This window comes from Lipophrys pholis, assembly GCF_963383615.2.
Source record: "Lipophrys pholis genome assembly, chromosome: 1".
Lineage (NCBI taxonomy): Eukaryota > Metazoa > Chordata > Actinopteri > Blenniiformes > Blenniidae > Lipophrys > Lipophrys pholis.
The window spans coordinates 29,770,643-29,892,538 of record NC_137635.1 but is presented as its reverse complement, the minus strand read 5'-3'; the positions used below and the strand labels follow the sequence as shown (position 1 = coordinate 29,892,538).

The 121,896-nt window shown below is 42.0% G+C and overlaps 3 protein-coding genes across 5 annotated transcripts; 2 read left to right on the top strand and 1 right to left on the bottom strand.

Annotated features, from left to right (window-relative positions):
* The first annotated feature begins 864 nt into the window (after positions 1-864).
* LOC308111678 (uncharacterized protein) lies at positions 865-65,434 on the top strand. 2 transcript variants are annotated; one of them, XM_080466664.1, is made up of 24 exons: positions 865-1,027; positions 10,939-11,134; positions 12,745-12,943; positions 13,602-13,695; positions 27,219-27,489; positions 31,447-31,711; positions 32,815-33,126; positions 36,003-36,044; positions 37,938-38,042; positions 38,772-38,806; positions 39,517-39,674; positions 40,354-40,529; positions 44,127-44,272; positions 45,954-46,101; positions 46,190-46,469; positions 46,547-46,651; positions 47,158-47,377; positions 47,667-47,762; positions 49,424-49,604; positions 49,688-49,760; positions 50,323-50,532; positions 55,000-57,066; positions 58,287-58,406; positions 62,482-65,434. In XM_080466664.1, exons 1-24 carry the CDS (start codon positions 878-880, stop codon positions 62,506-62,508), a joined length of 5,676 nt encoding a protein of 1,891 aa, XP_080322790.1. In that variant the 5' UTR covers positions 865-877; the 3' UTR covers positions 62,509-65,434. The 2 variants fall into 2 exon arrangements, with proteins under 2 accessions (XP_080322790.1, XP_080322791.1); XM_080466665.1 differs by lacking the exons at positions 865-1,027; positions 10,939-11,134; positions 12,745-12,943; positions 13,602-13,695 and adding an exon at positions 22,115-22,188.
* A 12,266-nt stretch (positions 65,435-77,700) lies between these two features.
* paxip1 (PAX interacting (with transcription-activation domain) protein 1) lies at positions 77,701-98,774 on the bottom strand. Of its 2 annotated transcripts, none has more exons than XM_080485012.1 (23): positions 98,576-98,774; positions 95,691-95,825; positions 95,562-95,605; positions 94,572-94,635; positions 94,346-94,456; positions 93,855-93,930; positions 93,145-93,660; positions 91,276-91,388; positions 89,099-90,035; positions 88,554-88,648; positions 88,344-88,439; positions 87,902-88,039; positions 85,477-85,598; positions 85,179-85,363; positions 84,139-84,182; positions 82,940-83,007; positions 82,583-82,685; positions 82,320-82,488; positions 81,938-82,038; positions 80,086-80,220; positions 79,869-79,944; positions 78,833-78,893; positions 77,701-77,978 (listed from the first exon to the last, which is right to left on the bottom strand). In XM_080485012.1, exons 1-23 carry the CDS (start codon positions 98,654-98,656, stop codon positions 77,963-77,965), a joined length of 3,486 nt encoding a protein of 1,161 aa, XP_080341138.1. In that variant the 5' UTR covers positions 98,657-98,774; the 3' UTR covers positions 77,701-77,962. The 2 variants fall into 2 exon arrangements, with proteins under 2 accessions (XP_080341138.1, XP_080341139.1); XM_080485013.1 differs by having other exon boundaries at positions 77,708-77,978; positions 89,099-89,939.
* Positions 98,775-117,550: 18,776 nt separating this feature from the next.
* LOC308118140 (homeobox protein engrailed-2b-like) lies at positions 117,551-120,844 on the top strand (the record flags this gene model as incomplete). Its single annotated transcript, XM_080477414.1, has 2 exons — positions 117,551-117,956; positions 120,528-120,844. The coding sequence occupies 2 exons, from the start codon at positions 117,551-117,553 to the stop codon at positions 120,842-120,844; spliced, it is 723 nt and encodes a 240-aa protein (XP_080333540.1).
* Positions 120,845-121,896: the final 1,052 nt, after the last annotated feature.

The following is a 121,896-nucleotide window of genomic DNA, read 5'->3' as shown; positions in this document are numbered from 1 at the left end:
AGTTGTTTATACCTCGGATCACTATCGGCCTAAACTCTACAAACCTTCAGGGCCTGAACGTCAACAAATCTCACTGGCTGCATCTGACATGACCAGATGGACTCTTACTATAGCTCTGTTATATTACGGTTTGTGTCCAACACTGTTTAAAAACAAAGGAGGAAAAAAGGCTATTTAACAGTCTCACTCCATTGAAAGAAGACAGAATTATAAAAACAATAATTTCTTCAGGTTTATATGCTGCTTGTTCTCTGCTTCACTCTGAAGTCAGTACAATTCATCAAGGTAAGCTACATGGAATTATGTTCATTATCACAAAAATATATATACATATTTTTTAACTATTATTGTGGCAGCTGATTACTTCCTTATGTATTTACATTTCTTCCAGACTAATTATAACAACCACTAAAAACATTATACCTGAACAGTAGATACATAGAGATATTTAAAGCTTGATTACACTTTCTTTTAAAAGTAACACGAATATTGTTCTGTTTTTCTGTGATAAATAAATGGGATCATTTCTACAAGTAAGAACTTAAATTGTTGATCTTTAGTCGTTTTTTGCTTTGAATTCTAAAAGAGGAGATATCGAATTTAAAATGGATTCCTATTGTTAATTACAAAGTTAAAAGAGTTGCTCTCCTTCCTGCATTCTTCCGTAAAATCTGCAAACTTCATTCTGGGAAGTATTTCAATCGTTTCCTGAAAGGAGTCGATTGTGTGTCTGCTCTGAGCTGAGAAGAGGAAAATAAAAGCAGAGTTGGACCGATCGGCTCGTCAAACCTGTAAATCCAGGAGTATTTGCTGAGGTGGAGCTGAGTTCTATCAGCTGTGGAGGAGAGGTGGAGTCTCACTGTCAGTGAGCTGCAGCATGACACACACTCACACAGTCACACATACACACACACAGGTGAACCACAGAGAGGACAGAAGCCGTGGACACACACCTCTCTGGACCTCTCAGCTGCTGGACATTGACACTCGAAAGGCAAACCTGTACCTGCAGGCCCCGCCCCCTCAGGTGAGCTCGCTCTCTCTTTGTGGGCAGCATGATTCTGCTGAGGTCATTCACACGCACGCACACACACACACACACACACACACACACACACACACACTGTGGTTGGTTTTAACCTGCTCAACTGGAAAACCTTGTCAGTGTGTACACCTGGACCAACGAGCCGCTCCATCACTGTGTGTGTGTGTGTGTGTGTGTGTGTGTGTGTGTGTGTGTGTGTGTGTGTGTGTGTGTGTGTGTGTGTGTGTGTGTGTGTGTGTGTGTGTGTGTGTGTTGGGGGAAGGGGGGGGGGATTCCCTCTTTTTTCTCCCCGGCGTTCTTAAAAAATATTCAAGCCACACGTCACTGTGAACACGGCTCAACATATTGTAATACATATGCCAGGCCTTGAGGGGGCGCTGTAACTCTCCAAAAACGCTTAAAAACACAGAAATGGAGTAGAGTCCTGCTCCTCCTCGTACCAGAGAAACAACATATTGCCTTATTAAACCTAATAGCATCATTAGCTTCTGTAGCATGATCTGGACAATGTCGTCCGCCATTATTATTGTTATGTGATGTCGTGGAGCAGGCTACGGCGGCAGTGGGTGGTGATGACATCATCGTTTTTCCACAAATGTGCGTCTTTGACCGCCCATGAATCAAATGCCGAGCTGGCGTTTTAAAATTTCCTCCCTCTGGAACCTGTGTTTTAAAAACAACAAACAAAAAGTTTTGGGGCTCCTGAAACTGCATGATGTGCAGACAGCCAGAACTGATGCGTTAACAAGAAACGGTGTTCTCGTGAGGACAGGCTCGTTTTTTGCGTGTGCATTTAAACAGGTGTTTGTATAAGCTTTTGTGGACCCTCTATGAATTCGTTCCTCAGCTCTCTCCATCTTCTTTTGAGCCGGTGCTTATCAGTCTTTGTTTTCTTCATCATGGTAACAGTTTCTTTTGTCCCTCACAAGTTTCTCACACACTCTGAATTCTTTCTGAAGCTCTAAAATTCTAAATCCTGCTGTGGAGATTTTTCTTTGGGCGACATTTAGCTCATGCTGTCAGTTGGTTATGATAGTTGTTTTTCTGTGTAGCAGCATTCTGTTGTCGTACTGTGACATCTAGTGGTCACACATGGTATGTACCAGTATGTTTCAATATATCAGTCACTCCTTAATATAAGGCTCTTGAACAGTCAAACAACAAACCAAAAAAGTGTGACTTATAGTCTAGAAAATATGGTATTGTCAAAAAACAAGTCGAATGAGACACAGCTTGTTTAGTCAAAAGAAAGTTAAGAAGGATTGAAAGTCAACACAGTCGTGGTTGAAGCTCTTGAACACTGCAAAGTGCTGTAATCTACATGTTAACCTCTGCAACTAGACAATAAAAGAAGATTTAAAATGACAGACGGTTGCTAAAGTGTCTCAACACTGGCACCCAATGTCCAACCCAGGCATGTCTTAAATACTTATAGTGTCGCTTTAAGTTCTCGTGACATTTTGTTTTATACATTCAGTTCATAAGATACAATAAATACCATTATACTGAGTATTTGTACCATGTGGTGACTGAACAAGGCTAGAAAGAAGCCAGAAGCTGATGTCTCGGCCCACCCTACATTCTCATCATTCTGGGCCTCCTGGCAGAATGAAAAGCCTCACAAATATGCGTTCCGTCCTAAAAGCGACCTGACGTCAGAGACTGAAGTGTACAGAGGGAGAGAGGACCCTAGAGAGGACCCCACCTGTCCACACAGTGTGTGCTACAGACAAAAACTGATCAACTTCCTGTTTCACAATAAAATAATTTAAGATGAAGGTCTTTATTCCCTACGTTGGAGTTGTAACTTTTTTTTTCTTTCCGTCGTCTCTTGCTGGAGCGCTCTGAAAAGCTTTGTTGTTATTCGGCTGGTCTTTGACTCACGTTAGTCTGGACTGACGTCAGGTCCACGTGACAACACTAATGTCTATCATTAGAGCTTTTTTCAGGCATTGTTGGAACAGTTTCCTACAATGTTATTTAACCCACACTGTGACTGGGCAATAACTCACCTCTAATTTGACTAAAATGTCTCCATTCCACTGTGTAACATTCAATCATGGATGCATGCCTTGCCGGTAAAAGCCGAGAAGTCTTTCCCCTCACGGGCAAAATGTCCTATTTCCCTCCTAAAACAATATAAATAGAATATCCAGCATGAGGTAAATCTGTCCTGTCAGCTTCCCTCAGGTCTCTAATTAACACTTCTCACAGCTTATGTTGTCATTTTTAAGTCGTAAAAAAAACACTTAGCAGGATTTAACGTGTGTGTGTGTGTGTGTGTGTGTGTGTGTGTGTGTGTGTGTGTGTGTGTGTGTGTGTGTGTGTGTGTGTGTGGGTGTGTGTGTGTGTGTGTGTGTGTGTGTGTGTGTGTGTGTGTGTCAGTTTGAGTTCACATACAACACAATTAGATCTCAACAGAGTTGGACTGGTAATATCAATAAACAATCACAATTTCTTTCAGTGTTTTTCCTCAAAACCTGATAAAGTTGATGTTTACAAGCAGTAAAAAGTCCTTTTAAATGATGCAAAATATAATGAAATGTCTAAAATCCATGTTTTCTATCTAAAGCATGTCTTTTTAGCTTTAAATTAATCGACCCTTTCTCCTTTGTTTGGTGGTCCAAATCTTCAGTAACGTCTGACATGGTCTTTGCAGCTCGATGTCGCCATGAGTTTTCTGCAGCCGCTAGCGTGCAGTTCAGTTTGTGCATCTTGCAGGCGACTCACTGAGAATAACACCGTCACGTGTAAACAGGAGCGTTTAAACCCTGTTTATCAGTCTGACGGAGGCATCGCTCCTGCGTTTGCTTGTTTATGTTCCCTGTGGAGCGATCGGCCCGAGCCACTTCATGCTTTCATGTGACACACCTACATTTTTGTCCTCCATTGTCCAAACAGTGAAAGTCATATTTGACACTCTTTGTGGTGTCGCTATGCTCAATTAGCTTAAGTCAGCAAACTTTGTGGGACTGTTGTGGTTTTTACCTCATATTATCAAGGATTATCACCACTAAAGTGAGATTAGATGACTGGATCTTGATTTCTCCCTCTATTTTAGGTTTCTTTTGCTCAGGCTATGGCTGAAAAGTTAAAGTTGCTGCTGTAGTAGTGAGTTGGTGTCTTAAAACCTTTTGAAATGTTGTAATGTGGATATGAAGAAAATCTCCAATACAATCCAGGACTCTTGTGTGTGGTCGTCCGTTCACCCAGCCAAATCCAAAGGAAGTTTCTCTGAATGTCAGATAGGTGTGTGTATGTGTTCGTTTGTCCGTTCAGGGTGTAACCGGCTGCCTTCACACTTCATAAGCTGGGATCGTCTCCAACTCCAACACACACGTCTCACAGAGGCGTCTTGGCTGCTCTAACCTGTTCACGCCACATTCAAACCCGCATGCAGCTGCTCTGATGATCCACGCACCAATCAGGATCGTGTTAGAACGGGCAGGTCACTTTCCAAGAGACATGATTGGTCAGGAGGCGGAGCTCTTATACTCGTTGATCTCTTACCAGAGCAGGTTCGCCGTTCAGCTTAAGTTACCATGGTGATTTATCCTGGTAAGAAGTGAACCAGTGCGGAAAACCCAGGGTTAATCCTAAAGTTACCTCGATAAGAGAAAATTCTGCTTCTGGCCTCTGATGTCTCTCTAAATGCCAATCCATGTTGCAGCTCATTCATGTTGAATTTATGTTTATTCCCTTTGTATTTCTGCCCTGCTTCTGAAAACTTAAAGAACTATTGGTACTACCAACCATGCAGTACCACCAGCAACCATGGGGGGCATAATTGATTGATTGAGACTCAAACAAAGAAACACATACGTGTGTAACAGTATGAAGGCAGTAACAGAAACATCTTTTTTTATTAATTTTGAAGGCATATAAAAGCCTTTGGTCCTCATATGAGCCGTCTTGTTGGACTTTGTCTCTGATTCAGAGAATAAACGTTCTGAACGTCCTTGAGAAGTGTCTTTAGGTCCTCCTGAAACCTGACCACGAGTCCCAATAGAAGAATAAGGAGGAGAGAAAATATATAAATATATCCAATGTAATTACTATTATAGTTATAACGATAACAATTATATTGCACTTGAAAAACAAATCCCACATTTTTACAGTGCTTGCTGTTACTTTATAAGTGAAAGTAATCAGCACAACAACCATCATCAAGCAGAAGAGCTGTCAAATACTTCATGAATGTGCAGTTGTTCTTCTTTGTTTCGTACAATCAGTCGTCTCTATTGTCATCGTTTAAAAACAACAAAACTGTAAGTGCAGTATGTGCATTTTTCCAGGGTGGGATCTGTCTAAGAGGAGGAGCTGTGCCCTCCTGAGGCAGTGGCCGCTGTAACGTCCCTCTCGTTTTCAGGAGGGGGCCACCGTGGAAAAACCATCTGGAGTTCTCTTCTGTCTGCGGCCGGAGAAACACAAATAAACCGTCCGTCAGAACTTTATGGAGCAGCAGTAACAACACCAGCACTTTCAAAGTGAGATGCTTGTTCCTCAGAATCCATCAGGAAATAGAGTCGGTTCTGGACCTTTTCGATGATGGTTTTGGTGGTGATGCTCCAGGTCAGATTGTCCTCTTCATACAGACCCAGGAAGCGAAAGCTGGAGAACCTCTTCACACACTCTCCACCGATTAACAGGAGCTGAATGTCTTTTGTCCTTGCATCACACTGGTGACTGCACTGGATTGGCAATGGCTGCTCTTGGACCTGTTGGACTCGTTGGCAAACTGTTGAGGGTCTAATCCAGGGTGAAGGCCAGAGGCTCTGTGGGTTCTGACCAGGTTCTCAGAGTACTTCATGATGATCGGTGTGAGAGCCACAGGATGATACTCCCTGAATCTGCTGCTGTTATTCTTGGTGACTGGGATGACGACGGAGAACTTCAAGTCAAGTCAAGACTTCTATTTGTCACAAGCAGAATTATACGCAGTATGACGTGCAGTGAAATGTGTTTTAGCAGCACATTGTTTGACGTGTTCTGCAGGTTGTAGTTGCAAAGCATCTATTTGGGTTCAGCGCCATTGTTGAACTGATCAAGACATCATTTCCTATCTTTTCTATTGGTTAGTTAGTTGACGTAGGTCACAGCAGTCGCCACCATCAGCCGAAATACTGACACTGTCTGAACTTTATCGCAGGTTGTCTTTGGTCGCAGGACCATGACAACGTCCGTCCTTGAACCGGAGTCACAGTGCGACGTCGGATAACCGATTCAGAACCAAGAGCAAAGATGTCGCCACGATTCTTTCACAATTGTTATCTTTTGTGTGGGACGGCGGAATATTTCACAACGTGTAGCAGGCATTAGAGGGAAGAGACCACAGTCGCCGTTTCCAGGGACTCATGCGAGGAATCGTATTATAAAAAGCTGCGGCGACATGGAGGACACAACTTCTCACTCAGTACTCGTGCTTCTGAATACGTCTGCAGTGTGTGGTTCTGTCCCTGCTGGTACTTTGTACTCTGGAGCTGATGCTTTTCTAACCGTGCCGCCACGCATGTGTCCAGACACGCCTGCATGTTGACGAAAGGTTGGCTGCCTTCAGCTGAAGTGGCCCTCATGTTCACTGTGAGAACTCTTATCTGCCTTCATTCAATCATCGTTCAGCTTTACTTCCGTCTGCTGTGTCTCCTATTAATGCTGCTGTTGTGTCTTTAAAGAAACAAGTATGTTTACATAATTTTGGCTGTCTGCACGTCTCGAATGTCCAACTGGCAGCGGCTCCTTCAGCAGATGCATCATTAGCGCTGAAGCTTATCTGCAGAACTTCCTTCAACCTCAGACCCACACAGTTTGTGTCTGTGTGGTCCAAACTGGACCTTCCTCTGGCAGTTCAGCATCTTCCAGTCCCTCCTCAAATTCCTGATTATGGGATTGTTGTAACTGGTGAAAATACCTCACAATCGTTCCAGAGGCGAGAGATTCTTTTAACAGATCTTTGACTAATCAGCAGCTGTCCAAAAGTGCTTTGCAGATCCCATGAAAGGTTTTGCCAAACATCCAAACAATAGCAAACAAACATGACCAACAATCATATCGAGTTCTCAGTTTTATTATTTTACAGTGGGAACACAGCAACCCTATATTTCACAGTTATAATTTAGTTTCAGCTTTGAGTTTCATTTTCATTTTACCATGATACTGTAGGTGGTACATTTCCACTATAATTCACATCAATTTGAACCGACGGCTCATCCAGATGACGTCTTTAAGACGTCTTCAGGGAGGCCAGAATAAACGTCTTTCCTGGACGTCCTGTCTGGACATCATATAAACGTCCAAAAAAGAAACTTATATACGACAAGCTTGAAAAAGTATTATGTCCGTCATATATAAGTAACATGCTTACCAATGTATTGTCTGGATTGACATGAGTACAAGTGTGCTGGTGGTCTAGTTGTTAGGTATCATATCTGTCATGAAAGAGGTTCAGGTTTGATCCCAGGTGGTGTCTTGTTATTTTTTATTTATTAAATTTGTTTTTCATTGCATCACGTCACCCAGAGGTCTTATTTGGACGTTTATATGACGTCCAGACAGGACGTCCATGCAATGGTCAAGAAAGACTTACAACAAACTTTCACTCTGGCCTCCCTGAAGACTTCTTAAAGACGTCATCTGAACCAGTCTTTGTTCCAGTGGGTGACATTGTGTTGCTATAAAAGCTTCGATTCTACTTCTTCTAAAGTACTTGAATAAAAATTTTAAAACTGTACCACTCAAGCTACTCGTGGACAAACAAAACTGAAATACTCTCAGCTTTTTGCATAATTTGCACCGTTCCTATTTTTCCTTTCAAGGAAGCAGTTCTTCAGAAGCTATTCCTGCCTGGAGAGGAATTGTTTTTCAATGTTAGGAATCTTTTGTTGCGATAAATGATATAAAGTATTTGAAAGAATTGAGCGTGATAAAAAGACTGCACTATTCTGCAGTTATTGATGTTGACTGGTAGAAGACATGAAGCAGCGGGCAGCGGCTGAGCACCTGACACTGACAGTGGGACGGACCTTCTGCACTGTGGATTATGGACCTTGTCATTACAGTGTGATGACTCAGTGATGAGATGTGCATCCACACAAACGTGACTGTGTGTTTCCATGTGTAAGTGCAAGCTTGTGCGAGGGCATGTCCGGTTTAATGGCCCTGCATCTTGACGTCTGCGTGCTTGAGCCGCTTCATCCACATCGATCCTTCCCACTTCATCCATCACTCACAGAGAGAAAGATAATTACACTGACATTAGCCCATACGGGCAATTTAGAAACACTTATTTCTCCAATCACGACCTCAGTATCTCGTACACTCGCTCATGCAATCACACGCCCACTCACTACGGTACACACACATCTGGTCTCTCACGCCATCGGATGTTTCTGCATCAACTGTTTCGCTCGTGCGCTCAGCAGTTCAAGCAAAGAGGCAACCGCAAACTTACTCAGTCACTCGTGCAACCAGTTGTTTATGCGGTCGCTCATACACTCAGACGCTTGTTTACACACTCAGAAGCTTGTTTACACACTCAGACGCTCATTTACACACTCAGACGCTTGTTTACACACTCACTCATTTACACACGGACTTATTTATGCACTCAGTTGCTCGTTTACACGTTCATTCCCTTGTTTACACTCTCAGTTGTTTGTTTTCACACACAGTCAGCCCTTTTTTTTACACACTCATTTATTTATGCACTCAGTTGCTTGTTTACACATTGATTCCCTTGTTTACTTCAAAGCAGGATCAACATACCCGGAACATCTCTGCGTTATCTGGACTGACCAACCCTGATCAACGCGATAGATCAACCCAGGCTTTTCAAATCCGGATCAGTGTGCATTCACATAAAATGGGCGGCGTTTGCAGCGTCTGACCAATCTGACTTTAACCATGGAGCAGCAGAAGTTATTCTTCTACATTATAAAGAATTCGTAACTTTGTGAGATTATGAGATTATACAATCTTAATCCATTCGACAATATAAAGGAACGGCCGTCTGAGCATTTGCTTTTTTAATTGGTCAGTTTCTGTTATGTCCATTTGTTTTGTAGGGTGCTTCCCTTTGACGTGTTTTCACTTGTAACAGGTGAGATGACAGAGGCGACATTTGACCTTTTTAAGTTTTGATTTATGAGCTTTAATCTCCTGAGCAAAGAGAGAAACCCGAGGAGAGGAAGCTGTCAGGAAGATCTTGTAGCGAGGAAGAGGATGAATCCAGTGGAGCTGAAACTGGTGGAGGTGGAGTGGATACAAGAAGACTGTGTAGGGCAGCAGCTGAGGTGGAGGAACCATGACAAGCCTCCAGGCAACTTTGTACGTCACTTCTTCTGCAAGTGTAAAGACAAGTGAAAAGTGAGAGTGACAAAGAAGGGGTGAGGCAAGTGAAGACAAACGTTTTATATATATATATGTTAGTTTTTATTTGATAATAATATTGATAGGTTTTGTGTGAAGGTGCCTTTCTTGGCATTCAGTACAAGCAAACATTTACACATATACAGAGTAAAACCAGTAAAATCAGGACAAGAGACGTGTTTCCAGTTGTGATTAGAAATGGTGGAGTGGATCCATGTTTCTTAGATGGGATGGTTATGAGTTCTAGAGACGGGGAGCAGAGTGGCTGATGAAAGTTAATCCTACCTTAGAAGTTAAGGTCCTTTAATGTTAGTCACCCTTGATGTTACCGAGCTTCCAAATGACAAATAACCAGTGTAACATGCCGTTATTTACATTCATAATATATGATACTTTGCAGCAGGTCTATCAACAGTGAACACAAGCAAGAAACCAGAGCAAGAGGTGGCCTGACAGCGGAGGTCGGCAGCCAGGCGCCTCTCGGTATTTTTGGCCTTCTTTTGCACGTCAAATTGTCTTTGAAAGAAGTTGTACAGATGACATCATGGTCGTTGAAGCATTTTGAACACTGCCACATAGCGTATAATTGTAACCTTGGATATAAGTATGAGGCACCCTTCATTCCACTCAGCTCTCGTCCTTATCGTTTGTGGTTTCCAGTGAAGACCTACGTGTCATGAGGTCAGAAGCGTCTCAGACGTTTTTTTCTTGGTGATTCACCTCATGTCAAATTCATCTTATGGAAGAAATGTTGTGATTCAGTCTTAAGGTTGTAAGTGTGTGATTTTACAGATGTTATTAGAGAAACTGATCATTGAAGAGCTCATTGAAATCATTCATATTAAACATTCTACCGCTTCAGCAGTTTTAAAGTATTTTACATGATCCGACCCATTCACCCGTTCTTGAACCTGACTTGCACAAAAAAGATCTTCCTTTTACTTCCACTTCAATTAACTTCTTCAGGGTGATCGTAGAAGATCCAGGATGATTGTGAGCCGAATTCTCTCATATAACACCTGCTACTGACATTACTGCTCCTCTGGATGTATATTAGAAAAATCCTGAGACGCTCAAATAGTAAAAACTGCACAGGGGAGACCGACTCTATATTATCAATATGGATTTTCAATGAGATGCTCTAAGGGTTTTTGTTGCATCCATATACAGACGGCCCATCAATTGTGTGAATTCAACAAATTTGAAGGCTGAAATCAACTTGTGACCTTTCATGTTGAGGTAGAACCTCAGTGAGCGGCCATTGTTGCCGTTGGTCAGGTGCTGGTACGTTTTCTTGATTCACATATTGTTTGTCTGGAAACATCCCAATAATTCAGGGGGGAAATGCTTCTGAACAAAACCAATCTGGAAGCTTCTCAGTGGGAAACCACTGCGCCTGGCCAGACAAGGCCACCTATACAAACGGGTGTCTCATCACAACATGTTGTGTGTGAAGGGAGGTGTGGAAACAAACTGCAGGGAACTTGACTTTCAACATCTTCTTTTGCTTTGCGCCTCGTCCTTTGCAGGTCCGGAGTTCCCGGCCGTCTGAAGGCGGCCCGTGCGCGGGTGTGCAAGACCTGGTGGAGGAGCAGGACCCTCTGGCTTCAGACATGTCTGATGGAGACGTGCTGCCTCCGTCGGTTCCCTTTACCAGGGGCACTAAAGCCAGAGCCAGTCTGCCTGCAGGACGCTCCAGTGGGCAGACCAGAGACCGGCCACTGGGTAGGTAGCGGTTTGCAACAACAAGTCCTTATGTTTGCAATATGGAAGGTCTGACTTGCTGTAATACAACTTTGACGAATGGCACTTTTCCATCGTACAATTCAAGCACGAATGTCTTCAACTCGGTTTCAGTCGTTTTCCATTACAATTTAGTACGACCTCAGCGTGGCCGGGGTCATCATAGCAAGGCGTCCGGGGAAGGCCGCCAACTCGGAGACGTCCCAATACACTTTGGTGCGGGTCGTTCCGTCTCGCTGGTCGGCCACCAAACAAAGAAACATCTGCACCTCGTCCACGGTGTTGATTTCTGTGCATCCGTCTCTTTTCTCTTACTGTGATTGGGGTTTGATAATGGTTAACTCTTATGATTGAGCCGCTCTCCTGACTCATCTGTGTCCTTACGCACCGGCAGATCAGTGTCCTATTGTCTACCCACGTCATAGTTTTGCTGGTCCACTTCATTAGTTTGTAAGTTTAAAAGCTGTGAAACTGTACCTATGTGTTTTGTGGATGCTTCGCCCAGCATTCTACTGCATATCACTTTACGGTGTCACATCTGTGAATACTCTCCAAAGATCCAAAAAAAGGACGGCCAAAAATGGAGTGATTGTTTGGACAAACTCCCACCTTTTGCTTTGTGTTAATAAGAAGATCTACAGATTTTTTTAGTATTTGTCGGCAAGAGTACGGGTACTCTGCGTCCTCTTTTCCCACATACTTCTACCCTGGTGAGATTTTCACAGAGTTTTATTTTAAACTCTTTCTTGATAGTCTATGTTAAGGCTGCACAAAATATTAGAAATCAATTGATATTGATTCAATAATATGTGGGATTTGTAATGTGACTCCAGATAAATAAATATTTTCAACTTTTGTGCGTGGAGCCAATGCAGGGCCCCTGGTGGGCTTGTCCTTGGGTTCCAAATGGCTGCATGCCAAATGCCCATGAGGGCTAAATGCAGTATATATTTAGTCAACCCATGTGGTACCATCATAGGTTGCCCAGTCTGTAAACATTTCCCATAATTGACCTAACTGGGACCCATGAACGATGCCGGCGTAAATGAACCTATGTGGAGAACTTTGGGTTTGCTCATCAAAGTCCCATGAAGCCTGTTCATTGTTAGCCCATGCCAAGTTAGTACCCAAGTACCTCAATCAGAAACCATGTGCGACCACAGACGCATGTTTGTCCAGATGTTTCTAAAGCAGTGGTCTATCTCTTGTTCCACCAAGTTTAACCAGACGCATTCACATCTGTGTTTGTGCAGTGTATTACATTGGCAATAAATCATGTTTCCATTTAATTTGAAAGAAAAAAGTGTAAAAGTGACTCACTTATAAAAATGTGTGACAAACTAAACATACCTGGTGGCCACGGGAAGAAATCAGTAGCATGAATGGACATAAATCAAAGGTAGAACAAATGAACTAAAAGCATCACACCAGATACAGTCGGTGTAAATTAGACGCAATAAAATAAGTGAATCATTTCCTTTTAGCTTTACAGAATAATCTAGTCACAATAACACAGGGTCACGTGATCTGTTGCAGCCCTCGTCTGTATGTAAGACATGACAAGCTTCCACTGTGTCTGTCTGCCTGCTCAGGTGTGCTGTACCTGCAGTATGGAGAGGAGACCAAGCAGGTGAGGCTGCCTGCTGAGATCAGCAGCGTGGACACTCTGCGGGCTCTGTTCGTCACAGCCTTCCCCCATCAGCTCACCATGAAGATGCTGCAGTCCCCCAACATGGCCATCTACACCAAAGACACCGACCGCAATGTCTACTACAACCTGGAGGACGTCCGGTGAGCCGACAGTTCCGCTGATTTCCTCAATTACAAGTTGAATTTCTTTTGCTTCAAAACTTGATTTTGTGTTCAAAGAGTAGATCAAGAAAGATGTCATGTAATTTTGCATTTGCCAATTTGCTGACACACAAAACGCCCAAACCAAAAAGCAAAATGACTTAATTTGCAGATTACGTTTCATAAACAAGGCAATTCGAAGTGCTTTACATTAACAGACATGAACATCTCGAAACAGAATGAATGACAAAAGTGAAAAAAAATATATACACAGTAAAGATAAATTAAAATAGAACGAAAACAGGCAGAGATATTCAACAATTAAGCATTTAAAAAAAATGTGAAACATAAAATAAACAGTTCCAGCAAACAGGTCTTCAGTACTCAATCAGTTTGGTCCATATTCAATTCATCAAATGCAGGCCGAAGACTTTTATTCTGAAAGCTCTGGAGTTAAACTTGAGTATTAAAAAGGTCTGCAAACAGTCAGAAAACAATAATTTCTCTTTGAAACAGGAAACCAGAAAATAGAATCTTCAGAGAAAAGACATGAAGGATAAAATAAGTCCCTGCGTTGGCTGAAAGGTCAAAGTGTGAAAGTTGAACTGAAGAAGTCGATACACGTTGAAGCTTCTCCCTGTTTTCTCTCCGGTTGTAGAAACATCATGCCGCACTCCTGTCTGAAGGTGTACCACAAAGACCCGGCACACGTCTTCAACCGCCACGCCAGGCCCGCCAACTCCGAGGGACGGGTGAGTCAATCAAACCCTCGGGTTCACGGCGTCACGACGAGACTCTGAAGTGGGTGTGAGACACGACTGAGATTCTGCTTTGAGGAAGGATATGTGTGACATGACCTGCAATCATTAGAGGCCTCATCTTCTGTAGAGACAGTGTCGTGTTTCATATTTACATAAAACTCAATTTGGGAACACTGACGAACCAAATACTTTTTTAATGCCAGAAGGAAATTCTTGATATTTAATTTTCTTTCCTGCAATGCCCCATCCGATTTGTAGGATGTGGAGTTGCAGCCACATTGAGGCTCTGGGAAACTGATGAGGGTCATGGGTCTTGGTCAGTGACCCACAGTGGTGTCTGGTCAGCTGTAGAAATTCAAATCCGCGAACTCCTGCTCCCAGTCCGGTTCTCTGACCTCTCGGATCCTCAAGCATATGCAACTCTGAAAAGAAAAAAACTCCCCTTTATGAGGAAGAAACCTGCAGAACCAGGCTCAGAGGTGGAGACTGTCTGCTGCTGTGGTTGTGGTTTAGGGGATAGAGGGAGAGCGCAGACTCAGACTGTGTCTCAGGACTGATGTTGATCATGTTTTGAAGAAATGCATGATGATTTTGCCTGCATGGCTGCTGGTTGAGGCTGCTGGTTGAGGCTGCTGGTTGAGGCTGCTGGTTGAGGCTGCTGGATGAGGCTGCTGGTTGAGGCTGCTGGTTGAGGCTGCTGGATGAGGCTGCTGGTTGAGGCTGCTGGTTGAGGCTGCTGGATGAGGCTGCTGGATGAGGCTGCTGGTTGAGGCTGCTGGTTGAGGCTGCTGGATGAGGCTGCTGGATGAGGCTGCTGGTTGAGGCTGCTGGTTGAGGCTGCTGGTTGAGGCTGCTGGATGAGGCTGCTGGATGAGGCTGCTGGTTGAGGCTGCTGGTTGAGGCTGCTGGATGAGGCTGCTGGATGAGGCTGCTGGTTGAGGCTGCTGGTTGAGGCTGGTGTTGGTGTTTGCTCTGCTCTGGAGCCGCCGTGCAGACAGCAGGCGGCCGTCTGACTCTGCCGGGGAGAAATGTGGGAGGACAGGTTCCACAAGGCTGCAGTAAACATGCTGTGTCTCTTAAATGATGCAGTCGCCTCCGGGCCAATCAGCAACACACTTGTCTTCCTGTTTCAACCTATTAGTACATGTAGCCTCTGAGCTAATCAGAGTCAAACGATTTCCCGACTCACGGTTGGGATGTGTCAGCGACGCTAAAATCAGGGCTGTGATCCGAGGTGAGAGGAGGTGGAAGGTTTTGACTCTAATAGATCTTGTCAGTCAAGTTTTTTTTTTTTTTTCATCCCACCTCAGGATTAAAACAACACTAACCACATGTTTCCTGTAGTAGTTAAGTCATGTTCTCTTTTTGTTGATGGATCTCTAATGAAAGCGGAACACAAACACACAAACTCTGGCCCGCAGGCCAATTACAGCCCTTCAAATGTCAATAATTTGCTCCTGGTGATGTTAAGAGGTGTTGTGTGTGATGTTACTGTTTTGTTTGAGATGCAGTATATGATATTCACCACTGTGGGGCGCAGGCATGTTGTGTCATTCACATCTCTGTTATAGACACGCCCAGTAGTGTTCTATCAGTCCCAGCTCTATGTTACTTCTTATGTAGATGTAAACTCTGGTGGAATAAATCCGCCTCAGAACTAGAGACCATTTTTATTGTCTCCATCAAGTATTTCTTTACTTTTCAAGTTCAACAGGTGATTATCCAACAATATTTACCTACAGTAGACCCTTGTATAAAAAGCTTTAAAGGGGACATATCATGCTAAATCCACTTTTTTAGCCCTTAAATGCATGTTGTTGTATATTTAGAGTGTTTAGAAGTACAGAAAAGTTCAAAGTAGTCTCTTCAGGTGCTCCGTTGATATCTTTATATTCTGTTTTGGTCATATTTTGCGATCCGTTTCGATTTTTCTATTCTCTATTACGTTTTTTGAACAATGACGTCACAGTATTCGCAGCGGAACTGCCAAATTAGGACATCAACATTTCGAGCAATCCGCCATTTTTGTTTCTCGCTGCGATTTTGTAGTCCAACCGAAGTTACGAGAGGATAAGTCGAAATGTTCGGTTGTTGGATGTAGTAACCCACAAGCTTCGTTACACCGTCTCCCAGCATCAGAACCTTTTCGAAGTGCCTGGTTGAGTTTTATTTTTCACAGAAATGTACCCACATCTGTGGGTAAGGTCATTTTTGTGTGCGCGAAGCACTTTAAGAATGACTGCTTCAGCAACCTCCGCCAGTATAAAGAAGGATTTGCCGAAAGACTTGGTCTGATTGAGCGGTCAGTTCCTTCTATCTATGGAGACGACAAACAGAGCACTTCGGTAAGCTGTATATAACGCTACAAAGTGTGATGATAAGACGTCCCTGTCATTGTTTTGTTAGCATTAGCAGTTGCACCGTCTTCATATGTTAGCGCTGTGTGCTCGTTTTAGATTATAATGTAACTTCTGTGTTAAATAGTCGTTGTAATACAGGCAGTATTGTAGTAGTGGGCATGGATGGAGAAGTTAGTGTAAATATAGTAACACACCATTGCGTTACATCCATATGAAGACGTTGTTTGTCAGGTGCATCATCGTCATTTTCATCTCGCTCCGCCGGGTCCGACTCTGGCTCCAACATGTATGGCTGGATGGACAAATCTTCCGTTGTTGACATTTTTTTAAATAATGTGTGAATATAAAGTTTCTGCGCCGCTAGATAATTGTATCTGTTCTATCAAACTACAAAGATGGCCGAACAGGGTGGAGTTGAACCGAGTGTCACCTCTGCAACCTGGAGAGGAGGCGGGGTATGAAGTGTCTCATTTGCATTTGAAGAGACCGCCCCAAAACGAGTTGCTCTCAGAAGCACATCAGAAAAGGGGTAGAAAAGGGGCCTGTGGAGCTCTAATAATGAGGAATTCAGACCCAAGCATTGCAGTTCCGCTTTATATAGACCACAACTGTATGATTTATATGTAAAAAGGAAGGATTTAAAAGCATGATATGTCTCCTTTAAATATACAGTAAGGAGACCAAAACAACATGAAAGTGAAAAAAAAGGTGCATTACAAACATAATGTAAATATTTGATCGATAGATTATACAATTGTTTAGAAATTAAAAGTAAAAAAATGTGTGTCTGTTTCACAGCTGTGGACCATAATAATAGAATAATATTAAAGATCTGCTTCATCGTATGTTTTAGTCCAAACACCTCAGGTCCTCTATGGACCTGACAACAATACATAACTTGGACTAAGATCATTTAAAGCTTTGTAAACCAATAAGAGCAAAACTGGATCGACCCGCTTCATATAATGTACGGGAGGGGAAACCTCTAGGTTATGTTTCTGGACTGTGCAGGAAAAGCAAAGTACCCATAGAACACCTACATCTACTGCAAGCTCAGGAAGAACATATGAACTACACACAGGAGCCCCTACATCACTGTGCAGCCTGTAGATTTCAGAGGATTTGTTCTTTGTAACTTTTGAAATTTGTTAACGTTTTGTCTTTTTCCAGATCCAACCTGTTCACAGTCAGACACTACACAGGACAGAATACATAAATACAATATATTTGGAAGCTCTTTCGTGGCCTTTAACAATTACCAACACTTACCACATGATAGAATATGTGTTTGTCCCTCTTGTGTTGCCTTACGTCTTGCTGTGCTATTGGTTGGTGTGAGTCACTTTAGTTCCTCAGTCTGAAGTTGGAGGTTGAATGATTTGTGTTTGAACCAGAGGCCTCGACCCAACAAAACCTATGGATGTTAATATGTAGGTTGTGTGTTCTGCACTTACTGGCTGGAGTTCCTAAACGGAAAGTACTTTCCAGCACCAAATGTTCCTCGCTTACTCCGTCTTGTTGGGTTGGTGAAATACATGGAATGAAATAATGAATACCAAGAATGGTAAGTTGATGTGTCTGGGTTTGGAAGCAGGGTGGAGTCAATTGTCTTCTTGAAATATAAGAATAGCTGCATCTTAGAGAAACAGTATGATAAACAACAAAGTCTCCAAATATTATACTTATTAAACTTATTAAACTTATTAAACATATTAAACTTATTCCCTGAACACTTTTAGAGCATAAATATCTTAAGTGGAGCTCTTCATCATTATTGGATTTCAGTCTACGTTAACTTCATTTAAATACAGTGCGTTTATAAACCACATTACAATAAACTTGTCCTGAGGCCCTCAGTGATAAAACATTCTAGTTCTTTTAAACAGCTAAATAGAGAGCACTTATTAATATAACATACAAGCAACACCACCTTTCAACACCATCATCCCGAGCCGACTGGTCAACAAGCTGGGGGACCTGGGTCTCCCCCACATTCTCTGTACTTGTGTTATGGACTTCCTGACTGACTGCCTTCAGAGGATGACAGGAGGACACCACCTGTCCCCAGCACTGAGCACCAGCACTGGTTCCCCACAGGGCTGTGTGCTCAGCCCCCTACTCTACACCCTCTACACCTACGACTGCACCCCCACCCACCCGAGCAACACCATCATCAAGTTTGCGGATGATACCACGGTGGTGGGGCTCACCTCAGGAGGAGATGAGGCTGCTTACAGGGTGGAGGTGGAGAATCTGTCAGGTTGGTGCACCACCAACAACCTCATCCTGAACACCTCCGAGTCGAAGGAACTGATCGTCGACTTCAGGAGGTGTAAACCGGACATTCAGCCCATCACCATAAATGGGGAAGCGGTGGAGATGGTGTCAGACTTTCGGTTCCTGGGCCTCCACATCAGCGAGGACCGAACCTGGACTGTCAGTCCTGATGGAGGCACCACAGAGACTCTACTCCCCGAGGGTCCTCAAGAAGAACAACTTAAAACCGGAGCTCTTGTTGTGCTTCTACCGCTGCTCGGTGGAGTCGGTGCTGAGCTACAGCATCTCACTGTGGTTCACCAGCTGCACCACAGCAGACAGGAAGAGGCTCCAGAGGGTCATCACCACCGCCCAGGGACTGACTGGCTGCCCTCTTCCATCCCTGGAAGACCTCTACAGCACCCGCTGCCTCAGGAGAGCCCACAAAATCCTCAGGGACTCCTCACACCCCGGTCATCACCCCTTCAAACTTTTGCCATCAGGGAGGCGTTTCAGGGGAATAAAGACAAAAGCAAACAGACTAAAAAACAGTTTCTACCCAAGAGCAGTTGTTTCCCTGAACAACTCAAACACCAACAAAACCTGAACTGCAGTTTTTCCTCTCTGTCTTGTAAATATCCCCTGGGGACTGTACAGTTTTGTTTTGTTTTAAGTTTTTATGTCTGCACTTTTTTCTGTTTTTATGGCGTTTGCACAAACTTTCTTTACACTTTCTCTTGTTTACACTGTCCCTTATGAGAGCTGCTAATTTAATTCCGTCGTGCTTCAGAAGAACAACGACAATAAAGGGATTCTGATTCTGATTCAGATGATTATCAGTCCCTTTTAGAAAATGAATGTGTTTTAGGGCTGTTTACTTGAAATGACAGTTAGTCGGTTTAGTGAAAATGTCAGATATGTTTTTACCAACACATCAATCTGTCTCTCAAAGTATTTTAGAACTGTACCCGAAAAAAGATTTACAAACTAAGCTGTGTACTTTATTTTAAGCTCTTATATTTTCAGTCATTAATAAATATGATCATATCTAAACATTTATAAACATTAACAAACCAGGACACATTTGATAAATTCCGAACACATTTCGGTTTGTGTGCATTTGGAAAAAACTATACTTCAACTTGGTAGCTTTTAGAAATCACAGCTCGGCAAAGATCAGAAATTGTGAAAAAAAATATGGCAAACTGAGAAAATGTAAAATTGCAATAGCTCACCATACGAAAGTGAAATACATTTGCAATAAATGCAGACTCATGGGTTATTTGATATGGGGAATTCATTTAGTTCTCTAAGGTCAAGGTCAAGGTCAGAAAACACACAAAATTAAGGATATGACTTCATTTAACATGCTCTAGGTACCACCACATATGTTTTATAGCTCCAAAGGTAATGTAATCTTCAAGGCAAAGCTATGGGCTTTCAGGAAATGTGTAATATGCGGTAAAATGTGTAATATTTCCGCTCTTTGCAGCGCTGTAATTTCTAAAAGCTACCAAGTTCATGTTGAGACTTTGGGCTTTTGGCAGCTTTTCAGCCAAATTTCTTCTTTCAATCAGTAAATTAGAAGAGATGTGACAGAGTTAATAATCAGAGACTCACTGCTTGTTGTCTTCATCTCAACATCTGGTAGAAACACAAGAGAACGAACCAGAACTGACTTTAAGCCAATCACTGTGCAGCTCTGGAGATTTAAAAGACCAAAGTCTCAACATGAAATGAAGCTGATTGGTTGAATTTCATATCAGTCACTCTGGTGCTGATCAGTCATTGGTGAGATTGATACTAAACCCTGCCTCCTCGGGGCGGCTTTCTGTAGCACCCCACACACACACACACACACACACACACACACACACACACACACACACACACACACACACACACACACACACACACACACACACACACACACACACACACACACACACACACACACGTGTTTGTAAACACCTGCAGGTGTTATATTCTATAACATGTTTTTCTGCTCTGGGTCTGCAGTGTGCCACTGCTTTAGACATGTAAGATGTTTTTACAGCTTGAAGATCATATTTTTCCTTTCATGTGGAAGTTTTTCCTTTGAAAACCCGACATGCTGCTCCGTCCCCATGTTGCCTGTATGTGTGCAGAATTATAGCAAAACAAGAGCAATCAGTAACTTCTGACTGCCAAAGGTTGACCTGGACTCAGACAAAAAAAAAGAAAATGTTTCCAGATCATTCATGACCGAACATCTGTCTGTGGTGAAAATGTCCACAAAATCAGTGCAGTAGTTTTGACGTAATCTTGCTAACAGAAATACAGACAAACTAATATACACAGAGGATTTTAATACGTCTTTGCTGGATGTAATAAAAGGAAAAAACTAAAAAACTCTTCACTACATTACTTTGCCGCATGTTAACAAGCTTTGTTCCTCATTCGAAGGCATAAGCGTGAGTATTTTATAGGTATTCCCTCATTTGAGATTAAAGATGATGATGGAGAGATCATCCTCCCTCCAGCAGCTGGTTTGAAATAAACCCCTTGTTATCAGTCTGAGTTCAGTGTGTGTGGAACATGTAGCCTGCTTCCTGTGTTCAAATGATCGGAGGTCGTCCTCCTCGGCTGCTCACAGGACGACTTTGACAAAAACCAGTCTTCGTTTTGTCCCGGTCGTACTGATAAAGTCAGGTCCATTCACCTCTTCTGTTTATAAGCTGCTTCAGTCATCAGCCTGGGGCTCATTACTGGGATTGTCCAGCTGCTGGAGAAGTTCTGATCCTGAAGGAAACTAAGACGGAGAGTTGTTCTGAGAGATAAGATGTTGACGGAGGACTTTCTCCTTCCACCCACTGGCTGCTCTTTATCTTCACACACACACACATTAACAAAATGCTTTAGCCTGTGGAATGTCTTCTGTCTTAATGTTTAACAGATTAAATACTTGAAGGCAGATATGTATCTGCAAAACTTTCTTCACTTTTGGGGGGTCCGTTTCCACGACACCGGTGTTCTGATCCATTGTGTCCGCAAAGTTTTTATAGCAGCTCCCGAGGTGGAAAGATTCTTTCACAGTCGCTATTCCAGCGACGGAGCGTTGTTACTGCGCATGGGCATTCCCCCCCTCTCCTCGCGTTGAAAATAGTTTCTTCTGCTCATCCACTTGTAAACAAACATGGTGGACCCGTAGTGGTACGACTCGCGGTCCATATTCTAGTTTTATTGTCCAGATCAGTAGTTTAATAGTTGTGACTCGCCCCTGATAGCATCCGATTCCTCATCAGTCCATACAGGTCGGCTTCCCTCCCTGTTCTTCATGTTTATAGTGTATTGCTCTCTGCACACATCTCTGTGTAGTTTCATTACAAAATCAAGCAACAGCGCCCTCCAGTGGCCCGGCAGACTAACTACATCGTAGTCTCTGTGTCCGCTGCTGCAGTGTAAACACACTCCTTTTATTTAACGGATTAGGTGTGTGTGTGTGTGTGTGTGTGTGTGTGTGTGTGTGTGTGTGTGTGTGTGTGTGTGTGTGTGTGTGTGTGTGTGTGTGTGTGTGTGTGTGTGTGTGTGTGTGTGTGTGTGTGTGTGTGTGTGCGTGTGTGTCAGAGTCACATTTGACAGAGTTTGACTGACAGGCCGCTCTGCCTGTGGAGCTGGTTGAGTCGTTACACTGCAGGCCGTGCTTCATGTCGGTTTTTCAGACTGGCGCTGCTTTATGTGTTGTGACACGTTGGATCTGTGCAGGTTCAGAGATCAACGCCCTTCTAGAATAAAGACACGAGAGTTTGATTGTCACTCACTCACACACAGACTGCCATGCACGTTTCGTCTGCACGGCTGCTAGAATACTGACCGTGTTCCTGCACAGGTGAGTGAAGAGGAGCACACACACTCCTTACACTCCTTACACTCCTCACACTCCTCACACTCCTCACACTCCTCACACTCCTCACACTCCTCACACACACAGCTGTGTGTTTTTCTGCAGGTTGCACGTGAGAATCAGTGAACTCGGCTGGTGGAAATCACCTTTGTTTTGAAAAGCTGATACACTGAGAGGTTGTTTTCTGAAACGGGGAGAAGGCAGAGGTCGCTGTTCATTGTTTAGAGTTTTTATTTCACCCCAGCCAATAATAAACTTCATGTATTGGACTAATAGTCTCGTCGGTATATCATGGACTTATCATCTCACTGAGGGTGTGTGCGAACACACACTCTCTCCTGCAGGTGTGGCTCTCTGGGCGTTGGTCTCTTCACATTTTCTTCTGTTATTGATGCACCACATGGTTGTGAGGTTTCAGCTTCAGCTTCATAGTTCATGATGTTTGACTTGAGTCCAGAACTCCCTGCAGGTCTGGAAGCTCTACATGAGGCGGCTCGTCCCGCTCCTGTCACAGTGTTTCTGTTTGGGACACAGTCCAGCCAGGTGAGGCTCCAGAAGGTGCTGAGAAAATGATTTGAATAGGAATAAAAAAGGTTGATGGTTCTCAATCATTGTGTAAATTGATGGTCTATTGCTGGATGTTACATTCTGCTGAGTGTCTTTAGAACCGGAGGGTGAAGAAGTGCAGCATGATTCCTGAGGTGATCGCTGATAGAGATGAGAGGAGAATAAAGAAACTTTTCTGTTGCTCAAGGACATTTTCACATGTTTGGGGTTAAAGCTGGGAATCGAACCACCGACTTCTATACTTACCGTCACTAAACACATGATTAAAACTTTGTTCTAAATGTATCTCTAAATGCTGATTCTGTTCACTTTCTGCAGAAATTGTTGTAAAATGTTGAACTTTCTAGTGTGACCCTCAACTTATGTATTAAATAAAAATAAATGTTTAATCACTGCAGAAATAAACCTGATACACGTGACGTAAACCCACGTGGGGCCTTTTGTAATTTAATATCATTAGAAGAGAAATTCTCACACTATAAATGGTAAAGTAATTGTTTTTCTCCCGTGTTTATCTCTCCTGTCTGAGTTCAGGCACAAAGACAAGCTAAAAAAAAAAACATCTTTAATTCTTGAATAAGATAAATATAGGATCAATATTTACTTTATTGAATTACCTATAAAGGGTTAAGTTTCTGGTATTTAGTGGTTTTCAGTCTCTCTGGCTGATTTCAACAGAACGAGTCCCTGAACACAAACGACCTCAAACTCTTCAAGAGTCGTAACAAAGATTTTGTCCTCAGTTTTTCCAGAACTCTAAATCAGACGTCAGTATAAAACACGTCTGTCACATTAGTGTAAAAAAGACACAATTATTTTTACATAATTTGTTTCATTAGAATGTTTGAGATAATAAACTGTCCACCTTTATCAAATTAACACTTGAAGTAACTTACTTAATTTTCTCATCATTGAATTTATTCCATTCTTCACCTTCAGTGTCACTATGATCAGTTCCTCATCATCAGCCATTGTTATCATCAGGAAGATGATGATATTTCATCTGTGGAACACCGCTATCAGCACATGTTAAATGTTAATGAAGATAAACTGAGCTGACGGAGTGAACGGGGAGTGAATTAGGAGTGAACATGGAGTGAATGAGAAGTGAACCTGGAGTGAATGAAGAGTGAACACTGAGTGGATGAAGAGTGAACACTGAGTGGATGAAGAGTGAACACTGAGTGAACATGGAGTGAATGAAGAGTAAACACTGAGTAAACGAGGAGTGAACGAGGAGTGAGCACTGTGAATGAGAATTGAACGAGGAGTGAACACTGAGTAAACACTGAGTGAAAGAGGAGTGAACACGGAGTGAATGAAGAGTGAACATGGAGTGAATGAAGAGTAAACACTGAGTAAACGAGGAGTGAACACTGAGTAAACACTGAGTGAATGAGGAGTGAAAGAGGAGTGAACACTGAGTAAACCCTGAGTGAACGACGAGTGAACACTGAGTGAACGCTGAGTATACACTGAGTGAACGAGGAGTGAACACTGAGTGAATGAGGAGTGAACACTGAGTGAACAGTGAGTGAACGAGGAGCGAACACTGAGTGAATGAGGAGTGAACACTGAGTGCACAGTGAGTGAACGAGGAGTGAACACTGAGTGAATGAGGAGTGAACACTGAGTGAACGAGGAGTGAACACTGAGTGAACACTGAGTAAACAGTGAGTGAACGAGGAGTGAACACTGAGGGGCCTGAGCTGTTGACTGGCGTGTTTGAGGATCTGCAGCTTCTTGTGTTTGTTGACTGAAGGAATGAATGATGTTTTTTGAGGCTTTGATTCATGTCGTGTTCTGACAGGCCACATTATTCCTCCACTCATGATCATGACTCAGAAAGTTAAATGTTTTTAGGATTATCTTGTGTTCCTGTGTGACGGCAGTGACATTTAGCTCTAATGTTTTTTTTCAACCAAAAAGAAAAACAATATTTTTTAACGTATCGTGAGGCGTTTTGCTTTCCTTGGTGCTCCATGTTTGAAATAACCTTTTACATTTTATGGAACTGATTTGATGTCCTCACTGAAGAAACATTCTAATTTTGATGTGGTTGATCAGAAGTATCAAGTAGGAAGTATTACTTCTGTCATTTAATTCCAGAGATTTTAAATGATTTTACCACTGTTGATTGCTGAAGAGATTATTAGTGGTAATGGATCATTTAGTTTGAAAGATCTGTCATGTGGGATTAACTTGATCGTCCTTTGCCGTCGTTTCACGGTGGTGTGACACTCAAATGAAAAGGTTTGAAGCTTGTTGTTCACATTAACTGTCGAAGAACAAGAACAGACATGGCGACACTGTGAGAGGCGGGATCCAAGACGCAGAGCTCAGATTGAGACGTTTGGTGGTTATGTAACTCGTGACATTTAAACAGTTCAACAGTTAAAAGCTGCGCGCAGGGAGATTTGCTCTGAGTTCAGTTTTATCCATAAATCAAGTCAATGGACCGACTCTGACGTGAACACGAAGTGGAAAGGAGGATCGGCTTTTTTATCGTCTTCTAATTATGGACATTTTTATTTAAAGTAAAATACTGAAACACCAACTTTGATACTGGTTTTACAAAAAAAAGGTACAAAAAATGTGTGAAGTGGCCACTTTTCTAGTTTCCTGTAGATTTTTTGCAAGAAATTGTGCTTAAAGAAAAGAAATAAAATGACTTTCAAATAGTTTTTTTCTTTTATTATCATGTTTACAACTAAATGTGCTTGAAATTAAATGAAGACGAGTTAAAGCGATAAGCTGTAAGTATTGAAGTAAAATCCTTTTTTTTTTTTTTTTTAGTTCATCAAACCATAAAATGTGTTTCAGTGAAAGTCCTCATAAAGATGTTTGTTTGTGATTGTGGCACGTGGTTTTAGTTTGTAGCGTGACTTCCTCTCTGGATGCATGAGACGTGACAGCGACTTGGATTTTAATGTTTCATTAAATGTTTTGTCAAAATAGAGGACGATCCCCCGAGGGCCAAATCATGTCCCGAACTGAACTTTATACCAGTTCCTCAAACAACCACAACCTTGGTAAGAACAGTTTAATGCTCCAGCGGTGGGATTATATAAGTTAGTGCTCATTGTCTCAGTCAGTCAGGCTCCTGGATTTCTGATGTTAATGATTCACATCATTAACAACACCAACAACAAAAATAATCCCGGTCCTTTTAAATGTAATAAATCTAATTACTGGCAAAAATTGGAATAAAATTATAGAACTATAATCAATCATATTGAGAAACTGCTGCATAGTGTGTATTCCCTTTGAATTAATTTAACATTTATGAATTCCACTATATCTATTTTTAACAAGCAAACTGCAAGATGATAAACGGCAATAACAAAATACTGATAAAAAAGTCATAATGTTGGTTTGGCAACTTCAAATGTGAAAATGCCAATAGTGTAATAACGTGTCGATAGCGTGCCGTGATATTTGTTCCATTATTGTAAAATCATTTTGACCATAATCTAATATGTTATCACATGAAGGAGCAACATTAAAAATAAAAAAAATCCTTTCAAAATAAAAGAACTGCAGCCAATATTGTGAAAACACATAAATAGGTCTGCAGTTCATGTAAATAAAAGTAGTTTTTTTTTAATGGTTTTTCGCTGATCATAAATAGTTATAGTAAATTTCTTCACTGAGGATTTAATTGTTTTTTGTTTGTTTTGTTGTTGTTTTTTGCTATTATATTACATTATTGTTGTTATTGGTGACTAAATTATTTATTGCATTCAAAATGCTCCAAATTATTACATTACTGGGTATTATTACATTACTGGGTATCATTACATTACTGGGTATCATTACATTACTGGGTATTATTACATTATCGCCACAGGCAGTTTTATTTTCCTGCTTTATGACTATTGGCTGCAGGAAATAAAAGTGTTTTTAATGCTACGCAGATAATGAGCAGACTTTTTAAATATTGGCAGACGGTTATTAAAGTGACAAAAATAATTTTTATGACATTATTTGTTCTTGGATGTTTTAAAAGGGTTGAACTAATTACCTTACCAGTTCTTACAAGATGAAAACATGTATGACAAGTTGAAACTGGAGAACCGAAAAAGAAAAAGGAAAGATTCCTTGAGGAGAGTGGGGGGGTCATCCTGCAGGGGGGTGTAGAGTGTGGCCAGCATGGGGGTCCTGCAGGGGGGTGTAGGGTTGGGGGCCCCTATTGCAATGAGGTGTGTTGCAAACGGGACAAGAGCTAAACCCTGCAGGACAGGGACCCTCGAGGACCGGGGTTGGAGACCCCTGACTTAGAGGAACCCGTTATTTGCTCATCCTCTGGCTCCAGGACAGCCTGTTGACATTTCCCACAGTTCATTGCTGCTCACGCGCCTCCTCCTCCTCCTCCTGGCCTCACGCCACGTGCAGAAAGGAGTGTGTGCGGCATGTTAACTGTAAACAGGTTTTTTTTCTCTCTGCAGATCTCCAAGGAGGTGTTGTACGGCAGCCACAGTCCCGTCCACCGCCTGCACGGCCTGCAGGGCTCCATGTCGCCCCCTATGGTGCGCTCCATGCCCTCCTCGCCCTCCAGGGTGGCGTACGCCGCAGGGGGGGGCGTGCGAGGGCGGGGGCCCGCCCTGGCAGAGCCGGGAACCTCCACGTTACCCAGAGAGAACTCCACAGGCCCGGGGCGGTCCGGAGGGCTCTGCAGCAGCAGCAGCGCCATCCTGCAGAGGAGGGACGTCAAACCTGGTGGGACACACACACACACACACACACACACACACACACACACACACACACACACACACACACACACACACACACACACACACACACACACACACACACACACACACACACACACACAATGTGCTTTACCTATCTTTTAGCAGTTTCCGCTCGCAATTTTTTTTCTTTTTTTACCTTCTTTTCTTCTTTTCTCCTTTTTTATCTTTAATCTTTCTTTACTTCTTTTGTCTTTTTATCCCTTTTTGAATTTTTCTTTTTCCCTTTTTTCTTTTCTTCAAAGAAAAGTTTGGCTGTTTTGGATGATTTTGTTGTTTATTTAATAATTTTATCAATTGTATTTCTTTTGTTTATTTGTTATTTACCAGTTTTCAACCTGGAAATTCATATCTATATATTTATTTATTTGCATTATATTTTCTGAAAGCTTCATGGAGATGCTCCAGAGGAGCTGATGAGCCACATGTGGCTCCAGAGCTGCAGGCTGAACAGAACAGGGTTGGAGGATAGAAGGAGAGAAGAGGATTTTGGGGAGGGGTTCAAACCCAGGTTCAGCCGGGGGGGGCTAGACTCTCCACTCTGTTCAGCAGACGGTCAGATTTGAGCCACTTGTGCCTGAATCTGAGAGAAAAGAGAGACTCAATCTGACACACACTTTAACACCAAGTGGGATCAAACTAAGTATTTTTGGACTATGGAAGGAAAAGATCCTCCTCTTCTGCACTAAAGACATCAGAAGATCTTTCACAACGACATGGCGCGATGCCAAACCTCTGACATTAACAGGAATCTGCAGCAGAGACTTTTATTAGGCCAGTGAGACGACCAAGATGAAGAAAAGAGGAATACAAAGGAGTATGAAAGTGTGACAAACTAATGTGCGTCTGGGACTTTGATCTTCTCCTCCCGATAATTAATGTTCCCACTGAGAGTGAGGGAGTGACGCTGCTGCAGGCGGAGCAGGATGGAGGAGAGCAGGACGAGCTCTGCAGGGAAAGCTGGGACTGGAGGCAGCCGGTCGGTTAAAGTACAAAACCAAACTGTGGAGTTCTCAGGTTACTTCCTCTACTGTGGTACTTGGTGACCTGTCCTCCAGGGTCAGGCAAATACAGAGTATTGAGGTATTCAGGAGGTGAATCCAGGAAACTCTAGAGAAACACGAGGAAAGGTACAGGAAGTCTCCACACACTGGCAACAGACACAAGAGGGAAGGAGGTTGTTATACAGAGGACGGGGAAGACACAGGTGAAACACATTGACAACAATCAGACACACAGAGGGAGGACAGACAGGAAAGGCAAGTGTGTCTCATCAGACAGACCAGTGAGTATCAAAATAAAGCAGGAAACAGACTGCGAAGATGAGAGATGATGAGAGATGGTGAGAGATGGTGAGAGATGAGAGATGGTGAGAGATGATGAGAGATGGTGAGAGATGAGAGATGGTGAGAGATGATGAGAGATGGTGAGAGATGGTGAGCGAAGATCAGAGATGGTGAGCGAAGATGAGAGATGGTGAGAGATGGTGAGCGAAGATGAGAGATGGTGAGCGAAGATGAGAGATGGTGAGAGATGGTGAGAGATGGTGAGTGATGAGAGATGGTGAGCGAAGATGAGAGATGGTGAGAGATGGTGAGCGAAGATCAGAGATGGTGAGCGAAGATGAGAGATGGTGAGAGATGGTGAGAGATGGTGAGTGATGGTGAGAGATGAGAGATGGTGAGCGAAGATGAGAGATGGTGAGAGATGGTGAGCGAAGATGAGAGATGGTGAGTGATGGTGAGAGATGAGAGATGGTGAGCGAAGATGAGAGATGGTGAGAGATGGTGAGCGAAGATGAGAGATGGTGAGCGAAGATGAGAGATGGTGAGAGATGGTGAGAGATGGTGAGTGATGAGAGATGGTGAGCGAAGATGAGAGATGGTGAGAGATGGTGAGCGAAGATCAGAGATGGTGAGCGAAGATGAGAGATGGTGAGAGATGGTGAGAGATGGTGAGTGATGGTGAGAGATGAGAGATGGTGAGCGAAGATGAGAGATGGTGAGAGATGGTGAGCGAAGATGAGAGATGGTGAGAGATGGTGAGCGATGGTGAGAGATGGTGAGAGATGGTGAGAGATGATGAGCGAAGATGAGAGATGATGAGAGATGGTGAGAGATGGTGAGAGATGGTGAGAGATGGTGAGTGATGGTGAGAGATGAGAGATGGTGAGCGAAGATGAGAGATGGTGAGAGATGGTGAGCGAAGATGAGAGATGGTGAGAGATGGTGAGCGATGGTGAGAGATGGTGAGAGATGATGAGCGAAGATGAGAGATGATGAGAGATGGTGAGAGATGGTGAGAGATGGTGAGCGAAGATGAGAGATGGTGAGAGATGGTGAGAGATGATGAGCGAAGATGAGAGATGATGAGAGATGGTGAGAGATGGTGAGAGATGATGAGCGAAGATGAGAGATGATGAGAGATGGTGAGAGATGGTGAGAGATGATGAGCGAAGATGAGAGATGATGAGAGATGGTGAGAGATGGTGAGAGATGATGAGCGAAGATGAGAGATGATGAGAGATGGTGAGAGATGGTGAGAGATGATGAGCGAAGATGAGAGATGATGAGAGATGGTGAGAGATGGTGAGAGATGATGAGAGATGATGAGAGATGGTGAGAGATGATGAGAGATGGTGAGAGATGGTGAGAAATGGTGAGCGAAGATGAGAGACGATGAGAGATGATGAGCTCTGCAGTAGTGAAGCTCATCAATACGTCGACATCTAAACCTCCAGCTGTGCTCATGAATTCTGGATGAGGACTGAAAGGGTCAGTTTGCAGACGTGTCAGGCTGGAATCAGTTTTCTATGCAGGACCTAAACCTTGAAGCTGAAACTCAGAAGCTGCTGCTTCACATTTAGATGAGATAGTTGATGAGGTTTGAGTCTCTGAATAAATCCAGCTGGACGTCCACCGAGCTGGACATGTTGCTGGGGTGTCCAGAGGAGCTGCAGGAAGTTTGAGGAAAAGACACCTGGGCTGCTTTGACCTCCAACATGTTGTACTGCCAACAGTACTACTTGACCCCATGTTGTACTGCCAACAGTACCCCATGTTGTACTGCCAACAGTACTACTTGACCCCATGTTGTACTGCCAACAGTACCCCATGTTGTACTGCCAACAGTACTACTTTACCCCATGTTGTACTACCAACAGTACCCCATGTTGTACTGCCAACAGTAGAACTTGACCCCATGTTGTACTGCCAACAGTAGAACTTGTACTGCCAACAGTAGAACTTGACCCCATGTTGTACTGCCAACAGTACAACTTGACCCCATGTAGTACTGCCAACAGTAGAACTTGACCCCATGTTGTACTGCCAACAGTAGAACTTGTACTGCCAACAGTAGAACTTGACCCCATGTTGTACTGCCAACAGTACAACTTGACCCCATGTAGTACTGCCAACAGTACAACTTGACCCCATATTGTACTGCCAACAGTACAACTTGACCCCATGTTGTACTGCCAACAGTACTACTTTACCTCATGTTGTACTACCAACAGTACCCCATGTTGTACTGCCAACAGTACAACTTGACCCCATGTTGAACTGCCAACAGTACTACTTTACCCCAAGTTGTACTACCAACAGTACCCCATGTTGTACTGCCAACAGTACAACTTGACCCTATGTTGTACTCCCAACAGTACCTCATGTTATAATTGTATAGGTAGGTACAAACATAAAGTTGTAAAGTCATTAAATGTACAAAGTGAATATCAATAGCTGTTCCTCCTCAATCATCAAATGAGATTTGTTTTGCTGGAGTGTCTGAAGCTAAATAGATTTGTGGGGCAGAAGTTCGTTCACACGTCACCATGAGGCTCTGAACAGTTTTAACGAACCACAATGTGAATCTCTCTCATCAAGTGACACTCCGGTTAACGTTTACGTTGTTTGTGTTCCAGACGAAGACGTCGGCGGCAGTAAGAGCATGGCCCTGGTGGTGCGAGGTGACGGAGCGCACTACCCAGACTCCTGCTGCTCCTCCCTGCTGGATGGGGCGGGGGGTCGCCTCAGCATGGCCTCCTCCCAGTGCAGCGGCCCCCCCTCCCTCACCGGGGACATGGTGGACGCCGGCGCCATGGGGATCTCGGGGGGGCTGCAGCAGTACCGTGCCTCCGTCAAACCTCTGCTGGGCTACGGGGACAGCCAGACCGGCTCCCTCCACAGGTACACACACACACACACACACACACACACACACACACACACACACACACACACACACACACACACACACACAACATGTAAATCCATTAATTGAAGATTGTTTGTGTAGAAAAGTCAGAGATCATATTGCAGCGTTTAATGTTTTTTCATGAACTGTAGAAATACTGACTCTGTCTTGTTAAATTCGACACTAAAAGTTTACAGTGTAAATCAAACAAACAACCAAGAGGAAACGTTTGAATTATCACTTCCCAAACATTTATTAAAGTTAACAGTTATTAGAGAAGAATAGATGAAACACGGTTTTTGCACTAAGAAAAATAAATCTGAGGAGAAGTAGATTTAACTTGAATCTGTGAAATCAATCATAAAATCTCAAGTTAGTATTTTTACAAAAACACATCTAGTATCGGAGTCAAAAATATTTGCTCAAAGACACTCTTTTCCTTTTTTTTTCCTTTTTTCTTTTTTTTCTTTTTTTTTCTTTTCTTTCTTTCTTTTATTTACCCCAAAACATGAATAATTTAAGGTAATATGAGCCAATGTTTTTAAATTCATCTACACAACAAGAAATGATCTAGACATCTTTATTATGTTTCATGTGGTATTTCTAAACAACAAATACTACAGTTGCCATAAGCCCCAACATTCAAGAACCGCAGACGATAAAATCAAGACATACAAAGACAAAATGAAGTTCACTTTACTTGGATTTTGTTTTTCATTTTAAACAAAAGTGGTAAGTAGTTCAAACAAACAACAGTCCTGCTTGATCAACATAAATTATGCAAAGAATTTTTTTTTTTTTAAATTTTTGAAGTAGATCTAGTAGAATCCTTTTATCAGGTAAACACAAAACTGTGACACCTTTTAGAGACGGTTTGCTGTTATACTGGAAATGAGCTCAGATACCTCATGACCTGGCTCAGTTTCAACATCTGGGTGTTTATGAGGAATACAAATCTTTATATCATCACAATTTCTCGGGAACGAGAGCTGTGAGATTTTATGGTTCAGTTTCAGTGTTTTACACCGCAGCAAACACGCGGTCCGACCGAGGGCCTCCACATCCTGACGGATCTGTTTCTCCTCGGTTTCACCAGGCAGAAGAGCAGGAAGTACGGCGACAGCCAGCTGCCCTCACTGGGAACCAAAACGCCGCCGGCCTCCCCTCACCGGGTGGCCGAGGTGCGGCTGAGCGAGGGCCAGATCATCGGGGGGGTGGGCCTGGTGTCCCCGGACAGGATGTCCCCGCTGCGCCGCTCGCTGCGCCGGGAAAGTAACGGAGCCACGGTGGAGGTGGTGAGCCGGAGCCGGGGCTCCTCGTCCTCCACCTCCTCCGTCTTCGTGGACAGTCCTCTGGGACAAACTGACCGCCACTTCCAGGCCCTCGGAACGCCCAGCAGCTCTCAGAGGTGAGGAAAAAAACTCAATAGGAATATCACTGAATCAGTGTGAGGTCAAATATGGACGTTTGGCTTTTTTCTTTAAATTACAATCATGTTTCATCAAAAACAAAATTCCAGCCTCGTTCTTTACATGAACACATAAGAAAAATCTACTTTAAGCTGCAATTTAAACTCCTTCAGACAAACAAACAAACAAACTAGAGCTACACTTGGTAGAGCGAAAACCTTCACCAACGCCACATTTGTTTGCGGAACCAAATTAGCATCGCTAGCATGATCGCCGTTAGCAGCAATATCTCTGAGCAGGAAGCGTCTCCATGGCAACTGATCTCCTTTGATCTCCTCCATGAGGTGCCTCTCTCATCCGCTTTGTATGAGACATTTTTTTTTACAGTTTGGGGGATTTTATTGGAAATGTTTAGCAGTTAACGTCTCAAAATCTGATTGACTGGTCCCTAGATTATGACAAATCATCCCTGAGAATTTCATGCAATTCGGGTGAGTAGTTTTTGCGAAAAGAGCGAATTCTTCTTTGGAGTTGTGCTTCACTCATAATTGCAAAATATAGAGTTAGAAATGATAAAAATCTGACATTCGTGAATGTTTGATTATTCCTTAATAAATGTTTACAAGAGCAACCAAAGCAAGTTTTTTCAGTTATGCTAGATTATTTTCAATGAAGTACATCTGTTGAACACGATAAAAAGCCCAGTTCAACATAACACATGAACCATGAAAGCCAGTAGTTAAATCTGAACACTGCTGATTAATAATCTTCCTCATTTTACACGCAGAGTATCTGTTGTGTTTCATGAACCGAATGAGAACCAGACAAGAGATTTGAGTGTTTCACCAAAATTTAATGGAGAAAAATGTTCATGGACAAAACGGATAAACTGACGAGGCAAAGAGTGGCTGAAGTCTGAGGTCTGGGTTTGTTCATCGACGAGGGACTGAGGGACTGAGGGACTGAGGGACTGAGGTCCATATTCTAGTTTTATCATCCATATCAGTAGTTTAATAGTTGAGACTCACAGATTAGGTGTCGTCACATGAGACTCAACAGGAAAAATGGCCAAAACAGGTGGAAAAACTTCTTCTCAGACTCTTCAAAGACCTGATGGGGACCATGACAGTGCTTAATTGGTTTGAATGAGACAGGAGGGACATGAATGAGCAGGGGAAAGGAGGGAGGAGGAGGAGGGAGGAGGAGGGAGGAGGAGGGAGGAGCAGGGACGGGGAAACACCAGAAACAGGAGGAAAGAGGGAGGAATCTGCCGACACCCAACAGCATCTATGATTCATCTCAACCAATTTGCTTCAGATTTGACTGAAGAAAATTTACAGGAATTTGAACAAAAATGGAAGAATTCAGTATTTTGGATCCTGTTTATGAAAATATATCAAATTTCATTGTAAAATAATATTTAAAGTATTTGATCTGTTGCTCGTCGTCATTTTCCACCAAAATATTAACTAAAAGTACTGGAACTTGTTTGGTGCATTAAAAGCCGGGAAGGTGAGCTCGTTAAACATTAAATACACTCTTGGTCAAATTGTAATTTATCACATTTAGCCTCTTGAGAAAGTTTGTTATAGTTTGTCTAAATCAGAAAATCAAAAGAACTTTATTCACTTCAATTCAATTTTATTTGTATCGCACCAAATACAACACAGTCAGTCTATTGTATTGTATTGTATTTTCTTATCTATTCTATTCTAGCAGCTTTGACAAGCATTTTCACATTTCTGCTAATGAAATGAAGTGATGAAGTGATGAAATGGTAAAATGATGAAGTGATGAAATGGTGAAATGATGAAGAGATGAAGTGATGAAATGGTGAAATGATGAAGAGATGAAGTGATGAAGTGATGAAGTGATGAAATGGTGAAATGATGAAGAGATGAAGTGATGAAATGGTAAAATGATGAAGTGATGAAATGGTGAAATGGTAAAATGATGAAGTGATGAAATGGTGAAATGATGAAGAGATGAAATGGTGAAATGATGAAGTGGTGAAATGATGAAGTGATGAAATGGTGAAATGGTGAAATGATGAAGAGATGAAGTGATGAAATGGTGAAATGATGAAATGGTGAAATGATGAAGAGATGAAGTGATGAAATGATGAAGTGATGAAATGATGAAATGGTGAAATGATGAAATGGTGAAGAGATGAAGTGATGAAGTGATGAAATGGTGAAATGATGAAATGGTGAAATGATGAAGAGATGAAGTGATGAAGTGATGAAATGGTGAAATGATGAAATGGTGAAATGATGAAATGATGAAGAGATGAAGTGATGAAATGGTGAAATGATGAAATGATGAAATGGTGAAATGATGAAGAGATGAAGTGATGAAGTGATGAAATGGTGAAATGGTGAAATGATGAAGAGATGAAGTGATGAAATGATGAAGAGATGAAGTGATGAAATGATGAAGAGATGAAGTGATGAAATGATGAAATGGTGAAATGATGAAGAGATGAAGTGATGAAATGATGAAGAGATGAAGTGATGAAATGATGAAGAGATGAAGTGATGAAATGATGAAATGGTGAAATGATGAAGAGATGAAGTGATGAAATGATGAAGTGATGAAATGATGAAATGGTGAAATGATGAAGAGATGAAGTGATGAAATGATGAAGAGATGAAGTGATGAAATGATGAAGGGATGAAGTGATGAAATGATGAAATGGTGAAATGATGAAGAGATGAAGTGATGAAATGATGAAGAGATGAAGTGATGAAATGGTGAAATGATGAAGAGATGAAGTGATGAAGAGATGAAGTGATGAAGAGCCACCCTGTGATGTTTTGTGAATTAATGTCACAGATGTTAGAAATGTGTTTCTTTTCTCACCTGCTGACTTCAGGTCGCCTCAGTTGGGTTTTGGTGCAGAAGGCGGCGTAGCAGGGTGGGTATGACACCACACCACACACACACACACACACACACACACACACACACACACACACACACACACACACACACACACACACACACACACACACACACACACACACACACACACACACACACACACAGACTGTAAAGTGGCAGTAATACCAGCTCTTCGGGCCTGTGTGTGTGTGTGCGTGCGTGCGTGCATGCGTGCGTGTGTGTGTGTGTCTGTGTGTGATGCACCGGTCACTTGAGCTCAGGGTGTTTCTGGAGTTAAAAAGCAAAGTGTTTGATCCGGTTCTGGAAGTTTAGGATCGTTGCTGAAGTTCATGTCTGAAGCCGAACCTGAAGCTTGCAGATGTTTAAGATGAATCAACAAACCCTTCAAAATAACGCAGCCTGAGAAATGGTGCGTTTAGTGAATTTCGAATGCTCTGTATGAAGAAACTGTGAAATATACAACATGATGTAAAAGAAAAAAAAGGCAAAATCAAAATTCAACCAGCTGATCAAAGCTCAAGTCAACAAGCATGTAAACATGTTTCCTCCTTTCTGATCCTCAAACAGGCTCCTCCTCCACTTCCTGTACTTTCTGGAACAGAGCAGTACAAGTTCATTAGTAAAGCTGAGAGCAGATTACACACAGAGACGGATCATTCTCACTATTTGATGCCGATTGACTCTATATGTTGTATATTTTGTGTGAAAAGTGTTCTAATGTTTATTTCTAATATCTGTTCCTACATGCTTAACATCCATGTACCATAAATCACATTCGTATGGACACAGGATGTAGAATACCTTTAACAAGGGAGTCGGGGTCTACTTCGGGGTTTGAGTAGAAGTGAACAAACACATTTATCTCTCAAAATGTGTTTTCTTTTGAAATATTGTACAATAATGCATAACTGCATCCAGTAGGAGCAGATCGTTATCCTTAATGTTAAATATCTAACTGGAGGATTTCAGTGAGCCGACATGACTCCACTAATACTGATGTTTTCTCTATAATTGACAAAATAAAATAGCTTACACATTGTTGTTTTCTACTTTTCTGTTGTTTGTTGAAAACCTCCGCCTCTCACCAATATCTGCACACCGCATTCATTTCTCTTCTTTTCAAGCATCGAATTTTCACAGCGACGTCTTTTATCATTTAAACTGAAGAGAAACTGTGATTTGAACCGTCTGGAAAGTAGAAGGACTCGACTGAGAGGAAGAGGAAGCAGGTCATCTTCACTCATCGGAGAATCTGCCAGTCTTATGTTTGCTCTTCATCCAGAATCATGTCACAGACTGTTTGGAAGGGGTTGGCTGCACAATGCCCCTCCACTGCTTTTTAATTGCACCGCAGCTCTTTAGCCGTCTTTTCTTGCCCCTGTCCCAATTATTTCAAGACGAGACGCTGGAGGCAAAATTCAAATGAGCAAAGATTGTTACTGAAAGTGTGAAATACTTTCTTCTTTATTTTTACATCGTGAATAACTGAAGGCCTCAGTTGTTAAAGTGTGTGTGTGTGTGTGGGGGGGGGGGGGGGGGGGGGGGATGACACACAGCATCGGGGGTCGGGGGGATGCCTTCTCCTTTTTCATTTCATTGAGAAAAATCATGATGGAAAAGAAAATATGTGGAGGATCACATGTAAAACCTACAAAAGCAGATTTCAAATTAAAACCTTCTAACCAACACAGGAAGCGCTTTTCTTTTCAATGTCTGTGGCCCCGGTGTAGCATTAGGAGGCTGTGGTTGGAGCTGTGGTTGGAGCTGTGGTTGGAGCTCTGTCATTACACGGCTTTCTTTACAGTGTGTGTGTGTGTGTGTGTGTGTGTGTGTATAGGAACTATAAGAGCCACATGGCAGCAGTGTGATTCTTCCGCCCTTTGAATTGTGCGTCTTGATTTCCCAGAGAGAGAATGAAAGCCATGGAGGAGCAGATCGCCAGTCTGGCCGGCCTCGTGCACCACGCGCTGTCCATGGGGCCAGACGGGCCCGGGGTGAAGGAAGCTGTCAGGTCGGTCACATCTGCTGTAACATCTGCTGTAACATCTGCTGAAACACCTGCTGAAACATCTGCTGTAACATCTACTGAAACACCTGCTGAAACATCTGCTGAAACATCTGCTGTCACATCTGCTGAAACATCTGCTGTAACATCTGTGCATGAACACATGCATGAAGCACACTATCAACTTATATACTTCTATAAAATGTAGTCGACTTCAAATCTCGTGACATAAAATTTGCTTGAATGGTGCACATGCTTTGATAATGTCTTAATCCAGGGCTCTCAAACCAGGGGCCTAACTTTATAGAATAGAATAGAATAGAATAGAATCTTTACAGGAAAGTGTGTATAAATATAGCTAAACTGCTAGAATCATTTCTAAGAGATTTGATTTTGAGGCCCCTGGTTGAAGCTAATCATTATTCATTTAGATTAAAAAAATTTGCGTCAATATAATGTAACATTTATTTCTTTAATTAAGTTAGATTGATGCTCCTGCAACAGGCTCATGTCACGTCAAACTAATCTAACTTGAAATATGTTTATTGTATATTCCTTCAACAACTTAAGAATATTTCAGTAGTTTATAAATCCTGCACAACCTGAATATTATAGAGTATTTTCAAAGCTGACTGCATATCTGATATAGAGTTTGTTTGTATCTGAACCGAGAGAAGCGGCGCAGTAAGACTTGTACACTGTCTCTTTAACTGTTTGAACGATTTTGATTTTCAGTGAGAGTCCTGGAAAAGTCTACAGCAGCAAACTGGGTGAGCGTTTCAGTTTCAACCGTTTCTCTTTTCCATTGCTGCCACCACTCCTTTACCTTCACCATTCAGAGCTGGGCGGTCCGACATATGGCCGCCGTGTGAAACAACAAATTGAACGCTGCCTTTTGTAACTCGTTTGAACTTCACTGCTTCATCGAGGATTTTATACTGCGACCTGAAACCTGATAGATTCCCCCTTTTTCACATCCTCCCATCGGGTTTTCATTGTTTTGTCAGAATATATTTCAATTAATTTCAGAATACAGTAATGTATTGTGTACTATATTTACTATATTATTAAAGCTATCTTATTGCTTACAAGCGTTAGTATCAAACGTGTGTTCAGGAAGCAACATTTCACCAACGTCTGCCTGCAGAGAAACAAACAAGATTTTACATTTTCCTGAAGGATTTAGAAGAAAAAAAGCCCAAAGTGAAGCTATTTCTTGTGTTTTTGGTATAATATGAGAATAAAACAATCCACAAATGAAAGACTAACACTTTACAATTGAAGACATTGTAAGAAAAAAAAAAAATTAGATAATGATAATTATTGTGCAAAATTTCATTTACATTGATAAATTCATGATTGATTCAGTACAGTGACCGTAGCGTTTAACATTAAAGCAAAGACCTTCAGATTGAGTTGACCTCTATGTGACACCCCCCCCCCCCCCCCCCCCCCTTCATTTACCTGTCTTGACCTTCAGGAGGACCGTCTGATCCCGGGGACCCTGGCCCTTTAAGCCCCGCCCCCGCCGCTCTGCGGAGCCCCTCATTGGACGGCGCGCTGCAGCAGCGTCTTGTGTCTGCTAAGAGAAATGTGTGTGAGCTGCGAGAGCAACTCAACCAGCTGAAATGCGCACAGGTACTGGTGGGAACGCAACATGAGCCAAAGCAATCGTCATCGTAACCTTCGCCCGACGAAGACTCGGTGACGGTTTGAGAAATATACAGAATTTTACCTTTAATCTTGTTTTAAAAAGCCTCATTCAGTTGATATAACAAATCAAACAGATCAAACAAATTGCAACCTCTGTAGAAACTCATGTTAAAACCATAGAACTGTTATATGTCTTACAAAGAACACGTCACAAACACACAACTGCACCACATAAATAAAATATGAAACACAAACAGGATTGTCAAGAAGCCCAATTGTGCAGAAACCTGCCCAATCTGGCAACACTGGTCGTCTCCTGAGATGGACCTGGAGTTGGCGTGGACACACACACACACACACACACACACACACACACACACACACACACACACACACACACACACACACACACACACACACACACACACCCTGTTCTCAGTAGAGCCACTAGAGGGACTTTTAGACGGGAGGAAATCCAGGACCAAGGCTGGATTTGGGGAAATTCACTTTGAAAACAATGTTGTTGGATAAATGACGCAGATGAGAAATTGTTGAAAAGCTGTATAATATGGGACCTTTAAAGCAACTTATGTTGATACAGCATATAAGTAAGAGATCCAGCAGAGATGGCGGCTGTTTTCAGAGAACTCCTCCTGTGCTGCAGCTGAGCAACCAGAAGAGTATGAGCTCCATGCTGCGGATGGCGGGTCAGGAGCTGGTGGGGCTGATGTGCGATCAACTGGCCCAGTCGGAGGAGGCTGCGTACGGCCGGAGAGCCGAGATGGAGGAGGAGAGGACCAACTACCTGGCGACTGAGGAGCAGATCCTCACGCAGCTCAGGTCAGTGTCAGCACAGGGTCAAACATGAGGGATTGTGGGTAACACTCTGGATTCTGGGCCGACGAGCCTTTCTGTCTGGACTCAGCAAGTTCTCCCCGTACAGTCCTGCCCTGTGGGTATTCTGCCTTTCACCCACACACGATAACTATCGACAGTTCTGATGGAAACGATTTGATCACAGTGAACATGATGGAAGTTCTTCATTCTGTCGGGATGACGGGAACTTCGACTTGTTCATGCTGTGGAGGCGAGGCGGCTTCATTTGTAATGAAAAGGGAAAACAAAAACTTGAAAGAAAAGCACAATGAAATAAAATAGTGAGCATCAGAGGATAAAGTAGAGTGCAGCATAAAATAGTTGATGTCTTTACCGAAAGGTCTTCAGTGTGATTTTAAATGAAGTCAGATTTGGAGCCACTTTGCAGTTTAAATAATTTTATATAAATAAAATTTTTTAAAAAGTTAGCGTTTTCATTTTATGTGCACATGGTAGTTTAAAAAAAGAAAAAAAATTCTTATCTTTTAGCTATAAACAGCTGAAAAATGGTAGAACAGGCAAACTGGCTAAATTCCATCAACAAAAATATAAATCAATTTAAGTGGCAAAAAACATAAAATACTAAAATGGCTCAAATCATTACAATAAAGGAAGAAACATACAACTTTTAGATTTCTAATCTCTAAAGGAGTCAAAATAGCTAGAACAACTAAAAAAGTTAAACATCTAAAATAGTTCAAACAGATGACAAATATAAAACGAGTCAAAACTGTGAAAACATTTGTCATTTTTAAACCCACTAAAAAAAACATTTAGCCGTGGCTCGGTTCCCTCTGCAGTGCCCGGGAAAGCACACATTATAATACATATTACAAATATAACTTACAGTAAAAATGAGTAACGTGAGCAACAACATTTATCAACTGGTTTCATAAAAATTCCTACAGAATACAAAAAAAATCTTGTGTTTACTCGTCATACAAACAATGTACTAGGCAGGATCACAACATTACAATACACATTATTAATATAACCTACAGTCAAATTAGTAACATTATTATCAACATTAGCAATAACCATATATATACTAAAATACATTAAACAACAATGCTAAGGACAATTTATCAAATCCTATATACCGACCTGCTCAGTGGTTTGTCAGCTCGGTTTTGGCCCACGGGCCTCATGTTTGACTCCCTGGTGTAGTAAAGTGAAACGTGAAAATTAAACTGAGAGGAGTCACAGCACGGCGCTTCAGGGAAGCTGGAGATTAATCACATCTCAAAATGAACACCACAACCACCAAATATTTGAATAAATTGGGTTTTTTCAGTAAAAACCTATTTTGGCCGTTTTAGCGTCGCTCAGCTTGAAGTGGTGATTTAGCCTCTTTCTTTGTTTATTTCCAACTTGCTGCAGTGAAATCTTTGGTGGCTCGCAGCTCTGCGGCGGCACAACGTGAAGAAACATCTTGTTAAAAATAGAGGCGGGGGACGGGAGCTGATGTGATGGAGCGCGACGTGGGTTTCAGGACACATCAGTCTCGTGTTAGCATGTGCACGTGCTGCTCCGCTGACCGACGGCCGGCGTTGATCCGGCGTCACGAGGACAGCGATCAGGAGAGCCGCGAAACCATGGTGTCTTTGCACATGAGTCTACGTCAGTGCGTCAGAATAACAGCGTTTCAGTCGTCTTGTGGAGATTTGTGAAAAATAAGTGAACACGCTTCTGATGAAGCGCCGTCTCGGGGACTGTTCAGACACCAGAGCTACATTTCATCATTTAAATGTCTCTGGAGAAGAGACTTCTCACCAGATTCACAAGTAAAATGTGAACATTTGAATTAATTTGCTATATTAAAAGACACCAAAGCAATTATATGGAATCGATCTCATTTAATGTGTCTACGTTTACGAAACTTGTCTATGTTTCTATATGTTGTGCTGTTTATGTTTTGATTTATTATAAAGGCATGCGAAGAAGAAACCAGATGGAGGGGTGTGTGAGGGGTGGTCGGTTGTTTCGCCCACTATGTGTTGAATATTGTGAGAATGAATTTTGATAAAACGACAATAAGTGAACACAAACACTCGTTTTTACGACCAAATGCAAATAAAATAGAATCAAATTATACTATAATAAGCTGCAATGCATAATCAGACAAAGCCTTGCAGTAGCACACTATTTTTTGAATGTTATTATGCTGTAGCACTGTCTTCGTTGTCTGTTGCCATGGTCACAATAATACATATAGAAGTGTCATGAATAAACCTGGATGATCGCTTTTGGAACTAAAATATCGTATTAATTCCCCGTGTCTTTGCATTACAACTCCAATTGCATGAGAATAGAGAAAAACTCCAGCATTCAACCAACATTTTCTGAGTCACTTTGTATTTGTGTTTCCTTGATTCCAGTGCAAAGCTGTCAAACTCTTTATTTTCCACGATAATCTCGACTGAGTTGCACCAGTATGATCGCAGCTGTAATCAACTTTAAATGTTTTCCTTTGTTATCGTGGACACAGAAAGTAAAAAAAAAAAACGGATGAAATTTCAACCCTTTGCTTTTGTGGTGTTTCCTCGTGTTATAAGATATAGTACAATTGCAGCATTTTGCAGGCTTCAGCAAGTATTTTATGTCTAAATGAACCTCACAGTGTCTCTCATGCTCCTGAATGTCTGTTAAACTTAGAATCTTCCACCTCACATCGGAAGATAGCCAAACATAGAGAGAGTCGATATCCTCTGAACAAATGTAAAAATGTAGACGCCTTTCTGTAAGAGGAGTTAGTCTTTGGGACAACCTGGAGAATCATTTCTAAAAATCAAATACGCTTAAAACATTTAAAAGGCGGTTAAAGCTCTCCATTTAAATAAAAAAAATTCAAGCTCAGCAAGTTTTTGTTACTTCAATTGTAGAAGCTTTCCGTACATTATGTACAGAGTTGAACAAAACTTAACTTCAGGTTTAACCCTTCCGTCACAAATTATAAGTAAAGATGTTGTCTTACTGCCAAAGTAAGTTGATGAAAATGTTTGTTACTCTTCCTTTTGTTTGCATTTTTTATTGTTGCATTGTGCATTTGGTTGACCGAATAAACTATTACTATTACTATTACTACTTAAGTAAAAATGTTGACAGGCTATATGTGTAACTTCTGCTGATCAGTCTTTGACTTTGAAAATATAGGTGATGTGGACACACACACACACACACACACACACACACACACACACACACACGTGTGTTTGTAAACACCTGCAGGTCAGGAAGCCAATCGGCGGTTAAATAAGTGATAAACGTGGTGTTTGACAGCCGTGGTGTTCGTCTGTCTGAGCCTCCAGCAGAAACACTCTGCGGTGAATTCATGGATGTTGTCGGACTGGTTTTGCTCGCCGTCGTGTCAGAACACAGCGGCGGTTCCAGTAACTCACACCCTCTGCAGACTCCGGGCCGATTGTTTGGTTTCAGACTCCGCTGGGGTCAGCTGAGGACGGCCTCCACCCTCTCTGCTGCCCTCTTCTGTCCTCGTCTTCTGTCACAGCAGCTTTGTTTCCCTCCATGCTGACGGTGTCATGTGTCTCTTCCCCTCCTCAGCGAGCTGGAGAATTATGTGGATCGTCTGCAGAGGAGCGGCGGCTCCAGTCCGAGCCAGACGAGCCAGACGAGTTTGTCTCTGAGGGACGTGGAGGAGGGAGCGGTGAACCTGCGGAGGATCGGGGAGGCTCTGGCTCTCCTCAAAGGTCTCTGTCTCTGATCCAGCGTACAAAGTTTCCTCGTCATTTAATCTTCAGGCTTCAGTTTGACCTCCCGCCCGCTTGAATCATTAAGAACGAAGATATCCACCTCCAAAAACTGATTGAAAAAAAATAAAATGTTTTCAGCTTAATTCTTTTGATTAACTTCAGTCATGAAGGCAAAGCAAGGCCAAGCAAGGCAAATGTATTTATAGAGCATCATTCAAACACAAGGCAAGTCACAGTGCTTCACAAAGAAATGAAATAAATTAAAGAACTACAAAATAAAGAAATACAATAAAGCTTTAGAAGAAATGTAAGACATACGTTAAAACAAATAATGAAGAAAAGTAGAATAAAAAGGTAAGAGATTTATTACGATTAGTTTAATAAGTATGTAAAGTCTATTTTTTATTCAACAGCCTGTGCCTATAGGAATGTTTTAAGTCCTGATTTAAAAGAAGTGAGTGTGTCAGCAGTCTTCAGGTGTTCAGGATGTTTGTTCCACAGGTGAGGAGGTAGGAACTAAAAGCTGCTTCACCTTGTTTGTTTCTGACGGACCACTGAGTGAACCTCTTCCTGATGACCTCAGAGGTCTGGAGTTCTGATATTCTACAAGTCAATCTGAGTATTTAGGCCCGAGACCATTCAAAGCTTTATAGAGCAGAAGGACGATTCTGAAATCAATCCTTTGGTGCACAGGCAGCCAGTGCAGGGATTAGAGCACGGGTGTAATGTGCTCCACCCTCTTTGTGTTGGTGAGGTGTATCGTGCTCCACCCTCTATGTGTTGGTGAGGTGTCACGTGCTCCACCCTCTTTGTGTTGGTGAGGTGTCACGTGCTCCACCCTCTTTGTGTTGGTGAGGTGTCACGTGCTCCACCCTCTTTGTGTTGGTGAGGTGTCACGTGCTCCACCCTCTTTGTGTTGGTGAGGACTCTGGCTGCAGCGTTCTGGATGAGCTGTAGTTGTCTGACAGATTTTTTACTGAGGCCTGAAAACACACCGTCAGAATAATCTAACCTACTGAAAATAAATGCACACAGCTAATGAAATCTTAAATAATTATCAGGGTTTTAACCATTTAAAAATTAAGTTTGATTACATTATGCTAATATTATCTAAACAAAAAAGAAATATTAAATAATAAATTATAAAATTATATGTTAATGTGGCAATCATTTTATTTATTTATTTGTTTGTTTGTTTGTTTATTTGTTCATTAGCTTCAAATTGAATACTTCAAAAACTTATGACATGACAATGACTCGTCTTTTTTTCAATCTCAAAGCCAAGATGTTACATAAATAAATGTCATAATACATTTTGAATTATTTGGTTTGTGAATCTGAAACCAAATAATTTTATTTCCTCATCAGGCCTGTAAAAATACTCTTATAACTCTACTTACATTTACATGTTTCCACTGAATATCTAAATTACTCTCAGATTTATCAATACATATTCATTTTACATATTGAACCACAGTCATTACTCAAATTAAGCATCAAAACTGTTTATATTTAGATCAACATATGATGAGCTAAACTGTTAAAGTGGTCGATCTAGATTAGGGATCTGGGTGATGACTGGGTTTTATTAAACGCCAGCAGTTTTTTGAATAAAAGGACCCAGTAGAAACATGTTGCCTGTACTAGATGGTCTTTGTGCTGCCTGCCTCTTGTTTAGGTGAGTTCCCGGAGCTGCAGCTGAAGATGCGCTCGGTGCTCCGACTGGAGGTGGAGGCGGTGCGTTTCCTCAAAGAAGAGCCTCATAAGATGGACTCCATGTTGAAGAGGGTCAAAGCCTTGACTGAAACGCTCAGCTCCCTCCGCAGGTACTCCGCTCCCCTCGCAGCTGGAATCATAGGAAAGGTTATCCTGACGTGTTTTTTTGTCCTCATCCGTCTGTCCTGTTTTCACCAGGCACGTGTCAGAGTCTGTCCCCACATCACGGGTTCAGGATCCAGACCAGCAGGCTCCAAACACCAAGAGCCCTCAGAGCTCCCCCAAACCTCAGCCCCGATCCTCAGTCCGACCCCCAATGTCCGGCAGCCAGGCCGAGGTGGGCCTGGCGGGCCTGGCGGGCTCGGCCTCTCCCGTCATGGCCCGCAGAAAGAAGAGCTCGGTGGCCCCGCCCTCCCACCACTGCCCCAGCCCCCCTCTGACGCCCACACATGGGCGGGATTCTCCGTCGGTGGCGAAGGTACGGGCGGTCCGGTCCAGGAAACGAGTCCTTGTGACGTCACCAAAAAGTCTGAGTGTGAGTGTGTTGGTGTGCAGGTGAGTCCTCGCAGCAGAGAGGGAAGCCCCGCCCTGCAGAGGAGAGCCGGACCGCCACAGTCTGATCCAGACCACCGTGTCCTCGCTGCACCACATCAGACCACAGTAAGTGATCCAGACCACAGTCTGATCTAGACCACAGTAGTTACTGTCAAACCTTGTGTGTCTATCCTGTACATAAGTCTTATTATTTCACTTCACATCCCCTCCTCAGGTTCCTGTTTCATTCTCACTGGGCCGTGACAGCTCACGTCCAGTTCCAGACACAATTGTGTGAAAAACAACATTAAATTAGGGAAAGTTTTCACTTTAAAGTCAAACTGATTTGGTGTTTTGTTTTGTTTTGTGGCACAAGTTTTGTAAGAATGTTGAAAAGGTGACGTGTAAACCTGGAGTCTTCAGACAGTTAGGGGGCGTCTTTCAACAGATTAACAAATATCCCACGAAAGTTGATTAAATGTCTTGAAATGTTATCTGGCCAGATACATTGACAGAAACTAAATGTGCTCTCAGTTGCTGGATCACGGTCAGAATCAGCCGAATGTGTTAAAGAAAGATTTAGCTTTTCGCTCAATTGTAGAAGTAGAAACCACCCTGCTCCTCCTCCACAGATCACAGAGAGACAAAACCCAGAGGGCAGCCTGAGGGCAGAAACCAGCACCAGTCAATCCAACCAGTCCACCAGAACCAGCACGGAGCTGGACCAGGTCCTCCAGAAGACCCAGGAGAGCCTGCTGCAGTCCATCCCTCACCTGGAAGTGTCCGATCCCACCGAGAGTCGGTCGGATCCCGTGTCAGGACAGGCGAGCCCGCTGAACCTCACACCGCATGGTAGACCTGCACACCTAAACACACACACACACACACACACACACACACACACACACACACACACACACACACACACTCACACACACACACACACACACACACACACACACACACACACACACACACACACACACACACACACTCACACACACACACGCACACACTTTCATGGGAAACAGTTCAGTGTCTCACACAGTTGATGTCTTATTATGTAAAATAAGCAGGAGGGTCCTGGAATCGCAGTGTGGCCTCCACCTTCCTGACAGGGTTTGATTTGTTTGTTCCTCAGTGGAGCCGCAGGCTCGTTTGTCTAAAACTCAGAAGAGTACTCCACCCAAACTGGGTGATGAGGTGGACACCGCCCACCAAGAAGTGTCAGGCAAGGGTAGGAAACCTTTCTCATCAACTGATTTTTGCAAAAAATCATGTTTCCACTGTGAATTCGTGCTCTGCATTAATAAATATTTGGCCCATCGGCTGAACCCTTGCTGCATTACAATATTTGAATTCAATTGTTAGATCGTATTAATTTATTTTTTTTCCCAAAATGACACCATACTTGGTGGAAAGAAACCATTTATCCTATTTTTTTTTTTACTTATATCAGAAGTGTCAAACAAAAGGTCATCAAGAGGCTCCAACCTGGAGCCACAAAACAACCAAGCCAATTGTGGAAATTACAATGAAACCATTGACTTTTTAAAAGCTTTCTTAGGAGTTGAGGATATAACACAAAGCTGAGACCCACTGAGATATCAGTGAGAAACCATTAAAACGCTATCACTGGCCTCAAAGACATGCTGTCAGCGAGAGTTTGTGCAAACAGGCATGCGAAAAAAAACAAAAAACTCCAAAATGCAACTGTTTTTAGGAGTTTATTGTACTGAACAGTCATATTATACAACTTTTCAACACTTTCACATGGTCTCATTGGTCCAAAAACGTAGTATTCAAAGTTTATTACCCCAAATCCAGCTTTTCCTTAATTTTCCTCCATTTGAATGTTGGATCATAGGAGCTGCATTCCGAATCTGCTGTGTCTGTGCGAGATGGACTGGCTCCGCCCACACATGCCCATCTTGGCCAGAGGAGGAAGTACCTCCTCTGGTAGTGCCATGTGCTAGAGCAGAGCTGCCTAATTGTGGGAGGGTCAAAGGGAGGGCCTCCCTTGATTGGGATTGGCTAAACCCCCGATGACACTATATAGGGTTTGAGTTCTGATTGGCTGGTTGGAGCAACACACTTTTTAAAAACTGAAACAAGCCAGAGAGAGAGAGGACAGACTGTCTTCACTTCTGGGGCGTCATTCCAGCTATGGGGACGATTATTACTGTTGGAAAACCATTAGAAAGGGAATTTTACATAATATGACCCTTTTAAAGTTTTTTCATGTTGAGATTATATAAATTTTCTTTCCCCCAAAATTTTCTGCTTCAACATAGAAAAGACTTTGATTAAATTTGAAGATTATTATGTCTGTACTTTCCCAGTCCCATATGAAATGGACCTTCGGCTAAGCCCAGCCCCCAAATGCAAACGAGCCAATAGCATTCAACTACACTGCCTGGAAACGCTCACTTGGACATTCTGTAGAGAAGCATTGGAGCTGGTGACACTTCTGTGTTTTTCTGGGCTATTTAAGTCCTTTACGATGCAAACATTGTCAAACGATGCACCTGGGGCTCATGCAACAGCAATACTAGGTGTTACTGTGACGAAGGGAGGGGGCGGGGCTTAGCCAAAAGTCCATTTGACCGAATGTGGCTGCTGAACTAAAATGAGTTTGACACTTCTGATTTAGGTTGAGTACATAGAGACAAGTATCCCAGCGGATGTCAGCAGAGCACATTAACTCACTAACCTGATTAATCACTTGTAGAGTCTTTGCTTTACATTTGGGTTTTCGGCCCGACACACTCCAACAAACTGTTCATGATCCAGCGTGAGCAGGAAAGTAAATCCTGCTTTACAGTCTATAGTAGAGAAAAGATGAGTGGCATTGAAACTTCTTGACACTGAGGCTTTTGATGTGTTCTGTTCCTGCAGTGACGATGGCGCCTCCGCCATCAGCTGCTCTATCAGCTCCTCCATCAGCTGCTCCATCGGCCTCTCCCATCCCGGAGCGTCGGCCTCATGTTGAGAAGCCTCGCCGCTCCAGTCTGGACAAGGAGATGAAGCAGAGTTTGGACAAGGCCAACAAGTCTCCGCCCCCTCCTCCTCCACGGAGGTCCGTCACTCGCTGGTCGTCAGCCGCTCTTCATTCGTCTCTAAATGGGCTCTGATGTGTTGTTCTCCTGCTCCTGTCTTCAGGGTCCATGCTGTCACTTCAGGAAAGTCTGGAGAGCTGCTTCTCACCACCAGGACAGAACCTGTGGGAGCACAGGTAACGTTTCCACATGCAGATTTGGGGGAATTAAAAGGGCGTAATCTGCTGATGTGGATTACTCAAACTATAGATTATGTATAATGTCGTCTGCTAAATCATTACTGGCACAGGAGAGTAGAAAATGTTTCTCCCCTTTATAAAGAATAAAGTCACTTCACCAGCATCCAGGACAGTAAAAACATCACATCTTTTGAATCCTGGGTACATTTGGGCTGAAAGTTGGATTTCATGTTTTTTCACAAAAAAGATAGAAAGTTGGCCACTGTAGAAACTCCTAAAAAATTAAATAGACTCTAAGAAGCCTCTTAATGGATTTTAAAAGTAAGAAACATCTTTATTTAAAACCTTGCAACCTGTTACTTCTATAGTTTTATCTGCAAATAACACAACTTGTCAGAGTTTGAATCAAAATGTGTAGAAAGAAGAAGCATCTTATTTTATCTGCACCTTTTACACATTTATACTGCAGTGAAATTTTTATTTTATTTAAAAATCCTATTTAGAATTTATTGAAATGACAAGCTTCACATGGTTCACATGTACTTTATGTGTGGAAAAGGACGAAGCCAAGGTGAAAGAGCCTCCAGCCGTTCCTCAGCCCAAACCACCGAGACAGCCTCCAGAGATCAAACCCAAACCCCAGATCTGTGCGGCGCTGCTGGCTGCGTCCACTTCCCCCCCGGCTGCAGCCCCGGCACCGAGGCCGCGTAGGCAGGAGGAAGAGGACGAGGAGGAGGAGGAAGATAACAAGTTCATGAAGGAGCTGCAGGTACGTTCAAGTAACTGTTGGAGCTTTTTTTTTTTTACTCTTTGATCAAAATGACAATCCTCCCTGATGCAATTACTTTAATTCTTTGTACAGGTGCAATACGTCAAAATTTAGGTGATACCACCTTTGTACTTTAGGCGGCAGTAGTGAGTCACTTTAGTTCTCAGTTAGTCTTTAATTGATATATTTGTTTTTTATTTTAGTAACTATCAAAAGTTCTGTCGTGTTCACTAATTAATCTGACTTTTTATATTGGGACCGAGGACAGACGGGAGGCTGCGAGCTGCTTCGCTTTGTAACCGCAGGTTACTGTTAACTTGTGTTCTTGTTAACTATTACTCTCTTCCCCGCTAAATATATCACAGTTTTCAGACGGTTTATTGTTTACTCGTCACTTAATTGGGATGTACCAACAACAGCAAGTAGGAACTAACATTTGAAACGGAGCAGGGCAAAGTAAACATAAAATAAAGAAATATCTGACCGTATGATGAAATAATATGTAGGGAACGTGCATTGATACCGAAAATAATAAATAGAATTAAGCAAATGCAAAGTAGTTATACAGACATGTCATATTATTGTAAAGTATGAATACTGCCGTTGAGTGAGACAGTTTCCAGAGCAGCACGTTTTAGAATAAACAAGTTAAAATAGAAAATATGTACAACTAGAAATATATGCATAGTTCAACAATGTGTATAAATAGTTTCAATTTTTATTATGATTTCTTCTAAATGAAAAAGAAAACGCCAAAGATGATGCTGGGAAAAGGCCACACCCCCCGCCCCCAAATGGAGTGTCCCTGCTGCTCCTTCATACTGGAGAGACTCATCCCACACTGAACAAAAATAACAACACAATAAGTAGTTTCAGGAGCTTTTATTCCGGTGAAATCCTGATCAATTATTTATAATATATGTGTTAAATACCCCAAAAAAACTTTTACCTCACGAGGGGGAGAAAGTCTCCATATCAGGTAGATAAATATGAAATAGATCTACTACAACTGTTAAACAATTATAAATATTAAATACGTACTAACCTGTTGGCTCACCCAATTGTAGAACAAATTATTGCCAAGACGTTCCTTCTAATTGTCAGACCAGACGTCTTCCCTCGTCTTATTTGTCTTTATGGAAACATGAAGCCCGAGGCGTCCAGTCTGCCGTCCTTCTCACCCATGAATCCTTCCTCTGACTCCGCCACTGTCTCTGTGACCGTCACCTCTGCCCCTCTCACTCAGGTGTTTCAGAAATGTACCCTGAGGGATTTAGAGAACAGAGGCAAGAATAAACTTTCAGCTTCTGAGCTTCACACTATGAAGCCTGAGGTAAAAACCTAAAACCTAAACTATACCAATAAGCCCAAACCTTGTGACCTCTGGATGTGTGCTGGGGTATCGCACTGTGATGTTAGCATGTACTTCCAGTCTTGGATGTTGGAAGTTGGAGTGTCTGTGGGAGCTGCAGGTTTGGACATGCTCTCATTTCGCCATCACGATTCGGCCATTTTCAAAACTCCTCAAATCCATAAACTGAGTTGATTTGTCTGTTTCGAGCACATCGACTTTAAATTTAAAATTGCTGGTGCCATGATGAAGACACAATCCATGTATTTCACATCACTTGTCAGTGGTCATAATGTTGTGGCTGATTGGTGTAACTACACTGATCACTAACTAATAATATAGTTGAAATAGAAAGAGTGAGGTGCACTCTGTCTCCAGCCTGCTGTGAGGCCGTGCAGTCACTGCTGACACAGCAGTTTTCTAATTAAATGAAATATTAGTTCACTACTAACTCAACTATATTCACCATCATTTTCACTAACGGTTTTGGGTTTGCAGTGTTGAGTTTCCTGCTTCTGACTCACAACATCTGAACTATCTCTGTGTTGCCTTCCTCTTTACCTGCTAACGTGTTCACTGGTTGATATTTTGAGATTGGACCTGATCCAGACGCCAAGCGTTCACTAATACAAACGGATAAAAGGAAATCGGACATTTACAGTCCGATGATCACCTTTGCCATCCTGGCTACCATCATGTTCCATTGCTGCACTACCAACTTCTTCAAGCTCTTTAAAGATAACGGCCATGTGTTGCCACTCTTCCATCCCTGTCGAAAAGTGTTCCATCACATGAACTGTAAATACTCAACAATCTTCCTTGTGTATGATTAAACTTCAAATCTTCTCTCTCTTTCACTTCCTGAGTCTGTTGTTTCCATTTGATTCAATGAGACATGATTTGTTGAAGTCTTGGGTTGAAGGCCTCCTGAACGAACACCAGTTGTTGCTTTTGTTTTGAAATATCTGATGAGTCTTTACATGTATACTGCCACCCTTACGACTTTCCACTGTTGCTTTTTTCTATAGTTTCCTTTGTCTATTACACTTAGAATGCATTTGGTTCTTAAAATATCTTTTAAAATAATTCATAGTTCCACGTGTGCTGCAGGTGGTTTCGATCCATCTGATCCAATTTTTCTATTCCCCTCTGATGCTCCGTCAGTTCCGCCAAAACTGTCAAGTCTTCGATCACTTTTCTCACTCAAGCCGTGCAGTTTGTCCTGCTAGTTCCAAACTTCTGATGAGTTTTTCTTTCTTAATACTGAGATCACTGTGGTCCTGGAAACAACACCCCTTAAAGGTCCAATATTATGCCAAATTAACTTTCTAATGGTTTTCTAACACTAATATGTGTCCCAATGGCCTGTGTATGAGGCCCCAGAAGGGAACTTTTTAGTGAATGTGTGCTCATACAGGCGATTCAGAGATTTTCCCTTCATGATGTCATGCAGGGAAATAACCGCTTCCTCTGGTGGTGGAGAGGACAAACAGAACAAACAAAATATAGAAAGTTCAGGGCCACTTGCTGAAAGTGCATCACTGATGATGTCACACATTTTCTGCAGTCACTTGCTACCTTGTGTTTCTTTACTTTTACCATTTTTGATTGCCAGATATTTTGTTTTAATTAAAAAAAAAAAAGTATCTCTGATTACCGTGGTTTTTGTTGACAAGCTACTTTCTTCAATAAAGTCGCACCCGCAATTATCTGAGAAGTGTAATGATTTAGGGCGTGTTCACATTCCCCTGTTTGTTCTGGATCAGTCTCTTCAGGGAAAAAAACGTTTCGTTTCGGCGACGAGAAAACGCCCATGAACTCCAAACCGGAGCAAACAAGTGATCTCTGGTTCTCTTCAAAACCTCAGTCTCGGTTCCTTTACAAACGATCTTTCTAGTGGGCGGGGTGAGAGGACGTGACGTAGTGCGAAATGCATTCTGGGGAGTAAACAAATATAGCAAACAGTGCGAACCAGAAGAATTAGACGCAGAAAGAAAAAATTGGAAAATATCTGGCGGGCCACGTGGAGTAGTGAGGAAGAAATAGTGAGGAAGACTCTCATTGATATCTGGTCTGAAGACTAAATATCGTGGTTGTTTGTGGTGACCCATTAGCCACAAGCTAACTAGCCTAGCCACCAGGGGCTAAAGTGGCGGGACTTCCGGTTTCGGTCCGGACCAATCAATGAGTCGTGTTTCTTCTTTACTTCCTCTCTGGTCAGTGTTTGTTTCAGGTGACAGCGCCCTGAAACCAGCAGCTGTTGTAATTGCGTGACATTTTCCAGGTGGTTTGGTCCGCTCTCTAAAGTGAACGTGAACGCCTCCTGAACCAAATGAAGGGGTGGAAATCCTCAGCTCCCCTCCCCCCCTAGTGCAGCGATCCTGGACTATCCCGATGCTAAAGGCCCCTTACGCTCAGTTCTCTTATAGCACATACAGCACATTCCATTCCATTATTAGAATTTGCTGTCAGCCAGTAAAGACCGGGACATGAGCCATGTCACCAGTCGAGACACATCTGAAGATTAATTAAACAGGAATCATCTCTGAGGAGTTTGAAGCGCCACAGTGGGAATTCAGTTTGTCTAAACCAGGGGTGTCCAACCCTGATCCTCGAGGGCGCCTGTCCTGCAGGTTTTAGCTCCTCCCAGTTGCAACACATCTGATTGCAATAACGGGCTTGTTATTGGGCTTTTTCACAATCTCGATGACGTAGTCATTAGATTCAGGTATGCTGAAGCAGGGAAAGAACTAAAACATGCAGGACAGCGGCCCTTGAGGACCGGAACTGGACACCCCTGGTCCAAACACTATTCAATAAATGTCCTTCATGATTCTGACTTTTAAAGGCATGTAACTGCCAATAAGTCTTACTTGTTTAGAATCTGTTGTTTTGCCAGTTTTGATTCCTCTTGCACCATTAAGTAACTCTTTGACATGTTACTTCTACCAAATTAAAAAATAAGTTTCAATAAATATAGGGTTATCACGATTGGCCTATCATAGTTTGATTTAGTTTACATTTGACACTATTTCCCAACAGTTCCTAAAAGACTAAATATTCCTAAGTTATAGTCGTGTGCAGATGTGTTCATTGTTGCTTTTTTGTAATTGTAGGTGAAGACAGAAGGTTTAAAAGCAAGTCGTTCATCAGGTGGAAATGATCAAAAGGCAGAAAGGAAGGCATGGAAACCTTCAACAAACCTTAATGATTTAACAACAAGTGGCAACCAGCCAACTCCCCAGACAGGAATGACAAATAGCTCCCCTGTTAAACTCCGAGCTGTACCGACAGAAGACAGTGAAAGTGGGAAAAACAGAGTAAATCTTTCTGAAAACATGGTGGAAGACAAATCAGTCAAGCAAAGGCCTTCTTTAGCCTGTGATCCAGTGTGGGTGCCACGGTCACAGCAACCTGTAGCTTCACAAGAACTTCGTTCTCATCACACGAAAAAGAAGATACCAACACCAACCCCGAAGGAAGGCAGGGAAACTGATCCACCAAAGGTTTCAGTTTCCCTGGCCGAAAACGATGACACTATAATAAGTCCCAAGCACATTGTTGAACCAGTGTTCTCCCCAACCACCACAGAGAAAAGGATCAAGTACACAACAATTGTGACTCTGCAAAAAGAAAACATCCAAGAACCTGTGACCAGTCCTAAATCCACCCCTGAAAAAGCTTTCAAAGAAGCACCGGATGAGAAGAAGTCCAATATCACTGTTGTGGTCACTTTAGAAAAAGACAATCCTTCAGAAGACACATCAAATGAGCCGTCATTGGTTGTGCAGCAGAATAAATCGGTGAGCCTACATCAGGATTCCTTTGCGGTCCAGAAAAACTCACCTCTTTCGCCCAGTTCCCCCCACTTCAACACTTTAACTGAGCCGTCATCGGTTGTACAGCAGAATAAATCTGTAAGCTTCCATCAGGAGTCGCCTCCAGTCCAGGAACCTTCACCTCCTCCACCCACCTGCAGCCACAGCTCCCCCTACAGCCACAGCATCACACTGCAGAACCAGGAGGTGCCTATACAGGTATCCACAGACCAATCACTGAGTGCCGAGGAGGGAGGAACTCTCAGCCCCACTGGTTGTGATGATGAAGGACCACCTCCTCCTCCTCCTACCATCGGTAAATTCAGATTGTATAAAAGCAAAAAAAGGACACAGTCCAAAGAAGAAGACCAAGCCAAAACAAATGGCTCCGGTGTACTGAGTGGCGGGATCGACAGCGCTGGTGACATCTTCATCGTGGGACAAGAGAACCCAGGCTTTGAAGACGTGGACGAGTTTGACAACCGCCCTATTATTGTCATTTTAAATGAGCCTATGGACATCCAGTCAGCCTACAAGCGTTTGTCAACTATATTTGAAAGTGAGGAAGATCTTGAAACTTTATTGTCAGAAAGTATCATGGAAGAGGAAGAGACCATCCAGGAAGAAGACGAGCAGGGTGTGAGGACATTTTGCTTGGACGGAGGCAGCATGGGTTTAGGCAATGGCCAGAGTTCGCCACAAATCCAGCTTGAAAGATCCTCAGCAGGTGATACCTCAGCTCCTGGAGACCAGAATATAACGGGTACGCCTCAAAAGACCGAGACCAAACGGAAATTCAAATTCAAGTTCCCCAAGAACAAGCTAGCCGCACTTAGCCTAGCTCTTCGAGCTAACAAATCGGAGAAAAAGACTCTTGAAGTTGTTGTGTATGAGGAAGAAGAAGACACAGGACCAGACGTCAAGTCACCCAAGGACATCAAGAAGTCCAAGAGTTTTGAGATCATCAGCAGGAAACAGTCCAGTGTCGATAAAACCAATGCAAACAACAGAGACGTCAAGGCCTCACCGACCAAGCCTCATTCCAGAGTGGAGGAGCTCCGCAAGAACACATTCGATTCTATTCACAGTCTAGAAGAATCCATCAAGCAGCTGGAGGTCAGTGTGGACAGTATAAAGGCCCCCACTTCTCCGTCCTCCACCGTGTCTTCACCTCCTCAGAGCCCCAATTCTTCCTTCGAGGGCACCGACAGGTCTCAGCTCAAAGGCAGAGCCAGAAGGGACAGAGAGAAGAGTCCGTCCAAAAGGCCGGCCACTCAGGTTCTCAAGGGTCCGAATCCTCCTGAGAGTAAGAGAGCCAAACCACAGCCTGCAACCACCATGGTGAAAAGCAGCTCCAGGAAACAGGTCTGATGTTCCTCTTGCTTCACTGATGCTTCACTGGTGCTTCACTGGTGATTCACTGGTGATTCAGTGGTACTTCACTGGTGCTTCACTGTTACTTCACTGGTGCTGGGCGGGTGCTTCACTGGTACTTCGCTGGTCCTGGGATGATGCTTCACTGGTGCTTCACTGGTGATTCACTGGTGATTCACTGGTGATTCACTGGTGATTCACTGGTGCTTCAATGGTGCTGGGCTGGTGCTTCACTGGTGCTTCACTGGTACTTCACTGGTGCTGGGCTGATGCTTCACTGGTGCTTCACTGGTGCTTCACTGGTACTTCACTGGTGCTGGGCTGTTGCTTCACTGGTGCTTCACTGGTGATTCACTGGTGATTCAATGGTGCTTCACTGGTGATTCACTGGTGATTCACTGGTGATTCACTGGTGATTCACTGGTGCTTCACTGGTACTTCACTGGTGCTGGGCTGTTGCTTCACTGGTGCTTCACTGGTGATTCACTGGTTATTCAATGGTGGTTCAATGGTGCTGGGCTGTTGCTTCACTGATGCTTCACTGGTGCTTCACTGGTGCTGGGCTGGTGCTGGGCTGGTGCTGGGCTCTTAACTCTGGCTCTTGTTCTGATGGCACTGAATCTGTCTCTTTGAGCGTCTGCTCAGACTGTAACTCGGAGGTGGGCACTCCTGGTCCTCCAGCGCCACCATGCTGCATGTTTTCCATGTCTCTCTGCTCTAACACACTAACACACACACACACACACACACACACACACACACACACACACACACACACACACACACACACACACACACACACACACACACACACACACACACACACACACGGAGCCACATTAACCTCTGGAGTGTTGAAGCAGTGAAACATATTGCTCCAGCAATTGTTATCACTTCCATGTTCCTTCGTTTTCGTTTAATCAATTTCTCATATTTGTTTTTCCACTAATCACACTTTCTAAACTCTTTGCATCTAATAACATCCACATTGATGCTTTTGAATGTACTTTGTCAATGAAATAACAGAGTATCTTTGAAGGATACAAGGCTGTTTGACTGTTGATTTGCATCTGTGTGTTGCAGTGGTTATATAACTTTGATTGCTTTTTGCTATTTTATTCTTACGTCTAACACGCCAATCATCACACGTGTCATCAAGTGTCAGCTCATCTCTGTTAACTAACTTTTTGTGTTGATGATCACCTTGTCAGACCTCCAGCAGCAGCTCCAGTTCTTCTGCTCTGCGATCACACACCAAGTCCCGCCACTCATCCTCCTCAGGCTCACCGGAGAAATCCACGAAAGACCAACAGCAGAAGCAGCCCAGCCAGGTAACTCCATCCAGAGGAAACCCCGCGTTTACAGCCCCCATCAGCACCAGGCACATCGTTTGACCATTTTTACACCTTAAATGACTTAAATAGCCCAGAAAGCAACTGAAGTGTCACAAGCTCTAACGGGCCTCTACAGACAGAATATCTGAGTGGGTGTTTATGGACAGTTGGTAGTTGAATGCTATAGGTTTGTGTTTGAGGGTTCGGTTGAAGGGTATTACATTAGCGATACTACGATCATGGCTTATCCTTAGATAATGAAAATGTGACTGTTCATTCATTCCAAGATACGGTTGTTCTGCTATCATGATGGCAGAGCAAAACACTAGGACACGGCTACTCTGGAAAACAACACACACACACAAATTTCAGGACGGATATTGATTCAGCACATCTGATTTCTTTTGGCAACTGACGCCGTGACAAAATTGACTAATTGCGTTGAAGCCCAACGTATTGTCGGGGCGTGGCCTCTATCCAGAAGAAAAATGTCAAACAGGATGTTGGACACTCTGTTTGTTCTGACACATGGCATTGGGCTATCTTTGCTTAACAAACACTTAAACTTAAGTAAGTTGTACCTTACTGGAAAAAACATATACGACCAAATAATCCAGAAGGGTTGATGGGGATTAAATAACATTCAAGGGTTGATTGCTTCTTGAGCTTGCAATTCAAGAGTACAAATCAAAACATTATGTTGTATTTCCTCCTCAAGAAACAGTTTAGTTTCATACTTAAAGGAAGCACTGAAGCAAAGCACGATTTAAGATCTTACTGAGAGCCTGCTGCATTTCCACGCTTATTATTGATGTGCAAGTTTAAACAAATCGTTCAAAACCCACGAGTCACTTTACTGAACGGTGACTCACGAGTCATCACGTTCATTACCTTCTTCACTGAGTCATTCTTGCTACAGCCGTCCAGCTGCAGAGAGGAAAACACAAATGTCACTGTTGTGCTGCTGCTGCTCTAACTGCACCTGTAGAAATATATCACGTTACTCACTTTAGTCGCCCTGTGGTAAAAGCAGCCGCGCCGCTACTGCTAATAGCTGCTACCGGCTTCATAAGCTCATATGAGGTGTTCAGTGCACTCGCTAGAGTCAGCTTGAAACTGGAAAGAGTCGTTCGCCTCCTCTGAATCGGTCTGTGCGTAGAGTCGCTCAATGAGCTGCTCCGTTCACCTCCTGAGCCCTCCGCCCCTCCACCCCCCCCCCCCCCCGCCCCCCTCTTACCTGAAGAGTTTCTGAGTGACGGCGTAGAAAAAAACACACATTGGTTCTTTCGTAAAGCTTGTACAAATAAATACATGAATTAATACATAATAAATAATGTTTAAAAAAAAACTACTGTAGCCTGTCCCCTATAATTAGTTCCGCACTTTGAAAGTCACTTTTATTTATTAATACTAGTAAAACAATTTTTGAAATTTGTAAGAAGAAAATCAGAATTTTGGAGGGAAAAATTAAACTTTATATATAAAAATGTATACTGTAGATTTGCCATTCTGGATATTTAGTATTTACTTTATGTTTAATGAATAATTTAACTGAGTTCCTGGTTCAAATAAACCTCAAAATGAACACAAATAATGTAGAATGAACAGACCAGTGCCACTAAAGACTAGTGTACGTATTGTTTATTTCCCTCACAAGAGTGTCAGCATTTTCCTATTGATACATAATACCCCGTGCTTCATGAGGCGGTCAGCTGAGCGTCCAGGTCCTGGAGTAGGTGGAAATGGTGCGCATGCATAACTGACTCAAGCGACTCAAATGATTCAGGCATCTGGTTCACTTGGATGAACGACTGAAAAACCCTTGAGTCCGTTTAAGGAGTCGGGTTACCCATCACCAACGCTGCAGGTAATGCTTCCATTTCACCTGTTTTACAGGCTATTTATTAAAAATGACACTATGATTGTCATCACACACAAGCATAGCTGTTATAATGACAGTTTTGTGCTTCTGTGTCCATGAGTTTGCGTTCTCTATGAAGTAATTAAAATGGTGCTCTGAGTTATTCAAAGTATTAATGTGATCAAATACATCAGAAAATTACTGCAAGTAAGTCTGAAAGAAGAAAAAGAAGAAGGCGAAGATTAGCCAAAAGTCCAAACTAGAGGTACAACATAGGAAATCTGTTTAAAGGAATGAAGATGAATGAATGTTTTTAATCGTACGCTGATGTTGTTTATTAACGAGCCTGAACTGCTCTCATTATTTTGTACCATCTGGAGACATGGCGTCTGATTTTCTATACTCATGAAAGCAAACATACTAAATGGAAGATGTGTGTTGTTTGCATCCCGTTAGTGGATCACCGTCCATACAGCAACACGATTGTTTGTTTTTATACTCAAATAGCTTCAGTAGATCAGGCCCTTCATGTATTGGGTGGGTAGGTGATAAAAGAATATATGTACATATTAAGAACAATCAAAAAACGTATCCTGGAGGAAAAACAAGTGAATAATGCTGTTTGTCATTTTAACATGTTTACGCTCAGTTTTATATGTTTCTGCTATAAATGTGTGTCTTCTTCACATCCTGTTGGTTTGTTTGTGGCTTTGCTCTTGTCTGTGATGATCACCCCCGCCCCCACCTCCACCCGCACCCCCCCCCCGTGTTTGACTTATAGATACTCGCAGATGAAGTCCATGACTTTGTGCTTCCTTTTGTTCTTATTGTGTTTTAGGAAGGAGAAACATGTGCTTGAGTGACTTTCGTGTCACTTGTCACGTAGATTAGAAACCAGTGAGACGTCTTACCAGCTAATGTATTTATAGTATTTGAAATAGGACGGATTAATGAGGTGGAAAGGAATCATGGAGACGTTTGTGTGTAAAAAAAAAAAAAAAAAGACTTTAACCCGCATGCATCCGTTCTTCATCATCATCAGAAGACATCAGTTACGTAAATCCATAGTGTGTACATGTGATGTGTCATTGTTTGATCGCTGCATGGACGTTCAGGAGTTTTGCTTGATTAATTTCGAACTTATTCCCAATGAAGAAAAACTCCCGTCTGAAGTTTGGCTGTTTTCACATTAACCGTTTCTTTTTCTGAAACTTTTTAACTCCTGAGAAACGGCACGGAATGTCACATCTGTTACTGCTCTGTCTTTGGCCAGCTGGTTTAGTACAAATGAACTTTATTGAGGACGTGAAAGAAAAATGATGCGGCACAAAGATACAAACACACATGCTGTTGGTGTCCCAGAAGGGAAAAAATACTTCTCAAGTATTTGTTTCTGTGTCAAATCTAAAGGTTTTTTTTTTTATATATATATATATATATAAATAAATTGATAAGGGAAGACTTGAAGTAAAACCCCAATGATTAAGATTAAGGTTTTCACTAACTTTACCAACCTCCTGCTGCTCACATGGTTGACGTCTTCCTCCTTCTATCGAAAAACCAACTCTACTCTTCTTCTGTGTATTCGGTCAGTTCAGAGTGCTGCCCCCTGCTGGATTTAAAGCTAAATGCTCATTTCAATGTGACTCAGTATAAAAGCAGTGATATTTACAAGTGCTTGTTGTACGTAGCTACATTAGCCGCTGCAGTGCAGACTGTGGAGGGACCGGCTGGCCAAAGCCTCAGGACTAACAGGGTGGAGGTTCTGCTGCTGTTCTGCCGTGTGTGTCGCTGCTGCTGACTTGCTATCCTCCGTGGTGTCTGTTTGCAGGCGGACAGCAGAAGCAGTAGAGCCGCCGGCGAAGGCGAGCATTGTGCGGTTGCTTTGCGTTCGTCTAAGATCCCGGCGTTGAGCCATAGTTCCGGGAAGCAGCCGTCTGCCTCTCTGTCCACTCCTCTCTGCTCAGACACCACCGATAGCCTCCACAACCTCTCCTCCTCCTCCTCCTCTGCTTCTTCGCCTCCAGCTTCCTCCGCCTCCTCCTGCGACAAGAACTCTCTTCTGTCTCCTCCGTCCAGCGCGTCCAAATGTCCGTCCTGCTCCCCCCCCTGCTCCTCCTGTCCTCCCCCGCTGTCGCTCTCTCCGTCCCGCCGCTCTCACAAGTCTTTTATCCCGTCTCTGAATCTGAGTCGTCTCCTTCCCTCGTCTAGCCACGTGTTGTCGCCATCCCGCGCTAACCTGGGCCCGGCCCGTCACGGGCCGCGCGGCGGCGGCGGCAGCAGCAAGCGCCAGCAGCACCTCGTCCTGGCCTCCACCCCCACCACCTACTACTCTTCATCCTCCTGCTCCTCTTCCTCGCCCTCCTCCTCCTCCACGTCCTCCTCCCTCTCCCCCACCTCCTCCTCCTCCTCCCCCCCCTCCCCGTCCTCATCCCTCCTCCCTGCAGCAGCCAGGACTCTCCGGACGTCGGCGTCCACCCCCGGCTCTCCGGCCCGCAGCAGGAAGCGCAGCGGGAGCCAAGCCGCCCGGTCGCAGCGCACGGCGGCGGCGTCCAAGGAGGCGGCGTGAAGGCATCACTATTTCATTCATGACTTCAAAGATACACGACGTGGCACATCCAGCGGCTCTGCTCCTGAACTAAAGGAAGAGCTGAATTGCGCTGCGTTCCTCCAGCAATATTGTGTCTTTCCCTCCTGACCTGCAGGGAGGTTGTGGAGGTTCTGCAGGCCCGCAGGCCCGCAGGTCAATCACTCAGAACTCCGTGTTTCTGTTATCCATACTAACAAACTCTATCTTCAAACTTTCACTGATCCGTTCATCGAACTCTCACGTGCTGCGGTTCTCACACGTTCAGTAACTTTCTAATTTTTCCATTCATTGATTTAATCTGGAACGTTCACACATTCTAGATCAGTGGCTCTGGAGCCACACGAGGCTCTGCAGCTCCTCTGTAGCGGCGCTATGGAGCTCTTACTACATTATACCTGGATAAACATTTCATGTATCTTCATTCCATTTACACTCAGAGTCGTTTTCAAAAGGCTAAAAAGGTAAATGGATTTCACTTCTTTAGCACTTTTAAACTGCTTGAGCAGTCCCAAAGCGCTTTGCATCATTTTATTACATTCACACGTTAACCTCCTCAGACCCAAACTAGTTTAGTATTGTGGTTTCGACCAAAAATAATTGGTCCACATACGTAGACGCCAGGTCCTGGAAGGTTAAAATGAACAGAAATTGTTTAAATACAAATGTCTTCGGTGACAATTGCTCTTTAAAGTTGTAAAAACAATAATCCAGCTGCACAACCCAAAATACTGTCCACATACGTGTGTGGACGCCAGGTCGTAGGACGGGCTGCCATGCAAGGTGCTCATTCCATGCATTATGAGCAGTTTTGGCTTCACTGTCTTGCTGAAGGGCACTTTCACATGTGGACAGGTGGAGATGGGATTCGAACCTGAAAATGGGGAGAGAATGGGGGGGAATAGCTAAAACTACAAGAAATGGAGGGAAAAATGATAAAAAACGGCTGAAAAAAGCTGAGATGACGAGGTTTTCCTAAAGATAAAACTTAAAAAACATGCAAAACTTCTTAAAAAGAGTCAAAATAGTTAAAAGAGCTCAAATGTCAAAATCGTCTACAAAAAAAACGCTGAAAAGAAAAAGTGAAACGGCTAAAATCTATTAAAAAAACCAGTCAAATGTAATGAAAAGTTCACATGAATTGTGATTGAATCATAAAACATAAATGCAACATAAGATATAGTTTTTGGATCAGAACCACATTAAATAGGCTGCGTTCGTCTCATTTTAAAGGTTAAACATGTTTGGCGGCTTTTTGGTGGAAAAATCACAAAAAACTTTACTTTTTGGCCATAAAGGTTTCAGACTTGATCTAGAGCATCAACATTCTACGACTTTCACCAACCAAATCTGCCTGTAAAAGCTTTGTGCGGCAAATGAGTTGCACCTCATCACTGTTTTAATTCACATCTTTTTGTGGCGTTGGAGGTTGATGGTGTGTTTCTGCTTGTCTGTTTGGGAGCGCCAGCCTGTCAGCGTTGCTCTCGGCCGCTCAGCTCTCCTCAACCTCTCCGACGAGACCGTTGTAACGGTGTGTTTTTCACATTTTGCTGTGGAAGCTTCCAGGAGTTTCAGTAGACAATCAGACAGTTTGTGATGCAGGTTTTCTCACTGTCGTTTCACTAAATCAAGGTTTTCAAAGTGTGGGAGGAGGAGGAGGAGGAGGAGGAGGAGGAAGAGCCCCTGTCTACAACCACACTCACCTCGCAAACGATTAGTTTAGAATTCCCAATGTTTTTCCACAATATGAATATTTTTGATAATCAACAAACAGCAGCTCAGATGATTCCATATGAAATATATTGTGGGTCATTATATAATGCCTGCGACTGTCGCATCTTCATAACTCTTACGGTTTTGCACTAAAGCTCATTAAATCATTCTAATTTGTCCGTCTTATATTTAAGAGTACATATTTGGCTCTCTGGCGCCCCCTGGAGGATCCCCGCCCCACACTTTGAAAACCAAATATGGTTTCACTTTGGTTTATTTGACTTGTTTGATGTGTTTGCAGCTTTGAGTGACACACACACACACACACACACACACGCACGCACACACACACACACCTCATCAGTCCTAAAAGATGCAGTAGAAATACTACTTTTGGAATTTGTTTTTGTTTGTTTATTTTTTGAAATGGAGTAAGTGTGCGTGCTTCTTTTAAAACAATGTTTAATATATTTCTATGAAAAAACAGACTAGAGGCTTTAAGTATCAATATGCAGAGTTTACCTGAAGACAATCTATCCGGACTGTCCCCGTGCTGTCAGTGTAAAGTGTAAAGTTTTCATGTCGATGAACGGAGGACAGAGAGAATTCTTAGCTTCTGTTCAATTTCAGGTCTGTGCAAAAGCTTCAGGCTCAGGAAATGAGAAGACTTGATCTCATGGACCAGGTTCTTTTTTTTCTATGCAGCGGGTGGCGTGGTGGTTAGCAGCCTCGTCTCACGGCGGGAAAATGACCCGGTTTGACTTCCGGGATTTGTGTTCAGTTTGCATGTTCTCCCTGTGTAAAGGATTCCCCCCACAATAAACAGTGCGTTTGGTGAGCCCACCATCCGTCACATCAGCCTGGAGCTGTTGCCTTTTTTTTTTTTTTTTAAATCATCACTGAAATCCCACACGGCGCAGCAGTGGCTTGTACTGCCGCCTGACAGGAGCTTTGTGCCCACATGTGTGTTTTTCCTCGTACTTTTAGGTTAAAACGTGTTTCTGTGTGTCGGTCGTTCTACCAAGTTGCAGAATTTCTCTCTTAATCTGGACGTCAACAACAATCAACAACTCCATCAATATCTGAGGTGTGGACATGCAGGTTAAAGAGGAGGGTTGATATTCTAACACTTCACAACACATTTATATAATCTGTGTTTTCTAGTCCAATAAAGGGAATCACTAAAGCAAATCGTTATTAAAGCATTACAGCTGCAGCACAACGGACAATAATCAACAGAACAGACATATCTACGTCATTGTTTACTCTATTTATAATGTCCTTTATGTTACATGTAATTGATTATGCAGATCATGTGATGATGTGGTTCAGACGCGGCGTTAACATGCGTTCTGGGCGAGCCGATCACATGAGGCAAGCGCTGACTTGTTCGTATCATGTGTTATAACCAGTGGCAGCTGGTGATACATTTCTAAAGGGCTATTGGGCTCTTCATTATTATTTCATTTCAGCCCCTGTTAAGGTCATTTTAATACAGTGCATTTATCAAGCATATAATAACAATCTTGCCCTTTTTTGATTGAGAGAGCCCCCTAGTGGTGAGAATTATTGTACTTTTAATCAGCTAGTGAGCAGAGAGCACTTATCAATGTGACTCTTTTATTAATATGCTTGTAAACAACAAGAACTAGAATGAGTCCCTTATAGAAAATGAATGTGTTTTTTGGAGCTGGTTTGGAGTTTAGGGGAAACCAAAAGATATATCAGGCAAATCTTCAGGAACACATCAATCCATCTTTCAAAGCATTTTATAATTCTGCATAAACTGTGTGCTTTTTAAAGCTCTTAGATTTTCAGTCATTAATAAATGTGATCATATCTAAATATTTATAAACATTAACTAACCTGGACACATTTGATAAATTCTGAACACATTTCTGTTTGTGTGCATTTAAAAATAAATATAGTGGAGATAGTTGAACCTGACCTGCAGCTTTTCAGCCAAATTTCTTCTTTTAAACAGTAAATTAGAAGAGAAGTGACAGAGTTAATAATCACTATTTATCTCCAGCATTACATCTTTTAGAAACAAGCAAGAACAAACCAGAACTGACTTTAAGCCAAAGACGGAGCAGGTCTGGTGATTTAAAAGTTGCTCCAAGCTACAGACATCAAATGACCCTGATTGGTTTAATTTGATGACGCCTATATTATTAATCAGTCTTTGGTGAAACTGCTACTAAACCCGCCTCCTCAGGGCCTTTCTGCAGCGCCCCCTGTTGTTTATACACACACTGGAACCAAATCTGCTCTTTTATTCCAGATTATCTGTAGAAAATGAAGCGAATACTGTTCATTGGCCATTGCTAGTTTATTGGTATAAACATATTGTACATTATAAACATAAACATATAGAAACATATTGAACATTAACCATTGACAGCCGCCACTGGTTTTAGGCTCACCGTTAGATGTAGGATTGTGTTGCTACCGCTATTTTACTTAAGGTATTGGCGACGCATGCTGTTCCCACTACAAAGCCATGAGGTCAGACGCTGCCTGGCCGCCTCACAAGTGGTTTGAGTGAAAGCACTTTGGTGTCTGTTCACACTCGTGACCTCCAGGACCTCTTGGCCAGCCTATAGTGTCTTTCCTAGCCGAGGAGTTAGCAGTGTGAGTTGCTGTTGGTCCCTGTGTGTTCACCCTCATTAAACTGAGGGATGCCAATTCAGACTTCCAGAAAACTGTCGACAGTTCAAATTCAATTCATGAGCAAAACCACGTCTAAAGAGGGAAGTGACGTGATGAGATATGAAGGAGTGGAAAGGACAATGGAGGGTATCATTGGGCATTTACATTTATTTATTCTTTAAATATAAAACAAGGTTAGGGTTAGACATATTCGGTTGAGAAATACGGAAATTTTATGTAATCACAGTTTTCAAAAACACCCATTATTATTTATTCCTCATAATAATAGATTGCTTCAGAGAGCTTTTCAAGTCTCTGATTTACCAAAATAAAGCCAAAGTGGAGCCAAACGCTGGTGGACACACTCCAAAACTCAAAACAACACACACATGCTGTGTAGTGAGCGTTGACTGATTTCTATCAGTTGATCTTTGCTGCCACCTGCTGGTGAGATTGTATTATGACCTCTGTTCAAACCAAAACTGGTGGAAGAGTGAGAAACACTGAGCGTCATCTCCAGATTTCAGTTTCTATCCTCTTCGGTCGTGTTGTTGTCTCGTGGCTGCAGGATCTCCAGAATGAGGAAAACTTGACTTCATATGTGTGATTAAATAAAGAGTATGTATGTATGTATGTATGTATGTATGTATGTATGTATGTATGTATGTATGTATGTGTGTGTGTGTGTGTGTGTGTGTGTGTGTGTGTGTGTGTGTGTGTGTGTGTGTGTGTGTGTGTGTGTGTGTGTGTGTGTGTGTGTGTGTGTGTGTGTGTGTGTGTGTGTATGTATGTATGTATGTATGTTTTTCCCTTCTAACCTGAAGTTTCACACCATGTTCTTCCTGTTATTTTGATCACCGGATGTTCTGGGGGATTTTACAAACTGTGTCTCTCTCAGGCTTCATCTTCCTTTGAAGGCGGAATAATAAAGAATTGTTCAATCAGCAGATTCTCTTCGTCTTACTGTCAATTTGCCAGCAGAGGGCAGTAGGTGTACACCAGGGCATGTGAAGCACAGGCGTAAAAGTACTGTATTTACTCGAGTTAGTACAAACCTTTGGACCGGATGTAGAATTATTAGGGCGGGGTAAAGACCCTATTATTATTATTATTATTATTATTATTATTATTATTATTATTATTATTATTATTATTATTATTATTATTATTAATAATAATAATTATTATTATTATTATTATTATTATTATTATTGTTGTTGTTGTTTATTTATTTATTTATTTTAACAAATCCAGTGGAACTGCAGCTTTTTCTCAAATTTACATGAAAATTCCCACCACGCCTGTCATGTGTCTGGCAGAATGACTCCATAGCGCCCCCTACAGTTTTACACATCTGTAACTTCTGCTACGGGAAGCACATTTCACCTACGCCCATGAAATCTGGAAGGCAACATGTTGAGCCACACAAAACAGTCTGTGGCAGCCGTACCGTCAGACCAACAGGAAGTAACCGTGAGTGATCTACTCTAATGTAGGCAGTACCTGCAGCAGGTGTTACTGATGAAAACGCATCAAAATGTTCTGCAAAAGTCAAAGGGCGCGGCCATGTAGGCCCCCCGAAATTCTGATGGCTCGCCGTGAAACAGGAAGTGATGTGTAACTGTGCTCTACATCCTGCAACGTCTCCCCATGTGTGATCAATATACAGGTGCAGCCACGGTGACAGCGCCACCTGGTGGATGGACAGCTAGAGCTGCTTCACTAGCCTGTACATGCCTCGATCTGCCTCAATGTATGATCGCAGTCACCTCTCATCACATCCACAGGCCGAGAGACACTCAGTCGCAGCGCCACCTGGAGGACATGCATCCAATCGCTGACCAGCAAGGATCAGAGGACCATTCAATGCTGCTCGCAGCTTTTATTATATTAGTCTTTTTTAATGTTATTGAATTATTAAAACTGGTCAAACTGGGCACGTCGTAAAATCTCACACTTTTCGATAAATTATGCTAAAAGTCGATAAAGTTAAAAGCTGTTAAATGGGTAAAAATTTAATCTGTAAGTGTCACAACACTTTCAAAATAAGTTTTTCCTGACCACACATCAAATAGTTGCTTAAAAATATTGGTAATTTTTTTTTCTGAATAATAAACAAACAAACAAATTGTCGTTACAGAAGTAAATTTATAATAATGAAAATTAAAATTCACATAAAAAATAATGATTTCTAAGAATTAATTCCATTTATTAGATTTATTCATTTTGGGAAGTACAACGTCTGCAAACTGTCAGTTATTACTATTATTGTATTATAATTCATCTCCATAAGTAATCTGCTTTTTCTGTGTTTTTTTCATTTATTTGTAATTGAAAATCTTTTATTGCATTTATTATTTCTAAATAAATAATATTTTTCTTTGTAATCACTGAATTTAATCTGAAAAAGACTTATTTCCTGCATCACGAGGGTTTAGGAGCTGAGATGAAAAATGTCATAAACCTCATAAATACCCACAGACGCTCTTGTAATGAGTTTCGTGTGAGAAAACCAGCAAATAAAGCTTAAATACATAAAGCTTGATAGAGACGGAGGAAAGTCAGTCTTTCTGAAGATTTATTCATAAATGTGGGGTTTGTTGAAAAGTAAAAGTAAAATGTTTCTTTACAGTGAAACAGCAAAATGATAAAATGACTGAATATTCCAGTTTATCAGTAGAAATACAGATTTATTGTTATTTGCCAGATTTAAAGTGGTCTATACTCCTTCTCTCATTAAAGATCAAAAAATACAGTTTTCATTGCTCAGATTTGTAATTATAAATGTGTTACAAGAGCACATGATTCTATTAATCCTAACTCTCAGATCTTAGTGAGATCTAAACATGTAGGAAACTACTTCGTGTGCGCATATTAAACATCATAACACTTCTGTTGTTCAATCCCAGAAGAGTTGTCACTTTCCTCAGTCCGGGCAAAAACAGAAATACTGACGACGTTAAAGGCTGAAGTTTTGCTTCAAAATACATAAACTCTCACACGTTGTACTTTTTAATAATTCCACAGCCATAAGTTGTAAATAAATTCAATCTTCGGCTAAAACAGTGCAGGGATGTTCACATGAAAAATCTAAATAAAGACGTCTATCCTAATAGGAAGGAATTATACGCTTGATTAAAGAAAGTTATCAATATTTTAACACCTTTAGATCTGAATTCAAATGAATCATATAAAATGTGTCTGAAACCTGCAGCTCTGGAGCCGCGTGAGGCTCGCTGGCCCTTTTGGAGAGAAGCTTTTATTAAATTATAGCATTTATACACCAGAGTCATTTACAAACTGACTTTTATCTCTTGAATACAAAATGATAAAAAGAATTTAAAAAAAAGGGATTTCGGGGGGGTTGGGGTTAAAATGGAGAGAAAAGGAGTAAAACTGCTGAGAAAAGAGATGAAGTGGTTAAAATGTCCTTCCGTCCTCCCAGAGGCCATAAGACTCCGTCACTCCTCCTGGAAATAGAGTTTGATGTGTTTTGGTCCATTTCATCCTTAATGTGTTGATATTAGTCACTGCTAAGCCTCGTTCATATTAATATTTAACATTACTCATTTCATTTGTATCCTGTCTTATGTAATATTCTTTGTATTTATTCTCGGTGGAGTTTTCCTCTGGGATTAATAAACAGTTTCCATTCTTTTCTAAAATGACAACATTTTCCTGAAAATGCTGGAAAAGAAGAATAAAAGGATGAGAATGAGGTCGAGAATCAGCTGAAAATGTCGGGACCTTTTTATCTATTTTAAATTGTAATTGAAGCTTTAGAAATGCAACAGAAGATCCAGTTTCTGTTTTGACGCTCCTTTAAATATGAAACTTTAGAAGTTGTTTAATTAATCATTTTAAAGGTTCTACGTGTTTTGTGTTGCAGACCTGTGATCTAAAACGAGCAAAAAATATTTTCCCGATCGGCTCTGTTACTAGAAATCCCAGTTGTAATCAGTCATCAGTAAGTCGCTCTATACTGAAGCTGGTTTACGTCACACAGTTTTTTTTAAAGAGGCAAAGTTGCAAAATATGTAGGAAATTATTCTTTTCTTTTTCTGATCACCATGAATGTAGAGAAATATGGGTTTTTTACGCTCATATACTTAAATACACTCAATAATCTGATTACTTACAATGTAACTCATCCCCAGAGAGCGACGACGTGACGTCAACTAGATCTTTTATGACGTCACCAACATTGCAGCTATAAACAGAAGCTTTTCACGTTTTCACGATTCCATTATTCTCATCTGCGACCAGGACGTGATAAAACCTCCACCGGCCCACATTCCAACCAACCATGACTTCAGCAGCCATCCTGCTCCCTTCCACCCGGACTGACGACGGCCACAACCAGTGACGTGCGGCGAGGTTCGTGTCTGGTGAGGCACTGACTCCTCTGGAGTCGCTTTTACAAATGTAAGAAATGAGAAGAGCGTTTCTTATTTCATCGTTCATCCAACAGCATGCAACTGCTAATGCTTCACATCCCATCAGCATTCCTCGTACACTTACACTAAACACACACACACACACACACACACACACACACACACACACACACACACACACACACACACACACACACACAGGAACACATTTGTCCAACAAAGAAAGTTTCTTTTACAGGAATGGAGATTAAGAGTCTTTCAGTCTCAATGTGGCCAAAATTCAGTTGACGCACGCCCCCTTGAGGCGAGGCAGAGTACTGCCTCGCCTCAACTTGCTGACTTTTCTCTGCACTTTATTGTGCGATCAGCAGAAAATATCTCTCGTACGTACATTAAAGACATTCCACAGACTGTAGAAAGTCAGTCTGTGTAATGTCAGGCATGCTGAGTCACGTTACTCTATGTTTCCATGATGAGTTAATAATCTGAGAACTCCAGAACTCCAGAACTCACATAACGACCGGGTGTGGATGTAAGCAAACTAATTGTTTGATGATCTCAGTGATGAACCATTTCCTCTAGTTGATTTCCCCCCAGGAGCTCCTGAGGAAAGTCTGCAGCCTCCTGAACAGGATGACTCCGGAGAAATTCGACCCTCTGATGAAGCAGGTGAAAGTTCTGGAGTTAAACCCCGAGGAGAGGCTGAAAGGAGAGGTCCACCTGGTGTTTGAGGAGGGCCTCGCCGAGCCCAGCCTCGCCGTGACTTATGATGTGGAGAATCTGTAAACTGATGATTTCTTCATTCTTGGCTCAGGTGACATTGAATTCATTGAAGAAATGCAGATGCTCCTGTGGCTCTGCTCACTTTCTATGTCCTGTATGAAAAATAAAACTATCGTTTTACACTAGCTGTCTGGAATCACCACTTTGGACAAGCTGGGAAAATTAATGCTTTAATGTGTTAAACTACGAGGACGAAGCAAATGAATCCATGATGAAAGCCCCCGATTGTGTGAATCCCATGTTTTGACCAACCAACGTGAGTAATCCTCTCTAGTACTTTTAACTGTATGATGGTGAGAATATCTTCTAAGAAAGAAGATGGATGACTGAAACAGTTCTATACTGTAGAAATACTTTGGTGGTGGGGGTAATTGATGTGTTGTTTACTAATATTAGTTTTCCCTAAACTCAGACTAACTGTCATTTGAAGTAAATCAGCCCCAAAAACACATTAATTATTTCTTAAAGCATCTGCTTGTGTTTGTTTACACATATGTTGATTAAAGAGTCTTAATAAGTTTCTCTATTCACGAGCTGATTAAAAGAACTATAAAGTTTCATCTGTCAATCTAAAAAAAAGAAAAGATTGTTGTAATGTGTATTTAAATGACGTTAACATTTATTGAAATCAAATATTAGTGACGAGCCTCCCTAAGAAGTTTATACTGGTTCTATGTTCCATGTTTTCTTTGATGTGAAATGTTTAGGATTGTTAGTTAACAAGTTAGTAAAGCAAAGATTAACGTGCAGACCCTGTGTGTGTGTGCCTGCGTGTGTGTGTAGCAGAGCTAACGTTGGTTTACATTTTGATAACTACTCCTGATATCATCATCAATAGAACTCAGTCTCTAATAGAATCTAATATCATTATCAAAGTTAAACAGTTCTATGCACAGCATCAGGTTTAACTATTAATCTCATGTAATCCCAGTTGGTTGTTACCACTTCCTTCATGTCTCTGAAGAAGGAGTTTGGTTGTTGTCCAGGCTGGAGAGAAGCTGCTGGCCTCCGGAGATGCAGTGGATGATTGTTCCACCTGCAGTCAGATGTTCAGGCACAAAAGAAGATTGTCTTTCATTCCAAATGACCCAACTCCTCTGTGGTCCTGTGAGATCCCAACACGGAAAATGAAGGATGAAACTGCTAAGATCAGGTACAAAATCAGCTGAAAATGAAACATTGAAACATCCTGAATTGCAATTGAAACTTCATCAATACAACATAAGATATTTTTTGTTTCAAAACTACTGTAAGTATGAAGCTTTAGACGCGGTTTCAGTTTCATTTTAAAGTTTCAGTGTGTTTTGAGGCTCCAGGTGAAGTTGATTTGGTGGGAAATCCAAAAATATGTCTTTTGTTTATAAAGTTGCACACCTTTGTAGTAGAGGCTCAATGCAGATGCAGTTTTTCTGTGATGAACCAAGAAAGGGAGCAGTACAAAATGACTGTGTTAAAAAAAGAACCCAGAAATCACAATAACTCACCTGACATGATGTCCTTTATTGAACCTGCAACGCGTGCTTCTGTCTCACAGAAACATCAGAAAGTAGAGTCATACCTTTGTTGTTTCTTTTTTTTAAATCAAGTGATTTCATCCCAAAGAGCTGAATCACATCAACACTCACAGATTAAAGTCGGTGCAGATTGAGAAGTTATTCACAGAAATGAACAGAAGAACAAAACTAGATGTCAGAACATTGGTGAAAATAAACAAATTTATCCTAAATAACCAAGAACCACAAAAGGAAAGTAACGTCTTATTATACATAGAAAAACTCATTTGCGAAGTCAAAAAAAAAACTTGTTTTAAAAAGTGAGAGTGGTTTGTAGACTCATGCTCCCACTTTTAGATCAGAAACTTTAAGTTTATTATGGCCTCATAAGATTAAAAAAAAAAAGCCACTGCAGGGATTATCATTCTGCTGAATGCTGATAATGTTCATCATTTATTTCGGTGTCACTGTTTTTCCATGTCAGGCCTCGTTTACGTTTTGAAAAACAATGTTCGTTTACTCAGAAATGGCAGAAATGTAAAAAAAAACGATGTAGTGAGCATGTCAGGCCACTAGTTGGAGTTGTTCTGCTGTTTTTGTAATGAAACCACACACACACATGCAGCAGAGAACAAAACGCTATAAACATTAACAATGAGAGAACAAAGACTTTCTAGTGGACAGACGACCAAGTTGGACTGTTATTACGGTGACTGTCAAAATAAAAGTACCAAGTCCCATGAGAATGTGGACTGGGAGTCGCAACACTCTGGAGGAAAACATTGTCCAGCTACTGAGCATGTGCACAACTACTAGTTACAACAATCGTGGTGCACATGAGTAATCTCGAGGCTGAAAAAAGCTAAATCAGCCAGAATGACTAAAAACAGATAAGATAGATCAAATCACTCCCCAAAAATAGGAAAAACAGCTGATATGATAAGAACACTAACAAAAGTAAAAAAAAATTAAAAAAAAAAAAAAACTGCAAAATTGTCACGATGTGCAAAATGGCTAAAACGGCTTAAAAGTGTGCAAACAAACCAAGAAAAATTGGTAAAATTACCGACAGAAACAAAAACAAAAAGTAAGTTCAAATATACCGAAATTGTAACTATTGAATGTCGTGAATGGAATTTTCCTTTTATTCTTTATTTCAGATCATTAACAGGTTTTGTGGCTCCAGAAAAATTTTATTTTGGTGGAAGACGGTGAAAACGGCTCTTCTGGTCATAAAGATTGCCGACCCGATGCCAGCTGAACAGAAGTTTACAGCATTCGTACGAGTTTCAGTGAAAACGTCTCCAGAAGTTTTCTGCTTCCGTGCTTCCAACACAAATGTTAACATCCCGTACGAAAACACACTGTTTGTGTATAAAACCTGAATTTGAACTTTGAATCACCTTGTGTTTGGTCCGCGGCGCTTTTGTGCTGCAAAACATTGAAGTTGTGTCTGAGAAACCTTTTTTTTTTCTTAATTCGTGTAATCACAGTTTCACAATAAAATCTGAGCTCATAAAAAACGAACTATAGAGGCTGTCGTGCGTTTGTCACAAAGAAAATTCATTTCTGAGAGAATATAATGGGACCGAGGACAGAGCCCTGGGGCACACCAGACAAGCTGTTCTGAATGAGAAAAGACACTCTATTATAAGAGTTGGAGAAACATTTATCGGAGTGACCAGAGACCTTGACACTGCTCAATCTATTAATCAAAGGATGAAAGGATGTAGATGAAAGAGTGAAAATGGCTCCGCGGCTGAGTGAGGACACGATGCTGCAGCTGGTGAGGATTTTCTTTACCTACTAAACAGTCGAGCACAATCTCCTCCAAGCATCGGAGTAATGAGATGGGCCGGCACTGTAATTGGTTAAATTATTAGTCATTAGCTGGATCCTCTGCTAATTAGTTCATATGTTAATTTGTGTGGTGGATGAATCCCAGCGCCCATCTCTGTGTAATTAGTCTGTAATTCCTCCGCACGCAGACGAGGTAGCAGGCCCCAAACCTGTCCTGACGCTACAGAGGGAGGGACTGGGGACTAATTAGAAAAAGCTCGCCAAGATTTTCTACATTAATTACAACATTTCCTGTGTCCCCGTACTTTCTTTCCTCCCTTCCGCCGTCATTCTCCCCACAACTGGGCTGCGTCAGAGGAGGACATCACAAACCAACAAGGAGCCCGGCGACGCTTAATCAAAGATCCGGCTCCTGATTTGCATTTCTAATTGGAATTAATTAGGGTTGCCCAAATACTGTGTGTGTGTGTGTGTGTGTGTGTGTGTGTGTGTGTGTGTGTGTGTGTGTGTGTGTGTGTGTGTGTGTGTGTTCGCTGTACTCTCATACATTCACATTAATATGATCATCAACATGGTCACTGGATGTTCAGCGTTCTGATGAGTTTATGAGTAATTGGTAACTGGGAGTGGGAATAATCCATCTTCCCAACAGGAAGTGGGAGGGAGAGTTCCCAGCGGGGGGGGGGGGGGGGGGGGGGGGTTTACATGGACACACAAGGATGGAGATTTCATTTTGGAAAGGTAACAGGAAGTCTTGGCAATCACCAACACTGATATAAATTGAAATAGTGCAGACATCAGAGAGATAAACAGTTAAAAATATAAGAAATGTAAACTGAAGTACAATAATGGAGAACGGAGAGTTAAATGTCAAAACGTCCTGTTCCTGCGTCACAAAATGTTCAAGTTCTGAAATGACTTGATGCAGATTATCTTGATTTACTTGGCAAATGATACAAGATGAATTATGATCTTAATGATAAATCTGCTGTATAATATAGAGTCATAAAGTACGTGTGTGTACATGTGTTTAGAAAAAACAAGTTTAAGATAACTTAAAAAAATTTTTTTACTTTTGTGCTTTCTTCTTTTTACTTAGGAGGACGAATCTGCACCGGAGGAAGTGAACACATCTTCACCAATTTATGGTTTCAGATTAAAGCTCCTTATTCAAAAGTAACCAAGTAAATAAATCACTAAAATCAATGTTTTGGGGTTTTGATAAATTCCTGGCTGGAGATAGAAATAAATAAATAACCTCGTTCCATCTTATGTTTTCAAGGTGACGGAATAACATAACCTTCTCTGGTGTCCTCCTGTTTATTAAGAGGAAGTCAATTAACAACCAACAACTGATCCAAGTCCCGGGAATCATCGTATGTATGAATGAATGTGTCAAACATCACCTGGAAACATGAATAAAAAGTTAAGATTCTTTCATCAACCTTTCAATGATTTGGAGCTTCTGAGTTGCAGGTTTGAGGTGTTAAATAAAGAGTTAATATTAGAAGCAGGATTCCTGAATCTTTAAATTCAGTTTACGTGCAGCTGCAGCCGAAACATCCTGCAGACGGTTTCTTCTGCTCGTCTCCTGCTTTTTATTAAAAGTGATGAAAGGGATTTAAGAAGTGGAGCCGCGCGCGCATACACACACACACACACACACACACACACACACACACACACACACACACACACTATGTAGCACATGACCTTGGCTCAGGCTGTATCTAATTCAGTCTGAGGTAGTTTTTTTGAGGGCAGCACCGCAGGCGCCACCCCCCCCCCCCCACGACCCCGGGCGACGCGCCTGACAGCCAGCAATTAGAACTTCACCAGTAACTACCCCAGACCCTCATTAACAGTTAATTAAATCAAGTCTATCAGGAATTCGAGAGGAAAACCTTCAAGAAGCTTTTTAAACCTCTGAAGTGACAGAGAGCTTTTGTTCTCCAGCAGGAAGCAGGAATTCTTTCTCCAAAACTCCAATGACCGCAAAACAACTCCAGTTTAATTTACACAAATGTATTTTTATTCCAAAAAAGCAACGTGTACAAACTGAAGCCTTTACACATTCTATATAAGAAGAAAAGATTCAATCCTCCCGTCAGTTAAACAATCATTTCACAAAAATAACATCCATTTATTTATTTATTTATTGTCAAACGAGTAACAAAGAGCTACAAAAAGACTGCAGATCTATGCACGGATTAAAAACATTTAAAAAAAAGTCCTCTTCCTCCTCGTCTTCCTCCTTTGCTGCACCATCAAGTGAATTTATATGTGTTGAGTGTTAAGGAGAGAAATGTTTCAGTGCCGTCGCGTGTCCTAGAACTCCCACTGGAGGGATTTTTATTCACGTGTTTCTGATCAGGAGATGATTTATTGATCAACTGGCAACAAAGAACACAAGACAAATATTGACGTCAAATATCCGCCAAGTCATCGTAAAAAAAACTCAAACTGAATTTCAATTATAAAAGTGTGTTCAAAAAATAAGTATAAGAAGCTATTTCTACTCATCTGTTCAGTATTTCTTTAAAAAAGAAAATCATGAGGGAAACGTTCTCTGTGTTATCTGTTAAAAACATCCGTCTCTGATCAAACCTGCTTTTCTAAAAACAAAAATGCCAAAATGACACAGCGCTGCTTCTCAAAACTAAAACTTATAGTGGAAAAAAGCTCAACTCTAATAGCTTCATCAAGCAGTGAAATTTACTAATATTTTAGATTTAATCGAGCGGAAACGTCCCTTTTTTTTTCATTTTTTCTTGCAGAGAATGAAACTTTAGCTTGTAAACAAGAAAAATAAATAACAAATGTATCTCAAAATATCCGAATACATTATTGAAATCATATTTAAATTTGATTAAAAAAAAGAAAACAAAAGGGCATTAATGCACGTTGTGTTTTGACCCCTGGTGTTTCGGATCAAGTGGTGGCCATGTTAAGTGGTGACCGACTTCCTTTAGCACCCATTGTTTCTGCCTAGCAACAGCAACGTTAAAAACCCGACGGAGCTTCATCCAAAGTATTGTACCTGTAGTGAGTGTAATAGTGTTGTACAAATAAAACATCCAACTTGTTGAGCCACATCAGAGAGGACCGGTCAGTTTAGAAGTGAGAGAAAAGGATATGATTCGTAGTCGAGCTTCTGCGTGAGGACTCCGGTCAGGACGAACTCGGCGTTGTGGACGTCTGGACAGAAAACATCGGGTGTGAGAGAAACGTAGAAAACTGTGAGAAGGTTCGTTCAGGGCGGCAACTTTTATAAACAAATGAACCGTTTTCAGGATTTCACAGCAAATAAAAGTTTGTCTGCAGCTTTAACACAAGAGAAATATCTGAAATGAAGAAGAAGGAAACTTTTATATAATAAAAAGGCCCATTTATAGATATTTTATTAAAATTGTAGCTTTTCTTGCCATTTCTACAGATTTTTCTATTTTTTTTTTTTAAATGTATTTTTCTGCTCCAGCCTTTTTCTTTAGTCGATCGATTCTAATCATTGGAGCCGTTTGAGCAAAGCAAACTTTAAAAAAAAAAAAAAAGAGGGAAGATTTTTTTCAAATATTTTTCTTCTTTTCTTTTTCAATTTCCCTCTTTTTTTATTATGTTTTTTGGTCATCTCCTTTTTCCATTTCTATTTTTTTTTTCGTGTAAAAAAACAAAACAAAAACAACAATAAAAGCTATACGAGCAATTCTAATAGTTTTAATTTGTATAATTTTTGTAAAGTCGCTTTACATCTTTTTTTTAGCTTTTAGCTAATCCTTCTATTCTGGCTGTTTTAAATCATTTAGCTGCTTTTATTCTGGAGATTAGGCCACGTTTGAACACTATTGTGGAAATCGAATAAATAAAATGATAATAATAATAAATAATAATGAAAAAACAAAATGTTTAGTGTCGTATAATATAGCGAAAGCTTCATGGAGCCGCTCCAGAGCGGCTGAAGAGCCACATGGGGCTCTGGAGCTGCAGGTTGCAGACCTCTAGGTCTGGATCTCCGGTACACTGCAGCGTGCTGCGCTACAACGCTACGACGCTTCAATGCTTCAGCCGCCGCCATCCCGGCTGTCTGAGTCTTCAGTTTCCAGGCAAAACATCTGGATTGTAAATGACTCCAAGTTAAAAGCCGCCGGACTCTCAGGCGTCCTGCGATTCTCTTACCGATGTTTTTTAAGAAGTATTCCCGACACAGGTGAAGGTCGTTGTCACAGGAAATTAAGATGATTTCTGGAAGGTTCTGCAACACAACCAACAAAGGAAACGTTTACAACTACTGGGAGCTGCCCAGAGCTCTTATTTTGAAGAGTTCCGCAGCTTTAGCGGGAAGGAGAAAAGGTTCCGCTGCCTTTCTTAAAGGGGCGGTGGTTTGTTCAGACACCTTGTTCTGTTTGTGCTCCATGATCTTCCTGTACGACGGCTGCTTGGCCAGAAGTTTCCCTCCAGCAGACTCCAGGATGGACTTCATGGTGGACAGGCTGGGACAGATCCCGGGCGTCAGGAAGAAGTACTTCCCCTATGTGACAAACAGGGACATTCACCGATAAATGTAAGGTTTTATTTCTCGTCTGATCTGAAGGTGCGTTTACACACAGGGAGCATCATGTTCCCGTCATGTGACCTAAAGCGTCTGGATAAGGTTCTTAAATGGACGTGTCGGTGACGGTGTGACATTCCTGTTATTCCTGGAGCTTCTCTTTCGCTGCCAAAAAAATCTTGAATAACAAGACTCGCCTCGATACGTGAAGTTCACCACTGAGTGTGTGGATTAGTTGTGATGCGTGTTGATGCTTTATACAGCGTGACAGCATTCACTCCACGGCAGCGTCTTCCTCTGCATAACTCGATGGCATTCCTCTGGATGTGGAGCGATCCGGAGTGTGTGAACTGTTCAGCAGCTGGTGGTGGAATGACCGTAGAATAACCCCTAACCCCGCCCTGGGAGAACACCCGCGCCGCCACGAGACGCATCTGAGACGGTGATTCTCCGTTCCTCTCGTGCGCTCCTTCACAGATTGAGCTCTGGGCGGCTGCCCACGGCGCTCGTAGCAAAATCCACCAGTGATTGGTGAGAGAAAGGGACGAAGTGCAGCCGTGTGCATTCGCAGTGACGTAATGACTCGTGATGATCCGCCACCGTTTCGTGCTAGTATTTGTAACGCAGGATAAAAGGCCGCGACTGTCTGTGACGGCGCGTAGCGCCTCGGCTCTGAATCATATCATTCAGGTCAAAGTCGCGCTCCGCGGTCCGGAACTGAGACCCGTGCTATTCTTAACTTGTCGTCATTACATGTAAACGCACCTTAAAGCTTTAACTGCGTTGTGATAAAAATGAACTGCAGTTTATTTTCCAATAGTTGCATTGTGCAGAAAGTACATACCGTACTTTCTGGTTTATAAACAGCTACTTTTTCCACACGCTTTTAACCCGGCGGCTTAAACAATGACGCAGCTAATTTTTGGACTTTTACGTGATAACGAGCTTCATGCCACCGACACATGGGTGATGCGTTCAGGTGCATCACGTAACTCCGACCTACTGGCTGACCCCCCAATCGTCTTCCTCCGAGGAAAATCTTCCTCCTCAGAATCACAATCAGGAAATAACTGATAAAATACTTTATCAACAGAGATAAACCCTCAGTGTTTGTGTATCTTTGGTGTAATTCACTTTTCAATGTCGGCCTTCTTACTCCTCTTCTTCTTTAACGGAAGTTTGCATCCATAAAGTTGTATTACCGCTGGTTTTTATCAATCTACGTTGTTTCGCACAGCTCTCAACATCCCTGATGACTGTTTCCCTTCTTCTTCACTTGGACAACCGGCATCTGCCGGTTCCAGCCCGTCCCTACCATTCCCACCCCTCAAAAGAAAGAAAGAAAGTGGCCTTCTCTCTCCCTCCCGTCCGCCGCCCGTCCATAAAAGCCGTGTGTAAAATGTGTTTTTCTTAAAAACAAAACAAAACAAAACACACACAATCTCTGCCATGACAGTCCTTCCCTGTTACAATGTGGAACTCGGCGGCTTGTAAATGTCCACATTTATTCTTTTCTTTTTCAATTTGGTGTGTGGGGTTAATATTCTGCTGCGCTCAATAGTCCAGAAACTACGGTACAAAATGTAGCAAAGAGACAAAAGTAGGAAAAAAAAAAAAGAAGTGGGTAAATTTTTAGTGAAAGTAAAGTTCTAAAATAAAACCTGAAGAAAACAGTGATTGTTTGTTGTCGTCTCACCTTGAAGAGCGGAGCAGCGTGAGCTCTCTTCAGCGACTCCTCCAGACTGAAGCCAAACAAAACCTCCGCTTCAGCGTCCCGCAGGGTGTAGCTCTGCTCGTCTGACACACACACACACACACACACACACACACACACACACACACACACACACACACACACACACACACACACACACACACACACACACACACACACACACACACACACACACACACACACACACACAGATTAGGATTCTATGGCTGCAGAATTATCAAAATATGTTAAAATAACTTTCATCTTTTACTTTCAGTAGTTTATTTTGACGGGTCATCTACATCTACAGAGTGGAGCGACAGTACTGTATAGAAGTGTGCAGGCAACGTTTCCACACACTTACCCACAAACTTCTGGCTCCTCCAGCTCTCCTCCAGCCACTCGGGGCTCACGATGTGTCGCACCACCGACATGGCGGTGAGGAACTTGACGGTGCGAGTCACCTTGCCGGCCACCAGGTGAGTGACCTTCTGACTGCTGTCTGCCACTTCTCCGCCCAGAGCGTGGAGCGTCTGCAGAGAGAGCGGGGAACACACACATGTTAGTCACACACACACACACACTCTCACACACAGACACTAGGACTCTTCTGAGTAATCAGATTACCTTTGTGTACAGCTGCACTTGAGCCGGTTCGAAGCCCGTGAACAAGACTCGAGGAGTCGACTCGGGAGGAAGCTTCTTACTGGGAGACTGGATGTCCTCCACTCTGTGCGCACACACACACACACACACACACACACACACACACACACACACACACACACACACACACACACACACACACACACACACACACACACACACACACACACACACACACACACACACACACACACACACACACACACACACACACACACACACACACACACACACACACACACACACACACACACACACACACACATCAGCACAGAGCATGTGAAGGTGTGTGTGGCGGCTCTGGGGCTCTGGACTGACCTGGCCTTCTTGTTTGCCGGAGGGTTTGTGGCGTCTGAGATCTTCTGCTTCTGGAGCAGCTGCAGACTCTGAAGAGCAGAAAGAAAAGCAAACGATTCACACGGGATAAATTCTTTCTCTTTCTTCTCCTTCAGCTGCAGCGACAAAGAAACTCTCCAGAAGAACCTCCGTCAGCAGAATTTACATTTTACTCACTATTGCCGAGCCTGTTGCTCCTCAGTTCCCATTTTTCTTTTACATAGTTTTTAACTGCTTGTTTTCCTTTCATGTTTTTTATTCTTACCTCTTATTGATAATCACTAAATAAAATGATCTTCTGCCCCTTTTCATTTTACATAAAAGGACTTGAAACATTTTCTCAGAACTGAAAATTTTATTTGAAAGTTTAATCTAATTATTTGTTTAAAGATAACATTTATTTCATGAGTCCTCCCTGTGTTTATTATTATTATTGTTATAGGGTTTATCAGTTTAGAAAGTCTTTAGTCGCTCACTATAAATATACATCCTCCAGATCTCCTCTGAAAGATGAATCAAGCAGGTTGAACCTCATATTTGTTCCTGCGATCGTCAAACGTTTCACATTTACTGTTTTGGTTGCATTTGCACTGCATTTATTTCTGACAATGTGTGACTTAATCGATGTTATTAATTGATTATATTATCGATTATAATCATGACTTTTAAACTCTTAACTATTCCATTCTCACTGGCATTTCCTCCAATATGACCAGATGTTCATGAAGTCATTTCTCTTCTTCGGATCTTTTAGCAACGCCGCAGGTTCGGGTGTTTCCGCGCCTGAAGCGGCTCTGATCACTAATTTGTGCATCCTGTCTTTGCACCACGCTGGAATTCACTGAGCTCCTGAGAGCGACACATTCCTTCACTGATGTTTGTAGAAATATCCTGTATTCAGAGGTCATTGATCTTGATCAATCATTTGAAGAGCTGAGCAAACACCTTTGGCAATACAGTGTTTATCATTTTAACACAAAAAGACTTATGTTTGAACACTGTGACGGCTTTTTACATTTATAAATGACAACTCACCAAAGACCTCATGACTGACAGACACATAATTCTTCATTATGACGTCATCGAGAGTTTTGTTGGAATGTTTACTCAACTTCCTTTGACCAATCACACGTCAGAAAACATAAACGGGGTTCATGAAATGAAGAAGAGGCTCGACTCACCACTAAAGCTTCAGGAGAGACTTTGACTGGTGTCCTCCAGGCACCTGGAGAGGAAACAGAGTTTAACACTGAGACACGTCACCTGGTCACAGTTTCAGCAACAGAAAGCATAAAGAGCCTCGAATTATTATTAAACTTCATTCTTTTGTTTTGCTTTTACATCCGGAGCCGCTACATATTTGACGGCCACGTTTGTAACATCGACTGCGGGCAGCACGCTTCACCTTCAGCCATGAAACTCCTGAAGCAAAGTCCAACAGGAAGTCCAACAGGAAGTCCAACACTCTGCGTTAACTGTATTTACTGTTCCTCACAGGAGATAAATCCTCCAGACCTCTAATTTGGCCAATATAAACAATCTAAAGTCCTGCCCTGATCACTTCCATATGCTTATGTCCATTCAGTCATAGCGCCACCTTGTGGCAGCAGGAGTTTTATATTTTTGTACCTTTGCACTGCTCTTTCATTCCCTATCTTTTATGTTAGACTGAGGATTCACCTTGGTCGCCTGCTGAACTTCATGTTTTCACTTTAAAAAGGCAGAAATCTTCACGTCCCAGATACACTTTTATTTTGAAATATCATGTCAACTGTCACAACAGCTGCACTTATTTCCGGCACCAAAACATTTTTTTATGGTTTAAATTTAGTATCTGTTACACTTACTATACATTTAACAGTAGAAAAAAAAGTTTTAATAAAATAATTGATCATTTTACCCTCCGATTATTCCTTCTTATTTTTATCTTGATTTTTTGATTTCTGCTCAAAGTTTTAAAGAAATAAGCATCCCTGTTCCCGTTTGCCACCAGTTCAATGCTCTCTGGCGCCCCCTAGAGGAGGCCTGCCACCCACTGCTGTGCAACACCCTCACACACCCTGGAAAATCTTCAGGGTCTGATTTTCCAGTCTTTCAGTGTTTTTATCGGACTGAGCTTGTTTTGATCAAAGTGCAGCAGAATTGAATCATGCAGCGCTGGAGTGTCTCAGCGTCTGTCCTACGGTGTGTGTGTGAGCAGGCTTTGCCTCCTGAGACGTACCCAGCAGGTTCTGGACCAGCTGCGGGCTCGGCACCAGAGGCTCCGGGTGTGTGTAGATGGAGTATCTGCTGTGCTGGATCTGCCGCAGAGCCTCGAAGTTTCCCAACAGGATGTCACACAGCCACTGGGCGTTCACACATGGGATCTTCCATTCCTTGGCCTTCTCATATTTGAGCCCGCTGGGTCTGAGGAGGGAAAACACCTGAGCTGAAATGAAACTGGATATGCGACTCCAATGACCTGATGTTTTCAGCACGTTTCCGTTTCTCCAGTGAGAAATGGCCGACTGGGGACTCACTCCTTGCAGATGAGTACAGTGTTACTGCGACACAGATATCCAGTGTGTCTGGCGCCGGCCAGGTACGCCATCAGCTTCAGGTCGTCCCTGTCAGCGTCCACAAAGCCCGTCACCGAGATGATCTGAGAGAAAACAGGAGGCTGGTCATCATCCAAAGTGTGGCTCCAAGGTTGAAGTGTTCTGTACATTTATTAGATGAACATGCTGCTTTATAGTCCTGCTTAAAAGAATCAACATCACTTCTTCTCCACAGGATTAAAGAAGCTGTTTACGCGGGTGCTCAAGTGTCTGACCTCTAGTGGTGGGCGGGTGCAGGACAGATAACTGGCATCTTATTTTACCAACTAATATTTCAGTTCAGGAGTGATTGGTCAGACTTTCAACCATTTATATCCCGACACATCCCACATCCATACTAAATACAGTTGCCACACCTACAGCAGCACAACATAAAGACAAAAATGACGGAGTGAATGTTTTATGGTTTGTAGCTCATTTTAGCTTTTTCTATAAAAAAAAAAACAAAAAAAAAAAAGGAAAACCTTATTTATTGAAGTTAATTTTGGAACCAACAACATCTGTTGTAAGGATTCCTGGTCAGCATGTCTTACTCTCAGTTCCTACAAGTTAAATTTAAGAACTTTTAAGACTACTTAGAACTGAATTTAATGCCCATCTTCACGGCCACGCTTGATTCCCACTGTTCCAAGTTTAATTGGATTTGATTGTTGGGTTTCTCTGGAAATGACTGTGTTGTATTTGGTGCTATATAAATAAAGTTAAATTGAATTGAATTCTTGTACAAGGTGCGGCGAGACATTCGCCTCCACTGGTGTTGACCAGATCAAGAATTATTCTTTTCTCCAACTAGGTATTATTATTAAATTTGCACTTCCCCATGCTTCTCGCTAACGGGCCGTCCGACAAAGTTTCCAAAATCAGCTTTCTCAGACAATACGCGAGTGACTGATGGCTGCACACATAGACATAATCATATATTATGTCTGTGGGTGTTGGGCTGAATGTGGCTGATCATTTTTCACAGGGAGCTGCAAAGTCAGCACAAATTGTTTACTAAGTGGAATCGGGTTCATTGATGTTACTTCCTTTGCAGTTTGGACATTTCCCCAGACACATTTAAACACAATACAGCGAAAAACCTATGGTGACAAAACTTTAGTGCTGCCACTAACGGCAAATTGTCTAACGGTTAATCTTTTGATTAATCAACCAATCTAAACGATCTGAAAAAATATATATCAGGCGATTGTTATTTGTGTTCATTTTATTTTGAATGCAACTCAGGGGCCAAAACATAAACTCTCACCTGTACCATAGCAAATGTAAACAATAAATTAAATATCACCAATTAAATAAAATGAAGCAAATAAACAAAACAACTAAGTTTACAAATATAGTTACTGTGTAGCAGTAAAAACAAAGCATATATTAATACAATAGGCCCCCTTAACTAAAACATTACAGCCAAACAATCTAAGTAACCTGCTTATCATCCAGACAATCACCGCTTTTCTAAAGACTTAACAAAAACTACAGGCTATCACTGCTCTTCATTAATAATCATGTACTTCCGTTCAGTGGTGTATTGATCTTGGAGAAGTGGGTTCACACTCAATTTAGGCCTTTTAAAGCAGCACAGAAACACTTTTAATTTTTTTTAGAAACAGTTGAATATAAGATGACTCTATTCAGTGAAAATCCATCCACAATATTTGCTCATTGTCACATGATCTCGGTATATTTTAGCAGTTAGCGATACTCCGTCATGACCCGCCCTACTCTGCCTCTGATGCTGCGCGGTAAACATAGACATTAACCAATCAGATTAGAGAGTGTAACAAGTATTAACCAATCAGACGCAGAGTAGCACGGGTCGCCGAGACGCGTTTGTCCAATCAGGTGCAGCACGTGACTTGATGCTACATGCTAAAGAGATTCAGGGCTCACACAGTATGATGATTAAAGAATCATTAGCGAGCTGGAGAGGGTGTGGCGGCACACGGCAGAGCGTTGATAGACGCCGCACACGCTCTCGTGGACACGTCACACCTGCCGCCGCTATTTTCATATCAAACCAGTGAAGGAGGAGGAAGAGGAGCAGGTTTAACCAGCACTCAGAAAATCTTCAATTGTGTCGATTATTCACAGCAGCTTTACAAAACTTAAGACCTGCAATATCAAATTTTATACGCTTTTCAGACTTTTTTAAGGTATCAAATGCTGATATGTATATTCAATACTTTTAAGACTTTTTAAAATCCTGTGAGAACGATGCTTACTGTAAACATGTTTTCACTCCCATATATGCTGGGAACCGAGAAAAAGCCTGTGCCTTACATCAAACACACCCGCAGGCACGGGGCTGCGACGCTGTGAGGTAGAGGAGCTGTTTGTGTTTACGTACGTGTTGGGAGCAGGGTTTGGCTCCAGGAGGGAAGGCGAAGGGCAGATGCAGCGTCCGGTGAGGAGGAACCATCCTCTTCTTCTTCAGCACGGTGTTGAGCCAGTGAGCGGTCACACAGCGTTTCCCTTCTCTCAGAGCCTGAGACACAAAATTATGACTTTGACTTCTTCTAGTGCAGAAACGTTCAACTTTTACAATCAAACAAGTGTTCTTTGGGAACAACATTCCGTATTGTCTAAATTCTCTCCACATATCAAACACACAGGTCAGTTAAAAGCATCCACTTTAAATAAACTTGGGTCAGGTGGCATCTTTCATCTTGAACTGTAAGATCCCAGATTTAAATACAATAAAAACTGTTTATTTACATAAAAGAGCCTCGACAGGGAGGCGGAGGAGCTGCATGTGATCTGTCACCACGGTCACTCCCACTCAGCCTTACCTGGACATACATGTTGCTGACTTGACTCTCACACAGCAGGTGAGTGCAGCGGCTGGTCAGGGTGGAGTCCACAGCTCCTCCACATGCCTGGATGACCTGCGGATGGAGTTCAGGAAACACTCGTCTGTCTCTGAACATTTCACCGACTTCCTTCAAACTGGATGAAAACATTTCCGTTCAGGTCGATTTGTCCCAGACGGGTGGTCTTACCCTCTTCCACGTGGCCAGGAGTTGTTTGTCAGCCATTTGTTCGGGGTAGTCAGCGATGGCGAACACGCAGCCCAGCAGGAAGCCGTCCGGTGGAACTGAGAGGAAACATGCACACGTCAGTCTGAGTGAATCACACAACGCTCCCGCCCAACTTTTAATTGAAATCGACACTAAAGCTGCATGATGCCAGTGAAACATGCTTTAATGTTGATTATTGTGATTGTAATATGTCTTGTGATAGACATTTCAAGTGATGTTGAGGTGTTTGTGCTCTTTGGAATGTGTACATAGCAACATAACACTCAAGCAACCAAGCTGGAGAGAGACGCGAGTCATAACGGCGCCTTCAGAGCCGCTGGAGGAATAATTTGGGACTATTTTTGGTTGGAAATGTTGATGTGACATGCTGTTGAGTGTCGCTTCAACAAGAGGAGACACAACAAGCAGCTCATGGTGGGAGGTGATGTGATATTACACTCTGGACCAAAACAGGACATTGCATTGTGAAGTGATAGTAGTCTGACGCCGACAGTCATCATACTCACTCTCTTGTCCCGGCTCGTGTCCAAACAGTTGGGCGATGTGATGCTGCTGCTGGAGCTGTGGCTGCAGCGTTGTGGTCTGCTGCTGCTGCTGCTGCTGATGTTGTTGCTGCTGCTGCTGCTGCAGGGCCTGCTGGTTCTGATTCTGCAGAACCTGCTGGTGCTGCTGGTTCTGCAGGTGCTGCTTCTGCATCTGCTGCATGTGCTGCTGCTGAAGGAAATGTTGTTGTTGCTGCTGCTGCTGCTGCTGCTGCTGTTGTTGTTGTTGCTGCTGCTGCAGATGCTGCTGGTGCAGCTGCTGCTGATTCTGCAGCTGCTGCTGATTCTGCTGCTGCTGCAACATCTGCATGCGCTGCTGCTGCTGAAACTGCTGGAGCTGCTGCTGCAGCGCCTGCTGCTGCTGGAGCTGCTGCAGGCCGGGTCGTAGGAGCTGCTGCTGGGGCCGCAGCTGCTGCTGGGAGAAGGCGTGTTGTTGTTGCTGCTGCTGCTGCTGCTGCTGCTGTGGCTGTGGCTGCTGCGGCTGCTGTGGCTGCTGCGGCTGCAGCTGCTGCGGCTGCGGCTGCTGCTGCTGTGAAAACATTTGCTGTTGGTGCAGAAACTGTTGCTGCTGTTGGGGCAACTGTTGGAAGCCTTGTTGTGCAACCTGAGATTGCTGCTGTTGATGTTGCTGTTGGGATTGAAGCTGCATCATCTGATGCTGCTGCTGCTGCTGGAAGTGAATCATGGGATGCTGCTGCTGCTGCGGCGGTAACTGCGGATGTTGCTGCTGTTGTTGGTGTGACTGGTGCTGTTGTAGTAACTGCTGCTGCTGCTCGGCGGTGAGCGGCTGCGCCGTCAGCTTGGTCTGATTGAATAGAAGAGGGTTGGTACTGTTCGGAGTCTGAGCATGGCTCTGATTGGTCTGCTGGTCCAATGGCTTTGTCTGATTGGCTGTGAGATTCTGGATGATCGGTGGGAAAGGTAAACAAAAGTTTCTACATCACATGAGCCAACAGTTTCTATGCGTCCGGCGATACACATTGATGCTACACATTAAAGACACCAGTCACACTGCTCATTCTGGCCCACTGATTTGCTACAAATTGCAAATGTAATTCAGGAAGGAGTTTCCTAAATACTTTGAAACATCCGCAGGGTCGCGCTTCAGACAGGTCCCCATTAACATGTTGCTTGGACTTGCACGCTCAAGATATAGTCAAAAATTTCACAGATCTCAGCAAGTAATTGCTGATTTTAATAACCTTGTCTGGAGTCCTTTTGAATTTAGTTTATATGAATTAGAAAGTGTTGGAATTGAGCCTTCAAAAGGGTGGTGTGGGCTTCATCCAGCAGTTTCTACACTTTTCATTAGCTCGATTGTCCCTGATGTCTGATGGTAGAATCATCGCAAAGTGAAGAGAATCTCTGTATTTAAATTGGTCAAGGATTCTTAGAAGACTCGCAGAATTGTTGCACAACATACGTGCATCAGTTTCAAAACGGTTATAAGTTTGTAATTAATGTTTGTCCTAAAAGGGAAGTTCAGCAAAGTTTGACACAAATTAATTGGGAGTTTATACAACATAGAGCCGGGCGTAATTCCAAGTGAAAACTGTTGCTTATTTGCTGATGCAGTCTTGCATTTTTGTGTCTAGTGTGAAGCTGACGAGTCTATCGCAGGCGGCCTGATGTCAGCGTCACTGTGGTCATGAGGGGCTAAACTGAGGATTTGGTAAGGAGAGTCCTCAGTGCTGAATATTTCAGTCAAATTTCTCTTGTAGTGTTTATCTCAAGGTATTAACCGACCACTTTTATATTTGACGGTCCGGAAGTGTGTCGGTGCATTAAAGAGGCGTCTGTCAGCTCGAGCAAAGCCAAAACAATTTTCCAGTTTCGTGCACAGAAGTGTGAACATGGCGTCAAGTTAGTGTCTAAATTTCACGCGTCTCTCGTTCTCTCTTGGCTTTTATCATCACTTGCTGTGAACACTTTCACTTGAATGGAAGAGTTGTCATTCTTTTGCAAGGTAAAGTTTCATATTATGGAAAAGACGAGTGATCTGTACGATACAAATAGATCCACTTGTTTAATTAATTCATTACTACAAGAGCTGCAGGAAAAACTGGGTACCAGAGATTCAGGAGGAAAAGAAATAACATTAAAGAAATCAGTCGGACCGAGCGGTGTTGTTTTGTTCTTACATGTGCTACGTTGGCCGGCCGATTGACTGGCTGCATGTCGGAGTTGTTGGTGATATTCCGAAGCGTTCTCGCGGCTGCGCTCCATCCTGGAAGGCCCTCCTGGACGGGTACGCCTGAAGCAGAGAGAAGAGAGGTGCAGCCGTTAAACATGCTGCTATTCTGAGGAAATATCTTCTAGCTTATGACTCATAGAAGTTTAACGTTAAGAGTTGACACATTTAACACTGTTAAACATGTCAAGTCTTACCGTTAAACTTTTTATCATTTTACCTATTATATACTGTTATATTAACAGTAAAATGTAAAATGATAAAAATGCAGATTACTGTAGTCAAGTTTTGAAGATAAAATGCAGATTTTGTAAAACAGATTGGACTTACGGAAGAGTTTTAGGGCCACTGAAGAAAAAAATAAATTCGGAGGCTAAAAAAAACAAAAAACCTTTGTGGCCTCAAACAAAGTCGAAAATCAAATTCGAGATTTATTTATTTTTCACGGAGAGATGTCTATCCATCCCTCATCATTTGCCCGTAGATGTAAATTCACATTAAATCACTTAATTCTGACTATATCGGGTTGCTTACTGCTTATGGACATGTGATTTTACACAGGATTTCCTTGATTAATAAGAACACATTTAAATAAGCAGCCCGGGATCCGTGCCTTTGTCCTTCGTACTCGATGAACTTCCGCGACGGAACCAGGCAGCAGGCTGCTCTGTCTCTTCTAGTCCTGATACTGATGATAACTGCACCGTGTTTATGAGGGACATTCTGTCCTGAAGCATCTTTTCATCACTTTATTAAACCGCCTGATATGCATTTTGAGGAAGCAGTCACACGCGCTGGCATGTGGATGGACAGACTTTTTTTTCCACCGTGAAAAAAATAAATCTCGAATTAGATTTTCGACTTTTTCTGAGGCCACGAAGGTTTTTTTTTTTTTTATTAGCCTCCAAATTTTTTTTTTTCTTCAGTGGCCCTAAAACTCTTCCGTATTGGACTGAATTGCAATAGCTAATAATAAATATTAAAGTGCAATAGATCGTTGCAATAACTTTAAATACTGTAATTTGTAGGCCAGGCCACTAGTTGGTGCTGTAGGAAATGTGTCTGCTGATCCGGATGACGGTGAAGTAAATTAAAAGTCTCAACAACACAAACACTCTGGCATCTGTCCGTCTTGTTTTGGGTCTGTCAGTGCATGTGTGCTGCACTGTGTGTTGCAGGAAAGTTGTGTTTTTCTTGTTTACACAGACGGAGAGTGGAGCATTTTAAATAAGAGAAAGTGTCAAGCCAAACAGCCAAAACAGTATTTATCGAGCGTGTCAACATGTAGAATAACCTTTGACTTTAGAGAATGATACTAATTCGTTGATAGATTATTCCATATGCTGAAAGCCCACAAATGAAGCTTTTTATGAATCATGGATCAGAAATGGAGGCAGCCCCTCAGTTAACTGACAGCCCTCTTCTTTCATCCCGAGCCACTTGGAGCTGAATATTCGACAGAGCGTTACACTGACTTCTGCATCACTGCCAAAACGGTGACAGTGAAGTAAAGTGGCCTTTAATAATGACTGATTCACAGATCAGAACAGATAGAAACCTTTTGATTTGAAAGGAACAATCAGGAATCAATTGCAGAAAGTGGCTGCAGATTTGAGGAGCTGTTCAGATTATTTATATATTCAAAGTATCGGCGAGGTAAAAGGAGAAACGACGTGAATAAAGAAGATTTCACCATCATTCGCTCTGAGAGGAGCAGGATTGTTTTAGTATGTGAGAAATAAAGGTCCTGATTTTGTTTCGTCAGCAGTTGAACCACGTTTGACAGAAGTGACCGTGATGTTTGAGCAGCCGCTCTGACCTTGCTGTGCAGCGTGGCCGATGGCGGCAGCGGTGCGAGCCTCAGCAGCCACGGCGCCTCCAGGGACCGGCGGCACGGTGGCACACAGGTTGATCAGCCCGCTGCTGTTGGACGACACCGGGTCCTTGATGCCGGGCGGCCCGGTCCGCCGCCGCGCCGTGCCGGTGGGAGCGGGGGCCGTCGGCGTGACGACCTCTGCCGGCGTCCAGTTGAGGTTGGTCCCCTCCTTCTCGGTGGAGGAGTCGTCGTCGGAGTCGTCAAACATGCGCTCGCTGCGACGCTCGGGTTTGCGCGGGGAGGACGTCGGCGAGATGGAGTTGAGCCTTTTGGGTCCCGGCCGCCTGCGGGGGCTGGACTCCTCGCCGGACGAGCCGCCGCTGGTCATGCGGGACCTTCGCGGGCTGTAGCTGCCTGAGTGAGAGTGATCGTAGGAGTCTGCCTCGCTCTCCTCGTCCTCCTCCGGCTCCACGTACGCCAGTCTGGGGTGATAGAGCGCCTCGTCCTTCTTGGTTTTATCTGAGAAGAGCAGGAAACGCTCAGTCAGAATAAGAAATATCTTTGTTAGTGATTCCTAAAAATCTGTACATAAATAAGAGATCACTGAGATATGCTCAGTAACTCTCTCTCACACTCTGTGGTGTTGAGATCCAGAAAAATGGCATTTCGGCTGATTATTCTCTGGAAAAAGATGGTGAAACACACAATTTTACCTTTCACAGAGTCTGTTATCCAGTCCAGTGTCACAATCTTGATACCAGGATGTTTCAGAGCACATTCGAACTTGGCCTGGAGGCAAACAAACAAACAAACAAACATACCAGTTAATAATAAGTCGAGACTCTGAGGAATGTTTTATCGACATAAGAACAAACGGTACCGATGACAGCACTAAAAGTAAAGTCTAACTAACAGACATTGTTCTGGTAGCCTGCATATTTCTAATCATCCATCAGATCAGCCATGTTTATTACTCAGACTTCCTGGTCTCTCAGTACTGCTCGACAACCTGTTTTCTCAATGCAGGAAAACTGGTTTACAAATAAATCATAAACTATGTGACAATACAAATGGATCCCGCCATTAGGTTGTGTCACAGCGTGTCAAAGTCGAGATGTGTTTTGATTGATTTTTTTTATTATTTTTTTAAGTGCTTCGGATGCTTCCGAATGAATGAAGTGGTCCAGTGAAAAGATGGACTTACTCCTTTTGGCTCCTTCACCACTAAGTGTGTGACCTTCTTGTTGAGGTTGAGCTGACATTCTCCTCCGTAGAAGGTGATATAAGCCCACAGCGCATTCAGGTCGTCTGGAAGCTGTGAACAAACACACAGGAGTTCTGAGCTCCGTCTGACAGACACACACATCCTTTAAAAGTGAAAGCGGCTGGAGGTCGAGCGTATTGATACACTTGACCGTCCACACTCTTACCCGAGGAAGGCAGGCCGTCACACCGAAGAATATCTGTCCTGATTCGGGGGAGAATCCTGTGACTCTGCAGCCGGTACGGTTATGGAAATCACAACTGTGCCAACAGGTTTACAGTAATACGTCACGGAGAACCTCAACTTTCTGTCTTTTTCCGGAGAAAAAGTGTAGCAGTGATCGTGTGGCTCAGGAGCAGGACAGTGACGTTACAGCAGCGGAAACACGTCGCAGTCACAATGAGGATGAAGGATCATCCACGGCACAGACTCACTAAAGTATCTGTAGCTTCCTCATGCTGATGTTTGCTGGTTAGGAGTTTGGGTGTGTGTTTATTTCAGTTCAATCAGTTTAGTCACGATTTAAATGTGCTTTATAAAGAAAGTGAACTATCACACAGTGATCATAATGATTGAATGATGAAGCGGGAGCTTGTACATTTCTGAGTCTGGTTGAAGACAGTGAGGCAGGATCAATACCAATTAGTCAGGATTTAAAGTGGTTTATTACATCTACACACATTTCAGTGTTTTCAAGGTTCTCGTGCTGTATTTAACAAATTTGATGGATTACTAATGTTTAACTAACAAATATCACATAGAAATGTTAGAGGTGTTGAATCTAAAAGTTTTTACGATGTTTCCACGGTTCTGCATAAACGCTGCTAACGAAACAATCAATTATAATGAATATTTCAAAAATCCTCCTGTTTAACTTCCCATGTAAATGGACCAGAAACATTCTGAAAAGTTTTTCACCCCTTTGCAACACGATGCTCACGCTGATGTCTGTCTGTGGTCGTCTCACTGAAGCTTTTGCCACAAACGTTTAGTTTTTTCTTGAGTTAAAATAATTCAGAATCTTATATTTAATCTGATTAAACCACAGATATTATAGTTGTTGGTTGCAGACCTAAGTTTCATACAAAATGCAAACTTTCCAGTTATTAGGATGATAGTATTCGCTCTTTATCCTCCTGTTATGGTGAAAGGATACGGTAAGAGGTCTCCACACCGCACTGAGAGGATGACCCACGACGGCTGAAAAACAAAGTCAACTGCAAATGAAACACTTCCTCTCGGCTTGCTCTCGCTCAGTGTGAAAACAAGAAGACACGGCTGTTACCTTGACAACGGGCAGGTCAAACACCTCTCTGGACTCGCCCACCTCGGGGTTGTCCCCGTCCTCCGCGATGATGTGAGTAGCCAGCGCATTGTAGGAGACTTCCTTGCCCTTTCCTGCTTTCAGCAGCTGCACCACCTGAAACAGCAGCGGAGGATTCAATCAGAAATAATCACCAGCAGTTACCATTCATGTCTGTCGACACTCAGAATATTTAAAATATTTAGAAGAATATATATCGGCTTTATTAATAAACAGTTAATCAATGTAGTGAGTTTGACATTCGAACAAAACCACATAACGACATTGTTGAGCTGTTGTATATTAACCCATACGGCTGAGCAAAAATATTGATACTTAGGTAAATATTAATATTTGTTAAAATGATACAATAACAGTTAGCGATCGTGAGTTCCCCTGGTCAGTGGAGTACACATCTGTGCACTGTAGTCCGAGCTTTTCAAACAGGAACTGAAGCGATTTTAAAAAAGAAAAAAGAAGATGAGAGTGATGAAATGGATGAAATGGACAAAACACAAGCCATTTGCAAACACTGCCCCGCCACAATACGCTACAACACAACCAACTCACATCTTCACCACCAAAAATGCCACGCTGAAGCGTCAGCAGCGACTCCTCACATGCTGAATGTGTCTGTCTGCAAAACGTGCAAAATTAGCTCCCAATCCTCGGATATGTCACGAGATGTGAATCTCGTCACAGCATTAGCAACAAAGTGGCTAAAATATCTACAAAAACAGTCCGACCGCCACACGCAAAATACCAACGTACAACAAAGTCTGTGACAGCACAGGAGATCATTTAAAAGGAGCGAGTGCAGTCAGCTGGACAAACACGTAGAACTGTGACTTTTGTCCCTGTGAAGCTTCACTACTCATCGAATCAAGAAAGATCTGGTTCAAATCTCTGATGATGGTCGGTGACAATAGTTGGGAACTTCTGCAGTTTTTCCCGTAGCTTTTAAACGAACCTTCATAGGTTATTGAGGAAATTGAGACAGGTATTGTCTGTGCAGGATATTCTGAATTTATGACAATTGCGAAAATAGAAGAAAGTTCTGCTTCACATTTCTCATAAAATCATTGAGTTTTACTTCAGTGTATACTGGGATTAACTGTGCAAATGAAACTAGAAACCATGTTGATTTTATTCCAATGCATCCAGAGGTGTCATAATTAAGTCATTATCACATTTAAAACCTGATCTTGTTAGACTAGTATATGGTAACTTATCAGACGTAGACAAAGAACCCTAGAAATTTTGACAGGACTATAAGGAAATGTGTGTTGGTTGAGAAAGTATTGAAAAAAAAAAAAGACATCAAATTTTGCTCACCTGTTTATCAAATACAAATTCCATATAATCATGTCTCACTTTAAAATATCACTCAAGTAGAAAAATCCTAAAGTATACACAATAATAACAATATAAATCCTTGTTTGTCATTGCCACTGAAATATAAATGGCTAACGTATGCAAAAACTAAATTTGTCACGTACAGCATATAAAGACTTATAAAGCCTTTGGCAGAGACAGATAATGTACACAGCTAAAATATGGCTGCACTGTATCAGGTAAACATGTAATATGCAAAAAACAAAATTATTTGTGTTGAACATAAAGGTAAACAAAGTATATACTTTTAATTTGTCTTCAAACTGTCACTGTGGCTGTACCTATATGTATATTATTTATTTTAACGACCATCTACGCCACTCTATATTGTACTATAATACTTACTACCTCATGTTACTCATCATTATTTGCACTACTCATCTTATTTAGCCCTGTACATATTAGTCTCCAATTAATTGCTTACATTTTGTGTTTATTGTTATTATTTGATGTTTACACTTGTACAGAGCGCGCACAGTTTTTGTACCGAAGCCAAATTCCTTGTATGTAAAACATGCCTGGCCAATAAAGCTGATCGCTGATTCAAATGTGTGTCCCTTTGACTTTACAGGAGTACTACTAGGAGTATTTACTGCACAATGCATGGCAGGATAATCTATCTGTTGTGACAGGAATAGAACGCATGTTGCATATGATGATATAAGCAAAATATTTTTCAGCTCTGGAACTAAATCGCTCAAGTCAATCACTGCTACAGAATCCAAAGTTGGAAGTTACAATGAGAGAACTTCAAAACTCTGACAGTGGATTAAGTGCGTTGCTTTCTTTAAACCAGTTGTGTTTGTTGAAATGTCTTCAGTAGATTCACGCTGAGGAGCACCGACGTGTCACTTATCACAGACGGAAGACGAAATATGAAGGCTGGGTGAGATGTGACAGGTCTGACATGCATCTGCAGAACGAACACAAACAAGGCGAGCAAGGCGCGACTTGGGAGCACTATTTGGCAGGAAGTGCTGCGCGGCTCCCAGCCACAGGTCTCCAATAACAGCGCGGGATGAAGCGGCGGCGCGTGCGCACTCAGGAGGTCCCATGGAGCAGAATGTGGTCGTTAAATAACAGTGTAATCCTGGGCGCTTCAGTACGCATCTCAACAAACAAGAAACTGTGCGGAGGTAGAAGAGCAGACGTGCTTCGAACAAGACAAGACAAATAATGTCAGCGCTGAGGCAGTGATAAACCAGGCGACAGACTAGCAGCCGAGCTCCCAAAACTAACAGCTAATGCTAAGCGACAGAGCCGGGGGGAGCGCGAATATAAAGTCAACACGAAGCGCCAGCAGTTTGTCAGACCTCACAGCAACATTTAGAACATTACAATTAAAACAAACGCCCAACCGGTAAGGTGGCGTCCAGATAGCTCGGCTGCTAGCTCCCCACTCAGATTGAATGGGTTAGCGGGTTAGCATGCTACTTGTGAAAGCTAAAACAAGCTAACGTCCAGAGCCTCACCTTCTGGTCAATGTCCCCAACCACGTAGAATTTGACATCTTTAAAAAGTTCATCGGAAACCTTATTTTCCTCGCCAGACATGGCTGTGTGGTGAATTCATAGGATTAGATATTAATAAAAGACTGCAAAGCTGAGAAGGAGTAAAGTGTCTCTGCTGCTTGATGTGGAGACACTCCAGCGCCAAATCACCGAGCGCGCCTTGGACCGCTGCATTCTGTGAAGGTTAGCAGGGGAGTCCAGAAAATATCACGAATTTTAATTCAATGTATTAAACTTTATCTAACCCTATAATGAATTACTCCACATAATTGTATTGTCTTAAAAGGCTAGTTGTCTAAGAATACTAAAAAACTACAAATCAAAAATAGGATTTTGTACATAGTTTATTGTAATATACATGTAACCCCCCTCTAATATGAGAGTTAATGTTTATATCTAGATGTGTAACGGGAACTTGACAGTCGCTGAGGACACTTCAGTGTTATTGACATTTTGGACAAACGACCTTAAAAAGTCACATTATTAAAACATGATAATAAAACTATAGCACACAGCAATGTGATGCAGTGAAATATATTCTTGGATTTAAAATGCTTGATCTTAGCTCTTTAATAGTACAAATATGATTCAGTTGGACTTCATAAAATGCCTGTAAAAAATAATGTAAACTGTGGTTTATTGTGCAAAACACATCATTTTATGACAAATCATTTGCATCTTCAGGTAGAAGAGTCACTTATTTTGGCGTGGACCATCAAAAACAGTCATTTGTTTTGACTCCCATGTGACTTCTCAGATATTTGGTGGCTGAAATTGGGTTCATTCAGCTTAATAATCGTCTGTACTGTCTTCCAGAATAGATTAAGATCAAAACTCCTTCTGGGAGTGAGTGACCCTTCTTGGTTGTGGGTGTTTGGGTGTTGATGGTTTGAATGTTTGTTAACATGCAGTGTATGTTGATTCTAAACTCAAAAAATAAATAAAACTTGCAAGTCATTAAAGAAAAGAAAGTGTATTTGTTCTGCGGTGTTACATACTCAACATGGAACAGTGTGCTGGGAAGAAAAACAAACTTCCCACAACTCTGAACACAATGAAGGGGTACAGAAGATGGAATACAGTTCAAACAGAGCATATACAGTACAGATGAAGTTCATTTACAGTACTTATAATGTACATATACAATACATTATGTACAGTACATATACTTTACATGTACATTACATATAAAGCTCCTATTCAGGGCATATATATCATTCGTATGTGAGCAGTGGTGGCCTGGAGGCTGAAGAAGCTGATTTGGGATCTGAGGCTCGCAGGTTTGAATCCCACAGCTTCAGGCACTCTGGTTTCCAGCAACATTTTAAAAACCTATATTTCAGGATGATTTGCAGTGACCCTAATTTGTGAGTGTGTGCGTGTTTGCCCTCTAATGGGCTGGCGGTGGAGGGTGCACTCTGGCTTCACGCATGGTCAACTGGGATTTCTCTGAAAGTGCTGAGAAATTACTGTGTTTTTTTTGGTGCCATACAAACATAATTGAAATGAATTGAAAGAAATAAGAAGGACGCAAACCTTATCAATTCCATCTCTGCAATTAACCATCCCACTCATCGGCAACCTTAAAAATACATGCTCAGAGCAGTGGGCAGCCACAGTACACAGCGCTCTGGGAAACTGTAGGGGTCAAGGGTCATGCTCAAGGAGCCAAAGTGGTGACCTGTCCTGAAATTCAACAGGCGGTATAGAAGAGGCAGAGACGTAAGAGGGGTTGCTGAACTTGAATCCTAAACGTCGGCACTCTCGCCACCGCTGGAGAAAAGTCGGTGTGTATCCCGTCACATCCTGTCACAACCATCCATAAGGTTTTGCTTCTCTGCTGGAGGATGTGTAATTCTGATTTTCTAACATGTCATTCCTTTTACAATTTGTTCCTGCGCTGGTTAATTACGTCCTTCATTAGCAGGTGTCAAGCCAGCTGGCAGGTGCACACACACACACACACACACACACACACACACACACACACACACACACACACACACACACACACACACTATGCATTGCACGGTGAATCATGGATGCATCAGCTCTGAGAGACCTTGACAAACTGAGTCCAGAGCAGTAATTGAAGGAGCTTCCTGACAGCTACATTAATGATGTAGACGGTCGCCTCTTGATCTCCTCACTATGAAATTAAAGCATCACTTTCGACACACCTCCGCTCATTACGCACGACGTTGGTCCTGCTCTTTTTTCCCTGTCACCCCGTGCCCCCCGATCAAAGTGATACTTGGCCACGGGAGCAGTAATCGGACGAGCCATTTGACAGCTACATTTACGCTGCTCAGCAGATGACCGTACACCTATTAGATTTAGACATCTCTCTTTAGGCACGGATCTGACATGATGAAGCGGATTGATTAAGGATCGTTTACCCATGTGGTGTTTTCTTTCACAGGTACGAGAGTTGTATCTTCATAAGGACATTCGATGACTGCTCAGATGAAAGAACTTTGAAGATACCCAGCAGGAAGAACTGTGATGACATACCTGGACGCTGAGCGTTCATTATAAAGATATTTCCCTATGAAATCAGCTACACTAAGTCAACAGAAAGAGTCAAAGCTGGTATATTATGTGTTACCGATTATAAAATGTCTGTTTTAGAGGGCTAATCAGAGTAACAGTAAGTTTTGAGAAATGTCATGTTAATGTTTGAGTATATCAACAATAAAAATGGTGCAAAGGAAACACTGAAATGTCTGATCTTAATGAAAAGGTACATAAATGAGTCTCATTACAGTCATTAAAACAATTTAAATTAAAAAGATATTTTAAAAAATGCCATTCTCAAGGGAAAACAATAAACTTTTGATATGTTTTGGTTGTTTATTTACATGACAGTAGTGAAAAATGACATTTTTTTAGATGAGCTCAGGCCTCGTTCTCTGTCTAAACAGGAAAAACAGTCATAGTCAATAGATTGTTTTACACATGCATGAATGGATTGCAGACAACGATAGAGGATTGGAGAAGAAGTGTTTGTACTGTTCACTGTTTTTAATTTAATAGCTCTTCCCCAACAAAGTGTAAACTTACTACACCATCATCTGCATACATGCAGATTCTTACATAAAGACACTGAGTGGCTCTACACAATAAATACAGACATGTTTACATCATCCTGTTCTCTGCTCACAGGCCTGTTTGGAGTTGTTCTAGAAACATCGCACCAACTAGTTTCTGCGTGTTTGTTTTCCAATTGTTTCCATTAAAGGCAAACTATTGTTATCTGAATGGAGTCATGGCCCAATGTGGAAGGACCATCAAGACATTGACGACAGCAAAAACTGTCTTCATTTCCATGAATGGTTAAAAGGTTATAATAGCTTTGAATTTTTCACTAGGGTTGCTTTTTACCCCAGTTTGGCTTTTTTATTTCAAATCGAGCTAGTTGTAATTTATTTGTTAAGGAGATTTCATGGTTTGTATTAGTTATTGTTTGAAAAAAAAAAAAAAAAACACCTTAGTTTTTATTCAGTTTTTAGTTACTTTTAAGTTTGTTTTTTATCTACAAGTCAGATGCAATATTGTCTGGAATAGTGAATTATTTTACCCCTATAATTTTTGTCAATTACGTTTTTCAGAGATTTTCCCTTCATGATGTCATGTGGGGAAATAACCACTCCCACTGGTAGTAATACTCACTTTGACCCTCCCACAGGGAGATAAAAACTTACAAAGACTACCGATATACTGAATAATTTCAATATGATAAGAAAACCTTTAGCAGTCACTCAGCTGCTCAGTAGTAACTGTAACAACACATATTCAGACACAAAACATTTTCTAACTCACCTTCTTCGGGAAACTCTCCTTCTGGGTCACATTCTGGTTTTGACTTAAATTGAAGTGACAACGTTTATTTGCAACATGTGGGAGACAATTTAATTCAAAATAATAATAAAAAACTAAATAAAAAGACGACAAAACAAAGCAAACAACAAACAGAACCGTACAAAGCAAAGCAAAAAACAAAACACCAACTAATAAATAAATATTGACCAAACATATTCGAAGAGGCTTGGACGAATCATAGGCTTATTTACTACCTCTTCTCCATCTCCGTCATTAGTCCATCAATACCCCTGTCCCATAATTACTTGTGCAAATATTTATATACAAAATAGTAGATAATAGAAATAAACAAATAATAAATCATTCTTATACCTGTGTCAAACTGATTGAATGACAGTGTCCATACCAGTCATAGTGATAAATCCACCGTTAACATTAGGGCATCGTACCGGTGTTTCGGATTACCTGGTTCCCTTGTCAAAAGGTGACTGACCTCTTTTAGCATCAATCCATGCTGCTAGTAACTAGCATATTATAAAAAGACTCACAAAAGCTACGACACTTAGAAACTTCATTGTAAATGTTGTTAAAAGGCATTCATCAGGACGGCTACAGATTTCTGTGTTTTTAACGTCTGTTATTAGCAGCAACAAAGACCACTAAAGGGTCACCAGTTAACGGGGAAACCACTTAATCTGAAACATCAGAAAGCTCTTCTCCTGAGACGGCCCTGGAGTCTGTGTGGACAGACACAGACACAGAAACATCCTTTTCTCAGTAGAGCCACTAGAGGGACTTTTAGACTGGAGGAAATTATTGTATTTCCTCAAATCCAAGGCAGGATTTGGGGAAATACACTTTGAATACAATGTTGTTGGACCTCTGGCGTCTCTGTGACATTGTTGATAACGTCTATAATTTGGGACCTTTAAAGTGCTTCAAATACTCTGTAGCAGGAGGCTGAAATACACACAGCAGTGTTTTGTTTCTGCAGTGTGCACCCTTGAAATTTTTATTTCTGTTCAGTAAAAATGTCTTCATTGACACATTCATAAGTTAGGAATAAATCAGTGATTTATGTCATTTGAGTGCTTTGAGTTAGAAGTTCTGATAGTGAATCCATTCATCTTTGATATCCAGTTGTGGGTCGCAGGTCACTGGAACTGATCCAAACAGAGGTTGACGGCAGGTCACCTCCTAGAAAACACCACACACAGATACAATCTCCAATTAGTCCTTAATGGATGACTTTTGGACTGCCTGAGTAAACCCATAACTGTACAGGGAGAACATGCAAAAGGCCTTGAACCTAGAACATTTTTGCTCCACCTAGTGTCACCAGAAAGGACTGCATACACAGTATGTTATGCATATTTTCTTATTTCTGTGAATAAAACTTCCTCCTAAATGACATTTAATTACTGTGTGAGGACTGTACCCCCTGGTTATTGGTCTCCTCTTGCTGCTTCGGGATGTGTTTCCTCCTGATCCACACCGATGGTGCATTAGTGGGGCTAGCCCTTCTCTCACAGTGCAGTGTGTATGGCATGCAGTAAACTATAAGTGTCATACTCAGTCTGTGGCTACGTTCATTTCGATCACAGGATTTTTATGTCTGGTGGGGCTTCCAGCTCAAAGCACGACTAACAAAATCATTTGGAAGCACCGAGCAAATTGGCAGGAGCTGATGAACACACTGCTTGACAGAATCGCCGCCAGTCGTGACAAATGCCAGTTTTCGTTTTTTTTTTTTTTTACAAAATCATTGTAGGAAACCACATTACATGAAGTCCATCCAAGTCCAGAGGTCAAGTTCTCACCTCACACACGGGAACTGCAAGGCAAAATGTTTTTTCCTATTTTTACTTTATTGGCTCAATCAGCTAATCAGCTAATCTCCATTACGCAACCTTTTTACGGGATTAGTGCCTGTATGATTGTCAGAATATTTAACAGGGAAACCAGTTTATCCAAAACACCGGTACGTTGAACTAATGTTCACGTTGGATTTATCACTATGACTCATATAAACGCCGTTGTTCAACCAGTTTGAACCAGAATGTGACTCAGAAGAAGAAGGATCCTGAAGATAATGAGTTAAAAATATTGTGTCTGAATGAACTACTTAGTTTGGTCGTATGTGTTGATATAGTTAATACCAAGTAGCTAATGCCAACTGGTCCCCTAGCTAGCTCAGTTGGTAGAGCATGAGACTAACAATCTCTAGGTAGTGGGTTCGTGTCCCACGCTGGGTGCCACCTTCCCGTGGGCTCACCACCTGCAGGAAGGTTCTTAAATGGTGCGATGTGATCTGGGTGACAGTTATCAGACTGTCACCCCCGCGACCCAGAAACGGATAAGCGGAAGAAAATGAATGAATGAATAATGCTAACTGTTAGTTTTTCACATTATACTGAATTTATTCAGTATATCAGTGAGGCAGAGCTCCACTACCAGAGGGAGTGGTTATTTCCCTGCATGACATCATGAAGGGAAAATCTCTGATTCTCCTGTATGAGCACACCTTCACTAAAATGTGGAGCAGGCGAAGCGAGGGAGATGACAGACACTTACATTTCCGGGGCCTCATACATAAGCTATGAGGACACATATTGCTGTAAGAAAACCATTATAAAGACAATTTTGCATATTATGGGACCTTTAAGTAAAATAAATGTGATCATCTCTACATAAAGCCATTTTACCGGTGATTTGTCTTGCAGAATATATCACAAACTCCACAAGCAGTGTCATACAGGAGATTTTTTAGGTCACCGCTCAGCGCTCTAATGAATTAGCATCAGCATCACTGGTCCGCAAAGAATAAATAAATAACTAAATAAATCAGAAACAATGTTGGTTTTTGTTTTTAAAACAAAAGAAAAAGATGGATTTTTGTCAATTTTACATTTCTTTTTTGTTTTTGTTTTAGAAATTATCTTTCAGAAGTTTTACGTTATAGTTGTTCTTGGTGCTTTTAATCAATCTAAACTTTTTAAAGACTATTTCAGCCATTTTTTAGTTGTTTAAGTTTTGATGTCATTTTAGCTGTTTCACTTTTGAGCCATTTTATCAGTTAACTATTTTACATTCAGCTATTTTTAGTCCGTTTTGTCAGTTTAATCAATGTCCTTAGAAGTTTTCAGCTTTTTTACTCATTTAACTGTTTATCCATTGTAGCTTTATTTAATTCGTCTCTTTGCGTCGTGAGATAGGACACCTTTTGAACGACTGTCATCTGTGCAACTAAATTTAAAAAAGATGAATATGTTTATTTGCATATTATTATGTAAAAGCTACAATGAGCCACATGCTGCTCCAGAGCCGCGGACCTGAAATCGCTGATAGGTTTGACTGCTTTGTCTTGATTTTTAATGTTAAATATGTTTGGCTCATACAAATCTTCTTGGTGGGAGTGGCCCAAAAAATTGTGTGTGTGTGTGTGTGTGTGTGTGTGTGTGTGTGTGTGTGTGTGTGTGTGTGTGTGTGTGTGTGTGTGTGTGTGTGTGTGTGTGTGTGTGTGTGTGTGTTGTCATTATCAGACCATTATGGGGTAAAGGGACATTTTAATTGAAAAAGAGAGAATGACCTCCAAGAGCGGCGGAAAAGAAGTCAGAGACAGTCTAATGGAAAACTTCCCCAGGGTTTCCCACACAGTACTTACTGCCACCCAGATTCAATCAGCAGCATCAGATTAAAGAGATGGAGGAACACAGTTTTAATTAGGGCATTTTAAAACATAGTTTTTAGCAGGAATAATTATAGCATTTGCTTGATGGTTTGTGAAAAGGCGACAGAACGAGGTGCGTAAAGAGATAAAGTGATGGTCGCTCTGCATCCAATCAAGGTCATATGAGTGTGAAACGACATGTTCCAGCTTTCTGCTTCCGTTTTTACATTGTGGACTGAATGTATGGACCTTCACTGTCATTTAGGAATCTTTTATAATGAAGGAAGTTAAATCATGATGGATGAAACATACAGATTACTCAACAATGTCAGCAGTAATTACAGACTTCAAACACTCATTTAAATTTCTCATATTATTCAGTTTTTCAACAATTTGTTTAGAGGTCCAACAACATTGCATTCAAAGTGTATTTCCCCACCCTGAATTATATCCAGTCAAGTTCGTGTTCACATTTCCCTGTTTGATCTGGACCAGAATTCTCTTCAGGGAGTTTAATGTCACATTCTTTAATGACAATATTGACGCTACTTGCCACCAGAAGACTTCCATGACTTGTTGTATGATGTTTGTCGGCAATAAAAAGGATGTTTGCAGCCAATGATTGGAGTAAAAAAGTGCTCACAGCTTTATTCATTACAAACAAATCCTTGATCAATAAAATTCAGTGAATAATAGTTTCATAGTTCTTTAAAATACCAACCAAAACAAACCTTTCTGAACAACGATCAAAAGACGGACTCTGAACTGGATCGAACAAGCGATCTCTGGTCCCCTTGAAGACATCGATCTTGGTGCTCATGCAAGCGGTGCTTTCAATAGGCGGGGTGAGAGGACGTGATGTAGTGCGCAATGCATTCTGGGTGGTAAACAAACGACGCAAACTGCGCGAATCAGAAGAAGCAGATGCAGAAAGAAACAGTTGGAAAATATCTTGGGGGGCAGATGTGAAGTAGTGAGGAAGAAGTAGAGAGAAAGGAGCTCATTGATATCTGGTCTGTACACTATAGATCACCTATAACTCTCTGAAAGTGAAAGGCCCCTAAAAGTCCCTCTAGTGGCTCCACTGAGAACAGGATGCTTCCATTTCTGTCTCTGTCCACACCGACTCCAGGTCCGTCTCAGGAGAAAAACTTTCCGGTGTCCCTGTTAGCTGGTGACCCTTTAGCATCCCTCGTTGCTGCTAATAACAGACGTTAATAATCGGAGAGAAATCTGTAGCCGTCCTGACTCACACAGTTTATCAGTTTTTACAATGACGTTTTAAAATGTCATAGCTTTTGTGAGTCTTATTTAAATGTATACTGTTACTAGCAGCAGCGATGATGGATACTTAAGGAAGTCGGTCACCATTTAACAGGGAAACCAGTTCATTTGAAACACTGGTACAATGTGCTAATGTTTACAGTGGATTTATCGCTATGACTCATATGAACACTGTAGTTCAACCAGTTTGAAGCAGAATGTGACCCAGAAGGAGAGACTTCTGGAGACGGAGCGTTAAAAATATTGTGTGAATATAAGTTACTTAGTTTAGTCGTTTGTGTTGTTACAGTCACTACCAAGTAGCTAACCCGAGCTCCCGCTAACTGTTAGGCTTTTTCATATTATACTGAATTTATTCAATTTATCAGTCAGGCAGAGCTCCACTACAAGAGAGAGTGGGTGCCTCCCCTCATGATGTCATGAAGGGAAAAAATCTATGAATCACTTGTATGAATCGCTAAAAACTGGAACGAGCCAGTGGGGGAGAGGACAGACTTTCTTCACTTCTGGGGCCTATTTTCTTTTTGGTAGATTACTTTTCTATAGACAGATTTACAGTCATCCATCATCTGTTCGTCTGTGGATGGATTGATGGATGGATGGATGGATGGATGGATGGATGGATGGATGGATGGATGGATGGATGGATGGATGGATGGATGGATGGATGGATGGATGGATGGATGGATGGATGTGAGAGTGTGTGGTTGTCTCATTGTGTTTGTCCTGTGATGGACTGGCAGCCTGTTCAGCCTTCAGGATTAGCGCGACTTGACCCTGACCCTGGAATAGAAGATGGAGGGATGAATCGAATTGTAATCCAAATGAATCCACTTGATGTGAACTGAACTGAGGCTGAATTGAACGGAATAAAACTGAAAAAGGAAATCGACTCAGGCTGAATTGATCTTTGAACTGAAACTAATAAAATCTGGTTGGATAGAAATAATCTCAACTGAAAGAGGAAGAGAGATAGAGATAGAGATAGAGAGAGAGAGAGAGAGAGAGAGAGAGAGAGAGAGAGAGAGAGAGAGAGAGAGAGAGAGAGAGAGAGAGAGAGAGAGAGCACAGCCTATATAATAATATAGTTACATGTAATAGTGAAACATGGAGAGTGAGGGGGGGAAGGAGCTCAGTGTCCAGCAGTCTTAACCTTCAGCAGCTTCACTAGAAAACGGTCCCGGGAGGCCTGAACCAACTGGAAGCTTTATAAAATAGAAAAAACTTTATCCTGACGTTAACAGTAGAGACTGTCAGCCTCCCTAACTGAAACTGGGAGTTGGTTCCACATGAGAGGAGCCTGAGAGCTATTCTACTATTAGAAAACCCAGGACCCTCCAGTAAGCGGAGTGTTCTGCTGAGTAATATGGAACTAACGGCTCTTTAAGGTACAATAGAGCTGCTTGTTCACACATCATATCACCACTATGCTGGTTTTTCTCTCATTTTCGACAAGTAAAACGAGGGAAACTGAACTAAACTGTTAATGTTTTGGGTCCTTTAATGATCGGAATGATTTCCTCTGAATGGTGAGTGCACACAAAATACACTTCTTCAACATTCCGATAATATCAGTGACTGGTACACAAACTGCAGAGGTTTTACAGTTTTGTTGAGTACATCTGTGTTTTTAGTGATCTCAATGAATCACTAACATATTGCAATATAAAGACGTGTTTATTTTAACCTGATATTAATAAATCCACTGAGCACTGTGTGTACACAGATAAAACTGTGAAACTGCACAGATAGAGTGTCTAGAAGTAAATGAAATTTAGATTTGTATTCTTCCCTCAAACAATTTCTGCTGTATGCATAAAGTCTTCACCTCTTGATATCATGAGGCTTTTTAATGATCATCATTATCACGCTATAATTAATTTAACCTAATTAATAGAGATGGCATCTTTTTGCCCGACACATCGAGTAGTATAATTGTATTACTTCTTTATCTCATTTTATCAATTAGATTTGAGACACTGTGTTTTCTTTTGTTTATCTGTATGCACTGTTATTTTGTAATTCACTTTTATGGATTGAAGAAGCAAAATAAAAACGTTCAATCAGGTTTCACACACGTCCTTTAATTTGAAAAAGCCATGAATGAATGATCTCGAGGTAGAACATGGTGTAAACCTCACATCCACTGACCCTCTGTCAAGCATAATGAGAGTAAAACAAAGAGAGGGAACATTTTAATCCTCTGAAGAAACAACAAACCTGAAGAATTTAACTCATTTTGGGCCTATTTTGTTTTGTTGTTTTTTGTGTACCTCCTTTTCCTCAAACTTACAGCCAAACACCTCCTGCTTCAGATTCCGCTGGGAGCTGCATCCTTTTCTTCTGCACAGCACAGAGTTAGTGAGCTCTTTGAAAATAATAATGTAAAAAAAAAAAAGCAATGGAGCAAAACCTCTCTTTGTGAGCGAGCAGTCTTGTGAACCCATGCAGGACCGAGCGCTAGTCCAGGACGCCAAGCTCCGCTGGAGCCCGGGAGGCCCCGTCAGCCCGGCCTGCCGGCTTACATTCACTGCGGGTTTATCCACGGCGTGGCGATCAGGGGGATTAGAGGGGGACCTGAGAGGAACAGGCCCACTCCGGGCCTTTTGAAGGCGCTGTCAGAGGTCAGCAGAGCCGAGCGGAGCCGAGGAGCCAGGAGGAAGAGCAGCAGAGCTTCCAGGTAGGAGCGGTGCTGGAGATGCAGCAGGATCCTCATCGGTTTTATCAGGACCACTTCACATCTAAAATAGTGGATTTTTGTCCAGGTTACATGTTGCTGCTCTGATCTTATCAATCCTATTTCAAAATTCCTCCTAAAAATCCAACAGATCCTTAGAATACAAGTAATTGTTTTAGGAAAAAAATAGACCAGGTTGATTTTTGGAGCTAAATATCAGATCAGCTTGAATAAATACCACAATGTGTCACTTTTAGTGCTGCAGGGGTTTAACAAGCGTTTACAGACACGTTTGACTGGAACCGTCTGAATCAGAGGCTGATGTGAGAGAAAAAAAACATCAAAACTGACTTCAGATTTGAAAAAGCTTTTTCTTTAGGAACCATGAACACAATTCAGATCATTTCTAATCTCTTACAATGAGGATTTGAGAGATTTTGTTAAAATTCTGCATAATTTGGGTGTTTAACTGTGATGGAGGCTCTTAAACATTTTATTCTATTTAATCTATGAACTGTGTGTGTTGTATTCATTGTTTTCATTCAGCCATGGGTTTAAAATCTCATCTATCAAAACAACATGACTTTAATCTACTTGACCTGCACAGAATGTTTTGTGCTTTCTTGTTTTGATCACATTGTGAATGACAGTAAACTGGACGTTGATCTGGGCTCTGCTGCTCTTTGTGCCTTTTCCTTTATTTGAAACCATTTTACTTCAATGTACAGCTGCTTTGTTCTCAGGTGGTGCAGACCAATGCAATAATAGCAAAATTGGTCCAAATCCACATTTCCCCCTTTGTTTCAGGGCAAAGAACCAATTTCTTATCATGTTCATGTTGACTGAACTCTTTTTAAATGCCAAGTGAGTCCTTCTTTGACACAATGAGACACACAGATCGCCACAGCCGTCACTGAAGCATCGGGCTGCACTCGCGTCCAGGCCTCACTGCTGAACAAAATGGAAAACCCAATTTCAATTTTGAAAATAGAATAACCATAAAATAGTTTTCTTCCTTTTTAAAATTCATCAATTTGTTTTTAGAAGTGCAATATAAATATAAATATGATAATATATTGTGTCTGATAAGTAGAAAGATGAGGGGGGGAAAGGAAATAAATGTGAAAATCCTGTTTAATAAAGGAGTGTGAAAACGTTTATTAGGGAGACAAATGATGGGGGAAGGGGTCCACATGTTAAAGGGGGGGGGGGGGGGGTGGGGGGGGGTGTCCAGACACCCCTCTACCCCATGAGTTCTGCCTTTGGTTTGTTTATATCTGCTAGTTTAACAGTTTGACCCACACTTGACGAGTTAGTGACTGCTTTTATTGACAAATCGTCTTGATGGATGGTCTTCTTTACCATTTCTAAGCTCTTCTGTTGTCCTGCAGGCCAGATTTTACCTCCTGGCAGACCACGCTCTGCATGTTTAGAGGACCCCTGGTATAGAGGAGCTCATGTTTCCGTGTTTGTTTGTCCATAGCTGTTAGTAATTTTGTGTATTTATTTAACATCGAGTCAAGAAAATGACCGTTTTAAAAAAAAATCTATTTTCTTCTCTGTTTAAATGCCTAGAACGCGGTTTTACCAGGAATCCTTGAGAGCATCACCTATAAGGTCACAGTTCAAACAGCGTGCTGCTTTTTACTGTCTTTTCACTTCCACACGAAGTGCGCGTGTGCGTCCGCGCGCTAATTCCCCCCGCGCGCTCTCTCTGTGCGTAAAGGCAGCAGACGGAGCGGAATAGGAAGTGTCCCTCTAACCTCGGAGCCCCTCCGCCCCCTCTGGGAGGGTTTTTGTATAGCGGACAGGAAGCCGATGGTCCCGGCTGACCTCCGCTTTGTCTCCCCGCTCATCTCACATCTGGACTCCAACACAATGTGGAGAGAAGCGGCGCGGCGCGGCGCGGCGCGTCTTCAGGCCGCGCGTCAACAAGAGCGGATTGAAATGAAGCGATAGAAGTCCCACTGCCTCACAAATATCCAATAAAGTTCCTCCGGGGCTGTGCGGAGAGACAGGAAAGACTTTAATATTGATGAAATTATAGTCTTCTGAGAACAAAATACCAGAATAGGAATAAAAATACAAATTCGTGTAATATGTGAAGTTTGTAATTGAAATGATCATGAAGCCTTTTTTGGAGGTAAACTCAAGAAACTAACAACACCACCTTTCAAAATTCCTAAATAACCACAGCCGCTCACAGAAACGCCACTGAAAATGGAAAACGGTGCCGAACATTTGGTACAACTGACAGATAAATGAGGCGTGGTTCCTTTATATTTTCATCAAGAATATTAGCTTTTGTTTCAAGAGGACAAAGGCGCACTTCTGACTTCACATTCGGATCATTTAGGGGCTTTGTTTTAATATTATTTAAAATCTGCTAAAAGAACTGTATGTGACTTAATATTCTACCTTATTAAATCATGTTGAAACTATTTTTATGCTTTAATGGTGTGTATTATTCAAAAGCAGTAAACAAATAGAAAAGAACCAACAGCACAAATAAAACGGATGACTGTGACTAATTTGTTGTTAATTTTGATCGTTGTGTTTTTCCCACTTAGACGGTTATTTGTCTCTTTCAGGAGCTTGGCATTTCATTAATCTATCAGAAAAAACCACCACAGTGTTCAAGAGAAAGAATGATAACAGTGATGGGATTAGAGAGAGAGAGAGAGAGAAAGAGAATTACATTTTTTGACAAACTAAAAACAGATAACTTCAAACTAAGAGCTGTAATTATGCCAACTTCCTCTCATTACATCAGTCGTTTACTGTTTGTAATGTGAACAAAATCAAAAGCGGAAATGATTGTTGTTGTTTTTTATAATCTTAATTTATTTAATTGCTTATTCGTTCAAGTGGTTTCAGACACGGAAATATTTCTCCAGAGGACTATTTGTTGTCTGTTTTTGGTCACCCACACACACACACACACACACACACACACACACACACACACACACACACACACACACACACACACACACACACACACACACACACACACACACACACAGTGTAAAGACCCACTTGACAGAAATCAGAAATCACTGGAGGAGATGGAGAGACATAAAAAGACATAAAACAAACCGATATGGATCAAGTGTCCAGCCGCCTTTATGGTGATCCATTACCTCAATAAACATGAAATCTGAACCTTTTTTACTACACACACCCTCACCTTCATCACCACCCGCCCCCGCCCCGACCCCCACCTCAAACTCCACAACTCTTGAGTTTGCGCCCTCGATCGCGCAGCAGCGTTGGTGTTGAGCGCATCGTGCAGAGTTTGACCGAGGAGGCCTCAGAATGCCTCCAACTCCACACACACACACACACACACACACACACACACACACACACACACACACACACACACACACACACACACACACACACACACACACACACACACACACACACACACACACACACACACACACACACACACATTAAAAGATGTTACAGCCTCATACCATTAAAACAGCTGAAAAACGCGTCGTGACGGCACTTTTCCAAAACGATGTTTTTGTGGGATCTTTTCTACGTCACACGGTTTGAAGAAATGAATACTCCCAAAATCATTATCTCCCTTCTATCAGGAGGAGAGACGGGACCAGTCACCAGCCATTGCTACATAATCCCTCTTAAGACGGAGACTTTTACGCACGGAGACCACGTCATGATTAGTTATCATTCTGATGTTATCCATGCATTTTCTTTTTTAAGAATTTGCAATTAATGGGCGTAGTTTGTTTCTGCTTTTCAGTGGCGTCGCTTTTCTGCTACAAAGACATTTAAAATGACATAGATGGGTCATGTATGAGATTGTTTTTCACGAAGAGGTGACGAAATGCTGAGTGGTCCCACTTCCATACACCGTCCATACAATCTATCTATCTATCTATCTATCTATCTATCTATCTATCTATCTATCTATCTATCTATCTATCTATCTATCTATCTATCTATCTATCTATCTATCTATCTATCTATCTATCTATCTATCTATCTATCTATCTATCTATCTATCTATCTATCTATCTAAGACTATAAAACACAGTGAAGGTATTGTGAGAAAAGGACAGTCTATGAAATGTACCTGTGATCCTCACGTCACCTGCCGGAACCTTTTCGTTGGTCTGTGAACGTTGATGGCGCAAGTCGTCGTAAAACCGGCATTTTCACTCATTCTTTAAAATTAGTCTTTGTCAATTGTTCATTTGAAAAGCTCCAACAATCGCACAAAAACAGGGGTTTTTAGATATGATGTGCGACACACTTTACTTGATAAGAACTTGCTGAAAACGTCAAAGAAATTATTTGTTCTAAATTTGGGCAGAAAATACAAATCGTGTGTGTGTGTGTGTGTGTGTGTGTGTGTGTGTGTGTGTGTGTGTGTGTGTGTGTGTGTGTGTGTGTGTGTGTGTGTGTGTGTGTGTGTGTGTGTGTGTGTGTGTGTGTGTGCGGCTCCTGGATTTGCTTATTATGGGACCAGTGTTTCATCTGAGGACAAAAATCCCGAATCGGGCTCAGAGGAGGTGAAGTCCAGCGTTGCTATTTACATTTTGGTAGAAGAGAGTTTTAATGTTGTGTTTGATCGGTACTGCGGTGGAAATCTGAATCTGTAGTTTATCATCGCTGTGGGGAAATAAATCAAGTCCCCGTGTGTCAAATTTGGAGTAAAGACACATCCCAGGGTTAATCAGACTTGTTTTGAGCCGTGGAAGAACTCACAAGTTTCATTTGATTATAATCTATTTAATTTGACTTGAAAATAACCGGAGCAGTGGCTTTTCATGCTTTCCAGCACTCAGAGTTCGACATTATTTTCTAATTAAAGTGAACATCACATACAATTTTCAACGCAAACTGTGACCAGGGGCGGAGCCAGATAATGGCGGGGTCAGAGGGAGGAACGGCAGATCAACTTGTGGGGTAAGAAAGTAAGAAATATGCAGCTGATTCCTTGACAAAACAGGTAACTTCTTTAGTTCTTCACGTTTCGTTACAATAGAAAAGTTTAAAAAAAACAACAGTAAATATTTCATTAAATAGTTTACATATATAGGATTTTGAAAATGAAATGAAAATATATAAACTGCAGTTTTGTTGCTCTCTGCTTTGACATGGTGTCGTTCACATGCTTTAAATATATGAAAATGTTCAATCCTTTTACAAAATATTTGATTATTGTGCTTAAAGGAAACAAAATCATACATCTACTTGGTTATAATAGCGTCTTTTATTTGCAAACAACACGTTGAACTGAGGAATATTATTACTCAATAACATCTAGCTACTTTAATTTTGCTGCTTTTATTCTGACATATGTGGGATTTTGGAGAGTTTTGAACTTTAAAACAGATTTTATGATATGTTATTGGCCTAAACTCACATTTGATAGGATTTATTTACATTGAAAGTTAAAAAAAAAAAACTTAATTATCTATGAAATTTGATATTGTTGACTCAATGAATTTGTCTTCTTGGTGAAGACAGGAATAGTTGTTTACTTTCTACAGTCAACATTAAGCTCCTTTGGTTACATGCAATTCAGCAACATCTGGTATTTCAGTGGAGTTCTGAGTAATATATTCACAAGACAGTTAAGTAGCTTAAGCGTTATAAAAGAACAACCAAACCTTTTCAGCATTGCTCATCGGTACAACATTTTATTCACAGTGAAAAATAAAGAGAAATATTGTCACGTGGCAATAAAGGCCATCATTAGTGTCCCTGTGTATTTGTTGGTGCAGGAGGAAAATTCCCTGGATGACTGACATCACTGCGGACCAATAACAACCGGAGAAATGCATGGTGGCCCCGCCCATGCGGGGCGGGGCTTACGTGGCAACGCCCCTTTTGTACCTCGCTTCAGTCGCTCAGAGATAAAACTGCACCTTCAGGTTATCAGAGCGGAATGAAAACAATCCAGAGGGTTTTATTCTGCTGGTTCATGTTCATGTTTCCACTTCTTAATGTTACTGTCAACATATTCAAGTGTAACGTACGTCCAGCAGGAGCAGGAACAGAACTCCTGTATGAGTAGGTGACAGGCTGAGGTGGAAAATCCAATTCATTTATCCAGCTGGAGGTTAAACTAACCATCACCTGTTTCATGTGCTGCGTTTACTTTCTTTGTGATGGAAAACAGCCTGCAAGGAGCCCCAGATAAAATTCTAAATATTCAATATGAGCTTGATGAGACACAGAATAACTCAGTCAATGTGACTTTGCTGAACAATGATCATTTTCACGAAAATTTGCCATATTTTAGATTCTGTAACTCATCCAGTTTAGAGGAAAATCAGTTTATGTGGGATCAAACATCAAACAGAAGTAAAATGTTGATTTTTGTTATCATTTTTTTTTTTTTCACATACTGTATATTTAAGGTACTGAACATTCAGCCCTGGTGCCAAAACAACCGCTAAAGATTGACGGGAATTTGTCTGTAGGTGTAGCTCATGTTTGTAATTCACCAGGATGGTGGTGTTTCAGTGAGAGTGGTGGACACGGCAGAGAACAGGCCTGAGCCAGGAGACCAGTGACGCAGAGAAAACGAGCTCCTTTATTGCCCGTGACGCCTCATCTGAATGAATGCATGAAAATGCTCCAAACACATGACTCCATGCGAGGATGTTCCTCTGTAAATCTGCAGGTGGCATCGTTAAAGATGGCCTAATGTTGAAATTGATGCTATTTTGATTTGTAAAATTAACCTTTTTTCATTAAGCGTAAACTGTTCTATAATGTAGTTGCATCTTTTTGCACTAAATCGAAGAAGCAAATATGCATTTGGGTGTTTTTAGGGTGATATTTAGCTGATGAGGCCCTTTGGAGACAGAACTGGTCTGAATGTGGCTCCTGGACTTTAACGTTCTGCCTTCATGGTTTCACGTGCGGGAAATTTCCGCTGGCACTTGAACGCATCTTCAATTGTGAATTGCGGATTGGAGTTATCGGCGCCTCGTGGGGAATCCGGAGGGTCACGTGACGCGCACTCCGGCTCCCCATTGGCGCCAGGCACGTGTCTGATTACTCCATGATGTGACGTCAACGCAGGGCCCGGCAGCCAATCAGAAATGGGAACCAAAAAGCGTAGTGAAAGTATTTGAGCGGCTCTTTATTAGAGCAGGTTAGTGAGCAGCGGCGGTAATTGTTGTGCAGGGAGCCGGAAAAAAAACACACCAAATAACAAGTCCAGTTTATTTTTATTTTCTCCAACTAGTTTGTAATATTGGAGGAGAAGAAACATCGAGTCCAGCCATGAGGTTCTGACCAGAAACTGAAGCATGTTTTTTTCTTTGTCAAAATCATCAGAGGCGCGTTTTCACTGCAAAACTGAAATATTCCGACAAAGAGTTCGTTTCCCAACTCGTCGCTTGAGGTGTGTGAGTGGGAGGAAAATAAAGCAATAATTCCTGGGCTCGGGAATCAGGTGTGTGGAGGCTGCTCGCGCTTCATCACTATGGAGGAGAACGCAGCGCGCCCGCAGGAGTCCGGAGAGGAGTCGAACCGGGCCATCCTGCCGCTGCTGCAGCCGCCGGCAGCGCTCTCTCACCGGATCACCAACTTCTACATCGACAACATCCTGCGGCCGGACTTCGGTCGCAAGAGGAAGGACGGGACTCTGTTTGCAGAGGAGGACAGTCTGGGAGTGATCCTCCGGAGAGACGAGCTGAGGGGCAGGAAAGCGTCCAAACCGGGGGCCGAGGCGGAGGACTCGGGCTCCTCCGACGACCAGCAGCCGGACTGTGAGTCCGGGGATGCGGGGGTGGAGGGCGGCCAGCAGGCCAGCGCCGCGCCGCCGGCCAAGCCGATGCTGTGGCCCGCCTGGGTTTATTGTACGCGCTACTCGGACCGCCCGTCCTCAGGTTGGTGGGAAATAAAACACTCTAATCACTTCTTTTTTTATTTATTATTATAAACTAAACTTAAAAAAACAAAAATAAACTTCCCCTTTAATTAAACACACCGATTTGCAGAAAATCCCTCCTTTTTCGAGTATTATTATACTCGAAAGGGAAATTTAAAGAAGCGCGTCAAAACCTGGAATCCGTTTGTTCATCGAGCTGATTCCTAATAGACATATCACAACCTGACAAACCAATTATTGCTTTGTCATAACTAATATCAGCTACCGTCACTATTCCACGCTCATCGTTTCTGTTGCTAAAAGCTTCGCGACAACAAACTCCCAACAATATCACATTAAAACAGGACTTCACGAGGAAAATAAAGACTTATTTCAATTGTTTGGGGTTCGTTATTTGGTCTATTTGGTTTGGAAAACAGGCCATAAAGTCCACAAGCTGCAGTTAGAAATAAGGTTTCAATTAAAAACCATCTCCAAGTTAAGCTGGAAATGTTTAGAAATAAAGTTAAACCAAGTTTAACGCCATTGTTCCCCCATCTTCTTTGTTAATATGGCATTAGCATATTTTTTTTGACAATGTGGGGGGGTTGGTTTCCAAAAAGTGAAGGCCGTGTATCCCCCAAAAAAGAAAGAGCTCTAATGCACCCCCACAAAAGGCAAGAACGAATAATAATAATAATAATAATAATAATAATAATAATAATAATAATAATAATAATAATAATAATAATAATAATAATAATAATACTTTGGTGCCAAACTTTAATTTGAAGGGTTTTATTTTGAAGAGTGTCATATTATATTGAAAAGTAAAGAGCATTGTTTGCCATTTGTGGCATATATTATTTCTATTTTGCGTCAAGACGCGAAATTTACTTATTTTCTTTGTCACGGTGGATTTAAATCAGTCTTATTCATCAACTATATAACTTGTAAAGTGTAAGGAAACGCATTCTGACCATCGGAAGAGCTTTTAAATGTTCTCACAACGAAGTTATGTGTATTTTAGAGTTTCCACTGAGGCCCAGGCAGAGCATCGAGCTTATGAAAAGATCACAAAGGGCCTTTAATACAGAGGTCGTGCAGAAAGCAGTTCTCATTTCCACCGTTTATCACATTAATTAAACTCACACGACTTTTAAAACAACCGAATGACCAACATGCTTTAAAGTTTGTTTTGTGAATCGTGCATGGTTTTTTAATGTCCATTTTTTTTATCTGCAATGGAAGTCAGACTGTTGCAAAGCACATGATTTATACACTCGAGGTGACATTTCCCTCCGTCCTCGTGTCTCTGATATTTAATTTCATGTCGAAAACGTCTCGTCCGAAACGAAACAAGTCGTTTTCTCTCTTTTTTTCTTTTTTTTCTTTTTTGGGAAAGTACTTTTTTTTCAAAAATGGAGTTCCTATGGTAACAGGGAGGGAAAGAGGCGCCTAACTCCCCCATCCTCCATCATCCCAAACCCCACCCCCATGTGCACCACCACCACCCCCTCCTCTTCATCCTCCTCCTTCTCTTCCTCCTCCTCCTCCTCCTCTTCATCCTCCATTTAATTTCCGGGAATCAAAAAAAAAAAAAAGTTTGGGCAGGAAATGAGTCTCAGAAATACAAAGATCAAAAATACGGCAAAGAAAAGCAACATTTATAATCAGTCACAATCTGCCTGTGCACGTGAATCGCGCGAGTTGTTGAATATTTGATGGTAAAATATTGGCAGTGAGGTGAAACACGAGTTTCTAGGATCGGAATTTGGATCAAATCAGCCAGAAAATCAAGACTCAGCCAATGTTTGTGGTTTAGAACCAGTTTTATTATTTAAAGAATACACCTTTTCTTTTTAAAATCTCTTCCCACTGCGGCCACTCTCTCTTTTCCTTTTCAAGCATTGTAATATTGTTCACTATTTCTTTTCACTAAAATACTCCATGTGACTGTGGATTGTTGCAGAACGAAACCCTGTCACATATAAACGTTGAGTAGTTTTATCTTGATGTGGATTTGTTTTTAACGTCCATTAATTGATCCAAATCCTTCACGAGTCTTCGCAGGTTTCATTATTTTTCTACTTTAAAGAAAATTCACTTATTTTTGTGGGAAGCCGGACTTCAGATCTTTGTGAATAGTGGTAACATTACTGAGTCGGCAAAAAGACTTTGTGAAGTTGATTAGTTTGTGTGGAAATCACGAGGGAAGAAGTGAGTCTGGACCCCCCCACCCCCAGTCCTTTCATGGAAGAAAAACAGACATATATGGCCCCTGCATGTAATACTACTGCCTGCTCTCCTGAAATAAATAAACAAACAAATGGAGGAGGCAATTTGATTGGCCGGCCAAGAAAACAATGAATGACTAATTAACAACATGAGATCTAGAGGAGTGTTCAGTTGGCGGACTGAGGCCAAAATATTCTGTGATTTGGTTGAGTTGGTTATGGTACACTTAAACAAACCGATGTATTATATTCATCTAAAGATGTATTTTAATGATCCCCAATATTGGATTTGTTGCAACATGAGCGTCAATAAATGTTGTTCACTAACTCCAACCCCTCCGATCCCACCCAAGGGCCCAGATCCCGCAAACCAAAGAAAGCGCCGACCCCCAACAAGGAGGACAAGCGGCCCCGGACGGCCTTCACCGCGGAGCAGCTGCAGCGGCTCAAGACGGAGTTCCAGAACAACCGGTACCTGACGGAGCAGCGGCGCCAGGGCCTGGCCCAGGAGCTGGGCCTCAACGAGTCCCAGATCAAGATCTGGTTCCAGAACAAACGGGCCAAGATCAAGAAGGCCACCGGGGGGAAGAACTCTCTGGCGCTGCACCTGATGGCGCAGGGACTGTACAACCACGCCGCGTCCAAGGATGCAAAGTCGGACAGCGACTAGAGACACGAGGGAGGATGGAGGAACTGAAACATGCAATAAAATCACTCCAGTACCAGCATTCATATTTAAAACTCCACCAGAGACGATGACCAGACGTTTTCTCAATGTGTGTGTGTGTGTGTGTGTGTGTGTGTGTGTGTGTGTGTGTGTGTGTGTGTGTGTGTGTGTGTGTGTGTGTGTGTGTGTGTGTGTGTGTGTGTGTGTGTGTGTGTGTGCTCGCGGGGCTGCAGCTCTTGACCGCGTCCCATCCGTCAGGCTTCAGGCTGCGTTCAGGCCTCAGCCTGTAGTGGGAGATCTCCCCTGTCCGTCATTATTATTATTATTTTTTATTTACATGAATAAGGACAAAGCTGAGCTGTCTGATCGCCTCCTGCTTGTTTCTTCTAAAGAAGTGAAAGAATCGAGGTTTTAAGTGACATTTGTGGTGGAGAAAAAAAAGACTGAGTGTGATTTTTGGCGAAATACAAGCAATAATTTGGGATATATGTGAAATGAACACGATTGTTTAGGAATAAAGTCAGTTGTTTTTCTTAAACAACATTTTTCAACACAATATTTTAAAAACGGATATTTTTTCGCTCACATCCGGCTGGATTATATTGAAAATTGTTGCATCATTCATGATTTTTTTTATTATTTTTTTAAGCCGTGTCCCTGGTAGTGGATTGGATGAACCTCCAGACATCCAGAAGATGAGCTCAGGAGCTGATGAAGGCACGAGGCCTGTTCTTGTTTCTGCGTTTCTCTGAGAGCCTCCATGTTAACGGTGGAATCTGCAGGGTGGGGAGGAGGGGGCCCCCTCAGTGCTGCAGCCCCGTGTGACCTCCAGCGTCTGTCCGCCTGTGTGTGAAAACTCTTCAGCTGAAATCCAAAGATTTGATCCCGCTGCATTGTGGGAACTGTGAATTCAGAATCGACCCTTGGTGGCGTTCTGACCTCTCGGACTGTTGTTCATGTTTATACCTGCAGGCAGAGGAGGAAACAAACTCTACTCAAACTTTGTACTCGATTACCTTCAGTCATACTCGATTAGGAGTGAAGTAAAAAAAATA

What these genes read in the sequence shown, in the direction of transcription:
- LOC308111678 (XM_080466664.1), top strand. Translation starts at nt 878, where the DNA reads ATGACACACACTCACACAGTCACACATACACACACACAGGTGAACCAC. An exon ending in GCTGAACCTCACACCGCATG is followed by an intron (nt 47,378 to 47,666) that starts GTAGACCTGCAC and finishes TTTGTTCCTCAG; the next exon opens with TGGAGCCGCAGGCTCGTTTG. An exon ending in AAAGCAGCTCCAGGAAACAG is followed by an intron (nt 57,067 to 58,286) that starts GTCTGATGTTCC and finishes TCACCTTGTCAG; the next exon opens with ACCTCCAGCAGCAGCTCCAG.
- paxip1 (XM_080485012.1), bottom strand. Translation starts at nt 98,656, where the DNA reads ATGTCTGGCGAGGAAAATAAGGTTTCCGATGAACTTTTTAAAGATGTC. An exon ending in TTGACCTGCCCGTTGTCAAG is followed by an intron (nt 95,606 to 95,690) that starts GTAACAGCCGTG and finishes TTTGTTTTTCAG; the next exon opens with CCGTCGTGGGTCATCCTCTC. An exon ending in TGACGGCCTGCCTTCCTCGG is followed by an intron (nt 94,457 to 94,571) that starts GTAAGAGTGTGG and finishes GTTTGTTCACAG; the next exon opens with CTTCCAGACGACCTGAATGC.